The following is a 144,179-nucleotide window of genomic DNA, read 5'->3' on the forward strand; positions in this document are numbered from 1 at the left end:
GAACACACCCAATAAACATTTACATTGCTGGTGTAAAAAGAAAGTGATCCCATGGATTTAATAACGGGTCCAACCTCTTTTGGCAGCAACAACCTCAAACAGGCACTTTTGGTAGCTGCAGATCAGACCTCAACTCTCTTGAGGAATTACAATACATTTGTTTATATAGCGCCAGCAGATTCCATAACGCTGGGGAATTGTAGACCATTCTTCCATTCAGAACTGGTAGATAAACTTGGGAATTCTTTGTCTCCTTAGTAAGCAAGGCAGCGCTAAATTATGATACTTCCTCCATTCTACTTCACCATTGGGATGATGTTTTCATGTTAGTATGCGGTGCCCTTTTTAATCCATAGGTATTTCTGAATTTTCTTCCCAATCAATTTAACCTAGGTTTCATTAGTCCACAAAACATTTTCCTAGTAGCGTTGAAGAGTGCAAGGTGCTCTTTGGCAAACTTCAGGGGCACAGCAATGTTTTGTTTTTGAATTTACATCATTCACCAGCAAACTTTGGCTGTACGCACCATTTCCAAATGATATACAGAATCATATCAACATGTAAAATCTAGAAACATAGAACATCATGTGAAATATACTTATAGTAATTGTGATCATTTCTCATATTAAACCCTTCACATAAGGCATGTGCTAAAATTGTCAAAATTAATTAGATTATCCACAAATAGTAAGAATGGCCTAAATGGTCTTAAAGGCAAAAAAAAGCAGTCAACCTTATATTCCCATATTATCTTTCGATTGTATTAAGTGCTTATTTTTTTTAAAAAAAATTAATATGGTATGTAACTGTTCCTTATACACCACTTTTTAAAGGCCTCATAATCCAAAGGGAAACACAACACTTTAAGTGTTCCTTTGTTTGTAAATCTATTTTGTCTGGGGAAATTACATTGTTTTAAGGGCGAGTATTATGACATTTTCCTTCTAGCAAGAGTACCGTGGTTACAGAAGCTATATCACATTACGTCACTGTACATAATAACAAACCATTTCGTGCCAAGACATCCCGCATTAAGAAGAAAGATAATCCCTCGTGTAAAGGAGGAGCTGCATTTGAGTAAAGTGCCTCAAGGGAACTGGAACCACGGTGTATGTTTAAGTGCAATTGAGAATGAAAAGAGGAGTGGGGCTTAGTTTTATATAGACTTTAACTACAAGTTCAGACTTCTCATTTATGCAATGATTATAAGTATTATAAAATAATTTTTTGTAAATATACTTTCTATGGTTAGCAAAAAAATGTATGTAGATTTAAAAATGAATAAATATATAAACATTCATTTAGGGATAAGGCCATCTGTAATGCAGTTATTTTTTATGAAGAAAAAAATATATACCGAATTTGGTTCAATAATTAATAATTCAGTCATCAAAAGATGGAAATAGATTTTACAAAATTGAATTCAGACAGGAAAGAGCCTTTAGAACAGTGGTAGACACTCCAGACCTTACCGTTCCGCAAACAGACAACACTTTTTTAATATTCCAGCATTCATTAAATTATTAGTTTTGAGGTAAGAATGCACAGGATTGCTGTCAGCGCTCAAGGCCTAGAGTTGTGTGTTAGTGTTTTATAAATCTATGATACATTTACTGTGAGCACAAATTCATTAAGAAGATATAGAGTCGAGTTATTTTTTAATAGCATAGAGGTCCTTACTTCAGATCTGCTGATTAACTGGTTAAGATATAATTTAATGCGATCTTTAGCAGCGATTTAGTTAATCCAACTATAAACTCGGGAGCTAATTCAGTTAAACTAGTGAGTTAAACATACGTGCAGAATCTGAACTCTCATATCCCACATACGGGCATTTAAAATATTTTGGACCCATTCCTGTTGACTGATGAAAGGCTCTTAGGCCAGCAGTGATCATTTACTGACTAAAATCTGCCACATAAACATCATGTATATTTTTTTTCTTACCTATATGGAGTTTTTTATTTCCTATACAATTTCAAGGAAGTTAGAACGCACTACCTCCTTAGCAGGCAGATTTTAATGCTTGTGTTTCTGTCATCTGAAAGGGCCCGGGGCAAGCTTTCCCATGCCCTCCAGTCCAATAATACCTCAGCGCACGGGAGGTGGAGACCAACAATGTAGACTCGTACCTCACAACAGTCTTGTTTTTTTTCCCACAGACGCTGTCCCGCTTATGAGGGTCATGGGCCAGTTCAAGGTATCCTCCAATATCTCCTAGCTGGCCTAGGAAGCTGTAAAATCTATGGAGTTGTTCATTGTACCTCCCACATGGCCACCACATGTCACAAGCTTACTTTTCCAGGTGGAAGCACTGGTTGTGCCCACACTCTGGACACAAATGTCCTAATTCCAACATGCAAAATATTGGGGGTATGTAGACTCTTTTGTAAACTGCATGCTGCTGGGATCTGTGTTGGAGGTTGCACAGAACCTAAAGACCTTTGGAGCTCTGTTGCTTTAAAATAATACTCAATAACCTTTTACTTTGTTGTAACTATTTTTCATAGGCCCAGTGTTTATACTTTACACAAGGGTGTTCCTGATACTTTAATAACTGACTGAACTAGATAGTATTTCATAATTGTGACTTCTTTCTTCTGTTCCCTGAATACTGCATGCTGTACAACTGGTCCAGTTGCTATCACCTATCACTTCAATTTTGATTAATGCTCAAGAATTGTATGGGCTTCTTTTCCTGTTTTCATGGATGAAGACATCAGTGATGTCCCATGCATACATTGAAAAATGATTATGTCCTTCAGCTGTTAACCCTGGAAATTCATCCTTATAATGAGCTTATTACTCCGGCATGATCCTGTCAGAAAACAGAATGGGATTCATCTAATATGTCTAGTCAACTGTCCCTGTTATGGTTTATGTTTATACTTGTTTCATTTACTTGTTTCCTGTTTACTTTACTCTAGTGAGTAGATGTATGTTTTTTTGTAGTTGTGCATCAATCTCTTCATTTGTACATGTATAAAATAACTACCGCATTAGCTGATTAGCCCTTCATGGCGAGTGGGATGCGCACACTAGAAAACCAGCTGGCTCCACATAACAAGTACAATGTTTTACAGGGAGAAAAAATTTGCAACTTCGTTACTTAATAACTATTTGTGTGATTGAATAAAAATACTTTGGCACAATGTAGTTTAGAAGCACATTTTCTGGTATTACTGTCAACATTTTGTCAAGAATGAGACAGATGAATTTCGGTGCAAAAGAATCACTGTCCTTCCTAAACAGGGACAGTTGGGAGGTATGTACTTAGCTGCGTATTTGTCACAAATAACCACAAAGTGCTTCACTTTGCAGATTGGAACAATCAAGACCAAAGTGCTTAATAATGAAGAGCCAGAAATCTTAGTTTAGATGTTATTTTACTACAAAACTTTTACTCTACATATAACATGTCATAAACTTTAATGATGACCTCCACAGAGCCCTAATCTCAACATTATCGAGTCTGTCTGGGATTATATGAAGAGAGATAAGCAACTGAGGTGCCGAAACCTACAGAAGAACTATGGTTAGTTCGCCAAGATGTTTGAAACTACCTACCTGCCAAGTTCCTTAAAAATGTGTGCAAGTATACCTAGAAGATTTAGATTTTTCTCTGTCCACTCACTTTGCATTCTATTCACGTCTTGTTTTTCGAAACATAATTTTTCGACACCTAACTAAAACTTTTGCACAGTACTATATACGTATATAGAGTTTAAATTGCTAAGTACCATTAAATATGTTTATGAAATATCTTACTTAATTTTACTTTTTTATAATAAAATATATATTACAAACAAGTATGTTTAATCACATTTGTACAATCTCAAGCACAGTTTGAACAACCTGCCACAGCTGGTTCCTTGTAATCCAGCATTTACGCACAAAGCAGGCACTATTATGTCCACTCCCCACTAGGGGAGGAAAAAAACTGGCCTCGACATGGTATATTATTAATAGTGCCCGCATCACAGCCCCGGGCCACCCTCAGGGGGTTACTACTGGTGTGCTGGGCTCAGTAAGGGAGCAGGGAGGCTGTGGCCCCTCTGATTGGCTGCAATATGGGTCCGAATGTGAGGCATATTTCTTCTGGATGCAGGAACCAGCCACCACTGGATTTTTCTTTGGCGTATGCAGGAATAGTTAATGAAATATCCATAGCATCTCTCTAAACACTTGAAGGCCTTCAAAGTAACAAACATGTCCGCAAACATATCAGCTTGTTACATCATACATTGGCATTCTAAAATAATTGATGTGTATTTCCCTAAATGCCATATCAAATCAGTTCAAAATCACTGTAACTTACTTAGCCATCCTATACTGGTTATTTTGAATTTTAAGATATTCCTGTAGAAAGATCAATGGGTGTTTGGAAACTTCTATGCAGTTCATCCAACTAATACAGGTTTGTTCTTTATTAACCATGCCACACTCATACCATTAACACCATCTGTAACTCAGCTAGACCTAGACAAATGATATATAAACACTACATTCTATAGAAAGTATCATTTCAAAGATATGGCAAGTCATGTATTACAATGATGCATTTATTTAATGTAAATTAAAAAAAAAACCATGGGTAATTTCCCTTACATTCTATATAATCTAAGACAGGGAATGTGAATATACATTATGTGAACATAGAACAAAACTGGTTTAGCACTCACATTAGACATTATCCTGGCTGCGTAGTGAGGATGGAGTCCATCTGCTGGTAACCTAATTAAAAGATAATGAGAGAAACCAGAAAAGCACAGGTTGCCTGCTATTAATATTGAAATAACATTGAGAACCACATAGCCTCAATGGAAATAAAAAAGTAAAGCTGTGGTAATGACGTACCAAAAAGTCAACGTGTGGGATTCAAAGTCAAAATCAAATTGCTTAGTCTTTATAGAGAAAACACATGTAGTAAGCATTTATAAAACACTGAAACATGAAAAATATGAAAGGTGTTACAGGCTGTACAATAGATAATTGAAAATAATAAAACATATGCAGTTTAAAACTGCCGAAATGGTTATGCAGATGGACAAGACAAGTTCATTTTATTGATTTTATTTACCCTGACATTGAGTAATAAAACTAAGCAAATCTGAAGTAAGACTTGGTTCCTGGAAAACATGATTCAGGGTCAGTGGTTCAGCATAATCACTGAAGATCCATTATAACTGCAGACGCTCAAGGCATTCAGCTTTCTACCAATCAGATACTATATATTCTTGGTACATTTAACATGATAGGATCTGAAAAGGCAGAATACAAAACAAGAACATGGTGATGTCTACTACACAATATTGCACAGTGTTGTTTTTCAATATAGTTTGTAGAAACATTGCTAGGTCTTGTCCATTGAAAAAATATTTGTAACCAATCTTCCTCTACAATGAAAGGTGGCAGAAAATGGGTGGTTATTTTATTAAAGTTACTGTTAATCTTAAGAAATAAATTGTTTTGTATTATGAAATTGCTCATTTTAATACATTTGTATGTCTAATTACTGCTGTGATGAAATATATGTCACAATTTAGTAGAGTTTGTAATCTGATTTTACATCTCTTTCTTTATAATTCTCTCTTCCTTTAACATTAAGAAATAAAAATATGTGATTGAGAAAGAAAGGCACATCTGGTATACTTTCCAAATTTCCCTTTTTGGCACACCTGGAATCACGGGGAACTCTGATCTCTGACAGCCGGGGAAGGTCTGCGTGATGGACGCAGACAATCCCCGCTGCTAACTGCACCTCCTTCCGGCTGCAGCGGAAGTTGTCTACTCGTATCACGTAGACGTCTACACGCTGCCCGGACAACACACCGGGGACTCAGAAGCACCGGTAAGTTGGGGGGGCATAAGACAGGAGGATCCAGGTCCCCTGCAGCGCTGCGGGGGATCTGGATCTTAGTCTCATTTGAGGATCTGGATCTTAGTCTCATTTGAGGTCTGATTATAAGACGACCCCGATGATAAGACGAGGGGTGTTTTTCAGAGCATTTGCTCAAGCAAATACGGTACTAAGACTTCTTCAAATATTACCCATTTTAATGAATATCACAAGATTATATTTTAATGGGTGATAACCAAATCATCCTAAAAAAACATATTCACCAGGAAGTAAATATATTATGAATTAAGTAAACTGCATTAAAGAATTGATTTCAACTGTGATCCGCCAACAAGAAAAGCAGGAGATTGAATGCTCCTTTATCTTTAAATCAGATCATATAAATGAATTAATCATCTCCAGACTGTGTGCGCTAAAGAATCTGGTCATTCAGACTGAGACTCATTTGGGAAATCCCTAACCCTAATGGGTTCTCAGGTATGGACCTGAGCAGCCCAGAGATTGCATTGTTTTCACTAAAGCAGGGGTTGGCAAGGATGATTGTCTTTTCAACTTCCTGAATTCACTATATATTTTAAAAGGCCATCAGAAAAAAAGGCTGAGCTTCATGAAATGGGTTTCCATGGCTAAGCAGCTGCATACAAGCCGAAGCACTGCCCCACTGGACTTAAGTCACACCACAGTGAAACGTGTTCTCTGGAGTAATGAATCACGCTTCACTATCTGGAAGTCTGATGGACAAATGTGGGTTTCCAGGGTTTGGGCTCCTTAGTTACACTGAAGGGTAATGTTAATGCTACAGTATACAAAGACCTTTAACACTATTGTATACTTCTAACTTTGTGGCACTAGTTTAGGGAAGGCAAGTCCCTGTTCCAGAATTATTGTGCTACTGTGTACAAAGCAAGGTCAATAAACACATGGTTTGATGAATTTGCTGAGGAGGAACTCAAGTGACCTGCACAGAGCAGTGACCTTAACCCAATTGAAAATCTTTGGGATTCATTTAAATGTGGGCTACAAGCAAGACCTTTTTCCCCCAATATGAGTGCCTGACCTCATGATTGTTCTTTTAGGTGAATGGCCACAAATTCCCACAGAGACACTCCAAAATCTTGAGAAAAACCTTCCCAGAAGAGTGGAGGCTGTTATAACCACAAAAGGAGGGGGAAGGCAACTCCATGTTAATGTCCATGGTTTTGGAATGGAACGTGCAACAGGCTCATTTAGGTGTGATGGCCAGGTATCCATATACTTTTGGTTTTATATATATATAATTTAAAATATTCACTATTGATGGAAATATTTTGACGAGGTTTCATCTGATTACAATTTATTATAACATGATTCTTATCAAATCTAATGTGGACTGCAAATGTGAGCATTTAACCAGCTACTGAGCGATAAGTCCTTTAATAAAGCATACTGTTAATATTTTTGTACCATGAACCTGCTCATAATGGAGGAAGTAAGGACTGCATTTACAAACAACTTTTTAGCACATCTGTTGCACGGTGTTAGGTAAATGTTGATACATACAACTATTTCAATGTTCTATCCAGGGCCGGCTGAAGACATTATGCCAAGAATGAAATGCTGCCTCCTCCCACCAAAACCACACCTACCCAACCCACGCAACATCCATTTTGCTATATAATGATTAATTATACAAACATCTTGTCTGTGCCACCGTGGCCCCCAAACAGGTGTTCTGTGCCCCCAGACAGTCTCCATGTGTCATATTTGCCCCCCAAACAGCCTGCCTGTGCCATCTTTGACACTAAAATAGAGTAGAAGAGAAAATCCTGGTGGTATGGGGGCCCAGATGATTTGTTCTATAAGGGCCCCAAAATTTCTGCTTTGAGCCCCTGCTGTCGCTGTGCTCAGCCTTTATGCAGAAGTGCACTAGGAGGCCAGGTTCACAGAGAAATGGAAAAAAACAGGAGGCAAGAACAGTGCAGATGGATTTGCGGAATCTATCCCAAACAAACAGCCTGTCAAAAGCGCCACCTGGGTAAATTATTGAATTAATAATAAAATCCTAATTACGGTTGATGTCCAGTCCCTTCCCAGAAACAATTCTTTGTACAGTTAAATTCATGATTTTTGCTGAGACCTTAATTGTCACATAACACAAAGGTAAGCCCTGACAGGTTGCTTCCACAGAAACAGAAATAGCTTCTTAAAAGTTTCTCTGCTATTTTTATGTAATTAAGCATTCAGGAAAGAACTACACGACACATTCTATAAGGTTTTTTCCTCAACATACTAAAGAGTGCAATTAAAATTTTGCAACAACCGCTTTAACTTTAACTGCAGTTTAAGGTACAAATTGTTGCAACACCTTTCACAAACCAGTTTACCTGCATGTCAAAGTTCACATTGATATTAGCAGATTTCTCTTTTCTCCTTTCAAGGTTGGCTTGCGTTATCATTGTGCTTACCAAACACATTCTTTAAAGTAAATAGACTTGAACACAGCTTGGCTAGGTTCAGCAGTTATATGATTTCTTATCTTTGCTCTAAAGATAAATATTATAAATCATTCACAAGTAAACACAAAAAACACATCACATTGCAGCATGCTTGCTATCCTTCAATAGTGAGCTCTGAAATACCCTGACAGACTAGATTTATAATTACACACCTCACATCCTGCCTTCTTACATCACGCTTCAAATGTCATTCATCCCTTATGGCTGCTCAAAGAATATGCTCTTGATCGTGCAAGAGGAATTATGATTGCATTCTACCAGTGGCTATGAGCTGAGTTGACAATCAAGATACTATTGCAAATGAATATGTACAATTCCATTAGCATTTTCTCCTTACATAGTAACATTTAATACTATTATTGTACCTAAACAATTAGTATAAATTGTTTAGGCACAAATATGTCTTACAATTAGAATAATGTCATTATTTAAACCCCAAAAGGTTTTAGTGCGGTTTATATTTTCAAATTAAGATTTAACTTGCAGGCAGTAAGATAAGGTAGAGGTAGATAAGACAGCAAAAGTGAGGCACAAGCTGCAGAGCAAACCAGCCCGGTCCTCATCATGGAGCCAGCACACGTCTAGGAAATCCCTGAGCATGACCAGTTGGATTCCGTGACGGCCATCTACCTCAGGGGGAGATGAATATCACCAGTCCTGTCTCGACAATCCAGGCACCTGGTCTATGCCTACACTGCTCTAAGCAGTCATATTTTTATATTTAATTTTTTACATTCTTCAGATTTTTTTCTCACTGTGATGAATGTTAATTTAAGCCTCAAAGACCTACCTCTGCCAAATTGAACCCTTTTGTAGTTTAATGCAGTATGAATTCTCAAACCTTTTCTAAAAATATTTAATTATGTACATTTTTTGGCCAGGAACACACAATGGGCATGTCACACAAAGACAGGTTTTTGCCTTTAGTCTTTGTGTTGTTTTTGTGAAACCTTCAGATGACCTTCGAATGTCTATTTGTTTAACATACCAGATAGAACAAAAGCCAGCACCTAAATATTATTGCTTTGTACAAGTGAATTCAATGTACATTTTACATATCCGGTCTTCAGCTATCTCAGCTTTTTACTGGTTGTCAGGGCAAGCTCTTCAGGTAGGGAGGGTAGCTATTGGCATTTGATGTGAGTAGTTTTGCTTTAATCAGCAATAAAGCCTAGAACAAATATAGGTTCCTGCACATTGGAGATGCCACCCTTTAAAATTTCAGGGCCTGTGTCAACTAGTCACAGACTTCATCATGTGCATAGATGGAGTGAGAACATTTATATATTGTCCAAAATAGGCCGACTGCCAACTGTGATCACATTTTTCTTTGATATATTTCCCCCTTCAACCCTTTTCTCATTTCCTGTTAAAGTCTAAATCACAACCTACAACTACCCTTAGGCTGTAACTAATTTTATCTACCAAGGCTGCCTACAATAAACAGAAAATCAAGGCAGTGCTACTATCTATGGTTTTATTATCTGCGGTTATCTACAACATTAATGTATTAGGTAAACATGGGTGTGTTCATGTTCTTCACATGTAATACATAAAGCAGTGCATTACATTTCCTCAAGGTATGTAGACTTTTTTCACTATTTCGATATATCTCATATGTAAATCTTGCACCACTTTCCTTCTTCTGCAATACATAAAAATGGAGATTCTAGTTTATGGAAATTGGTATTTTTGTAAAGTAAAATTGCGTTTTGAATGTTGTTTGCCATATATATATATACGTTGGCTGCTTTATTGCTGCTCTTATTAAATGGATGTGCCATAAGTAGCAATAATAAATGGGAGACACAAAAGGGCACTGTCCAAGGATTTACCTTGTGTTTGATGGCTAGTTGGGGCCTTACTGACACGATGCTGTGATGCCTTCACTGGTAGAAAGGACATGATGGAATGGGTTGAAATACCATGGGTAGGGAAGACAAATCTGTGATGAGAAGATCTCCTGCTGTGCACAACACAGACTATGGAGCACAGCTATGGACCCCAGGTAAGTTTACAGGGGTAGCATTGGGTGGAAGACATTACTGTAAATGTGGAGGCCCAGCCCCTTTGATAAACTATTGTAAATGAGAGCTGTGGATTGAGATTGGGAGGTCTATTCACTAAACTGCTTGTTACTTGGAAAAAAAATAAGTAAATGGAATCAGTAGAGGACACCAACGTTTTTTCCAATTAAAAACAATGCTAAATAGTCACGTTAAGTTCCAAGTGTGAGGCTTTTTTATAGACTCAGCCTATTCCATTTACAGTGGCCCCAAAATAGAAACAAGTAATAAACATACTGTAAAGCCTAACATTTTACAAATAATGAAATAATCAAAAATTATACTCTTTACATGCAGTATTTTTTATGATACTGCTGAATCTAGCCAAGCTGTTTTCAACTCCTTCACCCCTATAAACATACAGGTACTTCCATAAAAAAGATTTCAGGACATAACTGTACATCTTGACTTGATGCAGGGGCATCTTCCTGATGCTGGACGGGAGATCTTATCATTCATTTGAAATTCTGTCCCAACATTTATTATTAACGATCATAACATATATAATTTTGTAAATAATGGAGGGTTTTGATTGACTTTTAGAACAAAAAAAAAACACTTAGTCACACAACTACATAAACATGAATGAGTCATTAACAAATTAATGAAGGACCTAGTTTAAATATTCACACTAAACCCACCGAGTTTTTTGTTTTATTTTTAAATAGTATTGAAGAACGTTCCATCTCCCATTTCTGATAACCATTTCTGATAGCTATAGATATACTGTAGAATTAGAAATCTTTCTCAGGGAGCAAGCTAAGATTATGTATCTCCTATTTTTCAGCAGCTCTAGTCAGTTACTAAGAATTACATGTAGAGATTTCTGATACTAGACAGTTAGCTACAGGGTGCACCAGTTTCTTATAATGAAATATGACAGCGAGCCTTAGGATCAGAGTTTTCACACTTTAACTTAATAAGAGTTATAGTTTAACTAGAATTTCCATGTCTTTGCAATTTACTATATATATATATATATATATATATATATATATATATATTAATTCTGATTACCCCCTATGAAGGAAAGGGATGTAAATCAGGGCATGGTGTAGTTTTGTTTGAAAGATCTAATGCTGTCCCTGTCAGCAGGAGCCAGAATCACTGGCTTTGTGCTGACAGATTGGGTGTAACAGCGCTTGGCATGAGCGATAGTACACCAAGAAAAAATTAGATGAAAAATGAAATATATACATTTTAAAAAAATCAATAATAATAACTTCATGAGGAGCTTAGAGATGTTACCGTGACATCACTGGCATCCATAAGATAAGTGAGATCTCCAAATAAATCTCTATCCATATTATAATGAGAACAGTGCAAAATAATAAAATATTTATTATAAAGAAATAATCTTAAATAATAATATACTTGGGTATAATATACGCACCCTTTTTAGGAGAGGGCTTAATAGTGTGTTTTATTTCTGACACAGAAAATAGCTCCAGCCCTGAGTTCCATATAATCATTTATTTTAATTACCGGTATATGCCTATATGGAGCATGTTTATCAGGATTTTTTTTTACTCAGCATAAAAATAATCTGTTATTTTCTACTGTATGTCTAGTGGTATATTTAACTTTGGAGCTGCTGTAGGCGTAATCAAGGGTATCGCTCCCAGATGGCCATCTTCACTACAGGCCGTTGGATATGATGTCATATCCTGGCACACCGTTTCTTAAAGGTGCCTTTTAGTGCAGTTTATGGGGGCTTGGTACAACTTTTTGTAAATGAGCACACTATGGGCCCTGGTTACCCAAAAACTGAAAAAGTATTCTACTGCAGTCCCAGTATGACATTAAAGTGAACCAATATTATTACTATTACAATAATATTACAATACACCCCAATCCAGTCAGCTTTCTGCACTAGTAGCATTCTTTTATAGATTAGCACAATGCACAAGGAAAAATGAGTAGCCTTCTATCAGGACAATACAATAACTTTATAAGGCTCAAAAACATGAAGATTTAATCTATTATGTCATAATGGAATTACTAGTTGTTCTACAATGTTGCAATTCTACTCTTTGAGCAGAGTGATATGGTTCAGCCTAGAACAACAGGTCATCAAAGTTCACCTGAGTTTTAGATTGCTGATTTATAAACTTGTACTTTATAATCACATTGTACAGATTTAATATGGTCAATATGGTTTACCAAGTTTTAATATTTTACATGTTAAAAAAACAAGCTTTCAAAAAGTTAATAATTAAACTAAATCGATCTCTATATTTTATTGAGGTAAGAAAATTATGTGGACCTATTCCAAAGTTGTTCACTGTTTAACGCAGCTTCAGAGTCAGAAGCTGGGAAACATTTGACTTTAGTAACAGAGTAAAATCTCTGAGGATCCCATGACCAAATATATTAGGACTTGCCGCTTCTTGTTTTCTGTTCTTTCCTTCTCTATCCATATTTCACATAAGGTGAGTAGAGGGAGATCAGAGCACTCTGTGGCTGTCTAGATGCAAGGAACTGGAAGATCATTGCTGCTTTGCCATTCTACTTAAATGTTGAGCCTAATATGATGTGTGGCCATAGACCAAACCAGATATCAGAGATGAGCAATATAGGTACAAGCGATCAAGCAACAGCAACAGTTAAGATGATATCTATTGGTCTGCCGAGGTTGCAAGACAATCAGTAAAAAAAACTAAGACAAAATACATGTTAACTTAGGTTTAATGGAATGCCCAGTGACAAAAAACAAAACTTAGGAAGTAAACATTGCTGTTCTGAAGCAATCCTAATGTTATTACTAAGTCACCCTAGATAAGGAAGAGGCTGAGTGGGTGGAAACATTTTAAAGAGAGAAAAGTGGCTATTGATGAACTTATAGAAGTCCAAGATCATTCTTTCCTTGTGTTCCTGCATGGTTCCAGATTCTCAATGGCTGAAGGCCATGGCATGGGAATACCACAATGGTCATTTTGTTAGACTATCAAGGAATGTGAACAGTAGCTCTAGGGAGTCTCAGTATTGCAAGCAAGCTTTCTTTGTGCACTGTATAAAATCTTAGTTTAATTAAGCTGCCAAAGTCTATGTTTGTGGGGAAGAGAGTGCCTGTAGTACCGATCCAAACTTCTTAAAAAAAAGGGGAATGCAACGGGGTCATGTAACACATCCAGTGTGCAGGCAGCCAATAAAGCTTAATGGGACGCTTAATGTCATCTAATGAATAAAATCATTGATGGACAGCCTGTACTAGTTTCATGGACTACATCTAAAAATGAAATTCTATAATCTAAAAGATAAATATCCTTAACAGGTATATACAGATTAGTCTGTAAGGAACTATTACCTTTAGTAGGTATAATTAATTACTTTGTTGCCATTGCACAAGCTGTAAGAATCAAAGTCTAGTGTTAATGAGCTAATAAGGACTACACAATTGTTAACACTGGATGGCAAAGAGTAGCTAATGTTTTACAGTAAATGTTTTTATGGCGTTTAACTCACGAGTTTCAAAGGTTTGCATAGCTTACACTTTAACTTTAGCCCTTTGTTGCCACCATTGCATCAGCTTCCTGTCAAGCTTTGTTGTGCCGTGGTCATTAAAATACTAGGAAACTGAATCAAATCAGTAACACCTAAAAACAAACCATACTAACCATTAAGATTCAGCTCTGTCTTCCACAGTCAAAAAAGAGGGAAGTTTTCAGCACCCAAGTACTGTTAAGAACCCTTCATCCTGCCACAGGTTAAAAATGGTGAAGGGACTGGAGGTTATTTAGGCCAAAATAAGTGAACCAGAAGTCACAATTATTTTTTTTTAAATCATTTTACTTTTTCAGTTTTCAAGTCAATAAAGATCAAGATGCACTTATACAATAGGTAAAAATGGGCAATATATATGCGGCAACAAAATCTGTACTCTAAGCCTACAGTTTGATATACTGTAGTGCACACATTTCATAAACCTTCGTTTAACACAGAACACATTTCATACGGTATAATATAGAAGGTAACTCTATACTATATACTGTATGTATATATATACATATATATATATATATATATATATATATATATATATATAAATATATAAAGAGAAAACAAAAGTAAACAAAACAAAATAGCAAGATAATGAATATAATCATCTAGGGTATAACAAAAAATAACAATAATATATATGTTAAAGCCTTTGTCCTTAAAGGTTTTTAAGTCTCTAAATAAGGGCTCTCAGCCACTAGCTCTGATATTATATGATGTTACTTACATTTGCAAAGCACTCTACATGTACTTTATCATAAGTGCTTACTTGTTTTATGTTGGTGATTATCTCTCTGACTTCTGTGGCGTTTAGGGCTTGTCTTCAAGGATGGGCAATTGTAATCTTAGTTGCTAACAATATATATATATCCTATGAGTTGGAAAAGCTTCTTATTGATGTGGTCTGGTAGTAATCATATCTCTGATTTAAAAGCAACTTGGATTTTAGATAACTAAGTTATCAAATTGGTCGCTGACTCCCAGAGAGGTTGAATCGTCAGGCAGGGACAAAATATAAGTGTTTTCTTTTGACCACCTTCCTATCCAGAGTGTTTTGGAAATTATAGAAAATATACTTTGGAGTCTATCTGGAGCATGGTTCAACGTTAAGAGTATTTGGTTATCTAACTCTAGTTAAACTCTGGTTTAAAAGACCTTTACTCGTTTGTATATGGAATCCACCCAATCTTCCTAAACAACTGTCATTTGTATCTCTTTTTTCCCATGCAGCCATATAAGGAGAGCTTCTTTGTCCTTTGTGAAATTAATTACAACAGGGGAATATAACTTGTGAAATACAAGGAACCTATGTGCAAAGTTCCTAAAGCACCGCAGGTTATTATAGGAAGATATGAGTTCTGGGACAAACAACGGTGTTTATATTAATAATAAAAAAACAAAACCAATACACTAGGCTATTAGTTTGAAGTGTCTTGGAATAGGTCCCCTAAGGTCTTGAAACCAAATGCCGATGGGGAAGAGAAACATTAGGTATGGGGTGTCTCAGCTCTTTGTACTGAGTAACCTTGGGAGGGGCTCTGAAGTGGCTAATCCCGGCTTAGATATCCTCCATGCTTAGCAGTCCAAAAAATGTCATCTATACTGGCTAGAAAAATCATAGAATTTTATAAATCAACCCATCAGATTGTTTCCTGTCTACTATGTTACAAAACTATTTGATCAAGAACAGTGGACTAGTAATCCACCCTATTGTGTTGCCTCAAAAGAGTAAACTAATGAATGTAAGTTTGAAATTTAATTTACATGAGATTTTAAAGGGGATTGTTTTGAAAATATAAGTGAATTTTCAGGAAGGCCCTAATTTTAAAAGTCGGCAATCATGCCATTCCAAGAAAGTTTGAAGTTAGACCATGTCTGTCAATTTTGTATAATAGAATTACATTTTTCAAGTATATTAAATTATGTTAAATCTACAGTGTATTTAAGCAATTTTACATGCCTCAGTCTGTTCTTAAAAAAAGAGTTTGCGGTCCTTCTTCCTCATGCAAGGATTTGCCGAAGGGCTATTGGTACTACATGTCACCATACTTCACTTTTAACCTACAAGAAGCATTTATAGTGAGGGAAACCAATGTCAATTTTACATATTTGTATGCATTTTTGCCTTCTGAATTATATTTATAATATACTTAATGGAAAGTAAAAAATGTCCAACAGTAGAACCACTCCGTGTGAAATATATATATTAGACACTTCAAACTTATCTCAGCTTTTGTAGCAAAATCAGTTCTCCTTGTCTAAGGATCAGAATCCCATAAGCAAAAACAGAATAAGGTACATAGTGTAGTATGGTCTGTATAAAAATTGGCATTTATTAAGAAAATATGTATTGCACTCACTCTGCTCACTATAATGAGATTACTTCCCTTTTGATCACATATCTCAGTTTATGTATCAAATATGAGATGTCACACTACACCAGTCTTGGTTCATTTAAAAACAATGGGTCACCCAGATCCCTACTCCTAAGTCCTTCAAGCCATCTCAGGAAAGAGCAAACAGTACTGCAATTCGGAATAGAATGTCCCTGATGCTCTCCCACAACACGTTTCATCTTGTGTCTACTTTATATTTTGCACAGAATCTTTTTACTGTTGGACATTATTTATTGAGCATAGTTTTAACGCACATTTTCACTTTTCCATTTTGTATATTTTTCTCCTATTTGAGGGGCACTAGTGAAGCTTGTGCTGCTTTTCTACATGGGTGCAGTGTTTTATATTTTTTATATTAACTCCCCTGTTTTATATTTAAAATATACATACCTGTAGCAAACATACAATTTTGATTAGTTTCACCTTTTTGAAATGTAACTAGCTCTATTTGCCTGGTTGTTACATCGAACACCAGGTTTGTGTAATGCCAACCTACTGTAACAACCCATCCTTCTGAGTACAGTGCCTCTCCAGGTCAGGATCTACAGATAGTAGTAGTTCTTTTGGAACAATTTATTAATAAGAACCATTTTTACCACTCCAGGATTAACCCTTTCTCTTTAAATTTCACATGTTCTGCTGACTGCTTAAAAAGTATAATTTTACTTCTGAATCTGTCTTTTTGGACTTAGTATACATGGCCCACTAGTTTTGTTTAGTTTACATCACAATTTCTATGAAATATTAGGCAACCCTGCCCAGCACTCCAGTTTGAGAGCAGAAATAGAAACTCGTTTAACTCCAGAACAGCTCAGTAAGCTCAGCTTTTACTGTCTGGCTCATAAAATCATAAACCACAATGGAGCACAGCTAGGCAAAAACTATAAACAAATCTCAACCAACACATCAACAATGTAAAGAGAAATACTCTAACATGCTCCTAGCCATCTTTGCATACATTTAAATGCGTGATTTTGCTATGAGACCTACCAGATATTAACCGTGTTTCCATGTAACCCTGAGAGAGTGAGTTAGAGTTCAGTACTGAGTGCAATGCAAAGAGAGATCCAGAAACCTGTGTAGGTAACAAGCAGGCTGGAATCACTGATGGAGAACACAGTATGCCAGGGGTTAATGCGGAAAGGATGGTCAGACACAGCTGTCGCACAAGCCAGCAGATGGTACACAGCGCACGTAGTCAGACAAGCCAGGTACAGTACGCAGGCAGGGTAATAGAGGAACAGAATCACTAGGCAGAAGAGTAGGCAGGGTAGCCAAGGGTCAATATCAGAAAACACAAATTTCTAATTCCAAACACAGAATACCAGGACCACAACAGGGTGCCCCTGCTGAGAAGTTCTGAATTTTAAATCCGGCGCCCAGCAAGCCCCGCCTCCCGCAGGCACCCCTGCCGCACACATGTGATATTTCCCCAGACTATAAGGACCATCTATGTACCAATTCTTTGAACTTAAAAAGGCGCTGTTTTGAGCAATTCAAATGTTTAGAAAAATTGAATGAAATACAGACTACCTATTAAATGCCTACATTAGATTCCAAGATAAAGAAAACAAAAAGTAATGAGCAATATGTGCACCTCAATAAAACATATACTGAGTGACAAACTGCTGGAGTGTAATTAGTATAAAATAAATATCCTAATTGATAGATCATGCAAGAATTTTGATGTTTTAGATCATATTCCCATATATTAGCATCAAACTCTTTAGTTCATGCTTGAACTAGTTAATATGTGATGTAACCAGACTGTTTACAGAAGTAAATGATATGTAAAGCAGCTAACAATTTATATTTATCTAACTAGCAAGTGTCTCAGTCATTATATGTTTGCTTGTGGGTTTTCAACTTCAGATGCCACCTTGGTATATATGTAATTTTCCACATTATCCAAAATATTTGTTGGCACAAGTTAGATGCTTTTATTCAAGATGTAATTAAAAGACAGATTAACTGTACATAAGAAGGTATTTTTGAAGGTGTGGTGTCATACGCTTTTTTCCCATATTTTTTTTTTACTTTGCAAAGTGAAGGAATGGCTCGGCAATCCTCAATTATGTTTCTGAAAGCCGCACCTCAAAAAGTTGTACAAACAAAAAAAGAGATCCAGCTGGCATTATCCTCCTATAGCAATCATTTACCTCCCTCATTGGGGCAAGCTTTATCCTTGTAGCACTGTTTCAGATGTTTGAAACCAGTTTGAACATGTATTTGTGTTCAAAGTTTATTTGTGGTCACAACTTTCCCTGACTGATGGAGGTCATTGGAGGTGATTGTTCCAGTGATAAGCTGACCAATTTCTATTTAAAGGTGCAGGACAAACCTGAAAGACATTTGTGACCGATCACAATTGCATGATGACAATCTTACCACTGTATGTATTTGCATTCTATATTTGAATTTATCTACCATGTTTGCAGCTAGAACTATTGGTTAAAAAAGTATTTTGGGTATCCACACAAAGATCTACAAAGTAACAAGCAAATCTTACCACTTGCAGTTAATTTTCATATTCTCTTTGTATCAGCAGCTTCAATTTTTTTTATAATGCACACACGCCATCTCTTTTATGGTCATTGTTGTACATTTTGTTCTTGTTATGTACCTTGATGTCCTTGATGCTCTTGTAGGGTACCTCTGCTCACTATTTGATTACGGCACCTTTGGTCCTGCTCCTTCAGACTTGTCACAGGGATTTTTGGTAAGTACAGTTTTGAAGTGCAAGTTTTTTTGCAGGTGTACTAGTGTTGGGATGCACAACTTTTCCTGCTCTGCTCTGACCCAGCTGTAAGTTATATTTATAAGCCTATATACTGTTATGCCCTGGGGTCAGATCTACTGGTTGAAGCCACAGTCACCAGGTAAATTCATAACTGTGGAATGTCAAACACTTTTGTTTGCGTCGGTTTGGTAAGAGGTGTGGCTAGGAGCGGGGTTGTATCCTGACTTTTTATGCTAAGTTGTAGCATATTGATAGCTGTTTATGCAACTGATTATGGCACATACAAAAAGAACAATATTTTTTTTCTACAATTTAGTTTGTATACCAATTTCCGTACACTGTGCACAAGCTGATTTATGTTATTATATTATTGTTATTACGTTATTGTTATGTTTTGTTTCTAGAGCTTCATCAGCTTTTCTACAATCAAATAATAATACTGGTAAGAAGGAGACAACGGCCATTCTCTTGTGACCATACAGCCATGCATCTGAATATGTGTAAAATATTATATTGAGAACCAAAAATCCTTACTTCCAATAGCATGTAATAGGAGATAGCGCCACCTATCCAGGTAGGGCAGGAAATTCTAAAGCCTCCCTTAGCCTCAGTGCATAACAAAGCCAAACTCAGAACTTCAATACAAAACTTTGTTGTGCTACCGGGAAATGACAAGGAAAATAAATTATCAGGTAAGAATTTTCTATTTCCATTCCCAGTAGCATTTAGTAGGAGATAAAACAAAGCACCAGGGAAGGAACAAAATCAGCAGAACTCAAACCAAACAGGAAACTTCTGCCAGGGAAAACTCTGGCCAAAAGAGTCTAGCAGATTCTTCCAAAAGAACTGCTTTACCAGTCAAGATTTCAGTCAGCACATCGTTCAGGAGGAGGTTACTTTCCAGTCTGTGTAAGCTTTGGAATCATCAACATAATACAACTGGCAATAGTGGTCCTTAACTCGGGCACACATCTAACAGTGGAATTCCTTCTCAATCCATGGAATGGGACAATATTGGTAAATAATCTGATTCAGGTAGAGAGTGGAATACTTGAGACACAACAACCAGGAAGTACCATTCTTAATGGAGAGGGCTAGAAATCATCCTACTCTCCTAGCCAGAATGAGAGCTAGGAGTAAAGTCTGAAGAAAATCAGAGATTCAAAGGGTGTCGAGGTTAGCTGAGACAGAACAAAATAGTTCTTCTAGGTTGCGTTCAACAAATTCCTAGAGAAAGCCACTTCTTAAACATGTAATAGTAGTATGGTCTCTGGAAAAGGCACTAGTGTAGTGTCTGTATCTTCATGGTAGCTGGGTAAAGACCTATTCAAAGCTCTTCTGAAGGACATCTGATATTTGACAGAAACATTTGAGATGTTGTCAATGTGGATCAGTACAACAAGCTTAGATTAGCACAAATATCATCCAATCTACTGTATGTCCAGCACATGTCGGACCTTGACTACTTGAAGGGAAATGGCCATATACAGACTCCACTGAAGAACAGAGTTTCTGCTGAGAAACCCTGTGTTAAAATTGTCTGAGCTCTTGAATCTTCTTCAGGCAGGACACACAATTCTCATTCTGTTAGGGATACTGGGAAATCTTCAATTCAGAATGTCTCAAACTTCCAAAAGAATTGATAGAATACTTTCTGATCTGGAGCATACATCATGAAGATTGTCCACACATGATCCGTCCAGGACATGCCTAGTTGCAATCTCTCCTTCTGTCGCCGCCGCCAGACAGGCAGACAGGCCAAAGGCAGGAGGGCTGTGGAGGTAGGATGACAAGCCCAATTGAGGAGGCCTGCAAAGGTAGCAAGACAGGCGTAAGGCAAGTGGGCCAACAAAGTTAAAGCAGGGATCAGTAAAGCAAACAGTCCACAATACTGATCCCTGAATAAAACATCTGGACGATAATAATATGCCTAATATTAATTATATAGCGTGCCACTTTTATTAATAGTTTTCAATTAAATATATACATTAAAGATTGTATACAGGCTAACTTCCCGAATACATTAGTGTATCTAAATACAGACCATCTAACTATATATTGTTTTTTGCCCTTTTAACCCTTTAATGACAATGCACGGACCCTAAACCCATTGAAAACAATGCATTTTGAGCACGTACATGTACCGGCTTTGTCATTAAGGGGTTAAAAAAAATCTTTCTAATAAATCAGCTACCAACAGCTCACTCTAAAGACCAGAACAGATCAGGCTTTGCTGTGCTGCTCATATCACATGACAGTTGCTGAAACTAGATACAGGATCTAATGCAGGATTTTCGAGAAACGAGCAACGCTTCCCTTTCTTCAACTGTTTTACATTTAACTTAAAACATAATAAATGTGATATCATTCATTATCCTTGGAGCAATTATGATTTACAGTTTATAATATCCGAAAATAGTCTCATACTTCAAATTTTTGTGGATGTTTCTTAAAAGACCCCAACAGATGGGCTGCTATTCAATTTCTTAATTTTTTCCCACATAAATATTGGCGTCTTTGAAGAGGAGAGTCTTAAATTGTATGCACTCTCCACAGCTTTTAAGACTTAGAATTTAGATTTAGAACAAATGTTCAAATAACAAAAAATATAGAGCAGCATCTGTTATTTGAATACTTTCCATCCTTAAATAATCCCTGGGATTAGTAAAATTAGTCACACAGCCAATGTCCCATAAACAGTGGTATTTTAAAATATGCAGATATCTTTTCAGTGGTAGTATTTTTTAGATGAAAGTAACAACTCTGTAGACAACCAAATTCAGCTAATTTTCCACATTTCCTGATGGGGGGTGACATTTAATATCTCTCACTGATTTAAATATGCCTTATACCAGGCTAACCAAAATATTCTTGAAGCTAAAGCTCATTGGAGTTGGCCCACCAGAATGTAAAGTGATGGCAAAGAGATGAAAGAACAATTCTCCTACTCACCTACCAACCAGTGGCATACTCTGGTCTAGGATAATTGTGTATAGGATGGCAGTTCTAGTAGGGAATCAGCCCACTGCTCCATGGCCCACTCTGTTCACTCCATTATACACTATAAATTGGGAACCAGACACATTTATCCTGAAAGAAGAGCTGAGCTGTGTAATGCATAGTTCACTATGTATTAAGCCAGGTCAACCAATCATTCATTATAAGAATGCTAGGGATGGCCCTTTATAGTCATACCTTGAAATTCTCTAGGTTCGACTAGGAGGCCAGGGTGAAGTCCTGCTTGCTTTTTCCCAGCTGGGAAATTGTTTGGTCCACCTACTCCCCCTCCCTACTTTCCACCGACACCACACACAGTTCCCTTCTAAACACTGGGGTTAGCCCCTAAACACACGACTGACCCACCACTCCATGAAGCCACTCACCGGAGGAGGGAGAGCTCTGGGTCAAATGTTCAAGTCTCATGCAAACTCCTGCTTCAATGAATACACCCAATTGGAAGTGATTTGCAAAGACATCTCCAACACATGAAGAGTTAAGGAAAATCTATGCATGCACCATAACAATATGTCAAAGCTAAAATTGCCAACCTATATATTTATGTCTGTTGTGTCTCATTCCCTACAACATTACCGTCAGTGAGGTATTTATCTTTGGAGCTGCCCTAGGCATAAGGCAAAGCAGTGCCACCTGCCAACCCTACTCTTACTATTTGGCACCATGATATGACACTTTTAATGGGATGCAGCGGTGGGCTAAAGGAAACTATGGAGGACTGTTTCATATAACGTGGCAGAGGGGCCCATCTCTGGACCTACAGCACTAAAATATGCCATTGTTTACAGTACATAAATATTCTTGTAAACCAGTCATGAAATAAAATGGTGAAAGGGAAACACATGGATTTAAACAATGAACCATATGTAATAAACATGAAAGCATGATCTATAATTAATATGAAATTAAGATACAAGCTATTTACCAAGCTACAGAACTGCAATATTAAGTGTAGGTATAAATAAAAGTTTTATGTCACCCTGGTGGGTCCTTTAGCAATACTTAGAACTCAACTGTTACGAACTACAGCCAATGGAATAAAAAGAAGTGCATCAAATAAACATACTTTCTTTTAACATATGTACTTATGAATCTTTAATGTTAAGGCATTAGCAGATAGAAAACATCTGTACCGTACTATTTACGGTAAACAGGATAGCAACAGAAAGCAAAGAATGGATGGAAGTATAACTTAAAAGGGAAATTACCATAACCATGAAAAATTGGTGTAGACAACAACTATTCTGAGTGAATACCATTACATTTTGAAGCCATCCAAGCAACATTAATCAATTTTATACTTTAATATTTTAATATTGCATAGCTTAAGACTGGCATAACAATGACATTGTTTTTATATTTATATATCTATATTTACACATTGCCATTCAAAAGTTTGGGGTCACTTTGAAATACCATTGGGTTTTAAAAACGCTACTTTTATATATGGTTTTACATACTGTTATGGCTTCTAAAAAGTCTATAATCTGTTGATAGTTACCAGATGTATAAATGGGAAGGTTGGTGATAGTGGCTACAATCGGTCTTAATGTAAATGTGCTACATTTAAAGCTGTCATTATGTTGTTTTTGTTGCTTGGACTACTGATAGTAAAGACATATACAAATGTTTTCTCAAGACATATAAGAGGCATTTCATTTAATGTTATTTTAGACATGTTACAATAAGGATCCGTGCTTAAACAAGTTGGACATTAAAGAAATACAATAGGTAGAGAAAAGCTGACACCTGTTGGTTGACCTGGAGACAAGTACATTATTCATGTTTATATGCAGCCATTTATTTTAATTTATTATATTAATAACATTATACTTTTAAATAATAAAATAATAAATTATTATGGATTCATTATCCACTGAACATAAGCATATCCTAAAGTTCCCTATGAAAACTTCTTTACTCCACTCCTGTATGTACTTGCTTGCTAATGAGTGAAAGAACCTACCAGCAATCAGTTTCATCGGCATATATGATGTAATAAAGGTTGCCATGTTTTTTGAGGGAAACTGCTTTTTACAAATTTAAATTGCTGTCCTGTAAGTGTGTGGGACTTTTTCCTTGTTTATTGAAACTTTTATTTTTGGACTTTCCATTTTGTACCTTGTAATTTGGATATAGTGAAAGAGTGGACTATTAGTTGTACTCGTACTCATACTGAATAGCTCTGCTGTAGAGATCCTCCTTGCTGCTGAAAGCTCAATTGTTTAAGGGATTAACCCTTCATATTCTTTCAAACACTAGCCAAGACTTAGTTTAGGGTACAAACAGAACTCGGTTCTTTGGCCAGCAATGCCCACCTAACAAAGAGTCAGTATTTTGCGGTGATCCCGAGGGAACGGCATCAATCCCGGGGTACCAATGGAGGGTTCAGCGTCGGAAACTTCCCCGGGAGTAGTCCTCTTGTGTTCTCAGCCTCAGGGGGTTACGGTGACAATAACCACCTGCACCTCATAACCTGGTATGTTCAGGATTTCAAATAAAAACACCTTAAGGAAGTTATATGGTGTTAAGCCATTCTGGTATTGGTCGTTGGTTTTGTCTCTTAGATAATTTTCTGAACTTTGCGGATTATTATTATTTATTGATTTATATAGTGCCATCCTACAGCACTGTACAATGGGTAAACAGCACACATCAAGTAGTGCAGAATATAACAATTTGGACTTACAGTAATAAAAGGTAAGAGGGACCTGCTCAAACACGTTTATAATCTAGCAATCTAGATGGGGGTATATTAAACAAGAGGTAAAAGTGCCAACGTTTATGATATACTAGCCACCTAATGTATGTTTTTGTAATCACTAATGAAATAAATAATATCACTGGTCATAAGTATAGACTGATAGCAGCAAAAAATAAGAAGGTAAAAGCGCTAAGAACAGTAAATAAAATGTCCTTAAGTACACTTGGACAAAATAAAATGTCCTAAAGTGCATTTTAGTAAAATCAAAGTCCTATAAATAGCAGCAGCCCACTCGCCAAGGTTTCCTCTTCTTGGCTTGATAAATAACTTGAAAATCACAGTAGTATAATATGTGGCTGGCACCGTGTGGTAAAGAGTTGAAGAATGGGTACTCGCATTTTTCAGGGACTTTAGCACAATCCTCGCCTGGGGATGTCTTTAACAGCAGTCCTGTGTCGTTCTTTCTTTTGTTCTCAGCATGAGGTGCACATGAAAAGTTAAACAGAAATAGACATAGTGCCTTCTGTATATATAAAATGAATGAAAAATAAATAAAAACAGTTCACTATGCGCTTGCAATATGGTGACCTATAAATGGATTGCTCACACCTTCTGGCGTAGATGGAATGATTCCCACCAAGGATATAGTGGTCACAGGTCAGATGTTTTTAAAAAAACTTACTTATTTTCAGCTTTCTGGTTAAAAACCATTAAAAAGTCAGTAAAAACATATATATACATACGCGTTTCACCTACTAACAGGGCCGGCCCTACAATGGAGCAGAGTGGGGCAATTGCTCCAGGCGGCACTTTTGAAGGGGCGGCACTTTGCGGCCCCAAGCCCTTTTTTTTTTCATTTTAAAGCGGAAGAGAGAGAGGGCGTCGAGTGGTTTTCGCTTACCAAGTTGTCAGTACCCGCTCGGCGCCCCTCTCTCCTCTGCGAGCCCTCTAGCTCAGTCTCGGTGCCGGCTTGTAATGCAGAGCGCCGGAAGATGACGTCATTTCCGACACTCAGCATTACAAGCCGGCACCGAGACCGAGCAAGGGAGACTCGCCGCAGGACTGCTAAAAGGTAAGTACAAAGGGGGGGGGGAGTAAGGGTAGATAATAGGGAGGGAGAGGAAGGGTAGATAATGGGGGTCGGCAGAGGAAGGGTAGATGACGGGGGTCGGCAGAGGAAGGGTAGATAACTGGGGGGGCCTTCCTACTAAATAGGCTTCCTCAGAGTGTCTAGACTGATAGCAGGACTGAGGCTTTGAAGATAAGGAGTTTACCTGTCAGGTGATGGGCATCCCTGAAAAAGTGGGTCTTTTTGAAGGACTAGAGACACAGAGGAGTTTCATAAGCGGAGAAGAGCGTTCCAGTGGATGGGGCATGAAAAATATATGAGAGAGGGACCTTGAACCATACTGCATTGGGAACAGTGCAAAAAAAAATGTTAAATAAAATAAAGAGATACAAATATATTTTTTTTTTCCTTCAAAAGTGCTCTTTACCACTTCCACTAGTAAAAAAATCTATATAAAAATACACGGTAATATAGGTTAAAATGTAAAGCATGGACTTATAGTGTTTTACTATTGCTTGTTTTTAAAATCTATTATCACTAATAATTATTATGTTTTATGTATTGCTATTATTGTAAAAGAGGCACTATTTTGGAAAAGCGGAATCATGCTTTAACAAACATATGGTAAAAATGATGAAAATATTTTGGTCCTTTGGTTCTGAAACCCCAGTACTGCAGAGGTTAAAGGCTGGCTAACGGTGTTTTGGGACTGCAGCTTTATGCATGTTTACAAAGCAATCATTTTTCCATTGCATAACCCAAGCCATTTTTCGTTTTTTGGCAGGTATTTCTTGAGGTTGTCTACTAAACAGAATATTGTAATTATCTGTGGTTTTCGCTTGTAATATTTATAAAAGTTGTGTAAATAATGTATTGTATAATGACTGTGATGGCCAGACCGTTGGTGAAGTGGTTAAGGTGTGTCAAAGATTTACGCGCCTTTAAGTGTGTTTAAAGGGAGCTGTCACATCATGACAGACATTCCAAAAAAATGGGGGTTTTGTACATTTATATAATTAATTAAAATATGGTATCGGAACGAAACGACTGCGTGTTTTTGCAGCAGTGCACCGAATGGAACTATTATTTGCTATATTCTAGAGTAAATCCATCGGGGGGACGCAACCACAAAACCCTCCCTGCCTCGGAGCAGGTGAACTAGGAAGAGCAGAGAGAAGCAGCGTTCTCCGGTTGCTAGGTAATGGGGCCGCGGTGCATGCCGGGACGCAGCAGAATACCCACGTTGTGACCTCTCCCTCAGGCCCCCCTCTGCCTCATAACACGGAAGCATGGCGGCTGCCCAGGGTTCCCCGATGTCCATTTGTTCACAGCGAAGGCTGAGGATTATCACTGGTCATTTGCAGCCTGGAGCCGCGGCCAACCTCACTACCAACGAATGCAAGGCCCCGAAAGCACCCGTTGCTTCAGGCGCCATCCCTAAGAAGCGGTAGGTGGCGCAATATGGGCAGCTGGGTGTGGGGCAAGGGGTCTGGGTGCGGTTCTGGGCAGAGGTGGTGTCTGACCTACATGAGCATCAGGTGGCACCGGCAAGATGTACCGCCCGAGACTGCCTTGTTGTCATACAACGTCATGCACACGGAGCCTCTACTGTAACGTGCAGGGAACTGTCAACTTTCAGGTCCGAACCTCTGGCTCCACACAAACATCTCTAATGAGTGTCACATCCACCATAGCAGAACAGCCATGCTCTGTGATAATCTGAGTGAACAGTTTCACTAAATTATAATGTTACTCTGGAAGGAAACATTGACCCCATCAGCTGCTGCCACTTCACACTTATTTATGACATAATTATTGTTTTATATTAAAGGGAGTTTTTACAAAGTAACGGAGCACCCTGAATACCCGTCCCTCAGATGTTTAGCGCACGTTTACGCCCTATTGACATGTCATCAGTAAGCGTGTTGCTACTAAGTGTCGATTTTTTTTTTAAGCATGTGTACAAATAACCGTGTAACGGGCATGTGTGAGAGTATGGGAAAAAAACAAGAAAGCGTAAAAACGGGGTCCTAATCTCAGAGCAATTATTTCTTTGAGATTCCATTAATTTTATTACAGTCATTAGACGTTTGAATTAGCAAACGTTATCCCAACGGATTGAGCTGTCCGAGAACCACTTTGTAGGATGCCTGCACCATTTATTTATTAACAATTTAGCGTGTTTCTTTTTGTATCTTGGTATCTCTTTAATAGGCAGTATAAAGGGTTTTTTTTGCCCTTTTTAAGTGATTCTGAGACATTTCGTTTATTGATTGACATTGAAACAGACACATTGTTTAATTGCCTGCCCAGTGTTTTGATTGTAGATTTTGTGGTTTGACAAACACTCAGGGCAATATTATATGTTAAGAGCTGCTTTGTCGTTCCAAATGATTGCCCACGTGTGGTTTTAGGGGTTCGGAGATGTAATAATCCCTCCGTGTAGGTGGTAAATGATAGTAACGTTTCAGACAGAAACCAAGTGTTTTTACAGTGATACGTTACCCTATGAACAGGTCGTCTTTTGCCTTTAAGCAAACAACATTAAACCTTGGCACACCTTGCATATAATGAAAATATGGCATAACTTATGTGTTTCGTGTGTTCACCCTTGCTTTAATCTGCTCACCTATTAAATTGTACATTATGCAGGGCCAGCTCAGCACTTCTTGCCTGTGGTGGCCTTTTATAAAAGTGAAGCGAAGGAACTGAAAACACCACTCTTCTGTTGTGAATAAACCCAAAATGAAAACCATATCGACGGTCACCATTTATGGAGAACCATCCGATTCATTATAGTGTAATAGTAACAATGGTAGTATTACATTATGTATTGTGTGTGTATATATTATATAGTTTTATTAAGCATTTGTTTGCAGATGGTTTAAGATGAAATGAGACACTTCATGCATTACTTCATGCATTATTAAGGGACAACCACAATGAGCTTCTTGTGCAAGAAGGTCTCATGCGTTCCCTCAGGATTCCTTGAGTGCCATCTTAATGGATGAACTGTGCGTTACGGAGAACTAACTTGTGGCATACAGAAGAGACCCACTATGGTTGGATCCTTAATGCACTAGATCAGTGGTGTAATTCCAGTGTGGAGTTCTGTATACCATTCAGAGCAGAGGTTGGAGTTGTCAAAAGGTGTGTTAAATGATTATCAATTCAAATGGACCCTCTGGGTTCCTAAAGGTGACTGGGTGATTCACATAAAGTCCTGATGGGCCAAGCTCAGTCTGCTAGTCGCCATTTGGATAGGGTTGCCCTTAAGAGTGTTTGGTTTTTGTTCTTCAATACTTGTGAACTATAATTTTCATTATTCTCTCTGTTGAAGCAGAAGAATCGTTAGTACTTGGCTTGCCAATTCCAATTTTGTTAAAATTCTCTGAAGATTTATGATACAGACTATACGAAATCCATAGGGCGTTTAGCATTTCTTTGTGATCAGACACACCGTGCTTTAGAAAAACAGAACAAAACCATTAACTTATTAATTTAGTAGTAGTGTTCATTAATTTATCAATATAACAGCTATTGAATTCTTATCACCATTGACCTTCCCTGTGTGGTGGGATCACATGTGGCCTGTTAAAAGCTATCACCACCTGCCACATAGATATCGTCACATGCAATAATCATCCTATGACATGCTTGCTATTATTAAATGCTGGCACATTTTAAAACCTTTCTTTTCTCACCAGCCCAGCTTAAAATACACCCAAGGTTGTAGCATGCCAGTGGATTCCAAACTGTTCATTCGCATGCAATTTAATTATTTTGTTTCACAAGCAACATGTTGTTCCCACTAAAATATTAAATAGTGCCTTTGCCTTTGTTTAACTAATTGAGAGATGGAGACATGAGAAGTGCATTCAATTAATGTGCTATGCAGTTCATTGCATATGAAACTGAAATGTTTTTCCATTTTCAAGTAATGCACGTTAGAGGACTCGTGATTGCAGCTCTTAAAGAATGCGGTGAAGGCAGTTTTGAGCGCAGAGGTAGAACAATTGAAGCTTTTATTTTCCATGTACTTGGGTATAAAGTGTGACAGCCCAGCAAAGCACCAGCCAAACTATCCATTGTGTGTCACAGGGTTTCTTTATCATGCAACAGCTGAGTTTTTGCATTTTATTATAAAAACATGTTTTTGTGTAAGCCTTGTTTTGTTAGTAAAGTTATTAATTGTGAAATGTACTGTATTTCTGACGGATGTCAGCAATCTTTCAAAGTTACACTTCCTGTTGGGGGGAAATGATAATCTTGCCACACTGGTTTATGTAATGTTAATACTTTGTCACAGCTATTTTATTCTAGGACTGTACATGAGCACCCGTTTATACTTTAAAAGTGCTGTTCCACATTGAATTAATATGTACTAGTATGGTATACATCTTAAACATATTCCAATCTGTACCATTTTCTTGCTGAAAATACTTTATCCTGTCTTATCTGCTTTGGCTGCCAATCTCTGACATCACAGAAGGGGCCTTTAAGGTCTTCTAGTTTAGAGACTTCACACTATCGCATATCTCTCCCATCACACCTATTGAATAAAATATCTGATGCTATCACTTCCATCACACCTGCTGTGTTGTAATAAATAGAGAAGGGCTTTGTTTCGAGACAACTCTAGTATTTCAGTACACTTTTTTAACACAGTTACAGAGAACATTAAGAGAAAACCAAGATGGCAGATTTCTTTTATTTCTCTTTACATGATGCAGGACTTATCTGGATATATTAAGATTAGATGGAACAGTACATTTAGTATATATGCTAAACTTTATCAATTGGCAGACATCCAGATTCTTTAAACTGTATAGCATAACTTATTTTATTAAAACCTTCCCTGTTAGATAATCTATCCAAACTGTCACATCCCTCTTATAGCCTTAATGAAACTTTTCTTTTCCAACAGAGAACTTCTGCCCTTTTATATATTCCTTCATAGTGTCGGAAGCAGTGACAAGTGACTACAAAACAAGGAGAGGCTTAGTATATTTAGTAATTAATTACCTCCCATCATGATCTTATTTAATTTGTAATTTTATATATATATATATATATATATATATATATATATATATATATATATATATAAATAAAAGGAAAACGGCACAGTAAAACAATGCATTTTTGTCACACCCTTCTTTTGGAGTTTATCAGAAGTCCCACACCCTTTTTGTTTCCAGTATATCCTTTCTAGACAAACATGCAACCTAACTCCTAACAGGGGTTGGAAAAAGATGATAAAAAATTTTAAAAATCTACATTTTTATTCTGGTTTAAATCCGTTTTGCTTTTAATGCCAAGTAACATCCGATTTCAAGCAAACCAACATCCGTTAATTATGCAACAGATGACAAAGCATAACTGCACAGTGTGTATGTGCTGGTTTCCTAACCATAGGTTGCCGATTCAATACCTGCCTGGGAAAGGTGACATTTAAGTTGCCTCCCCTCTTAAATGCTGCAAATATATATATATATATATATATATATATATATATATATATATATATATATATATTATTGCTAGAATGTTAGTTCCAATAAGTTAACAGTTTTCTTTTTTTTTTTTAAGTAAAAAGCTTTAATACCTTGTTATGGATATAAAAATCCTCTTGTACTAAATGGTCATAGGCAGCTATCGCCATAGACAAACATTGTTAGTAGGTTGGGTCTTAGTGACTTTAAACATGGCACTGTCATAGGATGCCACCTTTGCTTTTTGTGAACTGCCTGCCCTGCTAGATCTGTCCCGGTCCATTATAAGTGCTAATACTGTAAAGTGAAAGGCTCTATGAGTAAGCTAAAATCATAAAAGGGTTTTGTACCGTGTTAGCCGTAGAGAAAACAGGAGAAAAGTATAGTTAAAATGATACCATTTATTGGCTAACTGAGAGTTTGATTGCGAGCTTTCGAGACCAAGTTGTTAGGTCCCTTCCTCAGGCATTAATGAAGCTAACACAGACTTATCTAAATACAAAAGCATGTGTGAATTGTGCTTTTGTATTTAGATAAGTCTGTGTTAGCTTCATTAATGCCTGAGGAAGGGACCTAACAACTTGGTCTCGAAAGCTCGCAATCAAACTCTCAGTTAGCCAATAAATGGTATCATTTTAACTATACTTTTCTCCTGTTTAAGCTAAAATCATGAAGCAGTACGCCACAGTAGACTCGCAGAGAAGGGTTGCAAACTGCTAAAGGGCATACTGCTTAAAAATCACCAGTCCTCTCTAGCAAATCCATATTGAAGTACTTCCAAAACAAAGAGGAAAAAAAGAAATAAAACACTTGGCAGTGCTGCAAAATCTTCTTTCTTCCTCCGTAATGCTGCAGAATCCCACATATATTTGCAAAACGGACCAGAGGAAAACTTAAAGGTACCACGCATCTATCATATGCATTAACGTGCTTATAATGACTGACGTGTCCTTTCAAGTGAATGGAACACTGTGTACCCTTAATGTGCCTGATAATATACAAATACCGTATTTGCTCGATTATAAGACGAGGTTTTTTTCAGAGCAAATGCTCTGAAAAATACCCCTCGTCTTACAACCGGGGTCGTCTTATAATCAGACCTCAAATAGGTCTGACTATGAGACCACTAAGATCCAGATCCCCCGCAGCTGCAGGGGACCTGGATCCTCCTGTCTCCCCCCGCCCCACTTACCGGTGCTTCTGAGTCCCCGGTGTGCAGCCGGGGCAGTGTGTAGATGTGTACGCGATTCGCGTAGACAACTTATGCTGCAGCCGGAAGGAGGTGTGGCTAGCAGCGGGGGTTGTCTGCGTCCATCACGCAGACCTTCCCCGACTGTCAGAGTTCCCCACACCGGTGCGGGGAATTCTCTCTGACAGTCGGGGAAGGTCTGCGCCATGGACGCAGACAACCCCCGCTGCTAGCCACACCTCCTTCCGGCTGCAGCGTAAGTTGTCTACGCGAATCGCGTACACATCTACACACTGCCCCGGGTGCATGACGGGGGAGTCAGAAGCACCAGTAAGTTTGTGTGTGTGTGTGTGGGGGGGGGGTAGGGGAGTGTTAAATGGGGGGCATAAGGCATTTCTGGAGGCAGAGTGTTCTATGAAATGCCTTTTCACGCTCTATACGCCACTCTGCCTCCTGAAATGCCTTAAACCTCCCTATATGCCACTCTGCCCCATAATATGCCTTTTAACCCCCTTAATGCCAGAGTGGCATACAGGGGTATAAGGCATTTCTGGGGCAGATGTGCATAACTGGGGGGGCAGGTTGGAAAATAGAAGGAAATAAAACCAAAATATTTTTCTCAATCATAGCTTTTATAAAAAAAAATCATTTACATGAATTAACATTTACTGGTAAAACTTTTTTCATATAGGGTGGTCTTATATTAAGGCTTTTTCTTTTTTTTTTTCTAAATTAATATTCAGATTTGGGGGGTCATCTTATAATCAGGGTCGTCTTATAATCGATCAAATACGGTATGTTACAAAAAGATCTGATGTACTTAAAACCATGCAAACTGATTTGGTTCTGTTTTCTTAGCTAGTGTATTTAATAGTTTACAAATAACTAAGATATATAGTAATGCCAAATTTAGTGATGCTAAAAGCTGTATGACAGGTGTGCCGTAGCAGCACACTTTCATATGGAGTGTTTGTTTAGAGGGTTCACTTGGAGTGTCCCTTTTAAGCACTTACAAGGCACTTGTTTTCCATTGGATCATATACAAATCACCAAGACGTTAACAGCAGATCCTTTAAGTCCTCTAAGTTGTGAGGTGGGGCCTCCATGGATTGCTAACTTTGCCCAAAGCCTCTGCCGGCTTGCCTTCTTCCCATAGTGCGTCCTGGTGCCATGTGTTCTCGAGGTCAGGGATGCACCTGACCATCCACGTGATGTAAAAGACAATGTGATTCATCAGACCAGGCCACCTTCTTCCATTGCTCCGTGGTCCAGTTCTTATGCTCGTGTGCCCATTTGTGTAGGAGCTTTCGGCACTGGACAGGGGTCTGGATGGGTACCCTGACTGGTCTGCGGCTCCTGTGATGCACTGTGTGTTCTGTCACCTTTCTATCAGAACCAGCATTAACTTTTCAGCAATTTGAGCTATAGTAGCTTATCTGTTGGATTTGACTACATGGGCCAGTATTCACCCCCCATGTGCATCAGGGAGCCTTTGCTGCCCATGACCCTATCACCAGTACATCGCTTTTCCTTCCTTGGACCATTTTTTTTATAGGTACTGGCCACTCCAGAAAGGGAACACCCCACAAGAGCTGCTGTTTTGGAAATGCTCTGACCCAGTTGTCTTGCCATCGCAATTTGACACTTGTCAAAGTCGCACAGATCCTTACACTTGCCCATTTTTCCTGCTTCTTGCACGTCAACTTTGAGGATGAAACGATGCTGCCTAATATATCCCATCCACTGACAAATCCCATAATAACAAGATTATTTACTTCACCTGTCAGTGGTCATAACGTTATGGGTGTATAGTGAAGTCAAGAAGCGGAAACACAACTTTCTTGCAAACGCTTCATTTATATACACGCACTTGAAACTAATTAAAGTGCATTAGGGACAGTGTGTTTGTGTGTATGTACCAAGATTGTAGGCAGTAACCACATGGGCCAAAATGATCCAGTCCTCCCCTGCTACTTCTGCTGAAAACAGGAAGCGTACTAACATTAGGCTAAATGGTCTCCATTTTACCTAAGTGTGTGTGGGTGTACCTTCTAATATTCTTCATGACATATGCTGTTGATTCCCGTTGTAAATGTTATAATTCTACTTCTTATGTAATCCATAGAAGCAATATTTAAATGTTGGCTTATAGTTGTTGTTTGCTTAAGATCACATGTAGTTGGTCTGCAGCCCAGCTTGGCCTTAACTGGTGCCTATTGGTCTTAGTAACACAGCTCCCATCTGTCTATGTACTATATAATTTCCAGTAAAGGTCGCACAGTTCACAAGCTTCGACTTAACTGCCCATCTCTCATTAGAGGGCTGTGATCGCCTCATATAATTGAAGCATTTTATTGGTAGTTCTTACAGATCTGTTGGTCACATATTGGTTATGACCCCTCTCCTAAAACAATATACCAACTTTATGATATTTTGATTAGTTATTAGTTATATACTGTACACTATATGGACAAAAGCATTGGCCATTACACCAACAGGGAGTTTTTTGACATTGTGTTCTAAATACATAGACATTAATATGTAGTCCCCCCCCCCTTACAGCTCTGTTGGGTCTTGCCTGTGCATGCATAGGCAACAAACCTTCACATGCTCCTAACACGCACGTTGGTAGTGGCACCAATTATTATCAAAATCCCTGGTTTAACCCTGTAAGGAAAAAAGCTATGTTATACTTGTTGGGACAATCAATTTCAGCATGTCCCATGTCATTTTTAACCTTAGTTTCCATCTTCCATATTTAGTGTACCCAGACAAATTATATATTTTCTCGGGTCAATAAGGCTTTTCTTTTAAGTCTTTTATATTTTAGTGCTAGTTATATAGCGTTATAAGTTTCTTTTTCTAAGGCTTGAGAAAGACCTGTGCGTCGAAACGTTGCCTGCGTGAAATAAACCCACCTTATCATTTGAGTGCTGAGCCTCTGCTTCTTTATTTTGGATTTATTGAGGGACTTGGTGGTACCCTGGCTCGTTTCACTGCTGAGTGCTGCATTCCAACCCTTCTTTTTGAGTATAGGTACCACTGCAAAAAACACAATTTATGTTCAGTCAGATAAGTCTATATTGCCCACGTGCACATATTTGGGCCAAAATACTCCCGTACACCCTATATTTTTCTTTTTGTGTTTGTTTCAATAAATTTTTGGTTGGCTGTTTAAAAAGTATCAGAGCAGCAAAGCTATAAATCACCATGTGGTATTTGTATCTGATGGTGTACAGTACTGTGTAAGCAGGTGTTTTCCCAAAAATAAACCTGTTAAAAGTTTTACTTTTATCATCTAACAAAATACAAAGTGAGTGAACACAAGGAAATCTAAATAAAATTAATATTTGGTGTGCCATCAAAGCAGCATAATTTCTTCTAGATAGATTTGCCTTTTCCACAAAGGCAGGGATTTCTTACACTTATAAGCAGGTGCTAATAATCATCAATTTAATATGTAGGCTGAAACTGTGTAGGAGGAATAAAACTCATTACAAGGTGAGGATGCACAGCAACAAGACACAAGGTAGTTTATACTGCATCTCGCTTGAAGAAGCACAAAGAAACTGGCAAAGTTGAGTACCGTAGATGCGGTGGTCGGCCAGTGGAACAGTGCAGCAGATGAAAAATACATACATGCTTTTTTCCCTTTGCAATCAGAAAATGTCCAGCAAGCAGATATTTATACATTATGCAATACCATCAGGGAGGCATCTGATTGGACCCAAGTTTATTCTGCAGCATGACAGCAACCCCAAACATACACCCAAAGTCACTATCTTCAGTGTAAAGAGGAACATCGAGTCCTTGCTGATGGTATGGCACCCACAGAGCCCTGATTTTAGCATGAAATCTGTCTGGGATTACATGAAGAGAAAGAAGCAACTGCCTAAATCCTTGGAAACTGTTCTCCAATATGTTTAAAACAACTTACCTGCCGAGTTCCTTATTTGTGTAAATGCACCTAGACGGCAAAGGGTCGTCACACCAAATATTAATTGGATTTTTCCTATTTTGTTAAATGATAAAAAAAGGCATGTTAATAGTTTATTTTAAACATATTTGTGAAAGCAATTTTTCATGCCTACTTAAAACATTTGCATGGTACTTTATGACTGTGTATGTGTATATGCAATAGCTAAAACTTGAGATGTGTTTGGGGCGCACTGTAGAACAGGCTTAGAAGCTATATAATCAGGCTTATTTCGTCTATTGAACTGGAAAGTGGTAACTGTGACAGATGTGCTTTTAGTTTGTTTGTGAACAAAAACACTGCGGGAGTATTTTGAACTATTTTTTTTCTCTCTCTACAGTGCCTTATGAAAATCTTTTCTTAGCCAGATGTTGATGTATCAGTATAAGCTTAGTTCAGTACAGCTGCTAGTGGTGACACCACTGGGATGTGCTGGTATGCTTCTGCAATGCATTTGTGCACCATATGTGAAGGCTGCTATCAGCTCTATTTATACCCCCCTTTTCAGCATCCCCTGCTTCAGGGCATAACGTTTGCGTTCTTCCCACCTGCACCCACCCTCGGTTCACTTTATGCTCCCCTCGGTTCACTTTATGCTCCTCTCGGTTCACTCTATGCTCCCCTCGGTTCACTCTATGCCCCCCTCAGTTTCGATATTCTCTCTTTCCTATCCCTCTTCCTTCTTCCCGTGAGGGGGCCCTTTTCTACCCACCTAAGGGGGTAGGCACTTATCCAGACCCACCGGGCGTTTCGTACATGTTTTACACACATTCAGACCCACTGGGCACTTTGCACGTGTTTTACATTTATTCAGATCTGCTTTGCGCATGTTTTACCCCTACCACAAATATACTTATGCGTTACATCCACTGCTGCAGCGTGCTTGGGGGTGGGCAGCCACTGACGGGGAAAGTAAACAAGCAGTATAATTGTTCTTGGTACTGAGAGAAAACCTTCTGTTAGACTGTTTGCCTCACTGGTTGATGATGTAAAGCAAATACAGATTATTGCTGTGAATGCGCAGAAATATATAGCGAAATCACAAATGAGCCAGTTGCGGATTTTCAATATCCTCAGGTCGGCTCAGGGAAATACTCATGAGCTTAAACTGTCAAAGATCAAAATGGGTTCTGTTGTTTTAGGGTGAAGTAGATTAAATTACCCTAGTGGGTCCTGTCTGCTGTCACTTGCAGGGTTTCTTGGTCTGATCGGTATTGCAGTGTATTTATGGCTAATGTAGCAGTGAAGTACTTAAGGCCATGATGTTTGGCTTGATGCCTGGAGTCTTGTTTTCCTGGCACTTCATTTACAGTAAACACGGTGCGTAAGATACATTCCGTTTTTTATCCCTCTAGTGTTCATATGGCTGTCAGGAAGGAGAGTTTCCTGATTGTGGGAAGTAGCATGCGGATCCTAGAATCCTTTAACTAAAAGCAATCCAAATTAAAATGGTAAAGAATTTTTTTTAAAAAAATATAGGTAATACCGTTCAAATTTTTTAATAAATAGCAGCGAATGTGGAATTCAGCAGGAATATTCCTTTGGCTACTATGGTATTTGCACCACTTTAAAGGGCATCTATTAACATAACTAAATAATTGATTTATTAAAACTACCCAAAGCTTGTGTTTTTTTTGTGTCAGTGTACTTGTCTTTGAGAGGACTGGCTTAAAAGTACTAATTTTACACTAATTTTGGTCATGAAAGTGGTGGAACACCAATAGTATTCAAATACATTAAATACATTGCCTTGCAAGTTCAGATGTGTTCTTCAGGCAGTAAGAGGCATTACTAGTCAAAGCTGCTGTCAGAAGCGCTAAATGTGAAAGCAGACATATTTTCCTATTGGTATCTCTGCTCACGTATTGCTTACAACTACAGGACGAAAACAAAAGGATATGAATGTTCCTTTTGCATGTTCTCTGAAGCATATTACCTTTGAACTCAATGGGAGCAATGGCAGCCAACTACATGTACGGTAGTTGGGCATAAGTTTTGAGCTAGCACACCGGTGATTGGTTGCCTTTCAGTGGGAATTCCGCTGTTGATCTTAGTGGAAGTCCTGCAGACCATGTGCAGAAAGGGCTTGTGCTTTTTTTTTTTTTTTTTTTTTTTTTTATGTTAGGTGTTCAATAGCTATTTGTAATTTCACAGATCTCCATAATGGGCAAATACAACTAACAGTGAAAAGGAATCTGCCAGTCCAATTCCTACTGTTCTACCACAAGTGGCTTTAGTACTAGACGGGTTGCTGTGTTTATGTAATTTTGACTACATGTAAAGATACCAAGAGGTGTGGAAGTAGCACCCATTTTCAACCGCGGATCCACTGGAAGTCTGTTCTCATCACAGAATAATTGTTGATCCATTAGAGATGCGGAATATCAAGTAAGACCGACACCTCTTTGTAGTTCTGAATGGAGGCCCTGGAATATGTCTTGTCATAAGTCCAGTCTGCTTTTGGCAGCCACGCTGAAACCTTGATCCAAGCCTATCGTAGCAGCTTTCGCTCCACTTGACCGTGGTTTCACACAATCAAAAGTACCACTTCTGTCCAATGTTTCCACACTGCACTTTAATACCATGTCCGTGAAAACAATAGTGCTTATATCCAGAGTGGATGACCCAATAATGTCAGAGGACGGTATCAAATTAAGTTCATTAGCAATGTTAAAGGCAGCAATGTATGACCAGCTGCTGGCAAGCTTGCAAGAGAACTGTGGTCCTTAAGGGCATAAAAAAGTCACTGTGCTCTTAGAACTAAAGCTAATATTTCACTAGAAACTCTGCAGTTACTGCTTCTTCCACTGGCGGCTGATTTAACGGAGGTGCCAGTTATCTAGCTTAAGTCTGCACTTGCCTCGTCTAATTATGATGTACAAAATAATTTGTAGCAGCTGTCATACCCGCAAGCTGTTTTGTTTGGCTAGGCTTTTTTAGTATTTAAATAAATAAATAAATAAATAAATAAATAAATAATTAAGAAAAGCCTAGTGTCGTTTGCCCGCTTAACCACAAAGGTAAATGATACCACATGGAAGTGGTCTTCACGTGTCTATGCTGATAGTGTAAGGTGTCTGGTTGTGTGATTCCACTTGGGGCGTAAGGAAGCGTCTGTCCTGCAGTGACATCTGGTGTCTGCCTTGTATGGCTGTTTATTCTCTCCGGTGGCTGCTTTGCTTGTATTGAGAAGGTCAAGATGAATCAAAATGGATGCTGAGCACTCTGTATCATGCAAAGCATCTGTAAAACTGAATACTCTAACATTATCACAGGATACAGTGTGACTTTTTATCTTTTATTTGGATTGCACATTTTTATTTGATAGCTCATTTAAATATATAATGGTATCTCTTTGCAGGATAATTCCACAGAATACTTCCCATCAGAACTGCAATTTTGATTTGTCAAATTTTTTTTAAATTTTTTTTTTTGTGTTACACTAAATGTATCATCTGTTTTTATTTCTGTCTATTTTGTTTGCTATTTCTTGTTTGTGCACAGGATTTGTATCTGTGCTTTATACTTAGACTCTAGTATAATCAGCAGTGTGTCTGTCTGCCCTCAGAAAAGTATGCCTAAAATCTCATGATACCTATAACGGAACAGTTATTTTATTCCGTTGTAAGCTGACAAGAACCGCAAAAAAGAATTGTGAGTTTTGCTTATATATTGAAAAATATGTAGTTTTTTGCAACAAAGAAAAAAACAAAGCATAACATGCCATTTCTACAGTGGAAGCAGAGCCATTGTTTAAAATGCTATAGCCTTTGTACAACGTGGCTGCATTTTATGTATGTTTTAGCAGCAATTCAAAAACATTTTGGCCAATGAAAGTGCAAACCATTTTTATTCAGTTATAGAATAACGCTTATGGAAATCGAGGCAGATGCATCAAGAGAAAAGTGGATTTACAGCAGGCAAATGGGCAGGCTGGGTGGACCAAATGGTTCTTATCCTGCTGTCAACTTCTATGTTTCTGTTTCATCGAGAGACTACCAAGACGTGAAACCAGCTTTCTCCTTCATGTTGTGCACTTCTGTTGTATAGGAGGCCATTTGTTGTTTTGATATCTCCATGTCATGCAGGATGTGTTGAGGTTGAGGTGTTGGTGTAATCCATTTACTTACTGCTGAAAAGAACACCCTACTTAATAAAAGTAAATAGAGAATTCTGCAAAATCTAGCATGCTATTCCATCAACAAACATGTTTTATTCAATTTGATTACTCGTCTTGCTTTCTCGATGCTAGTGCAATGGTTAAAGATGCTCTATATTTGGTCTGGGATCCCTGAATTAATTTTTGTTTAAGAGCCATTAATTTCTTATTTCCTAAATTATTGATGCCCCTTTCTTAATCAAGTAACTATCGCTTCTGCTTGCTGACGATATATATGTAGCAAGCAGAAGCGATGTTCCATTTTTTTTCCCATAGTAGTCACGCTATATTTCTCACTTTGCCCAAGAATTGACCTTTATAAATATGGCCTATAGAAGTTATTAGGATATGGGCGTTTGGCATTATGGTGTGAAATTGCCTCTGATGTGTCCATCGCGTGGATTGCTTATAATTGCAGATTCCACCACATACAATGGGACAGAAATTGACCCATATTATGCGGTTCAAACATAAAACTGATTTATATAAATGTTAACTAAACATCAACAAGCACAAATCTCTAGGATGAACATTGGAATAAAAAAACAGAATAGCTTTTAATAGGGATGAATGCTACACATTAAATTTTACTGTTTTGTTTAAAATGGGATATTAATATTTGAACATTTAGTGCTAAGATATCATCGGTCTATTACAGTTGAGAACACCCATTCACTACAAAAGAGATGGCTGGTTGCTAACAGAGCATTAACAATTTATGAGCCTATGGAATTGACCTCTTAAGCCCATAACTGTCCTATAAAACATAATATTAGTTTCATTCCGACTTTAAAAAAAAAAAAATGACCTTTTTATTATTTTGCATCCAGATAACCATAATATGTAGGTGATGTGTTAACCTATGTGTTGGTTTACAGGCATTAAACGTGTCTATTTTATTACTGGTCAGAGAAAAGGACAAAGGCGTTATTAGTTTATCAAGAATTGTTACTCTGGTCCTGTTACCCCACCCCCGCCAGCCCATTCTCTCCATGGCCTGTAGGTCCGCCGTACCATAGGAAAAAAAAAAAATCGTATTACTGCAGAACTGTTCCAGAACATTAAACCTTATAAAAAAAAAAAAAAAAAAACATCCCCAGCCACGCAGCAGTTTGAAAATGTTGAATCCATTCAGCGCCAGTTGTATTTAATATTTCTCAGATGAACTCAAGTTCAACCCGGCTCTATAATTTTCAGTTTATTTGCCTTCCGCGTTCACGTTCGATAAAACAGTCACTGCCAGTTTGAGCCGGTTCTGGCTAACCCTTTCGTCCCTGAAGCAGCCCGCAGCATATCGCGAAGCCCGTAGTCTCAGAGGGTCTTCTGCCTGTAAAGGGTTACGGACATCATAAGTCAAGGGGAGCCTGTCTGTCTGTGCAAACTGATTTGCATGGAAGGTGCAAACACTAGGCACATACATTTGCCTTGTAATGAATTGTCTTATATATTATATGTTTACTGCTAGCTTTACCGTCTGCATCTGTTAAGCTTGCCACCCTGCATAAGCAAGGAGAATTGCCCACCAATATCTGCCAGGCTGTGTTTAAAACAGGCGGTACATTCTACAGTCTGTAGTTTGTCTATTATTCCTTCCTTGTTGATGTCTTGTTTTTTCCACTCTCATTTATCAGAAGAATATGTTACTGAATTGGTGATATCATGCAGCATTTACCAGTCTAAAGAACATTCTAGGTGTTTTAAGATCGCAGGTGGATGACATCTAGACATGCTGCAATACGCTCCCATGGTTAGGTCATGACATTTGGCTAGAGAAAAGCAAGACCCCGCAATGATTGAAACATATTATGTGATGATTGTAATTGTATGGTGCTTGATTTGGCCACGCTACGAGACCAAGACATGTATGAGAATATGGAAGAATGAAAGCTGTGGGATAACGGAATTCTATAAAACTGAGTTCTTTGTAAATCACATTGAGCAGAATAGATGACACCTTGCAGGTGACCCTTTCCATTTATTAGGGAATGTTGTTAACGTGTTTTAACCTTATTCACCATATATGAACTGAAAAAATATAGTACGTGATCAAGTTATGGATTCTACCAAAATTATTGTACTTGATGCAGCCTGACTTTCTAGAGTTTTATTATTTCCATATAGCCGTACCAAGTACTGATGCCTGACAGGCTGTTACAATCTAACTTTCTATTACCATGCTGGGGCTTTTGGCAACAGTGTTCATTTTTTCTAGATGGACTATATCTATTCAGTATTTATTATTTATTGTTTTATATATATAGCACCATAATATTCTGTAGGGCTGTACAGTGGGTAGACGGCACATAACAAGTAGCATATAACATAACAATTTCACTTACAGAAACTGGTCTTGACAATTCCTGGGTGCCAGGTTGCCATAGCGACTAGAAATGGCTTCCTGGAGCCTGGTTCTGGAGTATCAGGCAAGACTGGGCCCCTGAGACCGAGACAGGTGCCACTTACATAGAGCACCCAGGCGCCTGCATTACATGACCCTGAGAGGCAGTGGTGGACTGCTTGCACGTGTGTGTTCTACAGTGTTAGAGTCAGTGTGTATGTATAGCCCTGGAGTAAGTGTATGTATAGTGCTTGAGTCAGTTTGTGGTACTGTAGTGTCGGTGTGTGTGTGTGTATGTATAGTGCCAGAGTCAGTGTTTTGTAAATATATGTATTTGTGTCTGTATTGTACTGCAGTGTTAGTCACTATGTGTGTATAGTGTTGGAGTAAGTGTGTGTGTTTTATATATGTTAAGTGCCAGAGTCAGTGTATGTTGTTGGATACTATGTGTATATGAGTGTATGGTGTTGTGTGAGTGTATGTCAGCATAAAGTGTTAGTGTGTGTATATTATTGCATGGTGTTAGACATTAATGCACATGCAAGCTGTTACTGTATGGTGTAAGTGTACATCAGTAACAATTGATGTAGCAATTAATATTTATCTATTAGTGATTTGATTTACTAATAATTGAATGCATTGATTTATTAAATGGATTAAATATTTTCACAAGTGTATACATTATTTATTAAATGGATTATCATTAATATATATGATGTATGTTTAATGTATTGATCAATATTTTATTAAAAATGTATGTTCTATTCCATATATTTTGTATATGTATATAATTTCTTATCCATGTGTTCTGCAACTGGAACGTTCTCACCGTGCGTAAGGGTATATTTTAGTTTGGCTTTAAAAAACCTGCTTTTTAAAATATCTGTACAGTGTGAACAATAAAGAGCCTGAGCATGGGCTGTGGCTAGGAGAGTCATGCAGTGTATGGAGCAGTGTATGGAGCAGTGTTAGTGGAGTAATACTGCCACCTAGTGTCTGCCAAGCTTTTATATTTTGACTTTTCTGTGAACTCTGAAGAATTGTTTCCATGCACAAGTTCATTCCGAGGTATGTTTGAAATACCTCATCAAATATAGTTTATTTTTTTCAATATATATTTATATATATATTTTATATGAAATATATTTATGAGTGGAAATACTATATTGTTTTGCATGCATCCATTATATATTCATGGTTTTTATTAAAATCTGTGTACCATTAAAAAATGTCCTTTCTGTGTTACAGCCAGCAAAAATCCTAATCCTGGCATTTTAAGATATAGCCCTTGCAGTGCCCTTCTGCGTTAGAGAAGTGGCAGTCATCCGCGTTGTTTAAATGAATGCAGCTCTCCTCATATAAAATTACATTAACTGAAGTAGCATTTTCAAAGATTTGAAGGTTCACAGTAATACATGTCCACCTAATAAGTCATTCTTTCCTACATGACTTCTGGCTATAGCTTAACAGGGGAGACAAATAGTTGCCTGAAGAAATGCATTTTTAGTGCCATCTAGTGTCCAATAGGCACAGTTTTTGAGAATAATTAACGACATCACAAAGGAGTATAGTATTGTATAATGTGGTCCCTGCTAAAGGCATTTCATCTGTTATGCTGTTTAAAGGCTGAGATTCCTTGGACTATTTTGTTCAGACGTCTTTTAAAGATCAAAATCCTGTTTTTTTTTTTTTTTGTTTTTTTTTTTTCCCCCAACCAACCTGTTTCTTCGCAATAAGCGACCATAACACAATGTCTTGCAGATTACTGAAACAGGTTCTAGTGTCTCTGGTAAAGAAGGGTAGCCTTTCTTTATGGAGACCATACTTGAAGGTTAAGAAAATTAAAATAGACTGTTCTCTTTAATTTGGCATGCCGCTTATACTTGTGTAATGTCAACGTCTAATTATAGTTGTCCTATTGGAATATGATATAATTTTGAGGGGTGCCAGACTTGTTGGCTAAAAATGTAATGAGTGTTCTAGTTTAATTATAGGTTGTAGGGAAATATACCTTGAAAATTGGTTTTTAAATAAATTTCAACATAAAGGTAAATAATGTTAGTAGAAATGTTTTTGTCATCATCTGATATGAAAAATGTTCACCTAGTCTTATACTCCTTCTATGCATGCTCATTTAGAATCTGCTGAAACTCTTTTCTGTGTAATTTTGAATAATTCAGTCTGTAAATACTGCTGCCTGTTTTATTGTTAGTCTGCTGTAGGCTTTGAAATTATATATATATATATATATATATAAATTCTTCATGCTTCGTAATGGCTACATAATTTTGTCTGATTTACAAAAAAATATTGTAGTGTTTGTGTGAACTGGAAAAAAAAACAAAAAACAAAATGATCTATAGTATCAAATTTGTATTGTTTATGGCAACTAGAAAATATCTAACTTTGAGTATAAACAACACCTTCAGTTCATCCTTCCGGAGATCATAAGAGGCTGTTGTATGTGCTACATCTGGGCAATAATTATGAACTTTTAGGATTGTTTGTAAAGCATGAAAAATACTTTACGCAAAAATAAGGCTTCAGTGTGTTATTCTTGAGACAGAAGCAAAAAGTCTGTCGCTGAAGCTGATTTGCAAAAGTGAGAAAAAAAGATTTCCCCCCCCCAATTATTTTCTATACAAGTCTGTGATAATGTCCAGAACAGAAACTCGTGGAGGAAATAACAAAATCAAAAATGTACGTGATCTCTAAACTGTTTTAGGCAGTTGGAGAAATCTTGGAAGGTGAATTATTATTTCCACTGCATAGAACAAGTTCAAGCAAATGTTATTGAAGGCTGAGTTGTTTTGAGACTTATATTAGAACCAAAAGTAAAGGTTATTAAAGTATCATTTCTTAAAGATGTGTGATTATGGCAAACTATTTGAGGAAACTCTGTGCTACACTATCAATGCATAACCGCACAGTGCTGCTTCGATTCACAATTTAATTCCTCTATTGCAATGAACATTATTAATGTAACTGTATATTTAAATACCGGATCACTTTAGTTCTTAATTGCTAAATATGTGCAATATGCAAACATTTTCCCACCATCATTTTAATACTGCTTTTTCCATGCTCATAGGTCCTAAATAAACGTGCCCAGTCCTAATAACAGCTGCTAATAACTTATTTTTTTCCCTTAATCCCTATCAAGTTTGTTTTTGATTTATTGTGTGTATATATATATATATATATATATATATATATATATATATATATAATTTGTATTTTTTCGCTCCCCGTGCTATCAGGGTGTGCAATAAGTTGCCTTTCATAGTTTGTATAAATTATGTGAATACTTATTACGTGCAAGTTATATATGTGGCTGCTTTCATCCAGCACACATCAAATGATTTGCATATCATTGGAAATCAACACAGTTTTTTAAAATGTGTTTTGTCCATTTTTAATACTTTTTATTACAATATGTGACAAGGATGATTTTTACATTTTAATTTTTAAATGAATGATTAGACTTCCTGGCTATGTTTAAGTGATCTAACTAATTGGAAGAAAACGTAAAAGGTTGTTTGGCAGAATAGGGTGTTTTATACTGGTAACTTATTTTTAGACATATTCATTACTTATCAGTGTACCCATGGCTGTGTTCCCCTTTTTTCACAGGCAGGAACTTCTGAAGTGGAATGGATGGGGCTACAATGATTCCAAGTTCACCTTTAATAAAAAAGGCCAAGCCGAGTTCACTGGCAAAAGGTAAACGGAGAAGTCGATCATCTAAGCATTTTATTTGTGTTTTAAATGTTATATGATGTTAATGCCTTTAGTAATGTTCATTGATAAAAATGTTTTAGTATCTTCAAATGAACGATGTTTTATTTTACATACTTATTAAGAATAATCACACAATTACCAATTTGCCGAAACATTTTATTATATACAAAAACATCTGCTTGTCACTGCGATGAACTAACCTTATAAGCTAACCAAACTTAGGTTCGAGGTTAAAATGTGTGCAGTATTTTAATGTTCTTAAATAGATAATTTTATAAGTGAGGCTCATTGTTAATGATGTTGTTTGTTGACTTAGTCTTTCTATGTGCTGGTGATATTCACTGTCACTGCACCCTATCAGCCAGGAGGTGGTGCTATGCAGTTGTTTGTGAAAGTGTAATCTGCAAATGGTTAAAAAGTGGAGGTGGGGCCATGCATATTAGCTTTGTGAGGTCACCGTTTCCGTTCTCCAATTAGAACGTTTGTCTGTCTATTAATCATTTCTCACAGACCAATGACATCAACTTTCTCTAAAACCCAACCCTTTTCACAGACAGCCAATCAGAGCATGTGATAACATTTGACGCAGCTGCAGTCAGATAATGGCTGTACTGCAGTTTGAAAAGACTCCATGGTTGTTCAGAACAAAAGTCTAGAGATAGGGATTAAATAAATTAAATGTTAATTCATAAATAACTGGCTTGACCTCTTATACATCTTACAAAATGTAAGATTTGGACTAAAGCCGGACCCCACCTGTGACATTGAAAGCTTTACAATTGATTCACTTAGTCTAGGTATTCTTTAATTAACCTTTTCATTACTTTTTTAGTAGAGTGCTGCTCTTTCTAGCATTCTAGGACAGTCCTTCAAATAATCATATGCTCACATCAGAAGCACATAAATGTAAGATATAACATATTAAAGAGGCGAGATGCCATCTCTAGATAGTAAACTTGTTTTAGCAGGGCCTTTCTTGCCTCTTGTTTCTGCAAGTCAAATTGCTATGTTATACACGACTTGTGATATCCTGTTTGCCCATTGTATAGTGCTGCAGGATATGATGGCGCTATATAAAATGATACATCATAATCTTGGGGTTCTTTACATACTGTTATTCTAGCATTATACTTTTGCACTGTATGTGTATATACTTTTGAATGTTTATATATATATATATATATATATATATATAAATTTTATGCATCTGTGTGTGTAATATCTATAGATATAAATACACACACGCATAAAGATGCAGGGAAGTAGATGTATTCTCCTATGAAAACTGGGTTGAGATGTAATTATTATTGTTCGTTTTTTTCTGCTGACTGATAAACTGTAACTTATGTGTGTTTCCTATGAGTCTTTTTTAAAAAAAAATATTAGATTTTTAGAGAACCATCATATTCAGTAGGTCTGTACAAAATGTTCGGGTGGGGGGGTTAGAGAGATAAGGATTAAATAAATTTAATATGTTAATTCATAAATAACTGCCTTGACTTCTTATACATACATACTATTATGTCCCCACGTATTCTTAGAATTCACTGAAAATATAACAAATATACTACCATTGTTATCTAGTGACACTGGTTACTTAAATATTCATATTCAATCCTTTGCATGATCTGATTTAATTATTTGCATGATCTGTTCTTTGAACAAAAAGAGTATTTTGTATACATGTGAATTTTATAGTTCCTTGCAACAATGTTATTTTGTCACTGCACAAAAGAATAGCCCCCAAAATAATAAAGTGCAACAAGAGTTGTTTTAGGAGAATTTATTGCTAAGAGGCATTTCAGTAAAAGGAAATCTGGTTTGTGTCTTGTTCCTAAGCCCTGTGAATGGGAGATATATGCGTACATGCTGGTTCTGGTGGAGAGGGCTTATGTGTCCAATCTGCTTTCCTATTGGCCGGGGTAATCGTTAGCACAAAGTGACTGATGGCAGCCTCACGATGATTGTAATTGCCCAGCCATCCACTGCTCTGTCTTCTGCTATCCACATTTTACAATGTTTACTTCACACTGGGAACAACCGAGTCAACAAATAAATAATGGAAATCTGTTCTTCTCATGCAAAACTCCCTGGTGTCCGAAAAGAAAAACCCCAGAGACCATATTCTTTCCATTCCTGGTAACCATCCATCTAACACGACCTGTGCAGGAAAACAGACACAATAGAGAACAGAGAAGAGGTTAAAATGTTTGTATGTTTACTGCAGGCAGCAGCCGAACTATGAACTGTTGAGATCGCATTATAGTATCATTAATTAATAGGTTTTTCAGCAAATCAGAATCAAGCAGCGGAGCTCTCTATGGATCTAACAGGAGTGTCAGCAGGGCTGTGTTTTGTTTACGTGAGGTTTATCCAGGGATCTTTTTGCATATTCAGTACTTCACAGATCATATAACCCAGCCTAAGCACAGACTTAAAGCCTCCTTTCCTGCCCACCAAGAAGCCGCACGGAATTAACTATTGAATAGCCCCTTCATATCAATGGTCTTTGTGCTCCGTAGCAGTGTTGTGGCCCTTCAAATTGAGACGTGCTTATTTAAAAGGCTTACTCATTAGATGTTTCTTTTTCTTTTAATTTTTAATTCCCTCTATAGTATTTCTGTTGCTTTTGTGCCTAATTGCCCCATATTTATTATTATACATAGATATTTATATAATAAAAAATCATTGCATTACTATATTTATCTTTGGTATGTTGAATATACTGTCTAAAATAAATTAATTTCTCTTCTTCTTAATAGTATTTTTTCATACATAATTAGACAAAACAAATCATCCAAAATCTAACAAGCCTATAAATTGTATCAAGATAATAAGTAAGAAATAAATACTGTATACAATATATCTTGAACGTTTTCAGCCAAATATTCCATTCATTTAATTTTTCAGCTTAACACTCACAATATTGGGTAGTGGGTTCAATATTTGTTTGGTTCCCCTTTACAATAAAATACTTTTTGATTTCTGTAGATAAACGTAATTTATATATTTTTGAGCCTCTGAGGTGCCTTATGGGATACTTAAACCGCGCGTTGCTAAATCAAGGTTTAGGATCTGATCAGTGTGGCAGAATGCTAAAGCATTTCTGGTTGGGAAAAAAAATATATCTATCGCCTGACTATTCTTAAAATTAGAATGTAACCGAGGATTCATTTTAAGAAATGTTTGAGCCCTTTTGGCAGGGATTTCCATTCTTACTTACAGTATTTAAAGGGCAACCCTCCATGCTTGAGAGAACATACTCGTGGGAGTTGGCAAAATGTTGCCCTCAACAAACAGTGTGGTCTGTCAACCTGTAGCATGATTTATGTATATGTTAGCAAGTATTTCGCAATACTCTTAGAAAAACCCTGTGATGATTCTTACCCTTTAATGGAAATGAAAAATTTCTGATATTTAACATTCTCTAGCAGAAGCTTTCATGCTTAATACAGTAAAGCAGTTTTAGTGTACATGCTATAAGCATAAGGCAGTCCCTGCATGAAGATTAAATATGATTTGAGGTCTTTAGCACATAGAAAAATGGGCAGACTAGATGGTCCAAATAGCAGTTATATAGGGCAGTCCCGGGTACTCGTCTGGCCCTAAGAGATCTGAACCTCGACAAGGAATTGTGTTTGTGTGTGTGTGTGTGTGTGTATATATAATTACACCCCACAGGCATGCCCAGCTATAATAGGCCCTATTATAATACATTATGTTGATTTCAGCAAAACTTATTTCCCTGAGCAGTTTATGAGCTCGGTACGGGATGTCGCAGATCCAGCAGCCTCACCCTGAGCTGAACACGAAGATTTATCACTCCTGTTTTGTTTGGAGAACTATTCACTGATTACCAATTCTTTTTTTTTTCATGTTATGCCACTTCAATTCAAAATATATCAGGCCAGTGTTACAGACATTGTGCAGGTTTGTTTTCTGAAATAACTGCCTTAGGATCTGTTATTCAGCTATTGGCCGTTTTTATTTAATATCTTTGATCCTAGAACAGAGAGAGCTTTGGCAACTCGTAGAGTACAATGAAAAAGTAAGCAATGTCTGCTCGAAATTGCAATATAATATCTTGGCACATGCATTGTCCTTCATAAATCTTCCAGAACACAGCCTTTTCTCTATCTGCTTATGTTATAATGATGGCAGCATGTGGATAACCGATACTAATGCAGGCATTTAAGCTAAGCATCTCTCATTTTTAATATAAAGGGATTTTTAGACAATCTTTCTCCTATTATTTCAGTGTGTATTTTGGAGTTCTCATAAAGGTTTGGATACATTTTATTGATTCTACTGATGACCTTGTGCACTCGCACAATATGCAGTGTCTGGCCACAACATTTTCCTTCTGTGCGTTGATTTAATCCTTCGCTGGCAGACAGACAAGCTCTTGAAAAGTTAAGAATTGTGTCAGAGTACTCACCAGTAATCTTGATCACATCAGATACGTTGCTGTGAAAATGAAATAGAGCTTTTTGTTCAGTATGTAAAATAACCTAATAAAATAGGTATTTGTGCTGACAGAAAGGCACCAAAGGTTTGGCTAGCAAAAGGGTGTTGGAAGTTTTTTCTTTTCTTAGTATGGTTTAGTTAAAGTTCCAAATAGTTTACTGTGGGTTTCTAAGTTTTCTTATATCTTGAATCTTCCAACGTTTAATACATTACATTACAATACATGTTGATTTGCATAATAATAGTGTTTTACTGTCATGATGTGGTCTAAGGTAATGCTGACATGCACACAAATATGATCATCTTACAGGTACAAACTCGGTGGTATGGTATTACCAGCCTTGAGAGAATGGATGGAGAAGACGTTTGGTGCAAGTTTGGATCACAAAACAACCTCTAGAGTGAGTATGGACATCACAGGACAGTAGTTTTTTTGTGGGTAGTCTGGGTAAGTAATGTAAGCCAGAAATGGGGAGAATGGGATATATCACATGACAAAACAGAATGACTTGATAAAGCTCCCACTGGTGGTCTAGATATTTACTCTTTGCTGTACCTCAACGCCAGCTTACATGTGCGCTACATAGGACAAAAGGTTGCCGCTTGGTAGTCAACATTTGGATAACTTTTCCTAATTCCAGCAATGCATGTTAAAAAAAAACAAAAAAAAAAACAAAGTACAGAGATGCCTTATGATTATTATTTATTATTATTATTATTATTATACTTTATTTATAAAGCGCCGACAGATTCCGCAGCGCCTAATGCATTTCTCTGGCAGTAGTGCAAAACGTACTTGTCCATGTTATGATGTGCTCAGATGACTAAATTAATTTATAGGTTATGCAAAATATTTTATTTTTCTTAAAAACTCTACATCGCTACTTTAGTAGCTCTTAATGAGAAAAATTGATGAAAACACACACAAGACTATCAAACCATAAGAATGGAAAACTGAAAACTCACAATAATATATATTCTATTTTGAATTCCCCTTTAACACAATGAGGTAGTGTATAAAAAAGACAGATACCTATATGCATAAATAAATATCAACAATTTCCCTTTAAGGCCACATAACGTATGGAAACATAAAATAGTTTTTGTTAATATTTTAATGTGCTTTTCTCTGCTGTTTCTAATATATTAATGCAACGCAAATGGGCTTTGATGTATTGGCTTTACATGGTATATTTCAAGAGCCAGTAATACCTGGATGCTAGAAATCTATTGATCTGCTCTCAGAAGCTTACCGTATGCAAGCATTCTTTGATGTCCTTACTTTACGATTACTCGATGCAAAAATGCACACCTTTCTCCATCATTTAACCTATCAATGTTTCTTCATTAGGTGTCTTTCAATGTAAATGATGCCCCAGCACCTGTTGTAAATGAAGAATTTCTACAGGGCATTAAAGCCAATGGAATTTCATATTCCCAAGATGCTGAAGACAGAGTTTTTCGAGCTCATGGTAGGGAGCTATGGTTTTTTGTCTTTCCTCTTTCTTTCCTATGAGTGCTGAGATAATATAACATGTTGCTTACTTACCCTTGGAGTCACCAGCCGTGTGACCCATCTGGAAAATAGTATGCAGACTTAAATAGTTGATGCAAGTCCATAGTGAGATTTCTTTAACCGCATGAATGACTTCACCATATATAGGGTGCCTATGGTGCTTGTAAGCCACCTAATGAAATGTAAATACCATACATTGTTTTGTTATGCTCACATAAATTTTCACAAATGGAAAAAATGCTTTGAAGACCAGCATTCTTAAACATAAAACAAAGCTGGACTATATCCAGTAAATGTGATTGTGAAATAAATATGTTAAACTCCTGGTTGTGGTGTGGTTTCTCTTAAAGGCTGAGAAGGCACCAGTGACTAATGAGCCATTTATATGTGCCATTGTCTTCTCTGCAGGTGACATAAGCGTGGGAGTAAATGTTTAAGTAGAAACACTTGGCCCTGTTTTGGATCCCTGAGCTGCACAAATTTGCAGAAGTGGGATCATTCATCTTTTGCCGACCCTTTGCAGGATCTGGAATGTGTACTTCAGTGTGGCCGTTTAGAAATCACCCTGGTTGCAGCGGGATATTAAATATAATTAATTTTTCATTGGGTGTAATTGAGAAATCTTTGTGCATTCTTTTGAAAACTAAAATACTACACTCTTCTTACGTAAATCAGTGGTTTGGTACGTGAGAACCTTATATATGTCAAATGAAGAGTGTTTTTCTTTCCCCTGCCCTATACTTAGCGCGTGTTTTTATTATTCATTATTTTGATATGTTTTACTTTGAAGAATGCCAATAAAAGATTGAAAGTTACATCATGATGCATAAACTGTCTTTTAACCCCTATTGGATGCTTCGCTTTGAGGGTGCATATATCTTATGCTGCCAGTAAATGCTAATTTCCAGTGTACGAAACCTATCCCAACACAGGTAATAGCAATTGTATTAATATGTTCTCTTCAATAGGTCACTGCCTACATGAAATATTTGCGCTCAGGGAAGGAGTTTTTAAAAGAATCCCAGACCTAGTTTTGTGGCCAAGTAAGTGGATAATACTTTGCTCATTTACTCTTGTATATATTACAAATTGCCAGAAACAAAACAGCACAATATGAAATCTGTCGTCATTCTCTGGCCTAAGCTTTCATCAACCATATCCAGCCATTGGAGGTGTTGGTTAAAACCCATGTGGTCAATTTTAATTTCATCAATTAACAACTACCAAGTTAATCTGTCAACATTATACTACTTAATGCTGTGCTCTTTTACATAGTGTCAGGTTATACATGTTTATTCCAAACAGAAGTGCCAGGTCTCTGCGTAATAAACACGTTGTTGAGCTGGAACCCTTGCTTTAGGGAGTAGTGAAGCTTTAACAGCCATAATTTAGGATAAACTCATGAAAGTTAGGTGATATTTCATGATGTCATTTGCTTTCTTTAATATGTTAATCCCTTTAATTCCAGAGATGGATCTGCCAAGTAGTTCTCAATAGTAAAGGGACCCAACTAATTGTTTATATACAAGTAAGATCAATAAGAGGTTTTAACAGGAATAGTTACCTGATTCCAAATATAAGGGGAAAATAAACTCAACTTTGTGCAAAAAAAATGGTACCGGTTTATGAAGCTAAGTTGAATTTAAAGTAGGAATGTTTATAAATGCATATGTAATTATACCAAGTAAGCTCTAAATACTATTGTATATGACAAAAATTTGGTACAAATGTATCTATTTATCCTATGGAAGCAGTGCTATGGCTGTTGCTTTTTGCATTTTGAAGGAAAAATCTACTGAACTATATTTCAAGATTAAAAACTAATCTCTAAAAGTGTGCTTGTTCATTTTTGCATGATGGCATCTGTTAAAGCGTTTGAGTTAATGAAATATCCAAAAGAAAAAAGAAAACAAAGTTAAAAAGCCAGAAAAATGATAATCACAAGCCAACAAAGGCCTGATATTTCTGAGCCTTAACCAAAACTGACCACACACGTATACACACGTATACACACGTATACACACGTATACACACGTATACACACGTATACACACGTATTATTTGCACACCAGGAAAAATGTCTGGTTTAAAAAAAAAAAAACTAAATAAATAAAAGTTTAAGGCTACATTTATTTATATGGCAAATAGGTAAATGCGTGCTGCAATTTTTGTTACTTACATTCTGAACATATAGCATGAAACAATATCTTCCTATTATAATATATTTACATAGCAGAGTGTGGATTCGTCAAAATACCCCTTTTATACTCTGCAGCAAATGATTGCAAATAACATCTTTTTAAGTGTACGGTTTGAGAAGGTCCCCAATGGATAAACAATAATTAGTGACCTATTTATTGCTTTTGAATGGGGGGGGTGCGTTATATTGGGAACAAGGTGAATCTACTGGCTGCGTGAAATGGGCTGTAAGACGGCCATGTTACCTCCAGTAATTATGCCCTTCCAATTAAGCCGCATTCTGACTCAGAGTAGCAATTAACAGTGTAGTAATTTCAGATTACAAAACAGTAATGCTTAAATATTATTAAACATGTCATTATCACTATAGCTATTTAATTGCAGTAGGTTAACTCTACAAATAGCTCTAGGCACATCCACAATGGTCAAATTAGTCATTGTACATTAATTAAGCAGAATAAAGACTGTTAAATATTAGCTGACTTAATTGTGTTGCTGTTTTATGTAATTATGCTTGAAACTGCTAATTCCTTAAATCCAAATTAAACGGGAGGAAAGTTGTAACGTGGTACAAAACATTGAACATTTTAGCGTGTAAGTACCTCTGAGTATTGTGTGAATGGGCTCTAGCTAATTGTAAAATATATACAGTAAAATCTGGGTGTTCTACTAAATGCCAATGTCAGAATACATCACCAGCAAGACTATATAAAGTTCTGTTATGTTGATGTGTAATACACACCTACTGTTTGTGTAATAAGTCGGACTATGGCTGCAGTCATGATTGGATTTACTCACTAAACAAAGCTGACTTCATTATAATTTATTAAAAGTTAGCCCTGGCAAGTTTCTCGTTCGAGAAGAACTGGGCTAGCCCTGTATAATGCATGAGTCAATCAGTGAGGTGACTTCAAAGAATTCTTGTTGCAGAACAAGCTCACTGGCGTTGACTTCAAAATGTGTGCTATTATGGGGGAATTCAAATGCTGAGCTCTCCTGTAAACTCTTAGTAAATACCACATTGGTTAATCTCATTGCTTAGTGCCAAAGCCAAGTATATTCTTGAGATTCATGACATGTTTTGTATTTGCTTGCAAGGCTGAATGTATGGTGCCAACAATGTAAAAAAATATTTCTTATGCTTTTGTTCCTAGGTTGCCATGAAGACGTTGTAAGGATTGTGGACCTGGCCTGTAAACACAATGTGTGTGTGATTCCTTTCGGAGGTATGTTTTAGGTGAAAACTGACCCTGGAAAATGTCAGTTGTACATCACTGATGTGTGAAATGGTGTAAATGGTGGCATTGCAGCAGTTGCAAAGAAGTGAATAAACATTGGTTGTAACAGTGGCCACTATTTTTGTGGGACACGGGTCTTCCCATCCTCAGTAACTCCTTGATCTTAAGTCTACATACTCAATGTAAGCGTTCTGTAGAAATAAATAAAACCACCCTATTTATGTTTTGCAGGTGGAACAAGTGTTTCTAGTGCATTGGAGTGTCCAGAGGACGAGAAAAGAACAATTGTTTCACTGGATACTTCACAAATGGTAGGTGGGGTGTAACTGTGGTTTGTGTCATGCATAATAAAGCTGTTGGATCCCTTTAATGTATAACAGGACCACTGGGCAAAAGTTACAGGCATTCATTATTCTTTTCCTTTATGTTGTTGCAATAAGATCTGCAGCACTCCTTACATTGATGGATATCCCTAAACTAATGTTAACAGACATAAATCAATGTAAAAGATGTCTGAAAACAATATTTTATTAAAATTAAATATTAACGGTAATCTATTTTTATATATTTAAATATCTAAAATCACAGCGTACTATTCCTTTTATTTACTGTGTCGAAGAGGTGTGCATCATAAAGCAAGCTGGGGCACAACCTTGTGACTCCTTAGCAGTCTATAACTGCGGTCACAAAATGATCACCAATCAGGGCAAGTAAGAAGTACTTAAAAGTTCAGTGATTACGTGCTTCTGAGTTTTCTTATATAAAGAAAATAGTGACCAGATGCTTAATATCTCTGTACCTTTGAAATCTTCATTTTATATCCATAGAACAGAATACTCTGGATAGACGAGAAGAACTTAACAGCACATGTGGAGGCTGGGATCACTGGGCAAGATTTGGAAAAGCAGGTAACTTGGATTAAGTTAACACTTCTCAAATATGTATTTTTTTGTGTACATTTGCAATGTGTTTCTGGTTATGAAACGTTCTCATTGAAAACTCACTCCCTTCAAGTAAATAAAAGTGTATATATTTTAAAGGACAAAAATAGCTAATGTTATTCTGTGGCCACTTAAATCCATGCAGCCCAAGTTGTAAGATGTGGTATCATAAGACATATTTACTAATGGTCCAGGAGACATGCCCGTTGGCGCTCTGTTAACGTAATACTATATTGGTTTCTTAGGTAAATGGAAGATGCAGTATTCTGAAAGAAATATGTTTTATAGAGCAATCACATTTGATAAATAGAACTTTTTCTTCCCATGTTGTTATTTTGCATATATTTCATTTATAATACTACCACCACTTACACATTAAATATACAGTGCATATTAAATTGGCATTTTTTGTTTAGCTGTTATATTGTTAGGATATTATTTATATCATATTCATATCAATACTACTGAAATTTATCAGGTGTCGTTCTTTCCTCATGTACTTCTTTCAGCATTTTTTTTTCTTTTATCACTTTCTTTTTTTCTTTCAGCACGTTCTTTTCTATCTTCCGGTTCTTTTCCCCTGTTTTTTCCTTTTATTTCTTTTCTTTTTCCCCTGTTTTTTTTCCTTTTCCCCTGTTTTTTTTCCTTCTTCTTTTCCCCTGTTTTTTTTTTCTTTTTCTTTTCCCCTGTTTTTTTCCTTTTCTTTTTTTTTATGCAGCAGAGATTCCTGGTTAACAAAAATTGATTACTCTGATTGTTCAGTATAGAGTAAACTCCAAGTTCACAGATGGTTGAGCTTGTATCATTTGATCCAAGACTGCTGAGCTTGAATATGATTTCTGAGGGACTGCTTTGTGTTGTTACAGTTTAAGGGCATCTATTCCAGCTCAGGTGTTGTACAGATGGCAGCGGAAAGCTAATATAGAAAAATGAGGAACAAGTGACTATTAAATGTACAGGAATGCATGATCTGCATCGCTAATAAATGATGCTGTTGCATACAGGAACCATAACCAGATGGTTGTACATTAAAGCACATCACTCCTTGAGAGAATTAAGTGTGGGCAATTTGCTAAAATTTTCCGAAGGCCTGCTACATATTATATGAAAAAGAAATGGCAAAATAAGTGCTTTATTTATTGGATGATATTAGCACTATCTCATGCTATCTTCTGCTTTATAGGATGAACCTTCTGACTTTTTAGTCACACAGGATTACTCTAGAATAAAATTAGTAGTTAATGAAGTCCTCTTTCACAATTTGAGTCTGTCTTGGAAGATTAGCGACTCATTGGAACTGTGCCTCCCAGTTCCCCCCTCAATGATGTGCTTCCATGTTATTATAGGAGAGAGTCTGAAATGGTGCAGCTAAGTAGATTGCCTATGTGATAAGGCCATCCGTTTACATAATATGTAATAATCCACCTTGATGATATCTTCAGCATATTCATCCAAGGCCCTTCTTCCCATTCTTTTCCTGATTTTTTTTTTGTATTGGTCCCTTTCTATGATGATTGGAGTGAATTAATACAGTATAGGGATGCACTGAGACATTTATTCTCACTAGTGGGCTAAGCATACAGTGTAGCAGGGCAAGACTTAATGTCTGTTTTGGGGACATTTTAGAAATTGTGAAATGTGTTAATTTGAAACATGTGTTTTCTATTGTAAACCTCAATAACCCTCTAGCGCTATATTAAAATTAATCATTTAAGGTGCTGTATAGAAACTTGGTCCTTTGCAGTGTATAGATGAAACCCCCAGTCATAAAGGTACACCAGGTAAAGGTTCTGGAGATGAACGCCGTGTTAATAGTAACAATAAACCTGTTTGACAGAATCAAAGAAGGTAAAGAAGTGGTGTCTATAGACAGAAATGCAATCTAGAAACATACAAATCATAGAAAATTTAATACGTTTTATGCACTTGGCCTCTAAGTCTAAACCTATTAATATTCGTGCCTCTAAGTTATCCTCTGACTTTGCTACTTGTGATCTTCTAGCTTGGGGAAAGTGGCTACTGCACAGGCCATGAGCCAGATTCCATGGAGTTCAGCACACTGGGCGGCTGGGTGGCCACAAGAGCTTCGGGGATGAAAAAGAACATCTATGGAAACATTGAAGATCTGGTAATACAACTCTGCTTCTTTTTTTCCCACCCTCCCATGTTCTGTTTCTTAAATTATCTAAAATCATCTGGAATATATAAACCACAGTATTTCCTGCTTTCTTTGTAGTATTTTCCCATGGCTAATGAGAGTGAAAAATACTATTTCCATACATCTTTCTACATTGCAAGATCTTGATAATAACATTCATTCAACCAAACTTAAAATGTAACCCGAGTCTATCTCGTATGTTTCCAAATGCACATTTTGTAGATGTATGTATATAGACATACTGTTATCTCAGCTTCTTGTTTTTGTATGTGTGCTTTTTGAATGTTTTTTTTTTATTTAGCGTTAAGTTATTACTAGTCTTACTATACCTAGTGTCCTTTACATGCTTTAGACAGCATTTTGCAGCGCCATCTTTTTTAAAACGTACTCTCGTTTATCTTATTTTTTTAACTTACTCTAATTTCTTATTTTAAATGTACTCGTTTTAATCTTATTTTCGTTTTAACTTCCGTTAAGAATGGAGAGCTATTAGTATTTTCCCATTTGTTCCACTGAAATTGTATTTCCATACTAGGGAAACTTGTCATAAAACTTGTAATACCTTACTTGCTGTTGGTGTTTGAGGTACCTAGACCTAACGTCACTGCTGAGGTGTTGGACAGAGCTCGATAACTATCCGGCTGTTATTTTTCTTAATTAAATGTTTAGAATTATAAAAGATGGCACAATCAATGTAATAATACAAAAGAGAACAATGGGCTTTAATATGTAGTTGGTCCCCCATTTGCAGCTATAACAGTCTTCACTCTTCTGAGAAGGCTTTTCACAAGATTTTGGGGTGTGTCTGTAGATATTTGTACACATTTAGCTAAAAAAGAATCAGGCACTGATGTTGGATGAGACGGCCTGGCTTGCATTCCAATTCATCTCAAATGGATTCAGTGGGGTTAGAGTCAGGGCTCTGCGCCGGCCACTTGTGTTCTTCCACACCATCAAACATATCTTTATGGACCTTTCTTTTATGCTGTAGCATTAACATTACTCTTCCCTGAAACTAAAGGGTCCAGACCCTTAAAAACATCCCCAGGCCATTATCCCTCCTTCATCAAACTTTACAGTACACACTATGCATTCTGGTAGATAGTGTTCTCCTGGCATCTGCCAAACCCAGATTCTTCCATCAGACCAGATAGTGAAGCACGGTTCATCACTCCAGAGAACACATTTCCACTGCTCCAGAGTCCAGTGGCGATATGCTGTGCACCACTTCAGCGGAGGCTTGGTATTCTTCGTCTTGTGTGCAGCTGCTCAGCCATGGAAATCCATTTCATGAACTTCCAGACAGACAGAGCTTGGTCTGATGTTGCTTCCAGAGGCAGTTTGGAACTCTGTAGCAGTCAGCAGCCCCTTTCTGTGAGTGTGTGTGATCTATCTCTTCATGACTGAGCTGTTTCTCCTAGATGCTTTAACTTCACAATAATGGCGCTTTCAGCGGACCAGAGAAGATCTGGCAGGGCAGACATTTTGCAAATTGACTTATGTCGAAGGTGGCATCCTATGACACTGCCACATTTAAAGTCATTGTGTTCTTCAGTGCGACCCATTCTACTGCCAATGTTTGTCTATGGAGATGGCTGCCTATGTGCTTGATTTTATACACCTGTTATCAGTTAGGAGAGGTGTCCATGTGCTTTTGGTCGTGTAGGGTGTATCACAACTGTACATTATATGGGGTAAATACTGTAAAATGCCGTTAAACACAATCCCTTTATTTCTGTTTCATTTTCTAAACGTGTCAAGCGACCTAAAGGGAGGTAACATAGTCAAATACATTATACATTATACATTTACTTTTGTAATGTCTATCATTTTTCATGTAACCAACATTCAAGTTAGAGAGGTTACCATAATGCATATTACTAGATAGTACCAGTGAAAATGATGCACTGGATCCAGGGGGTCATCAGAGGCATTTTTACATTGCACAATGCACATTTACATTTAGGCTAGGTTTCCATTTGGTTTTTTTTGCTAAAAACGCCAATACCGCCACCTGGCGTTTTTTTAGTGGAAAAACGCAGCAGCCAGATGTTAGCTGTTCTTCAATAGGAAATCGCAAAATGCCATTTCCACTTGGCGTTTTTCTGTCTGGCGTTTTTTCAGTCCTCTTTGGCGTTTTTCTGCTTTTTTGGGCTCTGTGGCAGTTTTTCTAAATCGCAGCATGTTGACACTGGCGTTTTTTGCAAGGAAATCATGGCGTTTTTCTCCAATAGAAGTCTATGGGAGAGAAAAAACGCCATGAAAAAGCCATGTGGGTTTATTGCCTTGGCGTTTTTTATGGCGTTTTTTCCACAGTTACAATGCAGAGGATGGACCCAGTATCTGTGTGTCCTACGAGAAATAGGCTGAAAACAAACAGTTTCACACAAAACAAAGTCCTGGACTGGTTCATATTGAATTTTACACCATTTGGAACAAACATGCCATTACAAACAAACATACGCGACTGGATCCTGCGTGCCAAAAGCAACAGCAAACAATTTGCACCATCATTTCGGCCAATCTTCTCAGAGGAGCAGACATTCGGAATAAAGCATGCCTTACAAACCACAGAAAAGAGACAAAAGGGTCTTCCAAGTAAATGACATCAGGAGAGGGCAGATACTAATCCCTTTTAGCTGGGTGAAACTTTAAAGGCTGGAAAAACTGCCTAAGGTCAAAAAAGCAATTTCCACAGAAAGGCTAAAACGCCAGAAAAAACGCCAAAACGCAGGTAAATGCAGTGGCAGTTTTCTTGGCAGTTTTCCTGGCGTTTTTCATCAAGAAAAAAGCGCCAAACAAAAATCCAAGTGGAAACCTAGCCTTAGAGACCAAGAGACTGTTTCAGATTCCAGTGCTTGGCAGTGTGGGGCATTTAGTCTTTTTGCCACTTTGGGGTGTTGGCTCTTACCAAAGAAAATTGTACTGTGTGGAGTAGCTAAAACCCTTATAACTCTGTTCAACCCCAGATAAGCGCTGCGTAAATTGTTGACGCTATATAAATAAAAGATGATAATAATAATCTACAGCTTATGGAACTTTCTTGGACCTAAATTGAAGTTCTGCAGCTGTATGTGGATTATTTTAGTTTCACCTAATGCACGTTGGTTACAGATTGTCATGTCCTTCTTCTCCCACACAAAGCTGTTGTCATTTTTTTGTTGCAATTCCTGAAGGTTGTAACAGTCTAGCATGAATCTGCATTTTACATTGTAAGCAATGCAAATTGGAGTAAAAAGATTTGGTGGAGAACAGGAGCAACACATTCAATTGTCATAGCTTTTATATTTAGCTTATGTTATCTGTTTGTTTTTTATTTTATTTTTTGGTTTTTTTTATCCAGTGTTTACTGAATTACTTACTGTCTAAAATGATTTTGATAGTTTATAGACACCTTCCCTAATTTGATATATTGCTGCATTTTATTATGATTTATAATTTATTATGATTATTTTTGCATTTCATGATTGTGAAGAAATTACATTTTTTTTCCCAGTTGCTGTTTTACTTAGTAAATTGTATTGAAACATTAATCATATTTAAAACCATGATCTGACATCTCATTTTCTTATTTATACATTTTAAGGACCAAATAACCTATTCTTTGAGTTCATTAACTCGGTAAAGGGGAGGTGGAAAATACTCAAAGGGTTAAATGTATGCTACTGCAGCACTATTTTTTTTTTAAGTCATTCTGTAGGCACTGATAAATGAATTGTGGATTTTCGAGCCTTGTATCTGAATGTTCTTCTGTTGGAGGTACTCATTTTAAAGACGGTTAAAAATGGGTAATCGATTGTTATCTCTCCAGGGAAAAGAGGAGTTTTAATTGGCAGAGATGATTGAGGGTATTGGGGAAGGGTCCTTAAAGTTGTAGTCTCAATTACCGTGAAAATGAAATGTTTCATCCATGTATCACTTACTCTACTGTGGCCAAAGGGATAAACAGTATGGCTGCTGCCAATACTTTTATCTAAGCTGCCATTGATTTTGCAGATTGTTAACACACTGTTTGATGGAACCCATTCTCATAATAGGGTCGATTTCTTCATGTATCTTTTCTAAAAAGCTCATATATATATATATATATATATATTTTTAAATGTTCACACATTCCAAGCTCCTTATCCTAGAAAGCTATTATATATTCACCCAAAACACTTTTAACCACTTACATTTTAACCCTTTCAGTGAACTGAGTTGTAAGTGCCTGCATAGTAGATGCAAATGCAAATTCTGGGGATACCAGGTTACAAAAAAATAATATGTTTATGAAAATATATTTTTATATCAAATGTGTGGTCCAAGGTTTTGATGGCGTGTTAACTTAAGTTTCCTTATTTATTAAGTTTTTATTTTATTTTTTTTAATATCATTTAATGTATACAAACTTGTCTAACAGAAAACCGTGGGTTTCTCTGGATAATTGTCTATTCAGATTATCCATTTAATAGTTGTCCTATTAAATTCTGATTACCACCAACTAGCATACATTTATATAAACTTGGTTACAATGTGGATTCACTCAACATTTGGAGGAATCCTTCAACAGTGTCTTTGATACATTTTTTTGAATCTGTAAAATTTTTTGTTGAGAAATATAAGTGCCCCTGATGCAGGATCATCTCCGCTGATTAACAGCATAGAAGATACAGAAAATGTATACTAATTTTTCAATTTAAATCACAAAATGTTTAATCTTATTGCTTAAATAATATTGTAACAATGCCATGTTTACATGCTTATTATCCAGGTTGTTCATTTAAAAGTGGTAACGCCTAAAGGAATAATCGAAAAGAGCTGTCAAGGGCCAAGAACATCCATGGGACCTGATATTCACCATTTTATTATGGGATCTGAAGGTAAAAATAAAAAATAATTTGTACTCCACTTTTCATGGGCGAGGGAACCCTTTTGTTTAAAATCTTATTCATGTGAGTGTTTAATTTGCTCTATTGAACTATATACCCAGTGTATAATACGTGACTGCTAATAAGGAGGTATTCGGCATAAATGATTTTAAGACACCAGGGTCTGAAATGGGTAAAGCCATTGATTTTTTTTATTGTCTACCTATCCTTGACAATGATGTCTTTACTAATTTTATTTATTTTATATGACTGCAAATTCAAACTAGCACATACAGAATGATTTCAGTTTTGCTTCTTGTTCTCCTCCACCCCTCCATTGAGGTGAAAAAAACATTAATTCTGATAAATTAAAAGAAAATGCCATTTGAGGTGATGGATTTAAAAACAAACCTGAACACCTCTTTGACTTAAACTTGTTATATTTTTTCCTGCATGCCGAGCCTTACGATTTATGGTGCCGACAGTTATATTGCAGTATAATACAATTACATCAGTTGTATATCTTACTGCATAGTTATAAATGTTCTCAACACTTTAAATTCTCCTTACAGTTATGATGGCATTTATAGCCGCATTGACCTTGGGAATAACATTTAATTATGTCACCATAACCTTTTAACACCTTTGCTTCCTTACATAAAAAGAAATTCTACATCCTCTGCTGCTATGTTAAACCTGACTGTCTTTATTGCAATCTTTGTGTACAAGGTTACCAATATTATATCAAATAAATCTGTGTTCCTTAGAACATCCATCATTGTGGAAGGAACATGTAATTTTCAGTTCCAAGGGGCAATTAATAACTAAATTAAAATGAAACAATAATTTGGTTTAATTTTATGACTGTTCCAAGTAGGTGGTTAGAGTGCATGCACCTAACAAATTTGCAAAAAGAAAGATCAAAATAAATGCTTTCACTTTGGGTTCTACTCCCAGAAATATTGGTAACAGACTTGAAGTTGTGTTACCATAGTTTGTGCTACCTAATGATATACTTTCAGGTTAGAAAGGAAGGAAGATCAGGCATTAAGAACAATGAATATAATGTTTGCATGTTAACATTTAGCAGCTTGTATATATATATATATATAGCCTGTATTTCCATCTGAGGAAGAGACCTCTTATTGGGTTAAGTTACAAACTTTTGGGACCTCAAATGTATCAACCTCGACTCAATAATGTGTGTGTATCTGTATATATATATGTATGTATATGTGTGTGTATGTGTGTGTGTATGTGTGTGTATATATATATATATATATAATATAGTTTGTGTGTGTGTGCGTGCATTTTACCTTCGCTGAGGCATTAAGTTCAGGAAAAAAAAATTGTCTTCAGCTAATTTTTGGTAGCTGTCTGACACATCATGGGGTTGGCAAATGTGCACCGATCCAGTCAGTATGTTTTGAATCCTTTGAAGCTACACAATACACCCTGCAAACCACAAATGATAAATTATAGCAAGCACAATAAAATGCTTTGAATTTTTTGAGCAATATGTAAAGTGCCTCATTCTGGTATAAAGTATGAGCAGGCAACTTGCGGCTGCTCATCAATTCCCATGAATGTCTGTAGTCTAAGGCCATCATGGAGCATGCGTTCCTGGAACTTCTTCCGTGCCTTAAAATTGCATAAGGTATATATAAAGTTTCCCTGGTGTTAAAAGCATTGCTTTAAGTTCATTTTCAGACACGGGAAAGGTTTTTGTTTTTGATTAATGTTACTGGTGAAACATGTTTATGACCTGGTCTTTACATTTACATTTTTTTTGTTTTACATGTATTTAAGGTTTTTCTTTATTTCATTGTTTAGGAACACTTGGAGTGGTTACTGAAGTCACAATTAAAATCAGACCGGTTCCAGAATATCAAAAGTATGGTTCGGTGGTATTTCTGAATTTCGAGAGCGGTGTGGCCTGCTTAAGAGAAGTAGCGAGACAGGTGAGAACGTCAAGGCTGAATTTGAGATATGAGTTATGTCTTTGGAGCGGCTAAACATGGGTCTAGCCCTCCCCGGTCATGGACTGGCTCTGTTTTTAGAAGTTACACATTCCCAAATCATACATATGACAAAATTGTTCAAAGATTGAAAATGAAAAGCACAGGTTACAGGCACTTTTAAGGCATGAGTTAAACAATGCCATAACCGCGGAGGTGGCCGTTCTGCTTAACGTTGATCTGTCAAGTTCACAGATTTTAAGTCCTGCATGTTTGTGATATAGACTTGGATATTAAAACCATTTTCTTCACTTGCCAGCAAATATATATTGTAAATACTCTTTAAAAACGCTTGTCTCAAGCATAGGTATTGGGGATGTTGTAATAGTATATGGCCATATGTTGCTTAGCCTGCTGCTATGTGTTGGTGATTTTTACATCTACTTCAAACCTGGCTGTATTGCTTGCCAGGTCTGGTCTGTCTTTACGACACTGAGACAGATTTGGCAGATATATGTATACCTAAAATTGCTCTTAACCTATACATTGGCTATGACAATATGTAGCAAAAAAGTCTTTCTAGGTTCAACCACCTTTTCGTATTTTTGCACTTTAATGCCTTTTATGAGGTTTTTGGTGCACAGTGGCTCAGAAGGGTGCAATTTATACTTAAAAACAACAGTAGTAAATTATGTTTTGGCATAGACATAAAAACATCTCTGTCCTCTACTTTATGTGATTTCTGATGCCTTGAAGCTTTAGAAGTCTCAAAGAAATGATGACGTCCCGGATAATTTATTATGGAAGGAGATGTTATAATACCACATTAATTAACTGAAGTGTTTAAAGAGGTTAGAAAGCTCACAGAACACAGAGGAATAGAATAAAAAAAAGACAGGTATTAAATTAATTTGAGTAGAGGTGCCATTAGCGTGAGTAAATAAAGCCAGTTCTAACTTGGCTTGTTAATAGGAAAACACATAATATTCCGTTTTATGTGTTTGCCCATTATGAATTTAAAGCCTTGAGCGTGTAGTTTCTAAATGGAATGAACTCGAGAGCAGTTCTAAAATTGGCACTGCTCACAAAGCCATGCCAGTCGTGTACTGTAATACAAGTGGTTCCCTACGGATGCAAGGCATTGTAGATGGGTAATGCATTTAAGACACTTGTACCCTGAATCTGCATGTGTCAGCATATTAAGAATCCAACAACCCCAGGCACTAACTCTTTTAATACCCTTACCAGCCATTTTAAAGTACACAGATGACTGCGCTGGTGGAGAAACCTTCTGTTTATTGGCTGTTGTACAGCATGAAACTGATCGGATTCGAATCCATACATTTGGCATATCAATGGATAGCAAAATAAATCAATTACAGACTGAGCCATCTGCCCTTCCACCGACTGATAGATGGTGCAGAGCACCAAAGAGAATAATGACTTGGGCTGTGCTAGTCATTATTCTCTGTCATTTCAATACACATCTGTCTTGCAGTGTCATTGAACCCTGCTTCCAAAATGGTGGACATGTTGGGTCAACATAAGGCACAGGCCAATTGAATAACAATACGTGATTTCTGTTTTGTTTGCCGAAAATGCGGCTGTAGGATAAATAAGATTATATATTTGTCCAAGTTAATTCTTTTTGATGAAAGAAGATTCCCCAGCATTGAAAAATTACAGAGGGTATAGAAGTTGACCATGAACATGAATGATTACTTGTATGTTTTGCTGGTGATGGGTGGTTTACAGTGATTTTTTTCCCCCCTTTATAATATGAGTGATTTATCAGATAAAATCTTATAAACAGTGATAAGTAAATCACACATCTTTTATTTAAGTGTTTTGTTTTGGGAGAATGTTTTATTGCGGCTGTTTAGGTATATGTTTATAACATGGGGAAAAAATATACCTTTTTTAGAGTATACATTTTGCCCACTGCTCCCAGTGCTACTCATACCCATGTGTATATATATATATATATATATATGTAGGTATGTTGTTAAACAGAGAAAAGGTAATGGTGGGTATCAAATGACAAATGTACAACCCGTTATCACAACATTGTGCGGCTTTGAAAGTTAGCCAACCATACAGGCAACCTCTGCAAACACCAAGGGCGCAGAGCCAGTGTGGGGCGCCCACCACAAGCTTCTCATTTATTTAGGTGTGCAAGTGGGTATCAGAATGGGTGCAGGAGATGTTCTCCTTTCCGTTCTCCTACAGAAAACGTACGGCCAGTCCCATTTTGGCAGTGTAAGGGGCATTGGGGCCGATGCCAGATAAATATCTTAACTATGACTATGAATTATTAAAGATGTGTAGTTTTTAGTGCACTATGTTTTTTATAAACCTAAAACGATAAACTTTAGTTCTGTTTGCTTGCTGAACTGAAGCTTTTGTGCCTTCTGTACATGTATTATGCTTAAAACAAACTGAAAATGAAATAGTTCTTTATTTCGGTTTTAACACAGTGGAAACACAAGTTCGCTGTCCATTGCAAACCATAAAGGGAAATAAGGGCGTGCCATTGGATGATTAATTACCTCTGGTTTGATTGTAGATAAACCGTTTCTTCCCACCGTTGTTCCCAAGCTCTTCTGACATTGATGAATTGTGAGAGATTCTTAATGAAACCGCAGCTTTGATAGTGCCGATAAACGTGTATTTGCTTTATAAGTTAAAAATATAAAGAATAGTGTCTATGTGCTGGAGATGTTTTTCTTTTTATCCCCCCCAAAAAATGTGCTGTACGGTCTCAAAAATAGTTGGAGAGAATGCAAATTTGTCTGGCATGTACTAAACACAACCACAGTAGAGAAAGTGATTCTATAACCAAAATCCATTGTTTTAATGACCCTCAATCCTTAGCAGCCGATTCACCTAGTAACTGGAAACTACAATCAGCGATTTCTGATGTTTTACACCGTTTTTTATGTGTTATATATGAATTTGGGCTTCCCATGTATCATATAAGTCTAAAACAATTTTTTTGTACTTACTATTTATGTATTATTGCATTTCTCCAGCATTAGCCGTACTGTGATTTATTTTTATTTATTTTTTTTTTATTTTATTTTTTTACTTTTTTTATCTGTACAGAGCTGATGGACTTTTTACTTTTTGTAAATTATAGTTTCATTGCTGTCAGGGTGTTTTATCTGCACACATTTGAATCTTTGTAAAACTTTAGGGGGTTTATGTGCTAAAACATAATTTGCGGTTTCAACTCACAAACTTGACTGCAAGAGCTTGGGTTGCCCTGTATAATGCATAGTTAAATTAAGATTTTCTTGAAAACTGCCTTACCAATTGATTTATCGGTTGGAAAGGCCACCTAGCTGCTATTTGCAGAAACTTGCCATTGTTGGCCCTTCTAATTTTTCCTTTGTGTAAAACATAGCTGAATAACATAATTACATATGTGCATAATACATAATTTTTTTTTTTATTATAACTTTTTTTTTTTAATAAAAGTGTCCCATTCTTCTTGGTGGTCAGTGAATGGTAAGAGCTATGTGTCACTGTTCTTTGTAAAGTCCCTACATATATAAATCTTTTTTCCCCCCATTTTCCTGTTTATTGTCCAGAGGTCTGTGAGTTCAGAGTATTACATGCTCAATGTTTAGATCACCTTGATTTATTAGTTTCCAGACTCTGCTTTTCTGCCTATACGCTCCTGACATGGATTGGATAATTACAGGAACCTGAACGGTGTTACATTTCAGAAAATCAAAGCTTTAAACTAGTTCTCTGTTTGACTACCGAGTTTGGTGACTCAAAGCCAACACGCGCTTATTACCAATAAATCATAAGTGTCATTAACTTTCCTTCCTGTGTTTATCCTCCAGACAGTATGTACTCCTTTGGTTAGCGCTTGTCCGTGCTTTTCAGATAAATGCTGGCAAAGCAGAAGTGTTCTTACATCAGTCTGAATGATGGTTTCCTGACTTTTCATCATAACCCAGTCATAATTTCTATACAGGACACCACATATAACACACAGTAGAGTGTGTTTTTATATGGGGTTATTTATATCTTCATACTTGATGCTGTTAGGTGTTGCATACGACTTTAGCAAAGGTAGAGCCCCAAGTAGACTGGAGAAGGACACTGGTTAAAATTTACGTAAAAGCTTATTCAATAAACCAATCTACATATCTGCATGCATGTATTTATACCTGTATTTATATATAATGCATAGGTAATTTTTCAGAGGTATTCAAAGTATCCCTGGTTTTAGTAACTTGTTGAAATATATTATATTGTTATAAGACATCTAAGTCGGAAGCCAGGTATACATTAACTTGTTAACAGCTTATATAGGAGGTTATATATAAAGCACAATTCTGTAGTGGGCTGTTGACATGTGAACCAGTGGAATGTTTTTGCTGATTGCTTTTGCACCAGAGTTGCTAAAACTATTAAAAATATACAAGATGCATAACTTGTTGTTAAGCAGGATTTCATCAGAATTCCACTAGGGGCATCAATTTACATTAATACTGGAAGGAATGAACAGAGAAATTGCTTTTACTCCCTTAAATGCATTTTTAAATGTACGTATTTGTGCACACGTTTCAATATATAGTTTTTGGGTAATGATGGCAAATGTAATACAAATCGTGTTATATAGTAGCTAATGCTACTTTTTTTACATTGTTTCAAAAATCAGTTATTACGGTGATGTGATTTGGGAAAATTGTATATTGGCTCAAAGCACATTTCTTTTATGTAAAATGTATAATTGACAAATCTTGTGGGCCTTATACCGGTTTACTTAAGTGCGGTTAAAGCCTGCATGCACACTGTCCCAGATACATGAAATCATTTGCTGACAGTACACAGTTGTAGGTGAATTTGCTTATAAAAGAATTGATTGTGATATAAATTACCCTGATGGGTGGGTATTTCTCTTCACTGTACAGTGTTGGACTGCTAAGATAGGATAATGTTTGACTAAACATGCCCTGTGCCCATCTGGTAGCAGAAAGGCTCCTAGGTATATCATGTTTGAACAGAAACTGGGTTAAATTTGACATTTACCAAACATCTCTATACTTGAGCCAGCTTGTGTTTTTGCCACCAGACTCCACATCCAAACTATTACTAGCCTCCAAGGGTTACTAACAACTACACTGTCTATTGTGAAGATTATTGTAAGGTCGGATTCAGACAATAATGAGTCTAATTGGTATTTAAAGTTATTAGTTCTAAGAGAAGCATAACATGATTATTGGTAATATATGTACGTTTTTGTACAGAGTGTTTTTTCATATTTGCATTTTCTGTCTCCCAGAGGTGCGCACCTGCATCAATTCGCCTTATGGACAATGCACAATTCCAGTTTGGTAAGTTTATTTCCATATACTTTAAGCATCAGACATGATTGTTTCAAACCTGCTGTGACTGCATGCACCTTATTCCTAATGTATCTACAAAAGGCTGGGACAGGATTATAACATCAGACTAACAGACTTGTTTAACAATCAATACTAATCAATATGTAATTATTTTTACCTTCAGAATGTCTTGTTAGTATGCTGCAGACATTAAGTTAGGTTCGAGAACCTCAATTAGGACTCGGACACTTTCTTGTTTTTGATCGAGGAAACTCATGGACCTGGGAACAGTAACAAGTTATACATTAGCCAAACCCAACTGGGCCAGCATGCAGAGAAAGATTGAGTTACAGCAGCTGGTTACTGTAGTGTTCAGCTTTAAAATCATTGTGATCTATGAACTGGCCGGTGAACACTTGCATTAACTTACCACAGTGTTGGGAATGTCATAAAGGGGAGTTTTTGCTGCTTTTTAACCAATCAATGGAGGCATACAAGTAAATCATGGGTTTGATGTTTGTTTTTATATAATACCTCCTATGCGTATGTATTTATAAAGACATCGTTAAATGCTTGTCTGTGTCATTGAGACTGGGAGTAAGGACCATTGATAGGTAATATTTCAGTCACCTTGAGGTGACCTTGAGTCACCCCATGATGCTGAGCTCTGCACCCGGAGTACCAGGAGTTTGGCAAACCCTGGTGTCTGACTGTGTCTCAATTGGGCATTGCTGCAATGTATTGGAAAATGTACTGTTCTCCTTGGAGGTTTGGAGGGGAAGTCAGACAGTAGGAGAGGACTGCTTAGGTGAGGCGAACTGTGGGTTTTTAGTGAGCAATTGAAATTAAAGTAATAGGGAGAAAGTCTGACGGAATAAGGAGAGAAATTCCAGAAAATGTACACAAGTGTAATAACAGTAGAAGAGGCACGCGGGTAATGGGGAAAATGAAGAGGGTGGTTATTGGTGTATTTGAATATGTGGGTAAATTGCTAAGGGTTTTGTTGGTCAGGATTAGGAGTTTGAATTCAATTCCTACATCTGGTATTCTTTATGTATCCATTTTTCTGTTTAATTGAAATGCAGTAGAAGAGGATTTTGTTAAATAATATCAATCATCAATATTACATACAATAATCCAGCAATATGTCTTCACATTTTAAGGCCCTTTATAAATGCAGAGCGATATAAGGCCAGTGTGTTTAAATTCTTTCCAGGAACCCATTGCTCTGATATCACATATAGTCAAGAGTCTATTCTTGTGCTTACAGGAAAGTGGCCCAGTGGTATAGTAGTGCCTAAAATATGATCCTTATTTTTGTTTAATTACCTCCGAAATTCTTCATAACCACAATTACAGTGTAAAAATGGCTTCGTAACCATTATTACCTTCACTATAGGAAAACCAAGTATGTAACAAGCTGGAGAGCTGCTCGAAACTTTGAGTAAATGTCTCAAGTTTGCTGTCATGATATAACGCTTGTGAAACCAAACTCTTGCAGCTGCCTCACTCTGTTACCTGCAGTTCTGTTACCCAGCTCTACTGATGCTGTGTGCCAGAATGAGACATCACATCCTGAGGGCAGAGTTGGAGCTCCAGTAGGACATCTGAGTCCTAACTGCAAGTTTGGAGAACCCTCTGTTAAGGAGTTGATGTGTTGAGCTGTCCTGTATATTCTCCCTATTTTTTCTGTTTTATAATTTTCTTGCCAATGGAATCCTGCCTTCTGAACTCGAAATGGCTTTAATAGACACATAGAAATTATAAACATTAATCTTGAACTCTAGAAACTAAGCACCTAAGTAGATTGAACCCCTTGCTAGATCTACAGTACCCTATCACAAATTGATCAATGTAAGTAAGACATGCAGAGGGTTGCACTATTTCAGGGGCGTCCAACCTGCGGCCCTCCAGCTGCTGCAGGACTACATCTCCCATAATGCTCTTTCAGCTAAGGGGCTGGCTGAGGAGGATGGGAGATGTAGTCCTGTAGCAGCTGGCGGGCCACAGGTTGGACGCCCCTGCCCAGTGTTTCTTGTTGCAAGTGAGAACGCCCTCTGAGAATTCATTTATTTTTTGGACTGTTCAGTAAATTCTTAGTTGGACCAAATTAAATTGAATCCTAAACTGATAATGGCTTGATTAAGAAAAAAGTAAGTTCTTTACTAAGCAAACTTAGCAGAAACTTTCCTGTATTCAAGGAACTGAATTCAGGAGCCCACCAGAGCTTTGAAAAGTCTCCATACAGAATTGTCCAAGTGATACCATACATCAGTTATAAAAATCATACAATTTCCTAGAACAAGTTCTACATTACCACTAGTTTTACAATTTCCTGTCACAATCTTGGCTTCCGTTAGCAGTGAGTCAGATTAATTTACTGTATACTAAGAGGAATAAGAGATTGCAAATCCAATGCTTTTTCAAATGTTGTTTCTATATATTTTTTTTAATTCTGTATTTTATTGAATAAACAGCAACTCCCACTTCCAAGCGGAATGTGGATAAATAATTGGTGTTAATAGCCTATAAGCTTTCCATGCTTTCAGATTAACCTAGACTAAATAAGCATGAGGAACGGGTGCTATAACTGGCATGGCTGTCTGTTAACCCCTTCTTTGTTTGAGTTGCTGGCATTGTAATGCACTATTGGTCTGCCCTGCAGTGGATACCAATATAAACCCTCTCGTCTTTACATGCCCCTTCCCCTAGTATAGAACTGCTAAATATATCGCAAAGCACTTGTTGCCAAGGCTTATTCATTTAAATTTTATTTGTGCATGTATTTATTTTCTTTACAGGGCATGCTCTTAAACCCCAAGTGGCCTCAATTTTTACTTCATTTTTGGATGGCTTAAAAAAATTCTACATCACAAAGGTACCGTTTTTTTTTGGTTGTTTGTTTTGCCTTTTTAATTTTCATTTTTTAAAATTTTAACCTTCTTAAAGTAAAGGGATTTTCAAAAACTGTTTTTCTCGATTTCAAATTTAACTTTTTTTACCTTTTGTATCTGGCACAGATTATATGTAAAAAAAACTACTTATTCAAATCAAGGTTCACTAGCCGAACTAGTTTTTATACAAGGTCAGATATGCTGACTTGTATTTTTTAGGCACTACAACTATGTCCCGTGTTTTAACGAGCAGTAAACTGCCATTTGTTATAGTGGCTGAACATTGATTTCAGAGTTCATGTGCAACCGCATTCATTATTCTGAAGAGTCAATAAAAGGTCTCATTACCTACAAAGAAAACAATTTTCATCAGTAGCATCATGGCCGCTAAAACTCTGGGTGATGAATGAATTGCTCCCAAACTTACAAAGGCTGATCATTAACACTGGTTCGTGAATCTGGGGGACCTGACTGATTGATTTTGGAAATCCCTGTACTGCTTTGATGTTTGATATCCTTAATCTTATTTTCACCAACCTGGTTTTAATATTGGCCTCCAGCACTGCTTAATCAATCAAGCCTTGCGCCCCCCCCCTCTCTGTTTGCTACATATTAATGGCTCCTAAGAGGATAGACGCTATTTTGTTTTATCGGGGATAAAACATATATAGATGCACCTGAGTTTTATTCGTAACGATTATAAAACCAACAATGAAGTTGTTAGGATACAAATGAGCATGCAAAGATTTAACTGCTACAAATCACTCTGTTTGGATATAATTACATTTTTCTGCAGAATTCATCAAAATTGGTGTAGCTTAGTCTTCATAAACTTGGCCCAAAGTATTTCCTACAAACGGCAATTAAAGATGGATGTTAAATAATTTCCATAACACTGGACTATACCAGACATATAAAAATCTGTTAATGTTAAGATTTTCCTACACTGCCTATGAGATGGAACTACATTTAATATTCATCGGGGAAGCTGGCTGCTTCTGAATATGTTTTTGGACAAAATGTGAGTTGAAACAAAAAATTCTGTTTATTCCCCTAACCACAGATAGACATCAGAGAACATTCTGTTTTTTGGGGGCCTCTTTTTTTTCTTTCAGTGCTCTCATGCAATTTATATGTGTGCTCTAAGTGTGCTTATTATAAAATAATGTTTAAGGATGCTAGATTCACGATAACATATTTTACATTGTAAATCAAAGTGCATACCCAGCGAATACACTGTCACACTATTTGGCCAAATATTGCCTGGCCCAACACTATGTCAAAGTGCCCCAAGTTTGGTGAGTCTGATCTAATTTTTCATGGCTATATTGCTTTCCAAGGAGCTTCGTCATCGGGACTGCTTTGCACTTTAACCCAAATGACACCCTCAAGCAATTTAAAGCTGTCTCTGGACAGAAAAAAGGGTGCACAACCTTAAAAGCATAAGACATACAGGTTCAGACTCCTGGGTTGCTTTTAGAATAATGAACAAAAAATACACAAGACCACAAAGCAATAATTCAGCTCGCACCCAGCAATAGAGCACACATCTAACATTAAATATTGTTTGTTTTGCCTGTAAAAGTACCCCAATTTTGGCAAGTCCTCCCAAATTTTACATGGATATTTTGCTTACCAATGAGCTGAGTCAGTAAGACTGCATTTTAAAAATGACATTGTAGCCCGGAGGAACAGAATTATGTTGAGGATAATATCATTTTTAATTATGTGGAGAAGTAGCTATTGCCATTTTTGGCTCTTTCACATTTGCGTAGTTCATGGTTCTGTTTAATAGGTCGAAATATTTATAGGAAGAAAGGAGAATCACCCGAGCTTTGAGGACCTCGAGTGTCCCTTTGTTCTGTTGTAATGCATCAAAGGAATGAATGCAGCTTAGGTGTTTTCCCTTAAAAGATTATAGCTGACATTTCCCATTTAAATTTAAATTTGCAGCATGAAAAACTAGATGAATGTTGTCGGCTGCATTTTTTTGTTTGTGATATTGTTTTTATAATGCCTGTGTCCGATGCCCTTGTTTTATCCCTGCTATGTTTTCCAGTTTAAAGGCTTTGACCCGAACCAACTATGTGTAGCAACGTTGTTGTTCGAGGGCGACCGTGAAAAAGTTCTGCAGCACGAGAAGCAGGTGTATGATATAGCGGCGAGGTTTGGGTATGTACACGTGGATTGACATTGTTTTACTATGCATTAGCACAACATGTAAAAATGTAGCAGCTCAGACAAGACCAAGGACTTCCGAGCACTGGATTTAGAGCCCATAATATGCTTTCCCTGGTTTAATCTCCTAACGAAGGCTCCTTCCAAGCTTCTTGCGAGGAGTTTATCGAGGAATTTGCATGCTCCCTGCTATACACCGCACTGCTGCTTAAGGCATGCCTTTTACCCTATGCCGTGAATATTTATTAAGTGTATATTCATTTGTCCTGCGTGAGATATGATGTTACAGTGGTTGAGTGCTTTCACTCTCTTGTCGCTCTGGTATATCCATCTAGCTGACGCCCCTGCTTCATTAATCAACACTATGAGTTCAGAGGTAAAAGCATTCAAGGAATACGTTGCTTGGGGGCAGAAGATTTCATTGGTCCGGCGTGACCTCGCTATCTTTCTTGCTTGTGTAGAGATTTCGCTAATATCCTAACTATAGTTGCCTTTCCCTGTGGAGAGCACAGCTGAGGCTGGATGTGAACATTCAGTGCGGCGCCTAATGAATATTAATTGCGTGGAGCTGAGCAGACTCAAAGTGTATTCCCTGATTAGAAAAGATTATGATGATCTAAATTTTGTAAATTAAAGCACATTTTTATGTGACTCTTTCAAATGACACGATCTGTAATCTTATTTTATTATTAACCATTCCACTGTGTGCGATCATTTGATATATTTAAAAGCTACAGTGGGCTAGCTTTTTGGGTGACAGTAGTATAAATTGTCTTTTTATTTTGAATAAAAATGTAATGGTTGAGTGTGTTTATGTGCCTTTTTAACAAATTGCTATGGTGCTACGGTACTTGAAGAATAAATGTAGATGTAAAGCAGCGTAAATTTTAATTTTCCAAGGTCCTGTAAGTCCATATATTTTAAAGATGCCTATAGACAAATAACCAGACTACAGGCATTGTCAAGTAGTCCCAGAAAGCTGGAGCCCACTACTAGTTATGTTCTTAAATGTTGACCTTTACAAAGTATCAGTGTGTTGCAGCGACATAAAGCCCAGAAATAATGTAATATGTAACATGTCCCGTTCTGAAATATTTGCATCCGGTGATTTTTGTTTGTTCTGTTACATCTTTCTACATTTTGGTAATGCGGACTTCAGAAAGGCTTGATACTGATCAAGAAAATAACATGTATAATACCGGATGGTAACATTAGGATGAGCTGGAATCAAGGTTTCATTTTCTTAGAGAGAAAAAAAAGTCAACATACATGGAGAACATGGGAATTATTTCAGATGTTCAAATTGGCTACATGTGTATGTATATTTACGGCATTATACGTTTCAGCATGTCTATCACTATAACAGATATAAATGATAATATGATCGAATGTGTTTGTAACGCTTACTACTGAAGCTTCATATTTAGCTCAGTATTGAGTAATTTGAAATTATAACTAAAGCAGTAGTATAGATAACTATTGTAAAAAAGGAAATTTTGTAATCGCATAGATTTGATAAATTGTCGACAGCCCACCCCCTGTCACTAATTGTTTTGTGCTGCTACAAAGGGACAGAAAACATTTCACTTCAGTAACAGGCTGAGTAATGATGGGGAGTTCTCTGACTGTCTGCTTTGATTGATTACACAACTGATCGATGGAAACCACGACAAAAATGGCATTTGTTCGGCATGCTTTTTTTTTGGCTCCCCTTTTGCCGATTTCCCATTGAGAGGCAGAAATTGACAATTCACTCTAGGCATTGGCTGCTTTTAAGCCTGATTACATTTCTAATTTGACTTTGCTAAAACTTAGACGATGAGGACTCAGACTTGCTACTTGCATGTTCAGTGACGTGGATGCCAAATTCTTTCTATAGACGCCTGTACATCATGAAATAATTTTGTGTCAGAGGGTAAAATACGGATTGGCGGGTAGGCAATTATACAGGAGATCAATCTTGGTCAGGCCACGATAATTAAGATAATTATCATTTTTTGTACTGCTTTCACATGATTGTTTCACATTCTTGACCAAGTATGCGTCCCAAGTTCAGTATAATTTAGCGCTCAAATATTTCATGGTGAAAGGTTTACACACACCAAACTTTTATATCCTTTAGTTTTGTAAGTAACATGTACCATATTTTTTGTTACTAGTCTAGTAACATTTATTACTGTTTCACGTAAGAACTAGCTTATCCATGATCATCTTCTCTTTGTAAAGCGACTTTTTGTGTCCTTGAAGCCTCTTGCTTATTAGAACATGACACCGATTGCATCATACCGTGTGCAACGTAATCATATGGATATTTGCTCAGGCTAGCACTGGCCATAAAAGTTTTTTGTGCTGTGAAGTCATTTTGGGTATATGTATTGTTAATAAGGGGATACACACACAAGCCTGGCAAATCCATTGCAATGCATAAAACTACAACTGCATAAAGACCTTTATAGTTCTTTTTGGGACGCAGAGTTTGTTCACAGTATGGAACATCGCAGGCTTGCAACAGTTATGCATATATTGTAGATAACTTAGATGCATGTGTGGTGTCAGCTGATGGATTGCACCGTCCATGGACGTCAACCAACAAGTGCTGGGCTCGATGTTGAGTCTTCACTTTGGGAAATGTTCCTCATTGCTTGCGATCATCATCTAGTGCTGAACTTTAATAGAAGTGACTTGGTTTTCTCTTGTTCTTAATCACAACACTGATTAAACAGTAATGCTTATTTTGAATTGAATCTCTGTGCCCCATTGGCTAAACCTTTTTTTTTTCTTCTTTGTCTTATTTACTAAAAGATGATGTTTAAAGAATGCTGTTGACATTAACAGCTGCAGACATGTTAAACAGAATCTTCATTTATATGTTTCATACAAGCCAAAGAAAATATCACATTCGTTTTTACATATGTCCTAAATTGAATTAAAACCTTGCTTCCAGTAAAACCTGCTTTACCAACAAAATTGTATCCTCCTTTATTATTTGTAGAGATGGTCTGCCCTATGCTCGTTGAACTTCATTCATGATTGCCTACATTAAGAACAGACATTTATTTATTTCAATTGTATTTGTTGATATACTATGTGGTGGTATGGTCTGACGTATATGATGTATCAATGGTCAGTGTATTATTTCCTTATTGTACCTTGTCTGTATGTGTTTTCTGTGTTGAGGTACAATAACGGTAGTGTCCGACTGTTCACATTAATACACAGTTAATCATTAACCTTCTTTACAATTGCAGTGGTCTGGCAGCAGGCGAGGATAATGGACAGAGGGGCTACATGCTGACATTTGTCATCGCTTACCTTCGGGTAGGTCGCTGCTACTTTCATTGCCTCTTTGTCTTGTTGTCAATGTGAATATTGACATATTCTGACCCTGAGGAATATTGAAAGCTTTAAAAAGAGGAGCCTTTACAATTTGTTTCACAGAACTGCTATTCACTTTATGCCAGAACTGTCGTCTTCCCGTCAATTTCTTCTGCTTCCCATAGATGCCACAACAAACCATTAGTTCAAGATGTGCAGATGTGCCTGCGTTAGATATTAATATGCTCAATAGTAGAGTTGTGTTGTTGCCCAGGACTCTTCACTAAGGTAGTCCAAAGTACATGCTGTCTAAGTGAACATAAACCTATTGCTATAGTTTGTGAATAACATTTAACATGTGCCATGTGTTAATAATGTGAAGCCTAGAATAATATGGCTGTATTGCTTATGGTATAACATAGATGTGGGATAGTGGCTCGGTGTTCACATTGGTAAATAACATCCAACACTGAATTTTCTCCATTTGGAAATACCACTTCAGTGCACAATTTCTAAATGCTCCAGACATAATGCATTGGCACCGCAATGCTTGTTCAGATCCATTATGAACCTTTTCTTCATTTGTACGCTAAATAGTGCAGAACATAATCATTCTTATGGGTGTACAATAATCTACGTTTATGGCAGTTGTGAGGTCTGTAGGAAATTTATTTTAATTACTGAAACATAGAGTAGTGTGGCTACTGATATTCTTTGTCCTGGACCAAGTTACACGTGTAAAATACTGTGGGGGTCCATGCATTAAAAAAATAAGAGCAAGATACATTAAAAAATAATACACTTTTGGGGAATAGACTGTTCCTGTAATCATGTTGTTTTGTCTTTCTGTATAGTTCCTTTAAAAATAAGTACAAAGTTGCCTTGCGTGACGCTTGCTTTTAAATGTGACGGGGAAAAAACCCTATAGGGATGCCCCTTTGTGTTCTGTCACATTATGTGAACAGTGTGCTACATATTTATTTAAACTGCAGGATAAAAGAACATATCTGTTTGTTTCCTCAACAAGTTAAGTACACCAGTCAGCAAGTCATGATGATTTTCATTTGGATAATATTAAGGCGGCGCATCCAGCCTCGTTGTGTCACTTTGTGTTTAGGGTGTCCTCATAATGTCGACGCATCTTAATTAGAACATTGATGGATTGTCGTTAGTGTACAGAATATCTGTAAGCTTTTCTACTGTTTTTTTTGTGTCCATTGATGTGTGCTTCGTGGTCTCGTGCTCCTTTCCCATCCATAATTTTTTTTGTTTTTTTACAATAAACTCCAAAAAGTGATAACGTTAGCTTAGTGCAATCTAATATTAACAAACAGAGCCTTATATAGTGGTATATTCAGTATCTGGTAATTCTTGTAAAGAAATCTTACAAATAAAAACAGACACAAAACAAATTTGTAATACAGTTAGAAAGGACTCTTTCCTTATTCCCAATTATCAAGATGTTGTTCAGCTCAATGAGAGGGAAAGAGAGAAACGCGAATTAGTAGAAAACCAGCTTCCAAAACATTAATTAAAAAAAAATAGTATCTACTAGGAGTGTTCTATCTATCCCCTTCAGGGTCAAATAATCAAATATAAAATCAAGGTTGCGAACCAAATGAATTTAGTCAAAAAAGGGGGTTTACTACATTATGGATGGCATTGTGCCCTCTCAAGACACAAACTAAATGAAGATGTATATTAACCAACATTTCTGAGAAATATACTTTAATTGTGATGGTGGGTCCTTCAAACCATTCATAGAATTTTGCCAATGTTCTTATGTGTATTTTGCTTACAGGACCTTGGTATGGACTACTATTTAATTGGAGAGTCGTTTGAAACTTCAGTCCCATGGGATAGGTAAGAACTGATTCCGTTTCTGCACCCTATACTTTTTTATTAATTCATTACATCAATATTTCTAACTTGGAGGAAATAAGAGAGAGATGCAATGTGATGGAAACATTTAAATACTTAAGTACAGAAGGGAAGTTTACTTCAAAGGAGGAGAAATGTAAGAACGAGAGGGCCTAGTCTAAAACTAGAGGGTCATAGGTTTAGATTTAATGTAAGAAAGTTTCTTTACTGAGAGGATGGTAGATAAATGTAAAAGCCTCCCACCAGAGGCAATACAGTGAGAGAATTTAAGCATGCATGGACAAGACCACTCTAATGCATATGATATGTGAGAGGTCCCGTTTCAAATGCACAGGGGATTCTGCAGAACATCCCCCAAATGCATTTGTCCCTTTCCCCACCCCAACTGTTTGCTGCGCAGGAGATGTGTTTTGCCAAATATGAAATTATTACTTGAAGCAGCCAGTCAGTGGCATGAAACATCAGACCACGGAGGTTGCGGCTTAGAAACACCGTTTTACTAGCCCTCCCCTGAACTTTCTCCAATATGTCGGTATCCTTCTGTATGTGGGGTCTCCAGAACAGTACACAAAAATCTAGCTGACAACAGACCAAAGATCCGTAAAGTGGCAAAGCCACCCTTTTTACAGCTACTGATGCCTCCAGCTATACAACCTAACACCCTGCTTGCATTTTTAACATTAACCCCTTAATGACAAAGCCCGTACATGTACGGGCTCAAAATTCATTGTTTTCAATGGGTTTAGGGACCACCCATTGTCCTTAAGGGGTTAAATTGTAGCCTCCACACTTTTAGTACGGTACATTCGTATGCATTAATTAAGGAGCACGCTAGGACGCTGGAGTGTCCCTTTAATTCTGTCAATCAGCAATTCTGTATTTTGGTCTGAATTGTACCCTAAAACGTTCTTTATTATTTTTATATATGCACACATGCAATTTACTTTACTATAGTGCCACACATTTTACATTTCTTAATACCTTTTTAGATTTTACCATAGAGACGTGCTTTTCCTTGGCTGTGCATTATAATAGACGTGTTCTTTACATTGTTACATATCAGTATTTTGTTTTGCTAGAAATTTCCAGTTGATAAAATGTAATTTTTTATGTAAACTGTATTCTTTCCTCATAGGTTCCTGTTTAGGGAATGGCACTAGTTAAGAACATGCCTTTCTAAGTTTGGATGTTTACAGTGGTCCTTATCATAACCAGCTGGACACACGGAGATAAATAGATATAAATTTCAGATAAAGTTTATTTAAAGAAAGCGGTTTCAGTTTTTATGGTAGTGAAATATGACCTTTGGGAGCAGCATGGTATCCTGTGTTTGAACATCATCTGTGCCAGGATGTCTGCATCATGTTGACCTAAAGTACTAAACTAATGTAAACCGATATAATTCCAGCATGTATTCAGGATTGCTCCTAGTTATAAGGAAGATAAAATGGATGTACATGTGCACACAGAATCTGTATGTACCCAACTGCATTGCATCATAACTCCCTTTTAAATACAATCCCTCAATGCTGCAAACATTTCCTGCTCCGCTGAACCGGATAAATATATACATTTCTCATGCGATCTTTATACATTGGTGATATGATCACTTTTATACATAACCTAAAGTTCCTACTGATCAGACATCCTATTGATTGCTATTGTGATAGCACTAGAATCGTTTGTACATAAGCAGCATTGGGACTATAAAAGGCTAAATGTAACTCTCCCCTCTGAGCTTCAATCAAAATTCCCCAAAATGTCAATTGCTATATTTTTAAGTTGCCTAGTATTAGCAGAAATGAAGGCGAAAAATTACCAGAGTAGAAAAACAAACTTCTAACATTAAATAATTGTTGCCTTTGTACAACATTTTGGCCAGTCACGTGAAATGGGGAGAGATAATTACAAAAAAATCATATTTGGATATTCTCCTGTTTTAAGGAATGTAAACTAGGGATGTGTATTAGATACAAGTACAAAGTAGCACAACATGTGCCGAGTAGACCTTTATAAGTCTGAATGCCAGATGCCAGTTATCTTTTCTACAGCCACATCACATATAAAAGGCTACAAAATAAAGTAGATCTCTGTGTACAAGAAGAGAGAAATCCTATGTTTCAGCATCGGCTAAACCAAATGAGAAAATCCGTTAAAAGGAAAGTGGGACAATGCAATGCAAAACAAGGCAAAGTAAAATTAAATATAAGTAAAAGTATGTAAGCGTAATATAAAGAATATAATATAAAGAAAGAGAAAGTATACACACAATACGTGAGCCAATTCGGACCTCTCCTCCACTCTTAGAATAATTGAAACATTCAGACATTAGAGCCAGTTTTTCTTCTTTTTTTTTTTCCTTTTTCTTTCTGTAGGTGTGTATGGAAACCGTATGTTTGAGAAGTATTTATGAAATTTTGTACTTTCCTAATAATAAAAATTAAAAAAATAAAAGGAAAGTGACTGCAGTAACCCTTTTGGCATCTATTGGTTACTTTACTTATCCTCTTATACACAAAGCATACCAGGCGTGTCAGTTATACGGTAAAGTGTATTTTTTAGAGTAAACGGAAATGATCACCATGATTAGGAGTCTTAATATGAAAAGAGAGTAATGGACACCATTACACCTGCAACCAATACATCTCTACAGTTGGGTGTTCAGTCATTCGACATTTGATCTGTTGACCATCTCACGTGCAGGGAGATTGTATTCAGCCGAACGCATCTCAAGCAGGGCATTTAGCTTGGGGTGGGGAAAACGAGCAAATACATTTGGTGGGATTCTGCAGAATTTGCAAAATGAACCACATGACAACTTAAAGAGCCCACTCACCTATAATGCATATGACGGCTGGATAAAATAAACCATTGTTAGACAGCTCGTAAGGTTTTGGTCTGCTGGACCCTTTCATATCTATATTGTTGCAGTTGAGGGGTAGTCACCACAATATATTTTTCTCACTGATCATGTTGAAATTAAGAGTCATCCTGTTTTGTGTTCTAGAGTCCTGGATCTCTGCCGCAATGTTAAAGAACGGATTGTCCGAGAATGCAAAGAAAGAGGTGTTCAGTTCCCTCCGTTTTCTACTTGCAGGTGAGCTTACGCTTGATCTGACCAAGTAATCAATAAGCTGTCAATTTGTAATGTCCCGTGATGCATCCCTATTCATCTTGTTGTCCATGTGATGCACGCCGCTACGTTTCTTTCATTGTGAGCTTTTAATGTCAAAGTGCAGCTGTAGTGGTTTTAATGATGAGCTGCAGAAGAGGATATTGTAATGTGATCTCTTCCACCTGAAAGGATTATAACAGCACTTGATTAGTCATCTGACATTTTATTTTCCAGATATTCACCAGCCGGGCATGTATAATAAGATTGATTTTAGCATCTAACCTCCGTAAAAGTCATAGCATTGATTGGCATTGAAAGTGAATGGAATTCATATAAAGGTTTCATGAAGGAAATGTTCAAATGAATGAAGCGAGTTTGACAAAAGTAGCCTAAATAACCCATTATTTCATGGCCATTCATTTCTATGATCAATGCTTTATGGGTTTAAAAGTGGAAGGGAGTTATCTAAAAAAAAATCTACAAGAGGTTTTATTTTTTTTTAATGCCAGCAAAATAAAAATTTTATGTCTCTGTGTCATGTTATCTTTACTAGATGGAAGTAGATTAAATTGTTTGCAATTTAGCGGTTAAAAATCATGGAAGCTGTAAACATAGCGGTAGATTTTATTTAGAACTAAAGAAAGTAATTGACGGATGTGGTAAAAAGATGAAGAACAGATCTCTAAAGAGAACGTCTGAAAAAACAGGCCTTAAAGCTTTATTGGTGGTGCATTACAAATGTCTTCACTATCCTTTTCTCTAGTTTGGGTAATTGTCAAGCATATATCTTCACAAAGCTAACAAAAACAGAGTTTGAATTGTAAACCAAATTCTTCAGCACAAAAATGTCAAACAAAAATGTCTCTTTACTGTAGCCTGACATTGCCGGTCTACAGCCAGACACAGATTCTGGTCTCTAACAACTTCTGGAAGGAGATATAAATCTCGTTATCACCTCTGTACAATTAAACTGCTTTGGTATGCGTATAATCTAAACACATTGGACCTGTAAAGCCCCCCCTCCCAATGCTCTATAAGCAAATGCAAAGGACTTCCATAATAACCTAAACTACTTTTCAGATGATAGTCGGCTAACGCTTCCTTATAATTTCTGCATACTTTAAAACATTTTTGTTACTTATAACTTTTGGAATTATGTAATATAAACATTCCTCCCGTACATCGCATTGCATTTCTCAGGCTACTCCCTGATATTTTTAATATAACAGCTCTGTATATTCTATTTCTGAACGGCAACCTTTCGATCTCTGTATACTTCCATCTGTTTCAGTAAGACTAGAATACGTCCTGATCGTTCACGTTGCATTTTAAAAGCTAAAACCCTGTGAATGTTTTGTGAGGCAATAATGCGTGGTACTTATAGTGGAGAGATTCCCCACATAAGGCTGGTCTTAGAAGCAGGTGTCCCTGGGAGCAACTTAATTAAAGCGAGTGTTGGGCAGTGGTGTATTCCTCTTAAGGAGGCAGCTCTGAAATGGTAGCAAACCTTTACTAGGGGTTTATTGTCCTATTGCGACTCAAATCCATATTGCCCTCTTTACTTACTGTACATCCTTACATTCCAAGAGCTCAAAATGTTTGGCATTAACAAATGGCACGAATGTAACAGTGTTCTACAGCCCTAAACTTTATAATAGTGTTCAGATCAAACTACAAGATGTGTTCCTATAAATTAAATTGTGTAAACTTTCAAGGAATCTCACCATTTTGTAAAATCATAATGATGTCTAAAATTGAAACCTGAGTGGCGGTGCCAAAGATTCTTGCCTAGGGTGCCATTTGTTCTAAGACCAACCTTGATCTCTCATGCTTAAACAATGTTATCCACTGCATATACGGTAAGTGTAAGGATTTGTACATTAAAGACTTAGCTGTATGTTACTGGGGAGAATTTTGATAAAGTGTATCTGTCTAAAGGCTAAAAAGTGTATAGATGCTTGCATTTAAAATGATTCTGCCCTGGGAGATAATTGATTTTAACTCCACGTGTATGCGAGGAACAGGTGCTGAATGATGCTGCATTAAACTGTTCTCATTTTTAAAATCATTTTAGAGAAAAGCACTTTTGAGTGTTTGACATTCACATTGAACTTGCATCAACATTCTTAACGTTACATTGTAGGAACTCCAACTCACCTAAGCGCGTTATTTACCAGGCTCTCTTCTGAAATTTAGACTGGCCTAGATAACCCCTGACCTTCCCATAAAGTAGTCATGTAGAGGTTTATATCCCAATACTTAATTTATTAGCTCCCTTAAGATGCTGACACTATACTTTGTACACTGTACTTAAAACAAAAAATTACCAGCCTGAGAACATAAATTAAAAGATAAGGAATAAGCTTCCATGTTACATATGGACATTGTTGGAACACTGAAATGTGTTGAGTTTGCAGCTACGTTCTAACCAGCTGAACTATATTTACCAAGCCTTTAAGTCAATTTCAGTAGTCCCAAGTATATGAATAAATTCCTGTTAACTAATATACTAATGCAGCAAGAATATATGCATCTTTTTCCGTTCTGGTTTTATACAGCTATATGCACCTTTATTTATAGTGCCATCACTTTCCATAACGCTGTTTAAAATAGGAAGATTAATTAACCATAAAAATAAAGTTGACTAAATACAAAATTGATGACATTAGCACACTTTAATACGTAGGGGTACAGAAGGAAAGGAAGACCCTGCTCTTTTGAACTTATACCTCCTAACAATATATTAGGAGGTTGAGGAATGGAACAAAAGTTTGAGGGTGCTTGGTGTGAGGATGATTTCATTGTAGCAAGGGTTATGTGGAGAAGTTGGTGGCATGGAGAGAACAGAGATGGTTTCTTTTCAAGATGTAGGTTGTGAGTATTAGGAGGGTGGGTCATATGCTTTTCTGAATAGTTATTTGGAAGAGGGGTGAGACATTGCAGGCTAGAAGACAGTAAAGAGGCGGGAGAACACAAGATCAATTTGGTGGACATCACATTTTGTGGGATAAGTGACTTCAAGTGAAAGGACAAGGGAGGTATTGAGGGATAATTAGAGGCAACAAGGGAAGAGGAATTGATATATTGAAGTCATCCAGAATTAGTGTTGGGATGATAGGGCGAGAATGTGAGTGAACTATGTAGTAATGCAATCAATAAATTGGGGTGTAGGACTGCGAGGTCAGCATGGTAAGTGGTGAGAAGAGAGACATAGGAAGAGAAAATGGTCAAAAGACTCGAGCCAAGTTTCAGCAATAGCAATGAGGTTGAGGCGGTTAGAAATAGAGGTTGTGAGATTCGGTAAGTTTGTTACAGACAGAGCGCGTATTCCAGGAGGCACAAGACAAGGGAGTAGTGTGGTTACAATGACCAGCTGTCAGGTTGGACGCATAACCTTTTCTTATGAAAACTATGTAGGCATAGGAGAACCAAGAGTTGGTTGTGGAGGAAGACGGGTAAAAGGTGGGATTGGAAGCTGTAGTGATGCCTTCACCAGATTGTGGTTAGTAGTAGGCAAAGCATTGAGAAGGGAAAGAAGTGTGTGATGTGTGCTGAGGTGATGAGAGAACAGAAAGTGAGATGTGGATTTCAGTGGTGGTGTTATGACGGGGGTGAGAAACAGTGTATTTTAAGAATATTGGGGGGGGGGGAAGGTACATGTGGCCCTTTTTGGATACCCAGCCCTTAAGTCTTGGAAGGCTTCTCTGATACCAGTATATATTTTTTTTTACCAGCCAAATGAGCAATGTATGACAGTAGATCCCTGTAGAGCCCCGGCCTAGTTTTTCCTATCCATGTCTATTTAATCTTGAAGGGGATTCTTACAAGGTTGTGACAAGTGTGACTAAAAGATTTCTTCAAACCTGGATTTAATTCATTACTCAAATAATGATGTACTTAAACTACAGGATTCATATACATTTAATAGAAGCATACAATGTCAGAAATTGCTGTGGAAGGTCTTTAATTGTGACAATAGCCAGACCCTTTAAGATGTGATATCTATTGCAGCGATTTGCTCCAGCGAAGGAATCATTATTTTTGTGTGAACACATGGTTCTTCTGTTTTAGTCAATTCCAGTCTCGTAACCTTTAAAAAAAAAAAAAAAGTTATTTGGAATACTTTTATAATTGACCAAAACTCCCTTAATTGACCAGGCACTATTTTAATTATAGCTTCATTCCTAGAAGGAAGTGCATGTTTCTAATAACGCGTCATGTAGTTGTAGTTCAACATCTACGGAAATATGTATGCTGTAGCCTTCTGCAATGCAGCCCCGATGTTTCGGGTTATAGAGAATTTGATAAGGAAGAGGGAGCAAACTAATTTACAATGTAACAAGGATGAGGTGAAGAGGGGTTGATCTTTTAACAGGAGCAATTTTTCATCGAGGTCAGTCTTTGGCACTCCAGAACTGCAGTTGACTAGAATAAGTGTACAAAACCAGATTATATTGCAATGTATGTTTTGTTTTTTCTTTTCCAGGGTCACTCAGACCTACGACGCTGGTGCCTGTGTTTATTTCTACTTTGCTTTTAACTACAGGGGTATAAGTGACCCTGTTCATGTCTATGAAGAAATTGAGGTAAATTAACATGCAGCCATATTGTAATGTCTTTTTTTTTTGCCACAATCAAGTGTTCACATAGTGACAGGTGAAAGATTAGAGAAAATGATGTTGGGAATCATTTTTTATTACTTTTCATAGTTGTATGGCTTGTCCAGGATGTATGCATGTATAATAATATTAAATCTTTGTTATACACACAGAGAGTAGCATTATTCAGTATATTTACCAAAATTACCTACGTATTCTTCTTTGTTTGTGCTTCATTGTAGTATTTGTTTAGGGTCTCCTAAATATTAAATACCTTTTTTCTTGTACAGTATGCTGCTAGGGAAGAAATCCTTGCAAATGGAGGAAGTCTTTCTCATCATCATGGAGGTAATATAGAAACATAGAAAATTACGGCAGATAAGAACTATTCGGCTCATCCAGTCTGCCTTACATCCTTTTACTTGTTAACATCAAGGGTTATTCACCAATGTACATGGCAACTAAACTGCAGTTCCCTATTAAGGTGTTAAACCCTATTTTTTTTTATAAATTTTAAACTATATTTTATGATCTTGATAAAAGATGTTCTAACTGAAAACACATGCAGATACAAATTGTATATCGTTTATGGAACACCACCATTCATTTTTTTAAGAATGTAACTTATAGCCTTATAGCCTAACTCTAGCCTATTGTCATGTTTCTAAAATTAAGTATTAAGGTTGTCTGTAGTCCGATGTCTGAGACAGATTTTTGTGCCAGCTGTCCGTTTTTGTTTGGACTTCTGTCAGATTGTCTAAAATGTCCAAACCACCCACTGCACCTAAGAAAACAACAAAGAAATAAGGTGTTCCATGGGTGCATCATGATGTGGCATCACAACACAGCTTATCTGTTGTGGGGGGACGCCTATGATTGTTTACTCCACTGACTGTGTCCCAGTGGCGGGAGCCAGAGAGTTGTAAAGTTTGAGGAATGCTGTTCTTTAATGTTAAAATGTTCAGTACCTTCTTAAGTCAGGCAGATCGTAATAATATAGAATGAAATTACTCTGAACGCATCTGCACTTAACCTAAAACTTAACCACTTGGGCTTATGCACACTGCCGGTACTCCCTGGCGAAAGAATTCTACCCACACTAATCAATTTTTTTTTTACCGTGTGATCATATTCTCCCTTTAAATATTATGGTTGCTCAGGCTATATAGCTTTCTTTTTCTCTTTACAGTAAGTTCCTGTCAACCTGTACTAATATGTCTAAATATTACAATATTATTTACACGTTCACTTCTAAATCGATTTTCTGCTGTGTCTGCGTACAGTGCTGTGACTTTTAGAATTGTAGAATAATATGATACACTCGTACAAGACAAACAGTTTGAGCTCCTAGAAAAGGAGGGCATAATTTAAGGAAGGTAGGGTCTGGGGCCCAAAAAGATCCTGCCCCTCTTAAACAGGAACTGAGGAGGCATGCCGTTGTAAACGACATTATTGGCTGGATCTCCCTGCTTCCTTTTTATCTTAACAATCAAATGTAGGCTAATATATTAACGCCAGCAGATGTTAAACAGGCTGTAAAATTCACTTTATGGCACTAATAGTGGCAGAAAAGTAACAGATTTTATAGTTATGTTGTATAAAACCAAGTGCATATATAGAATATATTTGTCCATGTATCCATAAAAGGTAACTGGACCTTTATTTTTGAAGTGAACACATTTGTACTTGACATAAGGGATCTTTGTCTTGCAAACTGAACTCTTAACATTTTACCTAGTTTTATCCTGTTTATCAGCACACGGTGGGGGACATGCGAATATCTATTTTAAATAGATGAATGATGACGTGCCTAACGTAGGTTTAATTGTAGACCGTATCTTTGGAAACAATTTGTAAATTACCCTTAAGTGTTTGGTTTTGTTAATTCAGGTGTTACCAAAAGAATATGACATTGATTATGTGCCTTTTAACTCTAGAGCAATTGTTTTCTTTTTTGTAATTTCGATTTAAACCAGATGTTATACTTCAACCAAAACACCCTGAATAATGATGAGGGATTGAAGCTAAATATTCTGTTTGTTGAAGTAAATAATTCAGACATAATACGCTCGCTAATTTGTCTGTATAAACTTATCATGATAAGTGATAAGAATAAAGTAAGGCACAGGATTCATATTAATTTTAGGTGATACTGTCCCTTTTAACATATATATATATATATATTATTAAAGCTCTTTAAAGGCATTATCAGTATCAAGTTTATGGTTTTTGAAGTTTGTGGTTCCTACCAAGTCTAGCGTTACAGGAAAGTCCTTGTTGAAATCTCCTTTCAGCAGGTCTTTGGGCTATCCATTGAGATGGTCGGGTATTTGAAATAAAGTGGTTGTACCCATGGTTTATGTATCAGATCCAAAAAATTATCTGAATAAACATTGCTTTTTGTGAGTAAAGAACCTGCTACCTGTTGATCGCTGATAAATTGTCAGGTTTCCTATTCAGCTTTAGGTTTCCACCTAAAAGATATCTTTAATGCACTTTAAATTACATATCCTGTGCGCTATAAAAATGTAAGGGGGGCAGTTATTGGACCACTTGCCTTAAAATGCCAGGGACAATTTTAATTCTCAGTCAGACCCTGCTGCCTTCACCTTGGAAGCTTGAATTCATGGCTACTGGAGTGCATATGATACATGCTCACCTGACTATCATATAAGACAGGCACTGAGCCATAATCTACAGGAACAGAGACTAATTACCAATTTTTTTACAACATTGTGATGTTAAAGGGGTTTATTCATAATAATTATTTTGTTATACGGTGTTGGGAGGACCGTACTGACATTGGTGAGTGGTGAACCATGTCTGCAATCAGTTAGGAATTCTAAAGAGGAGGAAGAAACCATATACATTTATTTTTCTGTGTTTTTTTTTATTTTTTTTATCTCCAGACATTTTTCCCTCACTAAAAGTTTACTTTTTTCCAATCACATCTATTAAACATGAAAATTGTATTAAAATAATTGTACATTATTCTTTTTCCTTAGTTGTAGTTTGTGTTTTGCAATTGTTTTTATAATACAGTATGTTTAAGATTTCTTTCTCCTGATGGAAGGGTATGCAAAATAAACTCTTGCAAACCTGTTAAATCACAAAAATCTATCCCTACCAATATTTGAAAAAGGTTGCTGCTCTGAATTAAGCAAGTGAAATCATCTATTTACTGACCTTCAAGACTTGGCTTGACATTCTTAGCCTAGCTTTTGATTTTCAGCAAAAAAAAAATATAGATATATAAACATATATATATAAATAAAGGGGAGTTATTGATGTAATTTCTCTAGTAGTGTTAGTCCTGTAATTGTGATTAATAACAGTTGCTTTTGCTATCTGGAAACAGACAGGCTGGTTTGTCTGCCTAAAATCATGGTTTGATAAATTGAGCTATTTTAACTTTGGTTTTGTGTATTAAGGAAAACAGATGTAGTCTAAGACTTCAGGCAATAGGGAAGTATAAATGTTGTTTAAATCTGCTTCTCTACACTTGTTAGTGTAAATGAGTAGCTGGTTAGTCTTCACTGCCTATTCTGTAGCAGTTCTATTCTCCTTTATGCCAGCTGATTTTTTTTTTTTTCAATTTTACTCCTCTTAAGTGGGGGGAAAAAGTTGAGAACAGGAACTAAAGGGTAAAAACGTAACCTTTAATAAATATCAATTAATAGGATCCTCCAAAAAGGAGGGTTGTAGTTAGCCTGTACCCTATTTACACCAATGAGAACAATGCGTAGGTAGCCCTTATACTGTGATCATCCAGTAATATCACTTATGTAGTTCAATGTAACCAGCCTTGCAATACAAAGATTGTATTCTAAGTTAAACATGGTAGATGGAGAGTGGGGATAATAGTTAGCAATAGTCACTGGTGGCAAAAATAGTAAAAAAGTAGCTCCTGGTAAAAAAAAAAAAAAAAAAAAAAAAAGAGACACCATACGTGCATTTCTCCAGCTTGACAGGGTCTAAAAGAGATGGAGAAACATACATTGACTAAGGAAGGGGGAGTCTGGGAATTGCATTTCCGGTAGTACTGGATAAATGGTTTGAGCACAGCTTCGGGGCTACCTATGTGTTGTTTTTGCAAGTGTAAATAGGGTTCAGTCTATCTAAAGCCCTCCTTATTTGGGGATCCTGTTAATTGATATTTATTAAAGGTTACGTTCTAACCCTTTGGTTGTTTCTGTTTTCCACTCTTTTGTTTATAAATGTAAGGGGTTATTCCCTTTCTCAAGGAGTAGGATGTATTGAGACTGGCTTCTTTTCTTCAGTGCTGTGTAGTTTTCTTGGCACATTGTTGCCAGATTGCACTTAATTCACTTAATTTGTCTGCTCTGTCATTGAAACCAAAATATCTGTATAACATAATGTACAATAATCCGTGTGGTTTGTGTGGGTTGAACTCCGCAGAAAGTGCTGAGGCCTCTATTAGTATCTTTGTAGGCATTTGCAGTGTAAGCTGTTTAGTGCTACATTTAATAATGCATTTTGGCACTCGCAGGGTTGGAACCATCAAGAAAATAGTTGTTCCTTCCTCAGGTTATATATAAAATCTAAATTTTTATACAAATAAACATTTATTAAAACTTTTCCTACATTCCCTGCCTAGTTGAACTGACTCCTCCAAGTTAGTTTCATTTGCAAAAATGTCAGAAAACAACCTACCTTCTCCAACACGGATTTATCAAAGTGTAATATATGAGCTAACAGATGATAAATATCTGTAAACGTTAAAATTATTAAATGTAAATTATTAGCACTAAATTCTAATGCTAAAAGATAAACCGGAATGTTGAGTGTAATGCATAATTCTGTGTACACTAGCATGTGTAAGCCACTTCCAACTATGCCATTTGGGTGAAACCGCATTTGTTTATTTTCCTTCTTCCCGTTGTCTTTCTGACAAGACACTTCCTGCAATATACTAGTTGCCTGCTAGAAGAGCTTATGAGTAAGCAAAATGCATTAAGCGATTAGTCCATTTGGATTCCCTGGCACGTTATTTAATAAACATTATTTTATATACTCACATTTGGAGTGTGGGACCTGTGTTCTTTTCTGGACTGCTAGAAGCCCCATCAGCTGTCAGTTATTGCTGATATCTAGAGACTGATCTTCTTATCAGCATTTCATGCTCTCACTGCAGTAGACTCTGTCCCTAAACCCAAATTGCATCCTCTATTCAGTTTTGCCTTGTATACTTTACAGTCTTACACACTAAACAAACCTACGCAATGGTGTTGACAAAAAATAAACTAGAATACCATTTTAACTTCCTTTTGTCATGATCCACATGACATCTCCCTCATTAACTCCCCCATTAAGACTTCCTTCTTTTATATACATTAGAAGAATATCCATTTTCCCCACCTTCTCCAGGCCTCTGACTCTTCCACATGACCTTCAATTGACACGAAGACAATTTAATAATACTCAACCAAGCTGTCCATCACCTTGTATTTTATTCCCAATAAACTGAAAGCTCTCCTTCTGTACTAATGTCTTATGTATGTTGTCAATTTTAATGTTTAGTTTTCTTTTTATGTTACATCGCTATGGGATCTGCTGGTGCTCTATAAAATGTCAAGATAAAAATAAAATGCATACAGCATATATGGGAAATTGTAGGCCATCCCTGTGAAACTGTTCAAAGCTCCAATTTTGTCACGCTTCAGGGATTTCTTGGACACTGCAAACACATAACTTTAAGATGTAAGCCTTTTTGTGAAAAGTTAACCATTAACTAAGGGTTCAGTCGAGTTTAATGAATAATAAAATTGCGATGGTCCCTGTGACTGACTGCATGGTAGCTTGATGAGTCTTTTGTATTCATGATAGATAATATGGATGCATATTAAAATATATTTACTATACAATCTTAAAAAAAAAATGTGGAAGCTGCAGCCTCCCTCCTCCTCAGTGGTCTAAAAATTCTCACCATTGATTGGCTGCATGAAGTGTTAACAGAGCCAGCGCTGAAGCTGACTAAAAGCAAGTATGTGTCATGCTGAAATTGCAGGGAGAGAGGGGCAATTCTTCTTCAGAATCCCCCACAAACTTGTGAGATGAGAGAAATTTAATGAACACCTTAGCTGCCAATGACTTTAGTTCTTAGACACTACTCAAGAAGCAACTGTAACTATTCACTTAGATTTCACAACATAAAAGTTTACCTGGATTTCTTAATGAATAATAGACCTACGATGGCTGGAGTGTCCCTTTAAGAAGTCAATGTAAACTTATATGTTGTGACATGTAAGTGAATAGTTACAGTTGCTTCTTGAGTAGTATCTAAGAACTAAAGTCATTGGCATGTAATCAATGGCCCAAGAATGAATGTGCTTGACATAAAAGTAATGACCCTTTTTTCCTCTGGTGGTTTTTGCCTCTAGAGTAAAATTAAGATGGATGAAGGTATTGGGACTGTGTATTTATTGCTGTTGTCCATACACATTAAGCACACACACATGGCATTAACAGCATAGTGTTTGGTATAATGTATTTTGTTTTGCATTTTTTTTTTTTTTTTATTTGTTGATGGAAACTATTTGCCAATTTATATCATTTTTCATAAAGCGTCCCATTTACAAAGTGGAGTTGTTAGCATTGAATTATATTTATATATTTATATATATATATATTTATATAAATTGATCAAAGCTTCTGGGGATATTTAATTAACCCATAGAAGCCAACTGCTATTTGACAAAAAATACATAAATACAAAGGCTGTTAGTAAAGATTTCCTTGACTCTCTTTTTAAATTAAATCAATATAAACAATCCCTAATACGATATTTAATGAAATGTATGCGTTGGAGTTTTGATAAAATATGCAATGATTTTTAACAGGGTCATTGCATTGTATTTGTAATTTTATTTTAAAATGTGTTTGACAGATACAGATGCATTGACCTTATTTTTTCTGATAAGATTCAAAATATGGCTTTGTTATATTATTATTAGGAACATATTTTAAATTACCTTTATCTCAAAATAATTTTAATTATTTATGAATATACAGCTATTATATAAGTGTAGAATATTAACTTTTAGTGCCACGTAGAAACCATGAACAATACAACATTGCAAAATCAGTTTGTGAAATCTCATTTGACGTTGCCATGTGTTGCTTTGACTATATGAATCAAAGACACATATTTAAAAGTTATTGGTTTCTTCCAAAAAATGTAGATCAAGGTATATTATCCAAGTTCTGCCATTGCCTAGATCAGTATGGTTTATAAAGCAGGTTGCTGAACGGTGAATCTTTCTGCTGATTTTAAGTAATCAATACAGATGTTCCTGAAACGGAACTTAAAGCAAAATACTGTTTGGTAAAATAATGTATTATGTTTTTGTGAAAACAAAGAGCTACAGTTACTAACAGGAAATAAAAAAATAAAAATTGTTTTACCGTAACATTTTTTAAACCACAATTTTGTTAAAACACATTTCCAGTTATCCCCCTTCTAATTATATATATAAAAAAGGAAAACTTTTTTGTAATATATTTTATCAATTCAGCCTTGTGCTGCTGTCCTAATAACAATTTTTTTTGACTAATAAACAGGAATGGCTATTCCTAACCTGTTCGTATTGTTTTTTTTTTTCAATTTAGCTGGTTTCCAAGGGAAGCACAAAACTCATACATTTAAAAAGACCCCCTAGAAATGCATGCAGTATCCCCACTCAATTTCCACTTCTCTAATCAAATGCATATTAGATTTATTATTGCAAAAGTGTAAACTATAGAAATTTTGACAAGATAGATGTGTAAATTATCACTTTGACAGAACTAATGATGCACTCCGAGCACCTTCTGTTTTCCAGCACTTGGCGAGCGACTTCATTAAATATGCAATGGCCGTTTGGTGGCAGCTCGGAAGTTAGTTGCTTTCCTCGTGGAATTGCTATATTTCCTGAGGTGGATGAGTAAGCAGGCATTCGGGCTCTTGGACAGCCTGCTGTGACTCTGATGTACTCCATCTCGTTGGTGCAGTTGTTTTAAGTATTTTCAGGACAATTGCATCTATAACCATGGGACATATTCCCTGCAGCTATATTACAGACAACAATTACAGTAAGAGGCTTCTTTTGCCTTTTATATACCTAAAAACAATTGTCATGCTGTCAGTTCTTGGAACACTAAACACTTCAAACAGTTGTTGTGTTTCACATTAATTCAAAATAGACTTATTTTCACTTAATTTGCAGTGGTGACAGTGAGATGTCAATTTTTATATCCCTAAATATTACACACTAAGTTTTTTCTTCCTCCTTTTTTTAGTTGATCTATTAATATAATTTATTTTAATCAAAATCTCACTTTGATAAGTTTACTTTTTTCAAAAATATCGAGTGTATTTGTTGAGTGGATTGTTTGCTAGTTCATTTCGGATTGCAGTTTAAGTTGAAAATTAATTTAGAATTGAATTTGAAATTGATTGTAACATTGTAGATTTTAAAAGCTGTCACACAGTTTATAGGGACTCATGAAAATTAAAAAAAAATAATCATACAAATTGTTCTATGATGGCAATACTATAGACACAATCCAAAAACCCATATGGTTGCCCTAAACAATTAATTTAACTTCATTTCTAAAAACCTGCTCATTTCCTCTGGGTATGTGTGCTGTTAGTCCATTATTCCCCCTGTATAACTGCTGAATAAATTAACTTCACTTTAACCCAATAAAGTGATCTTGATGACAATCATGATTTATCGAATATCTGTTCTTTGTATACCCAAACTAGTCCTGCATATGCAGTTATATTTAGCATAAAAATGCAGCACCATGTGCATTCTGAGATTAGTTTTCCAGTCCAGCAATGGCTAATAATTGAAGTATAGCCTTTGCATATCGTCATCATTTTTTTAAAAAAAAAATAGTTTTATATTTAATGTTTAAATATGAGGAACAACTAAATTTTACTTTTTTGTTTATTTTGAGGGTCCTAAAACTAAAACAGGCTGCATCTGGTTCCAGGACACAATTCTATGTATTCCTTGTTATAAAATCATAGAAACACGTGGTATATAAAAATGGATACATAAATATATATCACAAAATGTGTGTTGCATGGAAAGTCTAGTGATGTGTTTTTTCATGTGAAAAATGATTTGTTGAGATTAACCTTCATGATAGATTGGGATATAGAATAGTTTTAAAAGTAGATGCTTCAAGTTGAATTTTCTTTTAATATGTGCATTCTGCACAAACAGTGTTAATTTTATTTTCTGTTTATATATACTTTAAATAAAGCAGAACATGAAGAAAATAATTATGAAGGGGTCAATACAGCATGTTCTTAATATGATCAAATAATACTGGATAGTGCAAAATACACGAAACCTAAAATGCCTCCTCTGTGAAGTGTAATGTGTACATATATATATACTTAGAGAACATTAGATTAAGGTTTTAGCTTTTGAAATGTGGTAAACATTTCATTATTCAGTTAACAACCCATAATCTGTGCCTATGCCTCATCTACATTTTGCAGTTTGCAGAGAACACAGGCAACGCTGAATGCAGCCATCCTTTGGGAATACACCACACTTAATGAGCTTGATAGTCTAGTGGGCTCAATAAATCAAATAAAGGAAAACATTTCTCATTTCTGAATAAAAGCATTTATCACCCAGTGTTTATTCATTCATGGTCAGAAGATTGATTGGCTTCTTGTATCATGGATGTATACCAGAGCATTTCATTTTTATAGATTTGTTTCATTTTTTTTCTTTTCTTTTTTTTCTTCCAGTGGGCAAGTTGAGAAAACAGTGGCTGAAGGACAGCATTTCAGATGTTGGTATTGGAATGCTCAAGTCGGTCAAGAATTTTGTGGATCCTGACAACATCTTTGGAAATAGAAATCTTTTATAAACATCACTGTCTGTAATGTTACCAGTTCTGTCTGTGCATCATAATGTTTTACTGTACAGTATACCCCACTAAGCCAATGCCTTTTGTGCGGGCTTAATTAAGAATGTACTATGTGATGAAATGCTAGATGAATTGCCCACTTTGGCAGACCAAAGGTCCCTTTGTCCAATCTATGTTTTAAAAATTGGACCTAGCAATGCTTATTGAGGTGATGAGGCAGAGTCATAGGGGCAGCTGTGCACAGCTGGTTCTTCATGACCTTTTCATATACTTGTCACAATAAGGTGCCCAGTGTTCAATGAAATGCATACAATTCTGTAATGTATAGCAAACAGCAAAGTTGGCCATGGAAAACGTAATTTCTCAGAAGCAACCTTGCAGTCCAAAGTTAGTTTTATGGAGGCATTTTGTTAAATATAGTGCACTGTTGGTTTTTGCAATATTAAACCCACACATTAATTTGTCATTAGCTTCGAAGAGAATACACGCACCTCATTTTCAAGCCCAAGCACTGTTATTTCTCTAAGGCATATGATGCCCATATACTTGGAAGAATTGAGACTCTTAACCATGTGCTTTGAACATCCTGTTTGATTGTGTTTTCTAAACAGTCTGAGGAAGGGAGAACTGTAATGACTAGATGTGCTTCAGAACAGGTGGGTACTGTTTAGGAGGCATGGTTACTAGATGAGGAGAAATAAATATCTCCCAGTCTTTTAACAATGCATGTTGGCTGGCACATGGGCTGCCGTCTGTGCTACCTACTTAGGGATACATGCTTTTCATAGCATAGTGTGGATACGATACAGAGAGCTGCTGTTCTTGTTTCATTGTAACGTGAGCCAGCTGCTTTGTGCAAAAGTTTTCCCCTACAGAGAACAAAGTCTGATGTTTGCTACTGTCTGTAGAAGCAGCTGTTCTTTCAACCTCCTGCTAGACTGTCTCCTGGGAAGAAGACCACATTAACACAATGGCACTTAAAGAAATTTCCTGATAACTGTATAATTGATGTTTAGAGAATGCTTTCCTGTAATGTTAAACATGTAAGCACCTTTGTTGTCACTATTGATGGCAAATAGTGTGTTGCCCCCTCACTCATAACAATGCAAAACTAAAATTTGGCTTTTTGAGCACTAATTTCAAATCAAGCTCAACTGTTTGGTTCATGAACTGGTTATAATTGAACCCAAGATTATTACAATTGTTTTAACCTAATCACTGCCGCAGTGCTTTGGCAGACTTTACTGGGTAATTGATTAGTTTTACACCTCATTCAACCATAATACATTTTTGTACAGAGATTCTAACATCTTCATATTGTATGTTCAGTACAGAATTTGACATAAAATTAAAGCTTTCTTCCAAGCCTTCTTATTTTTATGATTTGTTTACACATATATGGGAAAAATGAAGGTTTTATATGTCTTTTCTTTTATCATGGTTGCTTGTAAATCAAGAATTCAAGGTTACCTACAAGCAGTGTGTTTATACCTTGGCTTGGCTATCAGTGAAAGATATTGTGCATACACATGGTGCCTTATCACTTTTTCAAAAATAATTTAACAGGAAACAAAATAAGCATAACATAGTATAAAAACTATAAACAAACTACATCAAACCTATGTAGCAAATGTTTTTCTACCTTGACGTGCCTCATGAAAAAATAGACAGTTAATGACAATTGACTTGCCTGGCACGTCATGACTTTAAATGGGTGTAGAAAGCGATCTATGATGCCTCAATATGCCTCAATAGCGAAGCAGTCAGCGACACCGAACACCCACCCCAGGATGCACTGTGACCGCTTCGGAGAGTCAAAAATAAATAATAATAATAAAAAAAATTACATATATCTATATGTTGATTTTTATAAGCAAGTCCTAAAATTAGCTCTATACATACAATTCATGCATGGAAAGAGTTAAAATATTGGCCCATATGGTGTCTTGTTTTAAAAAAATGTATAATTTGATGTAAATTGAATTGGTCGGGTTTGACGATGTCCCAAATAACATGAAGCAGGATGATCACATCTCAAATTTCCAAAAAATGCACATGTCCCAAATGCAGCCTTTTAGCCCCCAAACAACCCAATAAACCCATGGGGGGTATCACTGTTCTCAGTCGATGCTAATGAACACATATTAGTGTGTTGTTTGACAGTGACATATACAAGGCGTTGTAAATTCAGACCTAATGTAGAATATGTGTGGGTAAAAAAAAAAAAAAAACACACAAAAATACTATTGCAAACCGTGTTTACATACAGTATGTTGCAAGGGGTGCAATTCTTGCACTAGGGCCCTGCGGTTTCTAGATACGGCCCCGCTTGAACAACACTAAGTTTTGTTTGCAGCAACTTTTCAGCACTAAACAATTTCACATATTAATTTTTTTTAATCTGTTTTTTCTTCAATTACAGTTTTGCTACACCTATTTGTTAGGATACACATAGAATCAAGGCCAAGTGTATTATGTATAATAACAATTAATTAAGGATAATCACAGATCCCTGTAAAATATGCAGTAACATTAGTATGTCAACATTTGTTTATATTGACTTGAAATAATACCAGCAACATTAGTAAAACAAATATTAATTAGCTAAACTCGCTCTGTAGTTGGCCTGCAGAAATACATATTAATGGCTATGTAAATGCCTATTAATTGAGTATTTGAAGTATGATTTAATGTATCAGCAGAGGAGGTGCAGCTAAGTACTTTATTTCATAGTGTTAATAACTATTCACAGTTATACTGTGCTTAATTTCATGAGGGTTCTGACACAGAGATGTACTTTGCATTAATCTCTTCTGTTTAGCTGTGTCCTGGGGCATAGGACTACCTCAAAAATGTTTTTATGTGAATTCTTAAAATTTGCTTTGCCGTGGAAAGTGCTTATAAGTAAATACTCCCACCTACAGTATGAGACTTAGGACTATATCATATTCTGATATTTGCAAAAATCAGTACAGTAACATTATAGGAAGCAGCCTAACATTATTATTTTATAGGTATTTCTTAATCATATTTTTGCTTATAGATATCTTACATGCAGGGGTAGGTGACCTGGCCCAGGCAAGCAGTTTGCCAAGCCAGCACCAGTTGACTTTAAATGCTCTCTAGGATTTTAAGCAAATAAACTTTACCGTAGTTTTAGCCTTTCCTCCAAAGTTTTGATAAAGACACAAACCATCCTGCTTATTTATGGGAAAGGTTTGGATATTCAATGGGAATAGAAATGATGTTTCTAACAATGTGTTTAGTTATAAAAGTAAGCAGATTAGGTTAAATGGCGCTTTTAAGAAGCCAGTAAAAAGCAGACTTTTGTAGACACAGCTACCTGTGCACATATGGAAGGATGGCTATGAGGACCCACTGCTAGAAAGGAGTTGTGCACCTTAAACACCCTCCTTCCCCTATTGCTTTGTCAAATTAATTTCTGTTTAGAAGACACTTAAAATGCTTTGGCTATAAGGAATAGATCAAGAGGAAGTAATAAAGTAAACCAGGCACTGTGTTGGCAAAGACTGAGTAAGTTAATCAATGTTCCATGAAGCAGTTAAACATGCGACAAACAGTTCTTGTCTTGTTTATGGGGTTTGCAGACACAATTACATGATCGGCATATATACATTTACATATAAGTCTTATGTGTATGCAATGGAAGCAATAGATACATGCAAAGTTATGCATTATGCTAAAAATAATAAAAATGCAACCTATACTATGAATGGAATTTCCTTGGGGAAAACTACCAATGAGAAGGATTTAGTAATAATGGTAGACAACAGACTTGACAACAGTGCGCAATGCCAGCAAGCAGCTGCAAGGGCCAATAAGGTTTTGGCATGCATAAAACGAGGTATTGATTCACGTGAGGAGGATATCAGCTTGCCTCTTTACAGGTCAATGGTAAGATCTCCCCTTGAATATGCGGTACAATTCTGGGCACCGGTCCTTAAAAAGGACATTATGGAACTAGAAAAGGTGCAAGGAAGGGCACTCCCTCCCTCCATCTTCATCTTGCCTTTTCTCTGTCTCCTTTTATTTATTAAGTCAAAGAGCACATACTTTTGAATTTGTATATAAAAACATGGTTGGGTGAGTTTGGCGTGGAAGAACATGACTGGTCTCCACAGAGCCCTGACCTCAACCCCATGGAACACCTTTGAGGTTAACTGGAACGGAGATTGCAAGCCAGGCCTATTCATCAACATCAGTGCCTAATCTCTCAAAATGCTTTACTGGATGAATGGGCAAAAATTCCCACAAAAACACTCCAAAAAGGCTTGTGGAAAGCCTTCCCGGAAGAGTGGAAGGTGTTATAGCTGCAAAGGGGGACCAACTACATATTAATGTCTATGTATTTGGAATGCCCCTCTTGGTGTAATAATCATGCGTCACAATACTTTGGTTCATATAGTGTATATATATGTGTGTGTGAACCCACACAATATAAGCTCAATGGTTTTGATTTCTAGTGGTACAAAAAAAACTGGTCTCAAAGGATGGTAAACTGGGAAATACTTTTTCTTGAAGGTTCAATGACAGCCCCATTCCACAAGGCAATGCCCTAGCAGAATTATCAATAAAATGAATGTCACTGTTGTAATTGTTAGGTCTTGGTACATATAAATATAAGTGTTTTCTACATATTAGACACTTCATTCTGGGCTGCCAAGCTACAAAACAACATAGAAAAAAACAACTTTAACTTGTAAATCTGAAAATTCTAGTGCTTGCAACCACCTCAATGAGGATTTGTAACTATGTTGGCCATAACCCTCTTTTGGTCTTATCTCGCACACTATAATACTGGAAACAGTGGCTATGCTTCTCTGGTCTTGACAATAATGAATCAAAAAGGACAAATAAATATTTTAAAATCCACAGATAGCATTGCCTCTATTCTTTTAGTTTGTATAACTCTGCAAATACTCTTAAGTGTAACCTATATTCATCATCAGTAATTCAAATATACAAATGAAGTATACTGAAGAATAATCACCATAGAATCATTGTAGACTAATTACCCACACAAACATACAAAGTGTAATCTAAACAGCCATAACTTAAACATAACCAAAATTATCTGAAAGCTTAAATACTTAAAGGTGCAGTCGCCTGTTATTTCTCCGAAGAAACATATGTTAATGAGCCATTAAGTTAGGTAGATGGTCCACAATCAATAGCTGAATATTTTTCTTTTTTTATCATAGTCGAGATAGTTGTAAACACATGTTGTTTAACTAAAGGTCATTTCATGTTAATTTCCGAAAGAGAGAGAAAAAAACACTTGCTTCCTCATTCTCTTCCCAAAAAAGGACGGAGCACAGGATAGAGACAGTGAAACTCAGAATAGCCTGATCACAAACAAACAAGAACATATTCATTATAACATCACTATTGAGCTGTTTCAAGTGTCACAACGTAACCAATGGCAAAGCCACATGTAACTCTTCAAATAAAGTATAAATACACTGTACCAAAGTGTCAGGTAGTAAATGGTTACAGAGTACAACAAGCAAGGTAAAACAGGCAGGCAATCTAAAAATAAATGGCAAGTTATCAGGTGGAACAAAAAAGAACCCAAAAAACGAGCACAGAGATCTAGCTAGGTTTAGTCCACTCTTGGTTTCTTGTGCTGCGTTATTGCTTCTTGTTGGTATGAAGAGCCTTAATGGGTCATCGCACCCTATGATGCGTAAACATGCCAAGATCACATATTTCTGCACATGGTCACTCCTCTTAAATCTTTAATATGCTCTATTTATCTGCATCTCTACATACATAAGCCTGCTTTCACCAAAATGGCAACACTTGCGGTGACGTCCTCTACCCCATCCTCCAAGCGGGGGAAAAAAGTTTCCTAAAGCGCCATTATTTTGCCCTCAGGCCAATATGGCATTGCTTGCTTTGATGTCATCGCCCCGATCCTCAAATCATTTTAGCCCATTTGAACATGTCTATTGATAACCACTAGACAATGTGTGTAACCACCATGTTTTTTTTGGTAGAGGCCCATTAAAGTGAATTTGTATATGTGCCCATGGACCTTCAGGACCTTGCAGCCAACTCTCAATAAAGAAACAAAAACACATATTAATGGGAAAATAATGTCCACAGCTACAAAGTTATGGTCATACAACTCCCCATCACCATCACATAACATTACCCCCCCAAAATAATTTATCAACAAAAGATGGAGAGGGATCTCCCTCTTCTATTCAGCGGTTGCAGCTGCTGCAAGGTGGCAGGAGGTCTCCCCCTTCTTTGCAGCGGCTCTGGCTGCTGTGTGTGTTAGAAGCGGGAGGTCTCCCCGTTCTTTGCAGGTAGGTGACAGTTGTGTTTACATTTAGATATGCTGTATTATTAACAAAAGATACATCTGAATACTTATTATTAGATGCAGTGCAAAAGAATGGTGGGAATTGTAATTAAACTATGAGTGAAACTATTTACCATACCATCCTGGATACAAATAATGACTGGGAAGCAAATAAGGTATGAATGTTTAGCGCAAAAGCAAGAAGAAAAGGGCCAGACTAGATAGGCTCCAAAAAACTCATCAGCTGTCGAGATCTATGCATTTTGAAGAATGGAGAAAGTGGGAAACACAGCAGTAAAACTCGGAAGGGTTTACAGCTGCTTTCAACTCCTGCTTCCTGCTCCATGATTAAGACAGCTTATGTATAAGTGATAAGAGAAACATTATTATTAATTTGGTAAAAAGTAATCCAACAAAGGTGGATAACAAGCAGCCTCTTGACTTTAGAGAGTGGGGAACATAGGGAGACAAGGCGCCTCATAAATATTCCTAAAATAGTTACCAGTCCATCCAAGTGTTCCTGTCCCTACATATATACTTATCTAAAGGGCACTAAAGCTTATTTCTTAAAAAAAAAGAGATTGTATATCCTGAATAATCCTATTTTAGGAATTCAAATAAATGTTCTATTTTTTGTGTTATTTGTTCATAAACATATAATTTAATGGCAAATAAAAAAGTATTCAGCCAATGTAGTTTAATTTTTTCTGATGTAAGATCTGAAATCCTACATGGTCCTTGGACAGTATTCAGAATATACATACAGCTGTTCCATGTATGCTTGAATTTTATCTTCTACCACTGCCAAAGGCTACTAATGTTTTTATTTATGTCTCACATATGTTGTTAAAGTGTGGCATTTAAATGCAGACAGAATTTTTACAATTACATACAACAGGGAGCCAGGCCTTGAAGAGCCATCTGGCAAAGCAGGTGTGGATCTCATAACATTGCTGATCATGTGGCAGATCCAGTGCTGTTATGTGCTGCCACTGGCTGGATATACATGGCAATAGTATATACGAGGGTCTCATGTGACTTTGAACATCCACACACATCAAATACTATTAAAAACCAGATTGAGGATTCCGTCACACTATATGGCCATGGCCTGAGAATTCTTCCCACTTAGTGGCTGCCTGAAGCATCAATCAGGGGCTGGAAAGCTTAAATCAATGTGAGTGCTTTCCACTCATACACACAGAGGTCCTAATGGACCCCCACCCACAGTTCACTGGAGCTGCCTGGTAGTAAGAATATCACATGCAAGGAGGTGTGTTTGGTTGAAAAATTGCAAGCAAAGGGACACATGCATTTGCAAGAGGCACATTTGAAGAGACCTCTCAGCTAACATATGAATTAAAGTGTATATGATGCCTTGAGTTTCCTTTTAATATCACTCACCTTTAAGATCACTCACCACTAAATTCAGAGATCATATCCCTGTGCTCTGTTTCTTAAAGGTGCTGCCCTCCTTTGATTGTACTGGAGACACTGACCAGGGAAGCAGAAGCATCTGGGGATGCTGCCCTAGGTCAGGCATAGGCTGGGCCCAAAGGTTAAAAGGACATTGCTGCTAGATTTGCCCTGGTCCACTGTAATTGCCATTATTGTGAGGTGGAGGTGTAAAAGAGTAACATCTCAGCTAGAAAGTGATAGATGTAAAAATCTGTCCTCTGTAGCATTCCTCACTACAGTAGTTCTAAACTGCCCCCGGAAGGAACATCGACACAAGCACTGTGCCTCGAGAACTTCATGAAATGGGTTTCCATGGCCTAGCAGCCGCACACAAGCTGAAGAGTGCTGAAGATGTATAATGCCAAGCGTGGTGTAACACGTCCACTGGACTCTGGAGCAGTGGAAACATGCCTCACTATCTGGAAGTCTGATGCATGAAGCTGGGTTTGGCTACAGCATACAAAAACATTTTAGACAATTGTATGCTTCCAAATTTGTGGCACTATGTTATTATTATTTATTGTTTTATATAGCGCCATCAAATTCCCGTAGCGCTGTACAACGGGTAGACAAGACATAACAAGTCATAAAAATTTGACTTACAGAGACAACAGGTGAGGAGGGCCCTGCTCAAACGAGCTATTGCTTTGTCTTAGTCTGTCAATTCTAGTCTTGTCATTCCCCTTGAATATATGTATTGTATTAAGCGCTGCATAAATTATTGGTGCTATATAAATAAAAGGTAATAATAACAATAATAATTATATTCTATTTCAGCTGAACAATATTTGATCATTTTGTTTAGTGTTTTTCATCTCGGATAAAATAAAAGGTGATTTTAATCTGCATTTCCTCACATCCTAAAAAGTAATAATTGCCAAGTCACTATAAATAATTTCTGTGATAGACTATTAAATGATTAATTGAATTTGAGTCCTAAAGTGCCCAGCAAATATCACAAAAAAGTTCTATATCTCTTTTCCTAGGTTACTGTATTGCATTGCATACATCTATTTGTTACATATTGTGTAATGTTATAACGTAAAATGTTAGGTAGTAGAGATAACGTCGCTTGTTAACATGTCACAACAATTTGAGTACCATAAGTCTATAGCAAACAGTGGTCATAGAATGTAATACTATTGTAGAATTGTTACTATTTTTTCCAAGATTGCACTGAAGGTTATGGTTAGTGTGGTATAAATTGTGAGGAAATTGAAATGAAATGTCACTTTCACCTTAATCCAAATACTGATACTGGAGGTGTTCAGTGATCAAGCAGCCTAAGCGTCAATACTTTTGCAAATTTGTTATTTAGAAGACAAGTCATGGGAGACAAGTAACAAGATGCAACTTTCTGCACTATTTGAAAACCAAACGTTGTTAAGTAGATGTGCCATTTTAATGGAGACCTAAATTAGTTCATCTCCAGTAAGCTGTAAGATGTTAACTGCTAACCAATATAGCAGCATGAAGAGAAATGACTAGGCAGTTACCACATACACACTTCAAAGCAATTGTTCTGAATTACTGCTTTGTCTAAGACAAAAAGGGGAACCTTTCATTGTACAATTTATATTATATATTACAAAGTCATTTAAGTTATATAGCTAATGTATATAATTTTTTCCAGTGGTTCTTAGGACTTTGTGTTCATTGATTTTACTTGCGCTTTTCTGGGAAATTGGTTAATGAGGACATTTAAACAGTAAGTCTGTTTGTGAATAAATCTGCTAAATTCTTAAGAGTATGCAAGTTGAAAAACTTTTTGGTTCTTTGTAAAAATATATAAGGACTTGCCACATTCATTGATATCAAACTGTTACAAAGAGTTGTACCTATCTTCTCATCTACGTATTAAGATACTATAAGTACAAGTTACAATACCTTGAAATGTCACACAAGTCATCCTCTGTTCATATTATGTAGGTCATGCCCAAATTAACCTGGCTGTGAGTTTATCATAAGTTCACCTTTGTATGTTCTCATATCCTGGGGACTCATAGGGCTTTGTCTAACAACAAAGTTAAATCCTATGATAGAGCATGGTCCCTATTTTGTAGGTTTTTCAAATGATCCCTCATCAGATATATGTTGTGTCAGTACCCTGTTATGCTTTGTGTCCTTGTGTAACTCTACAGTATAATCTTATAGTACCATTAAGCTATACATTACTGGGGTGCAACACCATATATCAATGTTGTTCCTCAACAAAGCCTTCCAGATTACTTCCCATCTCTGCAAAAAATAGTCAAATACCTATCAACAGTAAAGTCTTTGGGGCTTTGGTTAACAGTCTTGATTCCAATCTATTTGAACCTAGCACAAATATTGTTATCAAAGCTGCTATGTTCCTAGCTTTTTATGGTTTCATGCGACCAGTGAGCTGACTATTACATCTAATTCTGCCAAGTTCCTTAAAATTCCTGCTGTATATTAGGTATCCAATAGCTATATGCTCTTCCTAGTACTCAGATTCCATAAAAAAAGGTGTGATGGTTAGACGTCCCTACACCTTTGGTCAGATAAAGTACATTGTTTAGATCTGAAAAATATTGCCATGATTTTATTTCCCTGAACTCTGAATAGAAGTATAAACTGAAAACCTGGCCAAAGCAATCAACAAATTCATCCAGATCAAAATAGAAACCCAGCCTAAGTAGCCAGAAATGTTGTTGTTTTCTCTCCTGAGGCAACAACATTTACACTATACTGGGCAATAGTGTAAAAAAATAGTGTATTTTGTATCTGTTGAATTATGTATTTTTTTTTTTACAAAAACACCTTAGTATGCAAAGCCGGGAACTGTTCCTTTTTATTTAATGAGTGCAGCTGGACAGTTTCTTTTGTCCTTATACATTTTGACAATGTGTTCTTTTAAGTTAATTGCCTTATCAATAGATACGTTATGATGTGTAATTGATTTTGTAAAAATAATGTATCATATCACTATATTGCACTGCTTGCAAATTTAACCTCACCTAGTAAGATCTTGTATAATTAATGAACGTATGATATAAGAGGTTCCGATTAAATGAAATTCAGCATAACATTTTCCAAAAATGATGGGTTCTAGAATTACAAAAGCATTAGTAAATGTTCTATTATGATTTATTATGGGACTGGCGGATATAATAAGCAGGAGTTTTGACTTACAAATACATCAGACACTAGCTTGTGATGTCCACTATGCATTATGGAATACAAATTAACCCATTGTTAGAAAATAAAATATATGGATCACATTAATAAATTATGCTAATTATTACACTAGCTGAGCCATATCGATGATATTACAGCTAGTATAATAATTAGCATAATTAAAGTTTGTTGTTCAATGCCCACATTTACTCTCACTCACTCTCTGACTCTCATTTTCATTCCCTCTCTCTCATGCTCTCTAAATATCTCCCTACCTACTCTGCCAACCACTTACGCTTCTGTGTCTTGCAGCACCGCTTCCATGTCTTGCATCTTCTTGCTCCTCTTTTCTCTCTTCTTTCTATGTCCCCATCTCCACTGACATAATATAACAAATATTGTTTTGTACTTGTCATGACTGCTATTTGTATGAGGTATGTGTATTATTTACTATTGATTCCAAAGTTTTCTATGTATTGAGGTGGAAAATATTTTTGTCCATATAGTGATGCACAAGGCAAGGTCCATCTAGAGACGTGGTTTGATGATTTTGGTGTGGAGCAACTTGACTGGCCACATAGACCCCTGACTTCAACCTCATCAAACCCCTTTCAGATAAATTGGAACGGAGATTGCGAACCAGGCATTCAGGCATATCCAACATCAGTGCCTGACCCCACAAATGCTCTACTGGATGAATGGGTAGCAATTCTCCCAGAAACACTCAAATATCTTGTGGAAAGCCTTCCCAAAAGAGTGGGAGCTGTAATGTTCAGGTGTCCCAATACGTTGTCCATATAATGTATATGTAAGCGCACTCAAGCCAAGGGGAAGTGGGAAACACTGCATGTGTGTTTATTGAGCAGTGTACTATATATTCTACTCTAACCCAAGTGAATACATTTCCACAGAGGTATGGGGCTGTTTCGCAGTATATTTTCTCTGTTTCCAATTTATGCTACATTGAAATATGGAGTCCAAAAGAAAGAAAGTGATCATCTATGCCAGTGTTTTGTCATACCAACTCTCAGTCAACTCCCCAACATCTAAAGGCTAAAGCCACCTCCACCTATGAGCAAGTAGCCCCACCCTTTCATGCAGGTAGCTTCAACACTTTATGTCACTACTCCTGGAGAGCTTAAGGTAGCCTACCCTGGGAAGTTCCAAGCTAATAGTGACAATATCTGTGCTAAACAAAAATATTGTTGAAAGCAACATAGCCCCATAACATTTTATACACATACATGTCCAAATCCCAGTGAGCTTCTGCTGCAGAAGTAGTATGGCTGGCCCTGTGTAATGTATGGTTAAATCAGTGAGATTTCTTCACCTTTTTACTTAGCTCAATGATTTGTTGAAGAAATTTGCAGGTGTTGACCACTCAAAATAAATAGCGAGAAAGGTAAATCACCAAAATAACTTCATTTTGCTGAAATATTTGTATTTGTTTTTGGTTGAATATAATATTTTATTAACCTGGCTTTGGGTCTCCTTCCCAGCTGACAACCCTTACAGTATATTTGTTATGCCATTGGACCTTTTTTCTTAAAGGCAATATCAGTCTTACAGCAGGGATGCGTTCATAAATAACCCTTACTTCATACTTTATTTTTACTGAACTTTATTCCCGGTTTGTCTGTTCCCCTGGTTGAGTCTTGTTTTAGTTTGGCAATCTTTGAAGACTTCGGCCTGCTGTTGAATCAACATTTTCTACAACACAGTACAAATAACAGACACTGGAAAAAATGACAAGTTGTAAATTAAGATTGATGCTGTATGTGATGAAGAAACAGAACAGTATAGCTGGGAGGTTTGTTCAGCCATATTGCCTGGCACAAGAGAAGATATTGTTTGTTTGGTAAGGCCTCAGAAAGAACAGCGTTACAAATAAAACAAAAATGCGTAACAATTCTGGGGAAAGGTAAGAGGTTGCACAGCTTTGAGCCTTTTTTACCATGGCAATATTCTTGAATTCATTCCAGAAAAATCTGTTTTCTAAGTATATTAACCCTGTAGAGCAACATACTGTTATGTTTGGTTGTTTTTAAATTGGACATGTATTTATTTCACATATACATGTACAAAGCTGGTCTTGGTGGTGTGGGTCTGTCTGGGATCATTGGTAACCAGGCAGTCTTTTGGATAAATTAAGTTGCTTCCAGGCACCCAAATGCCTGTTTATCGTGACTTAGAATGAGCTCTCAGTTTGTCAGCCTCTTCACTAGCTGCGAAGGTCCATAATAGCCCCATTGACCTGTTCAACTATAAAGCTACATACAAACAGGCAACAGGTGAGCCTAATTACCTGTACCACATAAGGGCTCACCATAATAGAAAACTTGGCCTTGACTCTTTATTGAGCTCACCCTGAAAGTGGGATGGAGACCCATATTTGCACAACACACACAATAAAGTATGATACACCTTAATCATCTTACTCTCTTTGGCTGTGTTTTCCCAATTTGCAGGGGTAAAAGCCATTTTGAGACCTAAATACACCCCATTTTGTACCATGGCTTGTACCTGGTCAAAATGATGACTTTCTCCACTGTGTTCCATGGTAGATCTAATGCTTTGGAAATTCTTTTGTACCTTTCTCCTGACTGATATCTTTCAACAAAGAGATCCCTCTGATGCTTTGGAAGCTCTCTGCTGACCATGACTTTTGCTCTGAGATGCAACTAAGCAAATGTCAAGTAAATCCTACTAGAACAGCTGAACTTTATTTGTGATTAATCGGAGTCACTATAAATGATGGCAGGTGTTTAATGACTTCTATTTTACATGCGTTTGAATGTAATTGGTTAATTCTGAACACAGCCACAGTTATAAGAGGGTGTGCACACTTATGAAACCAGGTTATTGTGAGTCCCCCCCCAGCTTGTTTTGCAACTAAATTCTTCACATTATAGATCACATTAAAGGTGGAAAAGGTTCTGACATGATTTATCTTTGTCTCATTCTTTAACATCACAAGAACCTGGCATTTTAACAGGAGAGTGTAGACTTTTTATATCCACTGTATGTAGAATGTCTACATACCGTATTGTCCAGATGTATTCTTCTAAACAGCATTTTGTTGAATAATTACTCAAAATTTAAAAAACCGTTTTGTGAGACTGATCTCAGAACAATTCAACCCCAGCTTATTGGAATTCTAGCCTCCAGAACTACTTTCTGGAAGCTTTCGCATAGCAGACTCCAGGCTAACGTGTTTACACAATCATTTGATTAATGCACCATGACTATTAAGCATTGTTGCAGCAGTGCACATTTCATAGTGTTTTATTCTGTTAGTCATTGTATACTGCTGGCTTCCTCTAGAATTTTATATTTTGTTTTCTTTTTTTTCCCATACACATGATAATAACACAAGGGAAATCAATTGTGCAAGCATGCTCTGTGAAATACATTTTTAGTTTGTTCCCACATAGGTCATTCCATAACAGTTGGCAGTCCATCTACTTATATTAATTAATTAAAGTCATTAATGATGTTCATACCTGGGAACTCTCCGGGTCATTGCCGGGTGAGCGCTGCTCCTCCGGGTTCAAGACCCAAATCCTCCGGGTCGCGGAAGCAGGGTGCTGACGCACCCCGATCCCTGCTCATTTTTTTCCTTTACATGGGGGTGTTCCCCCCGACATCAGTGGGAACGCCCCCGACATCAGCAGGACCACCCACCGACGTCAGCGGGACCGCCCACCGACGTCAGAGAGATTCCCAGGTATGATGATGTTTTGTTCATGGGGATATATTAGAGGTGGGCATGCCTCACAAGAGACAATTTGAGCTGGCTCCAATGTAGTCTATTCCTCTTTATCTTATTGTGTTGAAGGTCCAGTGAAGTTCTGGGCTTGAAACTCTGGCTTACCCATCTATAATATTTGGTATTTTTTATTTTTCCTGGTTATCTGAATATCCTACTTGCGGTATAATGATATTTGAAAAAGGAATTAGATGACAGCTCAATTGAAAACTATTTTTAAATTTCTCTTTTTCTTGGGACAACAAACCAGCAAATATTTGTATAGAGTTCTTATTTTGACATTTTCTGATCAAAAGACAGGGGGGGTATTTTGAATAATTCAATTTTCTATCCTACATAACTAGGTTGGTTCAGGACAATCTAAACAACGACAGGGATAAATCTATTTCAAGTTCTCCTGCCTCCAAAAAACTGCATAGTTACATTTCCCAAAAACATTTGCAATTAACTATGCTTTATGCAGGGCCATCTCAGCCCTTCATAAAGGAGAAGTTTACTGCGATGGTGAAATTTGTTATTTTAGAGGTTCACCTCATCAGCAAACTCCAAGGTTAGCAAATACACCTCACATCATCTGTAATGAAACAATAAATGTTATGCGCTTGTGTTGTTGTGACATGATTTGGAGACATACTGGCTGAATTTTGCATTTTTATGTTTCGAAAGCATTTGAATGGAACAGCATTTGTGGATCCCAAGCTATACAGTATATTGCGTAATTAACCCATTTTTGTTTACAAATCTAGGGGCACTGACATACTCCTTCTGTAAGTTTTGAAACTATGCTTTTTAAAGCATGTAGAGGCTAATTAACACTATCAATTTTTGTTTGAATACACATAGAAAATATAATTAAATATGCATAATTTTCCTGGCAGTCACTGAATGATACCAAATCACTCTTGAGCTTTAAATAATAAGGTCTAATGCTTAATATCATGCATATCTATAATTTAGATTACTTTGCACTATTTTTGTCACTGTTACTGATTCAATTAATGATGCATAGCTTATTGCATAGCATTTTACCTGAGTTTTTTACTCCAATGAGAAGATATGAGGCGCTTCATATATTACATTGTATTATCTTAGTGTTATTAATATTTACAGCATTAACTGGATACTATTACAAATTGTATAATTTTTGTCAGAGCTTTAAAGATGGTTTACAATTACCGTATTGGCCCGAATATAGGCTGCACTTTTTTCCCCCCACTTTAAGTCTTTAAAGTGGGGTGTGCGGCCTATATTCGGGGTCTAGCGCTGCAGGGTTAGGATACAGATCCCCTGCAGTGGTGCAGGGGACCCATATCCTACTCTCTGATACGTGGAGACAGCCTCCCCTGCCGGCACTTTCCACGGGGGGAGTCCCGGCACGGGAGATTGTCTAAGCGCATTGCGCAGACGTTCACCGGCTGCAGCGATGCGCGCGTAAACAACCTCCGCTGCCGGCACGTCTGCACAATGTGCTTTAACAATCTCCCACGAGGGGAGTCCCGGCAAGGGAGATTGTTAAAGCACATCGTGCAGACGTGCCGGCAGCGGAGGTTGTTTACGCGCATCGCCGCAGCCGGTGAACGTCCAAACGATGCGTTTTACCTCTGCCCCCAAGACTTACCAGAGCAGACTCCCGGGTGTCTTGCGGGGCCGGCGGGGGACATCTACGCAATACGCATATACAACTTCCGGTGCCGGCACTTCAGCTGAGTGCCGGCACCGGGAGTTGTATACGCATATTGCATAGATGTCCCCCGCCGGCCCCGCAAGACACCGGGGAGTCTGCTCTGGTAAGGAGGGGGGGGGGCAGAGTGGCAGCATATCTCGAGGGGGGGAGGACAGAGTGCAGCATATATGGGGGGGACAGAGTAGCAGCATATCTCGGGGGGGGGACAGAGTGGCAGCATATCTATTACAAAAACGTTTTCTTTAAAAAAGCACCAACCTTTTAGGGTGCGGCCTATATTCGGGTACAAGTACAATAAAATGCTGCGCGTCTTTAAGAAATGGAGCACATGGACGTGACATCATATGCCGGCGTGTCGTATCGTAAAGGCATGCAGCGCCTGTTAAAGAAGTCTATGAAGGATGAGCTGGCATACAACACTGTTCATCTTGTTTCAGTAACAATGATGACCCCTATAGCTACATTCATTGGTTAATCGACCGTTAAAAGAGAATATATTTTTATACTTATAGGATAAAGTCGCAAATGTTGCTACACCACAGTCAGGAAATGTACTGTTTTTTTCTGCCAGAATAAATGTAATACTGCAAAAACAGGGCATATGGGGTGAGCGTGTACTGCATTTTGTCTCTGCAATTTGTCTGTATTGAACTGGCTTGAAAACATAACATTTTGCAGAGACAGATGGAATACAGTTAGCTCCCAAGTTTAATGAATGAACAAATGTACAAACTCCAGGTTGACATTGGCATGCTACGTAAACTGAATTTTACCAGCCCGATTTTCAAGTAACCCTTCAGCTTCCACCTTTTTGTACTGATAATGCTAAATACCAAAAGGTATTCAGACTAACTGATTAGTCTATAAAAAGTAATCATAAACTGCATATCAGAACTTAATTGTATATTTCCTGCATCTAAAGAATCACTAATGCTCTGATGTAGGGTTTCATGTAGAAGAAGAAGGCAAACTTCAACTCCTAGACTATGTGTCATTTTATCATACAAGATTAAATTTAGTAAGAAGGACTAAAGAAGTAGTAATTAAAAGGGCTAGGTTACATTTTTGTAATAGAAGGCACATTTAATAATTAACATCTACCTCTCTGGAAAACATACATTCTGGGTAGTGGCATAATTAGGGGGTGGGTCTACCCTGGGTTCCACTCATCAGGGGTGTGCTACACTGGTACACAGGGCTGGTCCTAAATTGTTCACAAAGAGCTAGTCCTGGCCGAACCAGGTTGGTCCAGTCCTTTGTGAACAATTTTGGACCAGCTTAGGGAGTAGAAATGCAGCGGGCCACCTAAAGCGAGGAAACATGACCCCGTAGTTCAACGCAGGACAGGCTTACGCATGTGCGAGCAGCAAAAGAAAATTGAGGGAGGGTGAGGGTAAGAGAGAGTCTATTAGGGACACACTATGTAGTGGATGAGATTACATACACAGGCGTATATTATATATATATATATATATATTTATATTAGGGACACACTATGTAGTGGATGAGATTACATACACAGGCGTATATTATATATATATATATATATCTATATACTGCAGGGGAGGGCTGGCAGCCTAAGGCCTGGGGTGCAAGTCTAGTCAAGTGGCCCGTTGCGCCACTGAATCAGCACACCATCCATGCCCATCTTTTCCTGATTTTCGAACGCATATTGATGTAATGTGATGGGACTGGGAGTAAAAAAAAAATTATGTTTAATACATTAAAAAACAGCTAATCTTTGTAACAAAATAAAATTTAAATATGGAAAAATTGGACCCTAGGTATTTCCTTGGGCCCCTGCCTGTAATTATCCTCAGAGTCCCTTTGTCCCTCATTCACTAAGCCACACCGCTGTTTTACTTACTCCCTGTAGTTCAGGTACAGATCAAAAAGACAACACATGTAAACAGCACATGCATGTATAGATCAACTGAATAAGAAATACAAACCCTCTATTTGCAGGTATACATAAATGTATGGAAACATAGCATAGCAGAATAACACACAAACCCAACTTTGCAGGAACAGATCAACTGGAAATCACATAACAACTTAGCATTAAAGGTATAGATAAAACCCCCTAAATTACAGGCATAGATCACAGGATGCACACCCCCAAAGCCAGCCCTGGTGTCCACACTGCCCACATAGAACCCGACCAGCACCAAGATAACATTAACAAATTACAGTCCAGAGTGAGCAACTTTGTCCCCAAACAGCCCAGCATTAGCCAATTCTGTCCCCAAACAGCCCGCCCTGACACCAGTACAAGCTCTGCAACACCAACACCCAAACACACACACCAGTACAAGCTCTGCAACACCGACACCCAAACACACACACCAGGACAGGCTCTGCCACAACGACACCCAGACACACACACCAGGACAGGCTCTGCCACAACGACACCCAAACACACACACACCAGGACAGGCTCTGCCACACCGACACCCAAACACACACACACACACCAGGACAGGCTCTGCCACACCGACACCCAAACACACACACACACCAGGACAGGCTCTGCCACACCGATATCCAAACACACACACAAACCAGGACAGGCTCTGCCACACCTACACTCAAACACACACACATCAGGCTCTGCGACACTGACACCCACATCCAAAATGCTTTCCACACTGGTTTGCTGTTTGTTTTTCCCATTGTGTATTGATGCCCCAGCTACCCCCCCTTTGGTTTTAATGTATTTCCCCCCAACACCCTTGTGTATTGCCCCATGTGGATTTGTGCCCCCAGCCAGACCCCTTTGTACATTATGCCCCTTGTGTATTGCCCCATGTGTATTTGTGCCCCCAGCCAGCCCCCTTTGTTCATTATACCCCAACACCCTTCTATATTGATTTATGTGATGTCCCCAGCCAGCCCCCCTCCCTTGTGTATTGATGCCCCCCTTTGCATTGTTAATGATTGACCCATGTATATCGAACCCAGCCACTCACCCCCCTTTGTGTATTGATTTATGTGGTGCCACAACCCATTTTGCATTTAATTGTTGTCCCAATGCAGCCCCCCCTTTGAATATGGCTCCCCTTCCGCCTTTTACCCCAACAATTTTTTTTATTTTTTTTAATACTTACGTTTTTGCTGCCATCCTTCACTCCTGCTGTCCTCCAACATGCTCTTCTAGCTGTCACGAGGAGCTGTTCCGTGTGACTCCGCCCCCTTGAGCGGCCCATCACATTGACGATGTGACGTGCCGATCAAGGGGGCGGAGTCACACAGAACAGGACACTGGGCGGCACTGTGCAGGCACGCTGGCAGCTTAATGATTTTAAAGCGGCCAGTGTGTGTCTAACGGCCGCTTTAAGAGTCACAGCCACATCGGCCGTTTAATGTATATTCAGGGCGGCCTGGGGGGCAATTGCCCCCCGGCCCAGCCCGCCCCTGATATACTGCGTATACCTCACATACACACTGATAAAATGCATTTTATATTAATTATTAGGAAGCTTTGGGAACTATGTTGATTTCCAACTTAATATCCATATTATAATATACATACAATCATTACCAGACATGAGCAGATCCAGAGGATTAACCCCTCTATTACAAGAAATTACACAGACACACAAACAGTCACATAAACACATACCCGGTGCTGGCTGCAGCTTACACTGAGCCTAGTGTGAAGGAGGGACCCAGCTTATCAGAAAGGCCTTATGAACTCTCAGCCAGGTTCAGACCGTCTTCGTTCTCATTGTCATTGAGACAATATAGTTACTGTATATGACTGCATTGCTCAGTGAACTAAAATTTGTTTCCACCTTTCCCTGTGGAGTGAAATTGTGCAATAATGTGTGTTATAATGTCCAAAACACGATGAGTGATTAACTTCTGGGCCCCAGCATAGTTACATCACTATGCCTGCAATGTGTTGGTTTCATGGAGGCGTTGACATAAACAGGGGTTTAAGATGGGAGAAATAGAACAGATGCAACAAGGAAATTAGAGGATTTTTTCTCTTTAGCATCAAGAGGCCATAACAAAGCATTAGACTCCAATAGGCTGATTTGCCACTTTGGCACCCAGGCAGATCCTGTATGTGGCACCCCCTCCCCACAAAAAAATAATAATGTTGGCCAGAATATTTATTTCAGAAATTTGTAAACTGTATGTCAACTGGAAAAAACTAGAAATCCGAAAAAAACTAAAAACATAAATAAATTAAATGTGTTTAAATAAATAACATTTACTGAACAGATATGGTACAGCATAACTCCTATTAACATTGACGATAGTGCAGCATAACCCCTATCACTATACGGTAATGCCACACTGCCCTTAAAACAGCCTCCCCGTGCCACTGCTGCCCCTAAAACAGCCTGCCTGTACCACCGCTGCCCCTAAAGCAGCCTGCCTATACTACCGCTGCCCCTAAAGCAGCCTGCCTGTGCCACCGCTGCCCCTGAAGCAGCCTGGCTGTTGTTATGCAGGACCTACAACAGCACAGGTTGATGAACCCACAATGCAGAGACGGTAGCAGACCCACAAGGTAGAAAGGCGCAGGTAGAGCTATTCGGAGTAAACAAAGCGGTACAGGGTCAGCGGCAGAGAATCAATGTCAGGATAACCCGAGGTCGGGGCAGGTAGAACAGGTTCAAGGTCGATCAGGAAAGCCAAAGTTCAGTACACAGAAGCCAATCAAACAGGTATAAAGAGAATTAACAGGAACCCAGAGCAAATAAAGTTACTCTTTGAACTGGCACGGAACAACTTAGAGAGAGGTTTAAATAGGTTTGTTTAGATTCATTTTGAGGACTCTTTCTATGTGAACTCTGCATTTCCAGATTTTAATGTTATATGTAACAAACTAGTAAAAGTATCTTACATTAAAGAAAGGAGTAATCAGCCTCCAAATACCTCAGTATGATACAGTGAGTCCCGCCTAACCATTAATTAAAAATATGTGTTCTGTCCCTTAGTAGAGTTTAGTTGATTAAGACAGTTACTCATTTACACTACTAGCCAAACCCCTAATTTGTCGACAACATAAAATATTTTGTATTATCTTTCTATCTTATCATATATTATTCTTCATCTTCATTGATACATATTGGTGCCACAGCCAGGCATTCTTTCAGTTTAAGATGTAAAACTTGTTCCTGAGTGGTTTAAGACCACTGAAAATGGACCAGTTGTCCATTTTAGCTTCCAGCCTAACCTCTAATGTGTGGACACATTATTTTTTGTATTTTTCTTTCTATCATATCATATAATATTTTTCACTGATAAATAAATATTGGTGACAAAACCAGGCATTCTACTGGGCTTTACATTGTTTAAAATTTGAGACATGTTCCTAAGTAGATTAGGATAATTGCCCCTTTATCTTCTTCAATTAATTGCTAAATAATAAATATTAGTGACAAACCCTGACATTTGACTGTGAAATTCCTGAGTTTACCTATTATTTTTTTTTAAAGTTTTTGTAGGTTGGGCAGTTCTATTTTACTGCCACTCTCCTCTCAGTTTGAAAAAAAATATGCAAACAACAATGTTAAATTAAATTGTTCCACCAAAGGCAGAAATATTTGAAATAATAGTCCCTTAAGTTTTAAAATGCCATAGTTTGCTGAAAATCAAAGTGCTGTCCCAACACTACCAGCCAGGTCCTGTACTATTGGAGACTTGTCCCTGGAGCAGGGAAAAGGTGGCAAGTAGATGAAAACTTTGGCAGGTAAGTAAAGGGGCTTTTGTTCTCTTAAACTCTTAAGGAAATTATTGCACAAACCCTACTTTTATGAAAATTATTGGAACTACAATTTTACATTGGCTTACATTAGGGTTAAATTGTAATATTTTTGTATATTCACCCTCTTGTTTCCAGTTCTATGTGTATTAAGAATGACTCACCACCAAGTCAATGTTTACTTCAATGTGTACTTCCCTAAATCCTTCCCCTTTGTTGTGTATTCGCTATTGTTGAATGTGTGAGGAGATAGTTTGGACAATCCCTAATCCTGGCTTCTGTTTCTGACACCGCTGCTTACTGTGTTCCTGAATCTGGTTCTTCTGACTTCCCTCTCTGGCTTCTGGTATCCTGACTCCAGCTCGTCTAACTACCCTCCCTGGCTTTATTTTTGGACTACAACCCTAGACTGTGCTATTATTATTTTTATTTGTATAATAAAGATGTGATTTTACCACATTTCTCGTCTCCCTCTGTTTTGTGGTTCCTGACACAGTCATCTTGGAGGAAGATGAAGATGGCAGTGATGTGCAGCAATGTCCACAAGACCCCCTGTTTCCCATTAGAATGCCACTTTCATTAAATACCTGATGCTTCAGTTGCTGGGCTGGTGTAACCATAGGGACAACCCTGATGACAAAATAGTGCATCATAAGACAAAGGTCATTGTACCTATCAATACCAAACATAAATGATTTTAATAAGGGCAGTAGGTAAAGGTTCACCCTGGGTACAAAGGATACATTTACCAAACCTGAGCCATTTCAGCCACTTCTAATCAGTGGTGTGTTCATGCTTAAGCCAACTAGCCCTAGACTTTGCATGGCTGATCTAGAGTGGTGAAACCCATTAATTCCAAGTAGTATAATTTCAGCTCATCACATCTGTGTTAATGTAGTTCTGCTGCAAATGCCTTTGATTAAAGATAAGCTGTCAGAGAGGTGGGTGTTAACCTGTTTAACCCTTCCATTGCCCAGTTTCATTTATACATTTTATATTACCTTGAAACAGATGTGGTTGTAATGCTATTTTTGAGTGATGGGCTTCTTATCTATTCATTCATAGATTTGTCATTTTACCTGTGCTTATATTGCGATCTGTGAGTGGAAAGCCAATAAAGAAGTTCAGTCTTTGGAAGAATTATCATGTCCCATTTTTGGAATTTGATAAGCAAAGTGGTGTCTCCCCATATCTCAAGGATATTCTATTGTGGCTATATCTGTAAGTGTACCACACAAAGTTCCATAAAGCCTGGAAATCAAAGCATCTTTATACATGGTTTCCATGTGGCCTTGCTTCATGATAGCAGCATAGTTTTCAGGTACAAATATATACAAAGATATTTGACTAGACTTTTCCCGTTCCATATGTTTGTATAAAAAAACCTCAGGAACTGGTCAAGGATTGATTCTGAAATCCACTAATCAAATCAACTAAATCAACTAATCAAAATTCACACTTGCTTAATTACATATTATGTTCAAAATTGTATTACAAGTTAAACAAGGAAAATCTGTTGGGCTTACATCCCTTCAATGTACTGCTTGATATTCCTCAAAGAAAAACCCTAATTATGTCTTTATTGTAACTTCCTTGAAAAAGTAGCTATAATTTGCTAATTGAAAGGATCAAATGTTCACCATTCTGTAATAAAATCACAAAAATCCTGCCCATTTATCTTCACATATGGAACTTTTATTGTTCATTCAATAACATATTACTGCCTAATTAATGATGGAGTAATGACTTGATAAATTGTCATTAAATACCCACATAGCGTAAAACTCATGTTAGCCAAAATCACTAAAACTTTGCAATGTACAGATGTTCTAAATTGCACTATTCTTTTAGATTATTAATATATACTGGCTTTAAAAAAACAGTCTAATTGAGTATATATTTTTAAAGCAGCTTTGGTGTGGTATATCCTAATGCATTAGTCAATGAACAGGAAGACCCAATGTACAATATAAGTGCCTTGGCTATGCTTGGGTACCTTTAGATGGACACAATGAACCATTTGGACAAAGCAATGTCACCTTTATACGGCGATTAGCATTTCTAATTTCCACTGCTGGCTAAACTTTTTCCTGTAAGTCTTCTTTAGGACAAACTACCTTTGGATGCTTTTTACTGTATCCTTTTAAATATTATTTGCAATTTTTAGTGCCATAAATCAGTGGTACTCATTTCTTTGTGTATATAGAACCATAGATATGTACTGAATCACAAGGTCTCCCTTTTTACTATATCACATGTATCTATCAAAAAAATTATATATAGTAGACGTACAAATGGGCCAAAAACGATACACATTTTTTGGTTTGTTTTTGGCCCATTCGTTTTTGGGCAATGAATTACGTTCCCTGCCTACTTAGTTTTGCCCATAATTTGGGGGCATTTTGAATTTAGGAAAAAAATTTGTTTCCTGGTTCCTACATTCCCTCTTACTCTCTCGGACTGCCCCTCTTGTTCACACTCTCTAAATGTTTCCCTACCTTTTCTCCCGACCAGATCTGCTTCTGCCAACCACATCAGCCTCCTCATCTTCTACCTTTTATCTTATGCATTCTCTTCTAATGAACCTCATAGCCACACTTTAAGAAATAAAAATTCAACATATTTAAATTAATTAGTGTTAATTGCTGATTCAACCTAAAAAGATAAAGTATACTGAACATCAAGTGACTACCATTCTTGTTCACCCAATTTCTTAACAATCTATCTAGAGCCAAAAACAAGATTATGCATATTTATTAACTAGATACTCTTACACTGTCTACAGCCTGACATGCGTTTCCTGGTACTTTTATGGAGCGTGATGTGTTTCCTATTTATAGAGCCTGATGTGTTTTTATAGATCTATGAACATACAGGACTGCACTTCTGATGTGTGCTTGACAAAGAATGTGAAGTAATCCAGTTATGTAGTGCAGGACGGTTGACCATGATTTAATTAATGAACAGCACCTTGGGCTTATTCCTCCATGATCCTGTCCCCTGATGACTAAATATGTGAAGTAGTGTAGAAGAAGCATCTCCTAACTTCGATACTTTGTTTCTACATAAAATCCATACAAGACGGCGCCAACAAACTTTTCGGGACTCCTTTACCAAAGCCCAATTCTGTAAGGCCAGGATCTCTTACCACGGATGATGGAGTCTAGAGGGAGGAAGTATAGCCGCACACACATACTAACGGAAACGCTGTCCCAGAACAGTTGAAAAGATGAAAACAACCATGGTCACAGTGAATGGATACACGAGGGCAAATAAATCTGAAGGCGAAGTACAAAAGGACAAGGCTGAAGATGTGGATAAAAATTAAGCGAAGGTCAAGGCTGACAAGGTTCTGGAACAAGTATCAGGCAAAAGGTCAAAACCCACAAGGTAAGCAGAAATCAGGGCAAAGGAACATCAGGAATACATGTCACACTGAAGGGTAGCTTAATCAACAACTGAGCACAGCATGAGAGCATGAGTGGCTTTAAATATATAGCACCTTGGTAGTAATCTCTCACCTGGGGAAGACCATCTAACAATCTGTTACTATGCGTCTTCATAAACCCTATATTTGCAGGTATACATAATGTATGGAAACATAGCATAGCATGTATAGATTAACAGAATAACACAAACCCATCTTTGCATGTGTAGATCAACTGACATTCACATGTGAAGTTAGGATTAAAGGCATAGATCAAATAAACAGAATCAGACCTACAAATCCTGTATTCGCAGGTATACAATAACAATGTATGGAAACATAGCATAGCAGGTATAGATTAACAGAATAACACACAAACCAAGCTTTGCAGGTATAGATCAATAGGAAGTCTCATGTAAACTCAGCACTGAGGGTATAGATGAAATAAACTCACATGGAAAGAGCACTTGCATGTATAGATCAATTGAATAAGACATACAAACCCTATATAAGCGTCCTTAAAGAAGCGGGTCTGGAGGGATTTTTTAAAGGCAGGGGTAAAGACAGATAGGCTGGGGGAGGGCATTCCAGAGGATAGTGGCAGCCCTTAAGAAATCTTGTAAGTGTGCATGAGAGCTAGAAATAAAAGGAGAGGATAGAAGGAGATCATTAGATGAGCGGAGAGACTGGTGAGGAGTGTATTTAGACATGCGTGAGGAAATGTAGGCAGAGGAACTGCTGTGAAGGGCTTTGAAAGTAAGAGTCAGGATTTTGAAATGAATCCTGAAGCGCACAGGCAGCCAGTGAAGAGACTGACAGAGAGGAGAGGTGTAAGTGAAGTGATGGGAGAGGAAGATAAGTCTGGCGGAGGGATGAGACGGTTGAGAGGGGGACCATCTAATGCAGAATTACAATAATGAAGGCGGGAGATGTCCTCCTTGGCAAAGTGCTAAAACTTTGGCTTTTATAGAGGTGGTCACACTCGCTGATGATCAATTAATCAAGGACATTTGATTAGCAGCACTTGTCCACTACTTAACTACTTAATTTCTGTGGAAGTAGTGAGGGAGTACTTAGTTTTTCACACATGGCTTCTCCATTTTGGCTTTATTTTTGTTTAATTAGTCATGACAAGGTGTAATATGTCATATGTTGTTGTTCATCTGAACCTAATTTTTAGACCTGCTAAGAAACAGATGACTGTTATGCTATCCTGACATGTAAAAACCACATGATTCAAAGAGGGTGTACTTTATTTACACACAACTGTGCTTACAGCTAATCAGCTCCTGTGCTGGCTCTGCGATTCTTGTGGAGGGAGGGAAGCAGCCAATCAGTGACGTGAATTATCAAACCATGAAGACGACGTTCTTCTGCAGCTCTGAAGCTAAAGATTATACTTGAAGAAAATATATTTTTTAGTTTCTAGGTTTAAAGAATGTATTTCAAAGAAAAGTACTTTAAAGTACTTTAATATAAGCCCTTTGTTTAAAGTGTTGAGGAGTTTCCCTTTAATTAAATAACATAATAGACAAGTAGTGAATAGGTAGCATCATGATACAGAATTGTTCAGTTACTTTTTCCATACACTGAATTCCACTGATGTACATTATTTTTTAAACATAGCATCTACATATTTTCATGCTATCTTTAATTTACACTCTTACTGTACTGTTCCTTTGTTCAAATATATTCTTTTAATTCAAATGTCTGCTTTATAATTTTCATGAAAATTAGTTTGATCATCCAGTAAGGCACTAAAACAGTATTTGAAAAGGAGTATAAAAATTAGAATGACCCCTCTTTTTACCTGGAATCTAATTAAAAACTCATTTGATTACAACATCTCTGACTCTGCGGTACATATTAAATTTCTGTAATCAATTTTCTTTTATGAAGCTTCTGGGAAATTAAAAAAAAAGCAACACATTTTTCTCTTCCTTGGCAGGTTCTTGAACATTTACTGAATTACATTCTTAGCACCTGCCTGGGATCTCAATTAATCCTTGAGTTTACTTCTAAAGCCATTTAAGTTTATTTGAGGTTCATCCAATCAGCTTAGTCCAATATCTCATCCTTCGAGACCTTCATTTTATGTTTAATTTTCCTATTTGTTGAAAAGTAAAAGTCTCATTTGTCTTTTTAACTGCTTACCTCACATACCGTCATTCTCTTATTCAATTTCGGAGTACAGCCTGTCACATGACCCACTAGTGAAATCAGAACTTTATTTCAAATAAAAATGACTTTACAGCATCCTTGGACAGTTTGAGCTGCATTCGGATGATTGAGACATCTTCTCTGCTGTAATTTAAAAGACTAAGTTTACTTTTTTGTTGCTATCATGCAACTGCTTGATGCGGAGAGCCATATATTATTTAAAAGCATCTGCCATGACAAAGTTAAAAGGACCGATGAAATAGAATATTCATATTGAATGCAAGGTAATTGGGAACATATAAGATGCATGAAAAGGCTGAATATGTCCCAGAAAAATTAAGATTTAGCTACTTCTCCTGATATGATATTTGGCTACTGTTATGTGGACATAACCTCCCGAATCTTTAACTTTTATTACAATTGTTCTGCAACTGATGAAACTGTTCATTTGTGAGGTCACATAATGGCTGCAGGCCAAAATAAACTATTGCATTGGTTTCGTTTGTGATATTTATGTGTTCTAATCAAGAGTAAGTATCTAAATTCCATTTAATGAGCACATGCTGTCTTTGTTAATGGAGTCATCTACAATATGTCTATTCTATCAATTATGGCTAAGGTCATGTGTATTCTGTAATGTCTTTATCTAAGCTGGTATAAATGTGGAGTTGTGTATGATAAGACTATATTATTATAAAGAATGGGCATAAAATCAATCATTCCTAAAGGAATCAACAGTGATACAGATATTAGAGTGGTGGGGCTTAAAGAAAATTTTGTGTTGACCTAAACATAAGCGTTTGTGAGAATTCTTGAAAGGATGAAAATGAAATCCATTGGCTACTTTTTGGGGGATGGTTAGGATCATGGACCAGTTGGGGAGATCCTCTGTTCCCTATTGCCTAGCACAGCAAGCTTCGATTGATTTAAATTGATTGATTTGTTTCTTTTTCTGATTATTGGGAGGTCTGGCCTCATTTTTGGGGGTTCATACGAATAGCTGAATTTACGCAAATTTGGTAAATTTGCAATTCATACTATCCAAATGCATAGGTTTATGAAGTATATTGTAATCAATTGACACTTAGCCGCAATAATAGAAGGTGCATTTACCAGCAGGACAACAATCCTAAGTCTCAAGTCCAAGGAAGAGCAAGATGTGCTAATTGCATGGCTTTCCCTCTGCAATCATCTGACCTTAAACCCATTGAAGAACTTTGGGATCATTTGAAAAGTGAAAAGTGAAACACACTGTGATATCCATACCTGGGAACTCTCCGGGTTTGACCCGGAGATTGCCGGGTGAGCGCTGCTCCTCTGGTTCTCCGGGTCAAGACCAGAATCCTCCCATTTTTTCCTTTACATGGGGGTGTTCCACCTGACGTCAGCGGGACCGCCTGCCGACGTCAGTGTGCAGTCCTGGCCGCATCCCGCAAGGGAAGGCTCCGGGTAGCCGGAGCCAAGAAGCTCCTAGGTATGGTGATATCCCTAGACATTCTCTAACCAAATTAGTTTCCCCAAATTGCTAAAATTAAAGGAGTTTGTGTTAGTGGACCCTAGTGTGTTTGTGTGTGTGTGTATGTATAGATAGATAGATAGATCCCCTTAGTGATAGAGGTATGTAATGAGAATCCCACCTAGAAAACAAGTGATTAAGACTCAAATGATCCTGATGTACCAATACTGAAACATTTTTTCATAGTAATTATGTAAAAAGCCATTAATTAGGATTTAAAATATTTTCTTTTTTATCTTGTACATATAATTTTACAGTGTATGTGGCCTTTACTTGGAAGGAGCTAATATTCTAATTAAAAGTGATATGATCAGTCAAAGCTTCACATATATTTCTTTAATGCGTGATTCTGTAAAACAGGTTCAGCCAATAGGGCTTCACGTGTTATGGAATTTAACTCTTACAGTGGCCTACTTAGCTTGAGACACACTCCAGTTTTTTAGAATGTTGGCTGAGCATTCTGTATGTTATAGTTCCTGAACATTCACTTTCTGGCAACCTCTTCTATAAGTTATTTCATGAATGCAGCTTGAACTGACATATCAAGTGCCCCCATAATTATAATTTTAAAACATCCCCATGCACATGTGTATAAGGTCTAAATATAATCCATACCTTCATTTCAAATGAATAAAGCCCTGAAATGTTTACTGTCCCTGACAGCCCCACTAATTAAATACTTTTGGGCATATAGTGTCCAATTCTTATTTATTTTTTACTTGTATTATATATTTTTTTAAACTTTTTTTACATTTATTTTACTCTTTTACACTGCTCTCGGCTAGAGGGGAATGTAAAAAATGCTATAAAGTAAGAATGCTTTAAAAATAGACATGGTAATAGTTTATTTTTATAATTTAACAAAATGCAAAGTGAACAGAAGAAAAGTCTAACATCAAATGAATATTTGGTGTGACCACATTTTGGCTTCACAACATCACAACTTCAATTCTTCCAGGTACGCTTACACGAAGTCAACGATTTTGTATGCATACTGTATAGTAAGGCTTATGCCTCCTGTGTAGGAGGAATAAAACTCAATATGAAACAGCCAAACCTAACAAGGTGAGGTTGCTTAAGATCATTTAATGTTTCGGAAAAAATGTCCAGAAATAACATCAGGTCAGCATTACCAGAAAACAGTAGGACCCTGGCACACCCATCTACTGTCTGAGAATGTCTGATCAGAAATGGTCTTCATGGAATACCTCTGAGAAGGAAACATGGCCAAGTGACTCCATTATTGATGAAAACACAGGAACTATGGTGCAGAAAAATGGCAGCAGGTGCTCTGGACTGATGAGTCAAAATTTAAAATATTTGTTGGTAGCAGATGGCAGTTTGCCAAAGGAATAGAGAGCAGTACAAGAATGAGTGTTTGCAGGCAACAGTGTTATCTTCATAAATTAGGGCGCAATTACATGAAAATAAAACAAACACATAATCATCGTGTAATATTGTAAGAAAAAATAGAGAATTGAATGTTTATGCACTCACAAATTGCCAAGATCACAGAAGCTCATCAAAAACAATCCTTTAATTCATTTGTTCTAAAAACAAACAAACAAAAATACTAATGGCACAGTATCATAGTTTATGCTTTGCAAACAATAAAGAGACACTTACAGTATATATTGCAAAATCCCATGTGCAAACAGTGCAAAACTGCAGATATTTGAGGTTTAGGTTTTTCTTCTGTTCACTTACTTAGAATTTTTTTAAATAAAAAAATAAACTATTAAACTAAACTAAATAATATGGCTGCCTTAAAATGTTAAAGCTGTCCTAGTAAAATACCCTGTTATCTTAAATGGTATTGTGTCTAAATGAAACATTTTAAATGAAGCTGACTTGGAAATCATTTTAGACAATAAACGTAGCAAAGGTGTTCAGTGTCAGTAAGCTGCTGCAGGGGCTAGTAAAATATGGCACATAGAAGTAAAGGTACCCACCTTAAATATCTGTTATTAAAAAGGACATTATAGTGCTAGAAAAAATAGAATATAATTGGTTATAAGGATATAATTAGTTATAGTTTGTTGATCCAATGAGAAATCAGAATATTCCTCTTTTAAAAACGCAATTAGAAATTGCTTAATTTTTTATTACTAATGTAGCATTGTTTAAACTGTCTATACCTTATTGAAATTATTTGGTGCTATTTTAGTTCATGACAGCATCATTAATTGTATAGGTACTAGTGAGCATATTATAGCTGTTATGAAGTATGTGTATATGCTTTTGATGATGAGACAGTTCTGGAATTTCATTCTGGAAAGTTCAAATTTGTTCCCCCTTTTTTTTTTCCTATTTCACTGACCAAATTGGCAGCCAAGTAAACTCATGTTAGGCTTTATAACATGAGGATGGATTCATAAGATCCTAATGCCAGTAATTGATTTCCTTAAGATTGTTAAGTGCTATACCTTCAGCCAAACAACTGTCAAATCATAATTTAAGAACTTCTTAAAGACAGTTTCTGTCGTTGTCATAATTGAAAATGCAGTTATTGATATATGTCTATCCCCATAACATATTTATATATTAAAAGCTTGACAATATTCAATATTTATAGAATTGGCTTCATATCAGCAATTCTTTACTGATAAATTATAGGTTGCCTCCACACGCAGAGGCTGACAGTCTCCATCCATATATTATGGAAAGATTAAGCTCCTCTGGTGCTTGTCCTAGGCAGGAATGTTTAGCATATTTTAATTCACAGCCCTGCTGTTCTAACAGGTCTTGCCCAAGAATCTATTGGCCTCTCTGTGAACTTTATTCCACAATAAATGTAAAATGATTTAAAGAGCCAGACAATACATTTTACATACAAAATGAGAGCTACTATAACTTCTGCAATGAAATGAAAGATAAGGTAGAGAGAATTGTAACCCGCTAATTAATTATTAGTTGGTCATTCCCCTACTAAGTTAAATTAAAGAGTAGCATGGAAATTAACCCCACTATCATATGGATTTAATGCTTAGCACTTTATGAGTCTCTTAAAATTTAATATTGCATTTAATATAGCAATCACTGCACTATTTTATTGCTAGAATGTGCTGATCATGCTGGACCACAGGTTTGTATATCCAGTCACAAGAATCCCCTCCCAAAATGCAGGCATTTTAAAAATACCCCTTCTACAAGAAACTGAAGCCTGACATTTAACATTTCCTTCCCACCAAACATACTAAGGGCATAAGCTGAGTACTACAATCACACTTAAACTTATGACTTTATTACGTGTACAGTTCTAGCACTGGGATTCTGGGCTGCTTTAATCATAGTGGGGCCAGAGGCATCACTAGTAGTGCCTGCTGCAGAACCCCCCATACTGTATAGTTTGAGGTTTCTGCAACAGTCAGTACAGACAGATACACTAAGCCTGGGTCCAGGGCATTTGCTTATATCTCTCCCAATGTTAAAGTTGTCCTTGACCAGATTACATTAAATTTATTTATAAAGTGCCACCAGATTCTGTAGTGCTGTTAACAATCAGTGGGGGTGCAGAGTTATTAAGTGCTCTATCGGTCAGGGTCAGAAGTTTAAATTTAATTCTGAAGGGTATAGAAAGCCAATTAAATGATAGCAGCAGATGAGGAACGGTGACAGAGAAAGATTAATTTAGCTTGTGTTTTTAGTATGGACTGGAGCGGTGAAATGTGGGAGAGGAGGAGACCAGTTAGTAGGGAGTTTCAATAGTCCAGGCAGGATATCACAAGGGAGTGGATTCGTATTTAGGTTTGTTTCTTGTGAGGAATGGGCAGATTCGAGAGATTTTTTTCAGGTGAAGATGGCAGGATTTGGTTAGGGACTGGATGTGAGGGATGAAGGAAAGAGTGAACTTGCTCTGTTGGTTGGATGATGGAGTTGTCAGCAGGAAGACATATATAAAGGGATCGTGGACAGAGCAGATGGCGGGATTACCATAAACTTGGACATGTTGCTCAGGTCATCCAAGAGTTTGAAGAGAGGGTGAAAAGCCAGGAGCAGAAATATAGATTACGTTTTCGGCATATAGGCGTTACTAGAAGTCAAAGCAAGATATCAGTTGGCCCTAGGGAAAAGGTGTAGATGAAGAATAGTAGAGACCCAAGCCATGAGGAACGCCAATAGCATAGGTGAGAGGAGCAAGTTCCAACAAATGAGACACTAAAAGTATGGTCAGAGAGGTAGGATTTAAACCAGGAAAGAGCTGCGTCATGGATGCCATGAGCGTGGAGGGTTTGTAGGGGGAGGGGAATTCAACAGTGTCAAGGGCTGCAGAGAGGTCGAAGAGAAAAACTAGCGAGAAGTGGCCTTTTGTTTTAGCTGCGACAAGGTCATTAGTAATTTTAGTAAGTGTAGTCTCTGTTGAATGCTGTGGATGGTCAAGCATGGAGTTTGAGAGAGGAAATGAGTTGATTGATTATACGTTAGTGGTTCCAGCAGTTTGGATACTAGCAGGAGAAGTGAAACTGGATGGTAGTTTGATGGGGATGTGGGTTCAGGGGAAGGTTTCTTTAGGGTGGGAGACATAATGGCATGTTTGAATGATGATAGGAATGCAATAGAGGAAAATGAGATATTAAAAATGTTGGTTACTGTTGGGGTGAGGACACTAGAGAGGGATGGTAGCAGTTATGAAGGTGCAGAGTCAAGGGGACATGTGGTGAGGTGGGAGGATGAGAGGACTTTAGTAACTTTAGACACTTTAGTAGGCGTGACTGGACTGATGCAGGTGAAGGTGGGTTGTGGTGAGGAGGGAGATTGAGGTACCATATGATTAACACCATGGGGGAGGATGTTATCCCTGATGGTGTCAATTTTGTTTTTAAACTAGGTGGCAAGCTCTTGGCAGAGAAGTTGGATGACAAGGAATTTGCTGTGGGACAGAGAAAAGTGTTAACGGTGGAAAACAGATGTTTAGGGTTATGGGAAAGAGAGGAGATTAATGAAATAACAGGTTTGTTTAGAGAGATTTAATTTGATTGGATGTCATCAAAACTGATTTTGTGCAATTGCTGGATAAAGTACAAGGGTAAGTGCCTGGAAGTTGGCTAAAATGAAAGTTTGCAGTAGCATATTTGGATAAAAGACCAACTCGCAAAATCACTATAACCTGCTCACATTACTATTCACAAAAAATATATGAAGACAAATTAATTAACCCAAGAGTTCCCTGTAACATTCAAATTCAATCTGTAACCTCAAAATGTGTCAAGATAAAAAAAAAATGTACCAATGAATGTATGCATGTTAGACTCAAAGTATATCCCTCTAGATTGTAAACTTGCGAGCAGAGCTCTCTCCACCGAATGTATCGGTTTGTCTTAGTCTGTCATTCAATATCCCTTGAATTTATGTATTGTAGTAAGCGCTGCATAAACTGTTGGCGCTATATAAATAAAAGATAATAATAATAATAATATAAGTTTGTGGAAACATGAATCAGTATGTGTAAGAGGTTGTGAGCATGAATATATATGTGTAAGTGTGTGGCATGAATGCGCAAGTGTAAGTATGTGTGCCTTTGCTTATGTGAGTTACCGAGGGGATAAGGTGCCGAAGGGGCCCAATTTAATTAACATGCCCCTCAGGCCAGAAAAATACCAGCCCTCCCTTAACTCAGTTGACAACCAAATTTCTTAGTGAATAAGCCCAAATAAATTGGTAAAAGAAACCTCTGGCACAGCTATGAAAAACTACATTTTCCAAGATGGTAATTAATTAGCATGTCACAAAAGGTCATCCTCTTGATGGTCATCAAGGCTGTAATTCAAACAAGTGGCTTACAACTCTCAGTACACTCAACCAGCTGTAGTATTTACATACATTGACATTATATTCTTCCAATTTGATCACAGAGAAGCATTTTTTACGGTTATACTGTACAAAATGCCCCTTTCTGTTAGTAAAGCTCTTGAGAAAACTCTTCTGATTTTACTTATCTCGTACCCAAAGCATCGTTTTTGCCCTAATTTGCCTGACTGTAGATAGAAATGCTGGAAGATTCTAATATGTTTAGGTCTACTCTAACGCTGAAGTGATCTATCCATCATAGCTTTTAGTCCCTTTCTGATACACTAAATTTTGCTATTTATCTTTCCTGAAAATAGAATGGCTGTATAGACATCCATTTATCATATTTTAGATATGTCGTAAACATTCCCAGTCTGTTTTCTTTTCTGTCTTTTCAATCTTAACTTGCCTGTTCCTAAATTCATTTTCTTGGCTCCTAGTATGCATCTCCATTTGTATCAGCCCCCTCACACACGCACTTTTCATATCTGTTTTTTTGTACTATATGGCCCCTTGGCAATCTATGTGAATAGTTTCTTTGATTTCATTTGGTGGCAGGGAAGCAGTTGTGCTTTGGGCTAGTATGCTTTTAATGATTTGAGTCACTGTGGAAGAACACTTGACTTCCGCACAAGACAAGGCCATTATATAGAAGATTACCACATGTGGTACACTAAATGTCTTTTAATAGAGATTTAAAATTTCCATTTTAAAAATTTGCCCATTTTCATACCACTGTTTTCATATGATTTATACTTTTTTGCTAGATACAATTTAAAGTCCTTTAAAGTCTTAATTTTATTGGTTTTCGGTAATCTCTTAGGAAGTCAATATGCCGTTATGGCAAATTTGGGAGCTAATCTTAACTATAAAGTTTAAGGTCAGTAGAAAAGGGAAGTTTAAAGGGATAATCAGAAACCATACAAATTTTAACCAATTTCACAATATAAGTGTTTAGATTATACACCTAATATAACCAAAAGGTTGCTCAAAACATGTTTAGTTTTATAATTTAATGGTGCTTTATAGAAATCAATTGATAACCAGAGCACTAAAATCTTAGATCAGCGATTACCTTTTTTAAACGGCCCCTTGAACAATGACAGTAAAGTCGGCGTCCGGAGTTAAATGTCCGTATGAGCAACTCTATTGGTCGACCGGCACTGAGCTCCTCTTGCATCAACCAATGAAGGAGCAGAGAGTCCAATGGTCTCCCAAAGGCAAGTTGCTCTGATGTGTACCTTGCCCTGCACTTTGCCACAAAGTCTGAAATTCCCGTTTCCCCCAAGCCAAGTTGCTCAGAGCGATTGTTTGAGTCTTAGACAACTGCTCTGAGCAACGGGGATTTAAGTTCCCCTGGCAAAGCGCAGGGCAAGATACAACTCGGAGCAACTTGGCCTGAGTAGACTTATGGCTTCGGCATCATGAAGGGCCCATAAAAGCCACTCTATTGGACAAATAGCAGAATCTATTTAGTAAGTTTTTCAGTAGCTTTTATAGATGAATAAAAGATTTTTCAAGTAAAGGTCAGAAAAAAGTCATTTTGTTCTCAATTTTTCACCATATTTTATACTTTTTTTTAATGGTAAATGATATGATACAATCAAAACAATGACATCTAAAGCCCTTCTTGTGCTGGAAAAAACAATATATAACTTGTGTGGGTTCAGTAAACGAGAGAGAAGAAAATTACTTTCAGAGTCTCCTCTCTTGGATCCTCTTTCTCATGATCTCTTTCATTCTCAGCTCTCCCTTTGCTCTCTAGCTATCCTCTTCTTTCTCTTTATCTCTCCATTTTCCATCTCTCCCATTTCACTTTATCTTTGGATCTCTTTGATCCACTCTCTCATATCTCCTCCTCTATATCTCTCCTTTCTATCTCTTCCCTTTATGTTTATATATTCTATTTCTTTTTATGTCTTTGTTCTCTTCATCATCCCACCATTCTCTTTATATTTCATCCTCTTTCACTCTCCTTTGTCTCCCCTTTCTCTTTATCACTCCTCATCTTTCTCTTTACTTCACCGTTTTGTCCTCTCTCCACTTTCTGTATATCTCCCGTCCTTTTTTTTCTCTCCTCCTCTTTCTATCTCCCTTTTCTTTCTAACTCTCCACTTTCTCTTTTATCTACCCCCTTTCCTTTGATCTCTCTCTCTCATTATATATTGATTTTATTTATATAATCTCTTCCATTTCTCTTTATCTGGGGCATAGTTCTTTATGTGGAACAATCACTGTAAGAAGCAATGGCATGTACCTCATTTAGTGCTTCAGAATAGTTATACACAAGGTGATATAATATTTTTTTAAACAAGCTATGTGGACTTATTTTTAAACAAGCCCTCTGAAAAGTAACCTTGACAATGTATACCATTGCAGTACCATCCCTGTATGGGACAGGTCTTTTAAGACAAAGTAGCATGTAATTCAAGAGGTAAGATTGGTACATACTGTAGGCTGTTTGAGGAAATATTTTTTTAATGCGAGAAACTAGGTCACACAGCTTGATACTGTGACATCAGGCTTTCAGCTTCCCCCAAGGCATTTACAGCTATAACTCCAAGGACTGCTGCTGTTTTTGAACATCAAGCTAATAGTTGCACAGCATGGTGTACAAGCAGCAATGGGATGGAGCAGCAGACGTCAGTGTGCTCCCTCAGGAAATGTTTCTTACAGCTAGCTAAGGAAGCCATTTGTATTATTCAAGCTCTGGATAATAGTAACATGCAGGCCTTCCTGACTCACTTCTTCAGAACCACTACCTCACATTTCTCTCTTCTCTGACCTGCCATTCCCAGTTCGTTGTTCCTTTCCAGCCCTCTCTGGTATTATCTGCTTCCTCCAGCATATCTCTGCTATAACTCACTATTTCGCATCCCCCTCTGCTCTGATCCACCTTTTCATACCTCCTCTTATCATCCATCTCTTCCTTCACTGATCTTCTGCTCTTACAGCCCCATATAGCTCCCTCTAATCCATCCAGCCATTTCCTCTCCCTTGTGACCCCCCTTCCAACTACCCTCTGCTCTGACCCGCCCCTTCCTGCCCCATCTATCCACCACATCCAACTCCCTTCTAATCTTCCCATCCCTTTTCTTTCCCCTACCCTCCTATGGCCCACCCCTTAGGGTCAAACCTTCAGCTCCCTCCACATATTTTCTATGGGATTAAGGTCTGGAGACTGGCTAGGCCACTCCTGGACATTAATGTGCTTCTTCTCCTTTGTTTCCTTGGCCGGGTGTTTTGGGTCATTGACATGCTGGAGTACCCATCCACGACCCATTTTAAAGCCCCGGCTGAGGAAAGGAGGTTCTCACCCAAGATTTGGCGGTACATGGCCCCATCCATCGTCCCTTTGATACGGTGAAGTTGTCCTGTCCCCTTAGCAGAAAACCCCAAAAGTATAATGTTTCAGCCTCCATGTTTGACGGTAGGGATGGTGTTCTTGGGGTCATAGGCAGCATTTCTCCTCCTCCAAACACAGCGAGTGGAGTTGATGCCGAAAGCTCAATTTTGATCTCATCTGACCACAAGACTTTCACCCAGAGTTTTAAACACTCTTCATCTCCAGTTATATATGTTATATATAGCATATCCTAGTTGTTGATGGATACTATACTGAAAAGAGAGAAGAAACCCACACAAACAAAATGCGGTAGACCTGCTGGTAAACATTGGCTTTGGCCTCTGAATGGATTCAGTACACAAAAAAGCCTCTAAATCAGCCACTTCCTTCAGTGGTGTAACACCAGATCCTGGTGTCTCTTGCTAGCTGTGATCAAGGCTTCTTCTCATATACTGTATATATGTTGCTGTTTGGGTATAAATGTATGTAGATATTGTGGTTGTAATATGAGCCAACTGTTTAGTATGCTCAGTGCTAGATAATAATAATAATAAAGATGTTATGAGCAGGACATCAGAGTATTTCAAAGAAGTTTGGGGCCCCTGGGGCTTCAGTTACGCTTGTGACTTCCAAAAAAAGTAGTGTTTCAGGATTTCAGGCATGTGGAAACAGTGAACCAGTATTCACTAAAAACACAGCCTTGCTGAGGAACTAAGCATTCTGGGATCAATATACATTTTAGACCTGCGTTCAATTTACAAAACACTACTTGAAGAATTTATTTTAATTCAGACTAAAAGAAAAAAAAAGTTCACTTTCTATAACCTTCTTGATATGCTCATCTCTCAAAACATTGTGACTTTAAAGTCTTTGTATTCTATTTTCAAATGTAAATATGTTTGGTTGGGTTCAATCCTGCCTGAATCTGCAATGGTTCCTAATCAGTATTCTCTGCTTTCATTCATATTACCCTGGAGATGTGATGGGCATGAAAGACATTTGACTGAATGAGTGGAAAGCCCTCAAATTTAAAAACTATGCAGAAGCATATTCATCACTGTCACTGTGTGAGAGTGCCAGAGGTATCTCCATAATACAGGAACATTGGTTGTCTGAAAATGGAAATGGCTATAATAGAAAGATTGCAGGACCCAATATACTTGGTATTTTAACTACAAGTGCATAAAGATGCTAATTTTAACCAAAACACGTATATTCTAGCAGCTCCTATGTTTTTTTTCTGGAAAACAAGCTTAACGCTTCTAGTTCATTGCTTTCTTGTGATCATGTATGGCTTCAGAGTGTGCATGTGTTAGAGTGTGTGAGTGTATAGGGGGTTCTGTGTGCGAGGTAGCTGAATGCATCAGGGGTTACAATTTCAAAAAAGAAAAACTAGATACAGTTATATGTGGGGGTAAAAGTCTGCAGAATAGTGTTGGGGGGGTTGCATGCAGTAAAGGAAAATAATAAAAAGGACAGAGAGAGGCAGAAGGGAAAGTATGAGGAGAGAAAAGAAAAAAAGAGTGAGAAAGTGTGTGCATTAGGGGGGAAACATAAAAAGGAGAAGAGAAAACGAGAGAGAGATAAGAGAGAAAAGGGGAGGGATAGAAGAAAAAAGAGAGAAAAGAAAAGAAAGAGAAAAACATTGCACATAATTGAGCACTGACAGGTGAGGTGAATAACACTGATCTGGTTATCATGGCACCTGTCAGTGGGTGGGATATATTAGGCAGCAAATTAACATTTCGTTCTCAAAGTTGATGTGTTTGAAGCATTAAAAATGGGCTAAGCAACTATGACAAGGGCAAAATTGTGATGGCTAGATGACAGGATCAGAACATCTTCAAAACTGCAGGTCTTGTGGGGTGTTCCAAGTCTGCAGTGGTCAGAACCAATCAAAAGAGGTCAAAGTATGGACAAGCGCAACCAAGGCTCATTGATGCATTGTTGCGTATGGGGCTGCGTAGCCACAGACCAGTAAGAGTGCCCATGCTGATCCCTGTCCACTGCTGAAAGAGCCTACAATGGGCAGGTGAGCATAAGAACTGGACCACGAAGCAATGGAAGAAGGTGGCCTGGTCTGATGAATCACATTTTGGTTTACATCATGTGGATGCTCGGGTGCCTGTGCGTTGATTTCCTGGAGAACACATGACAACAGGATGTACTATGGGAAGCAGGCAAGCCGGTGGAGACAGTGTTCTCTTGGGAAGCTTTGGGCAGTGTTCTTTTGGGAAACTTTGGGCCTTGCCATTCATGTGGATGTTATTTTGACATGTACCATCTGTCCCATAGCAAAAATGGTTCAGGAATGGTTTGAGGAACGCAACGAGTTCATGATGTAGACTTGGCCTCCAAATACCCCAGTCAATCCAATCAAGCATCTGTGGGATGTGATGAACAAACAAGGCCGATCCATTGAGGCTTTACCTCACAAATTACCAAACTTAATGGATCTCCTGATTAAATACAGATGTATTGAAATATAGATAGGGGCAAAAGGGGGAACTTAGGTGGCCATAATGTTATGGCTGATCGGTGTATACACGAAGAATGTACACAAATATTCGCCCGAACCAAACACAGGGACAGGCGAATATTCACAGAATACAAAGATTTTTTTCCCCACGAAGACGAACACGAAAAGTTGGCCGGAGCCCAAGTCAAATATATATATATATATATACACACACACATACATATACATACAGTACATACAGTCAGGGCCCTAAATACCGTATTTGCTCGATTATAAGACGAGGTTTTTTTCAGAGCAAATGCTCTGAAAAATACCCCTCGTCTTATAATCGGGGTCGTCTTCTAATCAGACCTCAAATAGAGGTCTGATTAGGAGACTAAGATCCAGATCCCCCGCACCGCTGCAGGGGACCTGGATCCTCCTGTCGTCGCCCCCCCCCACACACACTTACCGGTGCTTCCGGAGGTGAAGTTGGCAGCGGGGGTTTGTATGCGTCCGTCGCAAATACCTTCCCCGACTGTCAGAGATCAGAGTTCCAGAGTTCCTGATCTCTGACAGCCGGGGAAGGTATTTGCGACGGACGCATACAAACCCCCGCTGCCAACTCCACCTCCTTCCGGCTGCCGCGGAATGAGACGTCAACCCGCTGCCCCGGCAATACAGCAGGAAATTGGAAGCACCGGTAAGTAAGTGTGTGTGTGTGTGTGTGTGTGTGTGTGTGTGTGTGTGTGTGTGTGTGTGTGTGTGTGTGTGTGTGTGTGTGTGTGTGTGTGTAGGGCATTTCTGGAATGCCTTACACCCCTATATGCCACTCTGGCACTTAGGGGGTTAAAAGGCATATTATGGGGCAGAGTGGCATATAGGGAGGTATAAGGCATTTTAGGAGGCAGAGTGGCGTTAAGGGGGCATTTAATAGTGCACTCTGCCTCCTGAAATGCCTTATACCTCCCTATATGCCACTCTGCCCCATAATATGCCTTTTAACCCCCTAAATGCCAGAGTGGCATAAAGGGGTATAAGGCATTTCTGGAGGCAGAGTGCTCTATATAATGCCTTTTAACTCCCTTAATGCCACTCTGCCTCCTGGAATGCCTTATACCTCCCTATATGCCACTCTGCCCCATAATATGCATTTTAACCCCCTAAATGCCAGAATGGGATATAGGGGTATAAGGCATTTCTGGAGGCAGAGTGGCACATAGGGGGTCAAAAGGCATACCATGGGGCACAGTGGCATATAGAGGGTTAAAAGGCATATCATGGGCCACAGTGCCATATTGGTGTGGCAAGCCTGGGGGCAGATGTGCGTAACTGGGGGACAGGTTGGAAAATACAAGAAATAAAAACAAAAAAAATATATTTTTCTCAATCATAGCTTTTATTAAAAAAAATAGTTTACATGAATTAACATTTACTGGTAAAACTTTTTTCCTTTAGGGTCGTCTTATATTCAGGCTTTTTCTTTTTTTCCTAAGTTAATATTCAGATTATGGGGGGTCGTCTTATAATCAGGGTCGTCTTATAATCGAGCAAATACGGTACTTGGACAGTGACACAATTTTCATAATTTTGGCTTTATATGCCACAATAATGGATTTGAATGAAGCCATAGAGGTTCAGACTTAATATTGCATCAATGTTTTTGGAGTTACAGCACTTGTGTTGTGAAGTACCCTCCTTTTTAAGCTGTTTCCTCATTATTTCATTAACAATTAAAGCAGAATTTGTATTTGGAAGCTGTTGTCAAATCTCAATATGAAATCCAAACAGCTGTCAATGGAAGTAAAGAAGATCATTATTAGGCTGAGAAAAAACAAACCCATCAGATAGCATAAAAATTGTGTGGCTAAATCAACAGTTTGAAAAAATGAACTCAACTGTAGTGGATGATGGCATAATTATTTCCCTTCTGAAGAAAAAAACACAACATCTAGCCATGCCAATAACACACTCCAGGAAGTAGGCATATCATTGTAAAAGTCTACAATCAAGAGAGGGCTTTATGAAAGTAAACATAGGATTTACCACAAGGTACAAACCATTGGTAAGCCTCAAGAATAGGAAGATTATACTATCAATACATACCAGAATGATAGGAGGAGAAGGGTATGGGAAGGATAACTCATGATCTGAAGCATACAACATCATCTGTGAAACAAAGCGGAGGCAGTGCTTTGGCATGGGCATGTGTGGCTCCCAATAGTGATGAATCACTAGTGTGTATTGATGATATGACTGCTGACAGAAGCAGCAGGATAAATTCTAAAGTATATAGGACTATGCTATCAGCTCAGATTCAGCCAAATGCTCCAAAACTGATAGGGCGATGCTTCATAATACAGATGGACAATGACCCAAAACATATCGGAAAGCAACCGAAGAGCTTTTCAAGGCAAGGAACTGGGGTATTGTTCAATGGCTGAGGCAGTCACCAGACCTCAATTGAACATGCTTTTCACTTTATGAAGATAAAACAACAAACAAAGTTTGTCAATAGAAAGTAGAAATGGTTGGCAAGGAAGGTAGAGAAATATTTAGAGAGCGTGAGAGAGAGAGAGGGTGAACGAGAATGAGAGAGTGAGTAAGAGTGAATGTACAGCTCTACTGAATTTGATGGCGCTATATAAAAAACAAATAATAATAATAATAATGTGGACCCATTTTGATTCATTTTAACCCAATTTGTGGGAGGTCTGGCCTCGTTTTTGGGGCTTTGTCCGACTCTGAATCCACAGGTCTAACAAGCATATACAAAATATATGTTTGTGTAGGTATATAAACAAATATGTATGCAGAATAGTAAGACAAACATTGTAGATTAATATTTCCACAAAGAAGTCGAAACCAATTTCTCTATTAAGGCATTCAAAGTTATTAAAATACTTCTTTAAGAAATAACCTCTAACAGTGTGCCACGGCTAATTGAAATGCAAATGTTCTTTTATTGACACAGATCATGTTTACGTTGATATTTAATCTCACTTAAGATCACTAAAAAACATGTTAAAGAGAAGAAAAGGAAAAAAAAAAAAAAGCTGGTCAAGACCCGAGTGTTCACCAACATGTCCACCAATTCCCCTTCATTTCGGAGAGGCATCTCTAGACAAACCCCAGCTAATATTATTCAGATAAAAATGGCAGCCTGTTCTCAAAAATGTTGTGGGAGATTTGGCATGCAAGAGAATCAGAAGTAAAACATAATAATATGCAAATACTAGAATTTTTTTTTAAAAGAAAACACCACAATACTTATTTTTTAATCCAATACTAGTGAGGGAGTTCCACTTTACCATTCAACTGCTACTCACCAGTTCAAAAAATATCTCCTACTAAAATCATACAAAATATCAGAAAGGTAATGGAATTTTTCCTAACAATGTTATCATAACAATGTATAAAGACCTCACCTCACAAATATCATAACAATGTAAGACCTCACCTCACAAATTTGTTGGTGTGAATTTTGTACAAGGAAACAAAATTACTTATCATGTTTTCCCCCATACACAAACATCAATAAAATGGATTTAGAGACATTGATTTCATTTGAGTCACATTTTTAACACTTAGTCTTTTTCAAACTTTAAGGATTTAGTAAATTAAGTGTAAACTGACTCAAATGTATGTAAATGCAATTATTCAGAGGCAGACAGATGGTCAACATGTTGTGAATTCATTAGGGGACATATGGTCCATGGGGCTAGAAGCTCAGTAATACAATGATAGGAAACATATTTGACAGACTATAAGGAACTTGTTTTAAGTCATACTTTTGCCCTAGCTGCAACTAAAATTGAAGTAGGCAACTAGGTGTGGAGACCCTTGGGAGAGGCCTACTGTATTCAACCCAGCAACCTTGTGTGTACAGGCCATACATTGCAGATTTACTACGGGAGACTTTCTGTTTTTCGGTATTCCTATGGTAGTGCTTACTGCTGGATACAACCACAGGGACTACCCACCTATAAGAAATATGCCATTCGCACAGGAAAGGCTCAGACAGACTTCTCTCACTCCTACAATTATAGCGGTGGGTCTCAAGACTACCTTTCATGAATTAATCGAGCCTTT

General features: G+C 37.3%; 1 protein-coding gene and 1 long non-coding RNA gene across 2 annotated transcripts; one reads left to right on the forward strand and one right to left on the reverse strand.

Moving 5' to 3' along the window:
• Positions 1-27,078: 27,078 nt before the first annotated feature.
• On the forward strand, positions 27,079-99,312 carry AGPS (alkylglycerone phosphate synthase). Its single transcript, XM_053471750.1, has 20 exons — positions 27,079-27,290; positions 46,634-46,723; positions 51,519-51,609; positions 52,560-52,680; positions 53,693-53,767; positions 56,078-56,149; positions 56,393-56,472; positions 56,989-57,069; positions 59,105-59,230; positions 64,014-64,122; positions 65,944-66,071; positions 71,371-71,422; positions 74,215-74,291; positions 76,367-76,479; positions 79,734-79,803; positions 81,602-81,663; positions 84,689-84,778; positions 89,283-89,382; positions 89,685-89,742; positions 99,170-99,312. Exons 1-20 carry the CDS (start codon positions 27,133-27,135, stop codon positions 99,289-99,291), a joined length of 1,875 nt encoding a protein of 624 aa, XP_053327725.1. The 5' UTR covers positions 27,079-27,132; the 3' UTR covers positions 99,292-99,312.
• On the reverse strand, positions 48,510-71,695 carry LOC128502056 (uncharacterized). The gene is made up of 2 exons (XR_008355083.1): positions 71,592-71,695; positions 48,510-48,902 (listed from the first exon to the last, which is right to left on the reverse strand). It is a non-coding gene; the product is annotated as an uncharacterized LOC128502056 (long non-coding RNA).
• Positions 99,313-144,179: the final 44,867 nt, after the last annotated feature.

This window comes from Spea bombifrons, chromosome 7, assembly GCF_027358695.1.
Source record: "Spea bombifrons isolate aSpeBom1 chromosome 7, aSpeBom1.2.pri, whole genome shotgun sequence".
Taxonomy (NCBI): Eukaryota; Metazoa; Chordata; class Amphibia; order Anura; family Pelobatidae; genus Spea; species Spea bombifrons.

Excerpts from the sequence above, each read along its gene's own strand:
- AGPS (XM_053471750.1), top strand. The coding sequence starts at position 27,133 with ATGGCGGCTGCCCAGGGTTCCCCGATGTCCATTTGTTCACAGCGAAGG. Across the intron at positions 56,473-56,988 it reads CACTGGATACTTCACAAATG|AACAGAATACTCTGGATAGA; the intron begins GTAGGTGGGGTG and ends TTATATCCATAG. Across the intron at positions 81,664-84,688 it reads ACTTCAGTCCCATGGGATAG|AGTCCTGGATCTCTGCCGCA; the intron begins GTAAGAACTGAT and ends TTTGTGTTCTAG.